Source organism: Paramormyrops kingsleyae, chromosome 1 (genome assembly GCF_048594095.1).
Source record: "Paramormyrops kingsleyae isolate MSU_618 chromosome 1, PKINGS_0.4, whole genome shotgun sequence".
NCBI lineage: Eukaryota > Metazoa > Chordata > Actinopteri > Osteoglossiformes > Mormyridae > Paramormyrops > Paramormyrops kingsleyae.
This window is the reverse complement of record NC_132797.1, coordinates 8978215-9102777: the sequence shown is the minus strand read 5'-3', so window position 1 is coordinate 9102777 and position 124563 is coordinate 8978215. Positions and strand designations below refer to the sequence as shown.

At 43.5% G+C, this 124563-nt stretch overlaps 4 protein-coding genes and 1 long non-coding RNA gene across 18 annotated transcripts; 4 read left to right on the top strand and 1 right to left on the bottom strand.

Annotated features, from left to right (window-relative positions):
* Positions 1–10948: 10948 nt before the first annotated feature.
* LOC111835191 (uncharacterized) lies at positions 10949–56122 on the top strand. Its single transcript, XM_072708967.1, has 45 exons — positions 10949–11036; positions 11263–11292; positions 11475–11697; positions 13435–13570; positions 13711–13756; positions 13855–13928; positions 14013–14238; positions 14374–14499; positions 14778–14898; positions 14978–15110; positions 15223–15300; positions 15391–15460; positions 18463–18600; positions 18690–18839; positions 18940–19019; positions 19429–19561; positions 19846–20092; positions 20581–20621; positions 22140–22228; positions 22395–22543; positions 25619–25757; positions 26047–26151; positions 26248–26444; positions 26708–26945; positions 27202–27358; positions 27532–27642; positions 27782–27923; positions 28019–28047; positions 28575–32741; positions 34599–34688; positions 34871–34960; positions 36645–36740; positions 36926–37158; positions 37851–38037; positions 38205–38412; positions 44165–44349; positions 44530–44599; positions 44676–44785; positions 45023–45054; positions 45587–45746; positions 46261–46298; positions 46468–46578; positions 46727–46766; positions 47207–47315; positions 53716–56122. Exons 1-45 carry the CDS (start codon positions 10985–10987, stop codon positions 53885–53887), a joined length of 9558 nt encoding a protein of 3185 aa, XP_072565068.1. The 5' UTR covers positions 10949–10984; the 3' UTR covers positions 53888–56122.
* A 157-nt stretch (positions 56123–56279) lies between these two features.
* slc6a15 (solute carrier family 6 member 15) lies at positions 56280–76249 on the bottom strand. The gene is made up of 12 exons (XM_023795206.2): positions 76112–76249; positions 73599–74057; positions 66229–66386; positions 66015–66141; positions 65734–65915; positions 61879–61989; positions 61229–61470; positions 60810–60999; positions 58550–58742; positions 58177–58336; positions 57768–57930; positions 56280–57239 (listed from the first exon to the last, which is right to left on the bottom strand). Exons 2-12 carry the CDS (start codon positions 73888–73890, stop codon positions 56868–56870), a joined length of 2190 nt encoding a protein of 729 aa, XP_023650974.2. The 5' UTR covers positions 73891–74057; positions 76112–76249; the 3' UTR covers positions 56280–56867.
* Positions 76250–76479: 230 nt separating this feature from the next.
* On the top strand, positions 76480–83676 carry LOC111835192 (uncharacterized). 2 transcript variants are annotated; one of them, XR_002836182.2, is made up of 3 exons: positions 76480–76497; positions 81051–81346; positions 82109–83676. It is a non-coding gene; the product is annotated as an uncharacterized lncRNA (long non-coding RNA). The 2 variants fall into 2 exon arrangements; XR_002836181.2 differs by having other exon boundaries at positions 82066–83676.
* A 3364-nt stretch (positions 83677–87040) lies between these two features.
* Positions 87041–111614, top strand: lrriq1 (leucine-rich repeats and IQ motif containing 1). Of its 11 annotated transcripts, none has more exons than XR_011989254.1 (23): positions 87041–87257; positions 87350–87409; positions 88519–90667; positions 90769–91265; positions 91584–91736; positions 91839–91989; positions 92169–92362; positions 92457–92584; positions 92674–92747; positions 93029–93122; positions 96362–96541; positions 98444–98722; positions 98932–99070; positions 100007–100126; positions 100765–101004; positions 101527–101630; positions 103358–103429; positions 103615–103700; positions 104292–104468; positions 107779–107857; positions 108177–108237; positions 108693–108820; positions 111042–111086. XR_011989254.1 is itself a non-coding variant. In XM_023795216.2 (23 exons), the coding sequence occupies exons 1-23, from the start codon at positions 87153–87155 to the stop codon at positions 111229–111231; spliced, it is 5361 nt and encodes a 1786-aa protein (XP_023650984.2). In that variant the 5' UTR covers positions 87041–87152; the 3' UTR covers positions 111232–111614. The 11 variants fall into 11 exon arrangements, 8 of the variants coding, with proteins under 8 accessions (XP_023650984.2, XP_072565051.1, XP_072565056.1 ...); XM_023795216.2 differs by having other exon boundaries at positions 100840–101004; positions 108717–108820; positions 111042–111614; XM_072708950.1 differs by having other exon boundaries at positions 103361–103429; positions 108717–108820; positions 111042–111614.
* Positions 111615–112645: 1031 nt separating this feature from the next.
* Positions 112646–119491, top strand: alx1 (ALX homeobox 1). 3 transcript variants are annotated; one of them, XM_023795198.2, is made up of 4 exons: positions 112646–114645; positions 115284–115588; positions 116410–116508; positions 118088–119491. In XM_023795198.2, exons 1-4 carry the CDS (start codon positions 114423–114425, stop codon positions 118406–118408), a joined length of 948 nt encoding a protein of 315 aa, XP_023650966.2. In that variant the 5' UTR covers positions 112646–114422; the 3' UTR covers positions 118409–119491. The 3 variants fall into 3 exon arrangements, with proteins under 3 accessions (XP_023650966.2, XP_023650967.2, XP_023650965.2); XM_023795197.2 differs by having other exon boundaries at positions 112647–114645; positions 116410–116538; XM_023795199.2 differs by lacking the exon at positions 116410–116508.
* The last annotated feature ends 5072 nt before the right edge of the window (positions 119492–124563 follow it).

Genomic DNA, 124563 nt, shown 5'->3' with positions numbered 1-124563 from the left:
ATTAGTAATAAGAACTGGTAAGTTACTAGTGTCCTCAACAGTGAATACCCGTGCAAAACTATCATTGAACTCATGTACTATGTCAATGTCGTTTTCAATTATAAGACCCTTACTATCCTGCAGATTAGTAATTTCAGCTTTTAGAGTTAAAATACTGGAAGAAACTTTTAACGTCATCCTTAGCCTCCAATGCGATCTTCTTTTCGACATTCCTTTTAGCTCGTCTAATGTCATTTTTTAACTCAGCCTGTAGATTTAGATACTCTTGCTTTATTATGTCATCATCAGTTATTTTCCATTTCTGGAACAAAGCCCTTTTCCTCCTTACTTTATACTTACTTTATTTAACAAAAATCTGACATATTTACAATATATATTAAAATAAAGATGAGTGTGATGGCAAAACAAATATATAAGAAATAATTTATTTGTCATGAATTAAGTTTATGATATTTGAAGAAATGTGTGATCATGCCCCAGTCAGTGAGAGTGTGTTTCCTACCCCTAGACCCCAGAGGGTTAAACCACCTAGGTTGCAATTTCCTAGATTTATTCTTGCTGGAAAGAGGTATGAAGTCCTCTTGCACTTGCAATAATGTGCTTTTAAAAAATTCCCATGCCTCTTCAACAGTTTTGTTATTTAACTCCATCCAGTTCACGGTTTCTAGTTTTAATCTCATACAATTGAAGTTAGCCTTCCTAACATTATATATTTTTGATTTGGACTTTGCTCTTCGGGCACTAAACTTAACCTCAAATTTAACCATGTTATGATCGCTACTGTCAAGTGGTTCTAAAACGTCTAATTTACCAATCCTGTCCTGGTTATTAGACAAAACAAGATCAAGAATGGCATCTCCCCTGGTAGGGGTGTTAACAAACCGAGTAAAAAAACAATCCTGTACTAATTCCACCATCTCAAGTTCATTTTCAGAAGAGCCAGCAACAATGTCCCACTGCATCCCCGGTAGATTAAAATCACCCATAACTACCACATCATTTTTGTTGCTCATAATCCTAATATCACTGTATAACAATCTGCTTTCCTCAGCAGCTACATTGGGTGCTCTGTAACAAACACCGACAATTAGGCTATTTGAGTTTTTGGCATCTAATTTTACCCATATAGCTTCCGTACTTTTACTTATATCAGTAAGCTCCCTTGCCTGCAAGTTTTCCTTTACATATACTGCAACACCACCTCCCTTCTTACCTATACGGTCTTTACGGAACAATGTGTAACCATCCATATTATATTCTTGTCCATCCTTATCACTCAACCATGTTTCAGTTATTGCTATAATATCAGGGTGGTTAATCAATATCAGCCCTCAAGCAGGTCCTCCAACTTTCATGGAAAATTTGGTGGTTGGTGGCAGGATTGATACTCCAGCCAGTATAAAAAACTTCACTGTTCTGTTCTGTTCCATTCATTCCGGTTTGGTGCTGACGTATCCTCCCTGAGTCAGGGCAAAATATCGTTTCATCCCTGAGGTGATTTATCACATGGTAGGTGTGGCAACATGCTGTATCAGTGTGCACCCCTTACCTCATCACCACATGCATGGCAGCCCTGCCCTTGGGCAGTGAAGATCACTGGAATTTACTTTTGTACAGGGTACTGTCCAATATCTGATTAAAGTCCCCAGCTAAGACAATCAGCCTGCACAAGTCTCAAGAATTGCACTGACGTGAAAGGAATCCTCGTCATCTTCATTTAGTGTGTAATTACACCACCTTTTACACCTACTTTTAATGTGGGCTTGTATGCAAATGACTCTTCCAAATTCAAATTTAATTTGTCACATGCATCATCATACATAGTACAACCTGCAGTGAAATGCTTATTGCAACTGCTCCAATTAAATATTGCTAAAAAACACTGTATAAAAAGAGATGAAAAAGATTAGATATAGTACTATCTGTTCTATGTAAAGGGTACAGGGATATACAAAATATATATCTGTTATGTACATATATTGTATTATAGAACAACATTGAACATGGAGTTTATAGAACAATGGGGTGGCATAGGAGTATGGAGTGCATAATATAATATAATGTAATGTAATATAATATATACTATAGCCTACAGTGTTATGCATTGGGGGGGAAAGAGTAATGATGTCACTCCGTCACCGTCACTCTCTTGCATCCTGGGTATTGTCCTGGTTCAGTCACCGAATAGTTTGAGGGAAGAAGCTTATCCTTATTCTCTCTGTGTTGGCCTTTAGGGAACGAAATCGCGTCCCTGACCTCAGCAGGGAGAAGAGTCCATTGTTGGGGTGGTCTTTCACGATCTTTCTGGCTTTGGTTCAGCACCGTCTGGTGTAGACTGACTTCATGTCAGGGAGCTCAGTGTTAATGGTGCGATTCCAACTGCACCTTTAATTTCCTGAGCTTTCTAAAACTAACTTTAATAATGATCGTTATGCCACTACATTTACTTGAAACTGAGTTGTGAAATATGCACCCCTTTCTTAAATCAGAGCGCCTTTGCCTCCTCTAAACGTTTCCTGAAAAAACACAGTATGACAGTTTTAGATTTAAGATAAAATCTTTTTTTCCTTTTAATACTTGGGTTCATATTCCATAGTATAAACAGTTCTACTGTCAATCATAAAATACGTTGATAAAGCATGCCGTCACGCCTGGGAGACGTTAAAAACATCGCAAAGTACAGACTGTAAAATATGTGCATACAAGACAATATAACTTGAACATAAAAAAACAAAAAAATAGCAACCTGCTCAGCAACCTAAAATAGCCCTCATGTTTAGGGAATAGGTAAACAGTGGTAAGTCAAAGGGAAATGAAAAAAAAAATGAAATTGTCTTTTCAAACTGACTGCTGTGTACAATGCTGAATTTACCAGCTCTCGATTGAGGCAGCGCTGCCCGCTGTCCCAAGTCCACCCACCAGACCCGTTTTGCCGGACAGGCCGAGGCATCACAAGCGTAGCGAAGGACGAGGAGACTTGCTTGCTGGAACAGAACACACTCTTTATTATAGTCCTTAACAGGACTGTAACAGGCACCCAACAAGCACCGAACCGAATATAAGCAGGATAAGTCGGAGAGGCTAGAGAGTGGAAATCAAGTTACACACATGGCGGGTAGTTTACACAATAACTAGAGACACGTAAGGATCGAACAGGGTTCACACAAAATACGGGTTAACATACAAGCCACAAATGGGAAATGCAAGTATTAAATATGACTATGCAACAAGGGTTATTTACATTGCCCTTGAGCATACAGGGAAATTTAGAAATCAGTTGTCATTGTTGACACCACAGCACACAACAATGAAATGTGTCCTCTGCATTTAACCCATATGTGACATAGCAGGGGGCAGCTAATTCAGCGCCCAGTGCTCAGGGGTGGCACCATGCTCAAGGTACCTCAGTGGTGACTTGCTGGTCAGGGATTCGAACCTGCAATCTTTTTATTACAAGTGTGCTTCCCTAACCATTAAACCACCACTGGCTTACCTACAACTGACCCCTTGCTGGCACAACAATATAATATGTAAGAATAGTAAGTAATGTAATTTAACATGGAGGCTGTGTGCATATATGACAGTCAGGGCTAAGCTGACAGTCATGGCTAATGGCATGAATAATCTCCTGTACCGCTCTTTGTGACAGTGGAGCTGAATAAGCCTGGTGGAGAAGCTGCTGTTTAGCCATCAGGTCGTGAAGAGAATGAGCTGGCTTTTCCATGATGAATAGAGTTTTCTTTAATGTCCTCCTCTTAGCGACTGCTTCAGTGGTGACAAGGCTATTTCCAAGTACAGATCCAGCTTTCTTGGTGAGTTTAATATCTCTGCCTCCCAACCCCCAGCACACTACTGCAAAGAATAGTACTCTTGCCACTACAGATTCATAGGTGATCTCTAACACCTTACTGCACACAATGAAGGATCTGTGTTTCCTCAGAAAACTGTCTACTAATCTTCTTCTTGTAGACAAAGTTGTTATTGGTCTTCCAGACAAGACTTTTAATGAGGGTAACAATGAGGTTAACAACTTAGTATCTGTTACCCTCAGTCGTTTCCACTTCTTTTCGCAGCATATATACAGGTTTTGCCGCAGTTTTCTTCCTCCTGGTGTCAACCACCATCTCTTTAATCTTGGCCACATTCAGGAGCAGATGATTCCTCCCACAACACTCCACCGAACCTCTAAACTCTGTCCCCTTCCCTGATTCACCCCACCACTGCAGAGTCATCAGAGAACCTCAGCATGTGGCATAACTGCACTGAATGTCTGAGGTGTACAAGGTGAACAGGCATGGAGCCAGAGCAGCTCCTTGTGGCATCCCTGTGTTGCTCCTCAGCAGTTAAAGAGGCGTTGCAAAATACCAGAACGCTGACTGGAAAGAACTTCAGTACCCTGGGGCTGATCCATCTGGGCCTGCAGACTTAATTGGTGGAGTCTCTCCTGGAGAAACAGGTCAAGCCAGCAAGTTTATTGGTGAATCAAGTAAACATAAAAATATTGGATCTGGCAGAGTACTATTAACTTCTTTCATCTTTCTTTACTTCCATCTCCGCTAAAACCACGTATGAAGATTACCACTACTACAGACAAATGCAAGTTATCCTTCACTTTCAATACATCCTCAACACTCCTACGCCCCCTCCATCCTGATTACTGAAGACTTTGCTAGTTTCTTTCATGAGAAGTTCGCAGTCATCAGCAGGAAGTTCTCTGCATCCACCACACATAGACTCATATAAACCTACTGCTTAAAAAAGAATCCATCAAAGACTGAAAATTATACACTAGTATCACTTCCATATCGAAAACTCTTGCATGTGGCATCCTCGGTCAAATCTCTGAATGTCTCAAACAACTTCTTGGACTCTCTCCAGTGTGACTTCAAACCTGGACACTAAGACTGCCCTCCTAGATGTTGTGGGTGCTCTGAGAAATGTAAGAGCTGCTTCTCGGTCATCTGAGCCGACCCTGATAGACCTTTGTACACAATACTCTGCGTAGTAAACCATCAAATCCTCCAGACAAACATCTCTCAACTTGGCATCACAAGGACAGTTCTGAGCTGGTTTGACTTATACCTTCTAGGTACAAGTGTATTGGTTTACAGAGGTGTCCAAGTCTGTGCTCTGTACTGCAAATGATTCAAAACCAGAATCAGAATAAGAATATCTTTATTGTCATTGTAATAGGTACAACGAAATTAGGTGTAGTCCTTGCGGCATCAAAGAATTATACAAAAAATAAATACTTAAAAAAAACATATAAACATATAAAAAAAACAAAGACATATTGCATGCGCAAAACCTTGGTTCTGGTTTTCAAGGTCATTAATGGGCTGGTTTTGCCTAGTAGACCATCACCAAACAAAAGGTCCTCGTTGGAGAACTGAAAATCCAGTTTGCAGTGAGCGGTCGCTGATCTGATGTTAGGTACACAGTAAAAACATGAAAAAATACAGAATTTCACTGTAGAGTGTAGGAGCGCATGACACAGCAGCCATCCTCAGCGCCATCTTGGTTCAAGATGAAGCGCAGGAAGGCACAACTCCTGGACTGAGCAATCCCCCTACAGCAGGGTTATTCAAATCACGGTCCTCGAGGTTCGAGCCCTGCTGGTTTTCCAGCCTTCCTTTACCTGTCAGTCAGGTGTGAAGCCTCTGACTAATCAGAATCAGTAATTATTAAACTAACTACCTGGGTGAACTGAAAACAAGGCCTGGATTTGGAATCGAGGTCCAGATTTGAAGAACCCTGCCCTACAGTCTACCTATCACCCAAAAACGAGCCACAGATAATGCCATCTCCACTCCATCCTAGCTCTCTCTCTCTCTGGACAGAAAGGACAACTATATCAGAATGCTGTTCATTGATTTCACACATTTGACACGATCGTCCCACAGAGGCTGGTCAGCTTACGTGAGAGGTCTCACTCCAAACATTTCTTTTGTATGGGTCCTCAACAGTGTTGGGAGTAACGCGTTACAAAAGAAACAAATTACTGTAATACATTGCTTTTTGCTGTAGCACATTTTGTGTGCTAAACCTAAAGAACTGTCCACGTCCCGAAATAGCACCAGTAATTTAACTAAACATTTACAGAGGTGCCAAAGTAAAGTGAAGTTAGCAAAAAGTAAGCAAGCGGAGAATGAGAGTGGCAATAAAACCACAAAGCAGCCAAAATTAACGTTCTCCCGCTTTGAGATGCTACTTCAGCCTCAAGAGGTTAGGAGACTTGTGGCGGAGTATGTTGTTGAAGATATGCTGCCACTTTCAACAGTGTAATCGCCAGCTTTTCGAACACTTGTCAGCAAGATCCCTGTCGTGACTAGCAGCAATGATGACAAGGTAAGCAAGGCTACCGTTGCCTCAACAGGTCAATTTTTACTGGACTACTGCTATTAATACTAGTTTACATAGTTCAAGCCATTAGAACAGATACATAACGTCATTGTGAATCACGTCAATATGTATTAAGGTGATACGTAGTCTACAAAAAACTTCTACTAAACACAATAAACCATAGGCCTATGATGTGTAGTGCTGCTGAACTTGAATTTGAAGGTTAATATCAAAAATGTGGGATGCACTGCCTGTTTCTGCCCCATATGGATTTTTCTTTTTTTAAATCTATATGTGTTTCATAAATTTGAAATATAATGTGAAGCATTTTTGTAAGGGCTGGCCGTGCTGAACATGAACAATGAACATTGAAACATTGGGGTGCACAAGGTTACCTGTCCCATGAGAGCATTTACATTGAAAATCAATGTGTGTCAAAAACTTTCCATATGTATGTAGAGACCTTGGTCCCTTTTAAGGGAAAGCTAATGAACTTATACAATATAGGCTACATTTTAGAAGTTCAGTTCATTAGCTTTCCCTTAAAAGAGACCAAGGTCTCTACTCACATATGGAAAGTTTTTGACAGACATTGATTTTCAATGTAAATGACCAGGGCTGAGTTTCCAGAAACCTTCTCAACGCTACGTTGTTCGTAAGTTCTGTCTTTAACATAGAACCTACGCATGACGTAGAGATACGAAGGCTTCGAGAATCTCACCCCAGATCTGTGCCTGTTCCTTCATGTGCAACCACTGACTTGGACACAATTCAATTCTCCCACAATAAATTTATTTGAGCAGAGGGGACGTTTCACCCACGATAAATTTTGCCAAACAAAAATATCGCAGTATAACAAAAATAATATAACAAGCCTACCTTACATATTCCTCACCTCTCCAAAAAAACATGATGTAACTATATTCCCCCACAAAAAAATTTGCAGACTTCCCCATGATACATTTCATCGACCAGCTATCTTACTGGTACTGATAAAATATGCCAAGTGGGGAAGCTAATGACAAAAATCAATAGAAATTTTATTACAGAATATTCAGAAAATCATCTTGCACCCTACAGTTTTAGAATTACTGAATTTGACAATTTTCTGGGAAGTCTGTAAAAAGATCCCCGGACTACTGTACGTGGATGGCTGTCCTCACAAGGTGGTGGCTGCAGGCTCAATATTTGCCCTTGGCTGCCATTTGTCATGTTTTTCCAATTTTGGAACGTTGAGCGTTGCTTTTGAGGTTGACATGTTCTCCTAACTGGGTTTTTTTTATTGTGCTCCTATCTATAGTGGACCCTGCCCTGTGCCATCTGTGTTAGAGCTCCAGGATCAGCATCATCCTATACAGGATAAGCAGTAATGGAAGATGGCTGGACACTGTTGTAAAGAAAGGGCACTCCAAAGGTGAATCATGCATTCGAATCATGTGGTCTGTTATTTCTACATTGTATGGCCAAATGTATGTGGACACCCCTATTAATCAGAGGAATTGCCTAACTAAGCCAAACCCATTGTTGACAAATTAAACACATAGTCATGCAGTCTCCTAATAAACATTTGCAGCAGAATGGGTGGGTGCGTGCCCACCCATTGGAGATTAATGACTATCCACTTGGCACCATCATAGTACGGCATCTTTCCAACAATTCTGTTTGCCACATTTCTGCCCTGCTGTCCTGGTCGACCGCAAGAGAGGTGACTGTGAAGGTCAAGATGCCTGGGTCACAAAAGCAGACTGAAATGGAAAAAAAATTACCCATCATCAATATACAGCCTGCAGGGTGGAGAAACAGGTAAGGCAGGAACGTTTATCAATTATTTATGAATCACATATGAAGTAAACATTAAATATATTGTTCTGGGTGTGAAATACCGAACCAATATGGACACGTTGTGTAGGAAATTTGTGAAGGCCTAGAAATGAACACAGCTTGCCTGTATCACTATTGTGGGCCTACAGGCCTTGAGCACAGTGCTGTAAATTGCCCCTCCCAGTAGAGTCTTCTGCTATCTTGTAGCCATGGCCCTGAGACAGTGGGCCACTTTCCTTCCATGTTATGACTACCTTCCTCCGTTTCCTGTGAGTCTGGAGGATCGCCTTATCAGGCCAGGTGCTGTGCCAAGCCTAGGTCTATGGGAAAGTTGTTACTGTGGCATCGTAAAAATGATGTAATCCACTTGGCTCTGGCCCTGTATCTGCCCCGAGCAAATTGTTTTTGCTCCTTACACTCACTGCCTTTACCATGGTGGATGTGCATGTGGACCCTGTTCGACTAATACGGGACTAATGCTTTGTCTTACATTCTAGTGATTGTTAATCCAATTATTCTTATTAAAAATTAACTTCATATATGATAAATGTCTGTGACAACGCCAAGCCGCCTGTGAAGGAGGGTGTCCCAAACCAGCACACTTGTGTAGCATGTGTGTTAACTCATAGCCACACATAATGTCCATCTTCATCAATTTAATATCAACTTTGTCTCAGGATCCGAGAGTGATCAGGATGAAAATAATACAACTAAACATGTGTTTCTACATGAAATAACTGTGCATTTTTTTTTTGGATTTTATACTTTATAAACTTTTGCAGTGTTGCTATAAACATCTCAGTACATTTAACAGTGGATAAATATTCAGTGTTGCGTTTTGGAGCAACTCATTGCATTGATAGTATATAAATATTCACTATGGACAAACTGAGTGCTAATTACAAATGGGGACAGGGTGTATAGCAATATTTCAAATTAATTTGGACTGTGTGATTTTTGTACATTCTTGACTATTGTGTGGGTAGTGGAAATAAACTTCAGATTTTGGTCTGAGTAGTATTTTATGTGTACGTTTTAATATTGTACTACTTTATTATTTAAAGTTATATTTTTTAGCTGACCTGATTTTAACCTGACCATAGTCATTGTTCTCTATTTGATAAATAAATGTAACAAAGCATAATCTCCTTTTCAGTTAACCATAGTGTCTTGTGGACAACTTTATGAAGAGTTGCTCGTTACTTTTTCCTGGGAATGGTTTGACATCACAGAGTTGCCACCCATCCTCTGTTTTTCTAGGTCTGTGTTTTTCTGTACTGAAAAATAAAATGTTTATTGTTCCATATTTCGCAATTTGTCCTCCTTCTCCCACACCTGACAAGTTTTATTGGCCTGTATTGCTTCAGATTGAAAGTGCAAACCCTCAATGCTGGTGACTGGAGTTTTAAGGACTTGCATTCTGTACGTTCAACTGTGTAACAATGCTTCAAATGATTTAGTAATATTTACAGATTTAGTTGGCACAAGTTTTCAGCAGAGATTACAATACACAATAGCCATCACCAACATCTTTTCCTAGGTTACCCACAGTATCTCAGTATTAAATTAATATGTAGCTGCTGTACTGTTGCTTTCCTCAACTCTTGAAGTTTCCTCTACCAAGTTATTTATAAATTACCAAAACAATAGCATGCCCCACTAACTCAGAGCCATGTAAAGAGAGTGTCATGTCAACTCTGTTCATTCTAATGGACCATTTATTCATTTTTTTTCACAGTTACGGGTCATAGAGCCTGTCAATAGTTCCCAGAAGTTATCAACAAATACTAGCAGCACAGCAGAGCAAATACTAGCAGAATAGACTATTTCTGATGCACTTTTAAAAGGCAAGTCATAAAAAAAATTGGATTGTATATTATCAGCACATCACTATCAATTTACCGCATGTTATAGGATTATTCCTCACTAAATTAATAGATTTAGGGAATGTTAACATAACAATGACAAAAAATTGACGTGCTCCTTAATCCAAGCACTAGTTATCCTGTGATCTTGAGACTACTGCAACTGTCAAGTTTATTTGCTTGCACTGTTGAAGCTTTGAAAATTATTAAAAATGCATGTTGTTTTCAAACTCAGGTTACACCCCTACTTGTGCAATTACACCCCTCCTCACTGGCTTCATGCCGATGCTTGCATAAAGTCTGTGGTTATACTTTTCAGATTCTCAAGCAGTTCCAAGACCCATGTCCCATCTTGCCCTCTTTGGTCAGCAAAGCCAACACAGCTTGGAGTCTCACTCCAAATGTTTCTCCTGTGTGGTTCCTCAACAGTAGAATGACCTGCCAAACGACATCTGATCATATTCTCCCTCCACCTTCAAGAAACGCCTCAAGCCATCTCTTCCTGTAACACATATTTTAGCCTAAAACACTCTATGTTCCCTGAATGCTCTTAATGTCCCTTTTCTAGCATCTCTCGTGGCTATTCAGTTTTTACGCCTGTCTCCTCCATAACATCAATCTCAAAGCTTTGTATGCTACAATTTTCATTGTTTCCCCCAACATCCCACTGTCTGCATAATTTACATACTTCATGCCATCAATATAGCTTTTTGTTAAAACTGTCAACTTGGCAGTGCTTTAGCAAGTCTGGTTGTGTAAAGCTAGTGCAAGTTAATTATTTTAATTAGAGCTAAAAAACACGTTATACACAGAATAAGAAGCAGCCTGTGTAGGTAAAGGAGGTTACATCCTCATCAGGGGATGGATTATTCAAAGAAGGGTGTGAACCCAGTCAATATAAATACCTGTTAGAGGGAAGGTCACAGCATCTCAGACAGGCTTGCAAAGTAGGCAGCATGGAGACCCTCATGTGGATGAAGCTCCTGACTGTCTTCTCGCTATTGTCCGGTACGATACTGCTTACTAATTACAATGGAAGTGGTTACATTTTTCGTTTGCTTCAGTAGACAATGGAAAATTTGTGTAAAAAATCTGTACATCATTAATTGAAAGCTGTACTTTGAAATGTTTTGAAATATCTCCATTGATTCATCTTGTGTATTCCAACAATCATTGCTTATCAGCAGGGTCAGAGTGTATATGATATATTATGCATCTGTTATTATATTTTTAGGCCAGATTGCGATTACAGCAGCAGGACCACGTAAGTAAATGCAGTTTGTTATGACCTACTCAAAAATAAATTGTCATAGTATTACCATGTGCAATAAATCAGCTACATACAGCATGTTACTGTTACTTACTTACCTGCAGAGTGAGGAATGTATTAATTACTCTTAAAAGCTTATTGGTCCTTACTGAGCTGGGATTGTTCCCTCTCCTCAGTGGTGTGTGAGACCTACGGAAGTGGTATCATCCAGCCCTTATATGACGACCCGTTTTACGTGAGAACCAGCTGTGCTTCTGAATTCATCAGCTTCACCTACGGAAAGGTGGATTGCCGTATCACTTTGACCCGAGACGATGGTCTGATTGTCAGAGCTGTGATTGACATTAACCAAATGAAGATGGTCCTTGAAAATGGCACTGTCCTTGTAGAGGGCAACAGGTGAGAATCTTAATTATTCTTAACATTTCACTCTATACATATACTAGAGGTGTAACGATATTCGGTATATTATCCAGCCATTCGGTATGCCCGTGACAGTTTAATACGCACACATGAACTATGGTACTACAATATGACTGTCATTTTCCCATACATATTGATGTGAATATAAGACAGTGTTTTTCCCCAAAAAAAACTGGAGTTGTCTTATTTTCGAGGGCTAGAATTTAAAATGTTATTATACAATTCTAAATTATCCACCTCCTGGCTAAAGGTAGCCACATACTTCAGATATAATCAAAGTTGTTTCAGCAATACGATGTTGATCCCACCCACTGTCGACAATTGGCTGACATAATTCCACCCACTGTCGACAATTGGCTGACATAATCCCACCCGCTGTCGGCAATTGCCTGACATAATCCCACCCGCTGTTGGCAATTGCCTGACATAATCCCACCCGCTGTTGGCAATTGCCTGACATAATCCCACCCGTTGTGGAAAATTGCCTGACATAATGTGATGCCATGGGGCTGGTCAGCAGCCTACATGCTTTACACTGCACCGATCTTATCTTCAAATGGTGTAAATTGATACATGTATTTGTGTATTTATGCTAATTGTAAATGTCATAACTGTGTAACACTTACTGTGTAATCCATGTGTTTCATCAGCATGTAACTGTGAGTGTCATGTAAACTATTGGCTTCCTTGTCTGTGCCGCACCTACTATTAAATCGAAAGTGGCTATTATCTTAATAAAGAGAGCATTTCATTTTAAAGGAGCTGTCATCTTCTTTATTTAAATAACTCGCCACAATGCATTTTTTTACCCCCTTTTTTATGTGTACATTTACTGTGCTTTGATTGCCTGTAATTGCTTTTTAACAGTGATATGCTTAACTTAGTACATGTTCTTATAAAATAAAATTAATTTTCTTTATAAATATCAGACTTGGTAGCAGTCACCTTGTTTCAGAGAGTGTTTATCTTTTTACCTCACCATAAAAAATAGGTATCTCATTAGGGTACTTGATTTTGCACTTTTACATTTAATATTGCCTATATAAATTTGTACCCTGTAGAGAAGGCAAATCACTTTGAGGTTGTCAAAGCTTAGAGAGAATACTAACACAGAATGCTTAGGCAGGTAACTCACTTGATATGACACTATTATTTTTAAGTTGAATATTACCTGTACAGGTACTGTACATACTACTGTACTGCACATAATACACTGTTAATTTAAAATAGTATAGGCAGAGCACCTACAGGCAATCAAAGTTAAGAAGCATTTTTAATTTCAATGTTTTTCTTTCCTTGATTTCATACAGTGAGGCCTAGTAATTCATGCTGCTTTTTTTCTGAATGGAATCGCCACCTTACCGAGGTGCCTCTGTGATCCTAGGAGCTATGTTATAGGTAGGATCTCACTAGGCAAATTGGTCCAGAGTGAGCGCCCAGACTAAGTGCATTCAGATTCAGAAAATCCCCATGATGAGCAATATTATAGATCATTACCCTGGGGATTGGGGAGATTGGGGCCTTGCCCTGATGTGTAGCCTGACCGTGAGTGTGATCATGGACCTGATATGCAGCCTGAACATGAGTCTGATCCTGGACCTGACGTGTAGCCTGACTGTGAGTGTGATCATGGACCTGACGTGTAGCCTGAATGTGAGTGTGATCACGGACCTGACGTGTAGCACAAAGCTCACTGCTGCCTGCTTTCCCCAGTGTCACCCTTCCATATGATGACATGTACCTGCATATCTTCCAATACGGCATCTACACCAAACTAACAAGCAGAATCCTCCCTGCATCTACATCCATCATATGGTACAATGAGAACAGTAAGATCACCACCTTTCGGGTAAGAGCTCATTCATCAGTTCTGAATGTTGTTTTATGTATTACACAATAAATAAAGAATCAGAAATCAGCTTTATCCAAGAACTTTGCAGGTACATGGATTTTTTTCCTCATCATTGTGAATGATGAACAATTTTTTAGGTGGAGCTGGATGACAAACAAGTGTCTGTAACTTCAGGATTTTGTGGTGGGTTCCTTTTACCAACATAAATATGAGTCATGATGTGTTTTACTGATGATAAGCTTCTGTATTATCATACTTTTTGTTTGTCTATTTTACCGCAGCGGATACTGACATGAAGAATATCATTTCTGATAGTTCTTGTTTGACAACAACTATCACACCTGCCGAATCAACGGTTTGTGTTCCCTTATGATCTACGGTACATGCCAAAAGATATTAGTTTATCTTTTTTGGGACTGATGACTTTCTCTTTTTCCAGGATTGTGATTATACATCCGATGTTGTTGCCTGTCGACTTGATATTTCCATAGAAACTTTAATGGATCTTTGCCTAATGAATATTGCGGATATAAGCAAAACAAACGAAAAGAATGTACTCTGTTCATATTATCATGAAAACGTGCAAAGCTGTGACCTGGACAGCAATAACCAATTTCCAATAGGAAACTACATAGTTAATACCTGGAGGACACAGACAGGCTGCCGTAAGTAGCTTTTTGCTGTATTACCACATTTCCACAAATATACATGATAAGACTTAAGATGCTGTTAAGGGCTCATGTGTTCTCCCCGTGGGTATTCAATATGCCTTTGAATATCTTCTTTTCTTACCAAACCAGCACCACCAACCTGCCCTGGTAACCAACAGTTTCGGGAGTTTGGCAACCCCTTTTCTCCAACGTGTTCCAATCCCACTCTGGACACAAGCACCCAAAAAAATATCAGCACGTGTGTATGCCCAAAAGGTGAGGACCACTTCGGTGGGAAATCCAGCAGAAGCACTGGGGATCGTACAAGGATTCACAGGATATTGTTAGGGGACGTGGCAGAATGAAATTATGCTATTTTGGCTCAGAGGAAAATTGGGTTACTGGCCATAATGACTGCAGACTGCCATATGTCTGTAATATGCTATTTTACTCACTTTTATGTCACTTTGGACAAAATGACCTGCTAAATAAAATAAATGTAAATCTGTACTGTTCATACCTCACAAGAACACTGTCGCAATGTTGCTTGTTAGGGATGGTTCTGAATGACCTTCAAGGGCTACAGAACTGTGTGGCTGTGAAGGACTGCCCATGTACATACGCAGGAAAGTTATATAAGCCTAACGCACGGAGAAGCAAGAAATGCGGATCATGGTAAGAATCCGAATGACGGCGTGTCTGCTGCTAATGATAACCAGCTAACAAGGGTAAAGACATCTCATCTTTCATACAGCACATGTGAGAGTGGAAAATGGAATTGCATCGAACAGCCCTGTCCCTCAACCTGCGCAATCACAGGAGAGTCTGTGAAGACTTTTGATGGTGTTCAGTACAGCCTGCCTGGATGGTGCACTTATGTAGCCTCGGTAGGTGTGGAAGAGAAGTACAGGTGCAACTGCGGCTGCCCCATTAAGAATGCGGAGCCCCACAGAGAATACAGAAACTGTATTAGTATCATGTCATCTTTATTTTGAACAGGGGAGCACATGGACTTTATCCATTCAGCTGGCAGAGAAAACCGCTTCCATCAAAGAAGTTTCTCTAAGAATTCAACAGGTGTGCATATTGGCTCTTTAGCTGTGTTAAGAGATTAAATATCATTTACCATGTCATACTTAACTCATCAATGTCAAATTCTAATTGCAGGAAACTTATACATTCAGCAAGATGAGTGTGAGAGTTGATGGGGAAGATATCAAGGATTTCCATCAGACTGGTCTGTACTACTTCCTGATGCTATTAGATATTAGATGCTGAACACTGTATCACACGGTGATTACTCTCAGAAAAAGTTTCGCTAAACTGATGCTTGAAGTAGTAACAATATATATATTTATATTTTAGGCATGTCATATTGTCCACATCTTAAAATGTCATTTATATTATTGAGACATATAAAGAATACAGATTTTTCTATTTATTTCTCATTGGCACTATGACCAACATTTTCTGTGACATAAAGGACATAACAACATTATAAATATATGGGCTCATAATATATATAATAACATTTCACCAATTGCTTTTGCTTTTTCTCCAATGGCCAAGCTGTCAATCAACTGGCCTTGGTTGGGCCTTCCTGTCCTGACTGAGTAATCAGCACATACGTTATCAGTACAATACATACTGTAATGTCCTCCATTCCAAGTTTATTCTCCTGTACGTCTTTTAAATGGACATGAACTACGCTTTGTGGCCATTTAATGGGTTGTATTGAGCTACATGCATATTACATCACAATTTGTGCATAGTGGCCATTTTACCAGGAAATGTCGACAATATCGTCCATTTCTTAGTTACAGAAAGTTCTATGTTTCTTTTCAACATTAAATAAAGTTTCATATAAACAAAATTTATAGCAACTGCTCAGGACCATAAAAGCTGTGTTTTCTTCAGGCAAATGGGGCCAAGCCATTTCTTCCTAATATCTGAAAGAAATAATCTACCACCACAGTTGACCGTGAAGTCTAAATACACGCACAATAAGGCACAATAATGCTTTCTTAAATTAATTATAATGCGCAAATAACAACTTACTATCTCATTATAACAACTTATTATGTCTAAATAACGACTTATTGTCTACGAAAAATAATTAATCAAATGCGGTTTAGGCCTTCCGTACGTTAGTGTACCAAGTAAGCTACTGATGTTACCAGCATGTCAGCATGACTTAATGCATTCTTTAACATTGGCGCAAAGATTAACATAATGAGTTATGTCGAAATAACAAGATAAAATCTCGTTTTAACGACTTATAACGTTGAAATAATGACTTGTCGAAATAACGACTTATGTCAAAATAACGAGACAATATATCGTTATAACTACAGTACTTATTATGTCGAAATAACGACTTATTGTCTCAAAAAAAAAAAAATCATCAAATGCAGTTCAGGGCTTCCGTAGTACCTCTAATAATTTTGAAATTATAGTAAAATTATAATAAATTTTATTTATTTTGACAACTCAACATTTTAAGTCTTCCAACTTCCAAAAGAGAAAGGAGAGGGAATTAAATAATGATGGAATATCAGTAATCAAAAAGAACGGGATGCCAGCGGTATAACTTACCGATCAGGGTAGGGGCGGGAATGCTGTTGGTAAAATTTGCCTATCAGGGCAGGGGGCTATCATGGCAGCAGATCAACTATCCATGTTTAAGAAATGTATCTGTTCCCTCTTTTGTGTGACCCTAGGTTGTAGTCTAGGACAGTCAATAGTAGTAAGGGACAGATTAGCTTCTTTGCGGGTCCTAGGCTGACATGGGTAGGGAGGCCCCTATATGGGCGATCTGAGCTATAAAAATACTCCCGAAACAGATGAGAGGGAACTAAAAATAATGGAACATCAATAATCTGCTAATCAAAGCACACGGTACCAGCGGTAAAACTTACCAATCAGGGTGGAGGTGGGAATGCTGCTGATGAAATTCGGGGAGTATCACGCCGGTGGATTGATTGGCGTCATTTAAGAAGTTAAGCGTGCGTGACCCTAGATTGCAGCCTAGGACAGTCTATGCCTTACTCTGCTTCCGAGGCTAAGGTTAGTCTTGATTTTTTCGTACGTTTGTTTAATTTTGTCTTCTCTCCACGTCTGTTAACAATTCGTCTACCACTTTAGCAGGACAGTATCAAAGACACAGGAGCTGTGAAGTTAGTCTTGTAACCTTTGCAGCCATTTCTTCTTCTGTTGAGTTACTTTGTGCTGCTTGGCAGCAAAACAGCCATTAGCCTCCCACCAGACTCCAATGTAAAGAGAAAGCTGGCTAGCATGAAGTCCCAAAGCAGGAATGGTCCAAAGCAGCTGGGACGGGGGTGATTATTGTCAATCTTGAAAAGTGTCACTAAAAATGCAACTAACATTCATGTTGCTATAATTTTAATGATCATTTAGCCATAAATATAACTTAAATGTGGCTGCTTACCCTTGTCTTATGGTAAGTCCACTCCTGCTATTACTATAGATTTCATGTAAAAAAGTCATAAATATTAGATGAGAGCACATGATTGCAATATTTCCGTCAGTCAATATTTTTGTTAATAGATTTATATAATAGCTTTCTTATCAGCTCCATTTTGCTCCAACTTGAACACACGTCATGGCGTAATTACGATTTGCCTACTCCCTAGTCAGATCTTCCAAGTAGGACTTAAAGGCAGCATAAGATTTGCCACTTTGAGAAAGGTTAAAGCAGAAACAAAGATTGGTTCCTATTTTTGTTTCTGACTGATTAGAGGAGACTGAAATGTATTGACTAAAATCCAAACTCTATTATTGTCACACCCAGCATTCCTTTCCCTTTGTTTTCTCAGTTGTGTGGCTATAATGAAGCACACCTGTTACTTGTTTAATCCTGCCTCTCGATACAGCCCTTGTGTGGATCACCCCAGGTGCCTCTCGTCTGCTCCCTTGTCAGTGATGTATATAATGCTTCCCTGTCTTAGCTCCCCTGTCCAGTTATTGATGTTGCTGCCTGCATGTGCTCCCCAGTTTGTCCTGGGTTCTCTGCTGATTCTCCCTACCTCATTTTGAACCCCTCGTAGTCCATTGCTTGTTGCTTGTTGTTTTTGTCTAAATAAAGCCGCTTTTGGTTTTCCCCACGCCTGCATTCATTTCCGTCCTTCCCAAGACATGACAATTGTCTTTAGTTGTTTTATTGTTCCTGCTGTCCCATTTAAACCAGTGCTAATTCATTTCTTTTGGTGTTGTTCTCAGAAAATGTGACGGCATTCTGGCAGTCTTCTACATATGTTCAACTGCACACTTCATTTGGCATGAACGTTCAAGTCCAAGTATCGCCAAATATCAAAGTCTACATAACATCACCATTAACTGAGAAAGGCCAAACTAAAGGTATGATTTGTCTTATCACGAGAATTCATTATTTCCTTTTTTCCCCTCTTAAGTATCTGGATTTACATGTGTACATGTATGTCCTTCAGGAATTTGTGGGAACTACAATGGCAACACCAATGATGAATACATTTTGTCCTCTGGAATAACGTTGAGCTCTGCAGAGGCGTTTGCCAAGTCCTGGTCGCAGGGCGACTGCCCGGACAAAGACAAGAAAGACTGCTCTTCCATAGACACAGGTAGCAAAACAATTTGTGGGCTTGGGGAAAAAACACCATGTTAATATTTGCTATTTAACATCAAGTAGCAGACCATAATATGCTGTTTTGATTTTTGTAGAAGCCTGCCAGTATCTGAAGGATCCCACAGGAATATTTGCTAGGTGCCAAAGTGTGGTATCAGCTGAACGATATTTCCAGGTAAGAGCAACACTGAGCTATGACAAGTTACTGATACCCACAGACCAAGGTAATGTGTCCTGTGGCAAGAGTTATGCCATAGAGGCAGAAGAGGAAAGTGATTTATCATAGTCACTCCTGGGTACATTCCCACCTTCCCAACTACCGTTATATTGTGTGTCATTGTCCAAGCCTGTACCCCTCACCTCCAGTTACATGTCATTAGAATATTGTAAACATTTAGTATTAGCTAATAAAAAAATTAAGAAACTAAGCATGACATAATCATGATATCAAGACAATCCATCTTCTAGGTACAATCCCATAGCACCCACAACGATATATGATGAATATCATTTTCACTGCGACCACCCAATGCATACATGAGGTGTGGACTAAGCGACCTCACCATCTGTCTGTATGTTCATAGGACTGCACAGAAAGCTTATGCCAGTGCACCGGCACCCAGGAGGAGTGTCTATGTGTGGCCATGGAGAGTTATGCTAAGGCTTGTGCCAATCAGGATTCCCCGGTGGGTGACTGGAGGAAGGCTACAAACTGCCGTAAGTGCGCCAGCTGTCACCTGCCCCGGCAAGAGCAGGATATGCTATTGTCCAGAGTGGCATCTTCTGAGAGGAAGTCGACTTAGCAAACCGCCAGTGCCACGCCTGGCAGGCTTCACTGCTGCACCCCCCCCTCACCGTCCGAGACAAAGTGAAACTGGCCAGTTAGCTTTGCCAGGGTGGGGTTGCTGGCAGTGAAGCTTGCCCAGGGTATCACATCAGCTTCAAACTGCATTGCCTCTCTGTGTTCAAACCAAGGTGTGACCCTTTAATTTGCGTTTCAGCTATAAAGTGTCCCAACAATCAGAGGTTTGACTACGACACTCAGGCCTGTAATCATACCTGCCGGTCTCTGTCGGGCCCCGACCCAGCTTGTGATGTGGATGACGCCCCGGTGGACGGCTGTGGGTGTCCTGATGGCAGCTTCCGGAATGACCAACAGACCTGCGTCTCTCAGCCAGAATGTGCGTGTTACTACCAGGGAATCGTCTTCTCAGGCTCTGAGCCAACTTACATCAAAGGGCAAAAATGGTGAGTTTCACAAAGTCCGTTGTTCTGCAGGTGGCATCACCACGGGTATCTGTTCAGAATAGTAATTGACAGATACAAAAGTAAAAATACAGTAAGCTAAGTTTTCTGTGCATATGGTTTGTTGGAAGGGTATAAGAAAGAGTGCATTTAGCTGAAGGCTGCACATGGTTTGATTGACTGAGAAAAATGGAACTCTTACTCCACCTATTGGTGCATGTTGGAATAACATTAGTAGAGTCCAATATGAGACATTCTGTTCCGTTTTTACTGTCGGGTACGGAGACTGTGTGGCTGAATTTGCGTCATGGTGTTGTTTTTTCTTCTCTGCTTGTTAAAGGAATAAAGTAAGTGTACTATTCAAGAATACTCTCGTGATTTTGGAGAATTCATCAGTATCTGATTGTACCATGAAGCTTTACTCCTACCGGTACAGTTATTGTGGTCATGCTAATCTGAACGTATACAAATGTCTTCTTTGTTAATTATAGCACGTGTGAAAATGGAAAACCCAGCTGCTCACCAATAGAAGGTAAAGTATGATCTTTCAGCTAATAACATATTGTAATGTATATACACAGTGGATATAAAAAGTGTACACACCCCTGTTAAAATTAGACCAGGATATATTTAATGTGACCTATAACCTGTACAATTCAACTGAAAAACAAACAAATCTGTTAGGGGCAAAAACATAAAAAATGAAGAACCTACAATAAGCAGGTTGCACAAGTGTGCACACCTTTAAACTAATACATACTTTGTTGACGTACCTTTTGATTTAATTACAACATTCAGTGTTTTTGGGTAGGAGTGTACGTATCAGCATGCCACATCTTGACTTAGCAATATTGGCCCACTTCCTTGCAAAAGCGCTCAAAATGGGTCAGATTGCGAGGGCATCTCCTGTGCACAGCCCTCCTCAGGTCACCCCGCAGATGTTCAGTTGGATTTAGGTCTAACCTCTGGCTGAATCATTCCAAAACTAAGTTTTCTTCTGGTAAAGCCATTCTCCTTTTGATGTGCATGTATACTTGGGGTCATTGTTGCGCTGAAAAGGTGCAATTCCTCTTCATCTTTCTAATAAAGGTTTTGAGCCAATATTGACTGGTATTTGGATTGTTCATAATTCCCTCCACCTTGACTAAAGCCCAAGTGCCAGCTGAAGAAAAACAGCCCCAAAGCGTGATGCTGCCTCCACCGCGCTTCACCGTGGGTGTGGTGTTCTTCTGGTGATGCTCAATTTTTGCAAAACGTAGCCAGGCCTGGATGTTTTTCTTTGTATGAAAAGGCTTCCGTCTTGCGACCCCAACCCATAGTCTAGACATATGGAGAATACGGGAGATTGTTGTCACATGTAGTGTAGCACCAGTACTGGCCAGAAATTCCAGCAGCTCCTTCAGGGTTGCTGTAGGCTTCTTGGCAGCCTCCCTGACCAGTCTTCTTCTTGTCTTTTCATCAATTTTGGAGGGATGCCCAGTCCTAGGTAACGTCACTGTTGTTCCATATTTTCTCCACTTCTTGATGACTGTCTTCACTATGTTCCATGGTATATCTCATTGTTTGCACCCTTCTCTTGACTGATACCTTTCAACAATGAGATCCCTTTGATACTTTGTAAGCTCTCTGCAAACTATGGCATTTGCTGTAGGATACAACTGAGTAAATGTCAGGAAAATCCTGCCAGGACAGCTGAACTTTTTATGGGGTTAATGAGAGTCATTTTAATTGAAGGCAGATATGTGTACCCAAAAAGACTGAATGCTGTATTAGTTTAAAGGTCTGCACATTTATGCAACCAGCTTATTGTATGTTTTTCATTTAAAAATGTGAGAAGCTGACCACTGTGGATTGACAACACTATTAACTAATTACACACTGAATCAATAAGGATATAGTGTGGTTAGTCTAACAGAAACTATTAAGATTGCTTATACTATAGAGAGATCGCAACCAACACAGTGCACCTGGAATGCCTGCATCTCATAATCTCCATTTTAACAATAAAGTTGTGGGAAACGGTGTTCTGACTGTGTGTGTGGTTTTGCAGAGTGTCCTTCACCAAAGATATACGAGCACTGCTCACATGCATCTGGAAGTATGGCAGCGAGAACGTGTGAAGCCCTGCATAAGCCAAAAGTATGTGCAGACAACTGAGAAGTAATAATACAGCTCAGAGACAGGAGTCTTTGTAAAGAGCTTTGCTCATCCGAGTTAGTCTGACATTGTCTTGTAGGAGTAAGCAGGTGTTTTGTGAAATGAAGACCTGTATAAACCGACAAGATGTGCATTTCCGTCTTTTCAGAGTGACATCTGTCAGGTCGGGTGTCGCTGTCCAGATGGTCAATACGAAGACAATTATGGCGCATGTGTTACCCAGGAGAAATGCACTTGCACATTTGGGGAACAGACATACAAGCCAGGAGACAATTTAGAATTGAAGTGCCACAGTTGGTAAGTCAATGTCCATCTCTGCTGGTTTGTAAAGGAAACTCCTTCACTTTTACTTAATTTCATTGTGAAGGTCCAGGAGCCGACACCTTTTCATGGTGGGAGGGTTTGCGTGTTCCAATGATCCCAGGAGCTAAGTTGCCCGGGGCTTTGTGCCCCTGGTAGGGTCACCCAAGGCAAACAGGTCCGGGGTGAGGAACCTGACGAAGTGCGGCTCACAAGACCCCATATGATGAAAAAAATAATGGAATCACGGTTGTCCTTGCCCGGACGCGGGTCACCGGGGCCCCCCCCTGGGGCCAGGCCTGGGGGTGGGGCTCCATGGCGAGTGCCTGGTGGCCAGGCCTGTACTCATGGGGCCTGGTTGGGCACAGTCCGAACAAGGCACGTGGGTCCCCCCTCCAATGGGCTCACCACCCATAGGAGGGGCCATAGGGGTCGGGTGCGATGCGAGCTGGGCAGTGGCCGAAGGCGGACCTTGGCGGTCCGATCCTCGGCTGCAGAAGCTAGCTCTAGGGACATGAATGTCACCTCTCTGATGGGGAAGGAGCCTGAGCTGGTGCGCGAAGTTGTGAAGTTCCGGCTAGACATAGTCGGGCTCACCTCGACGCACGGCTTGGGCTCTGGAACCAGTCTCCTCGAAGGGGGTTGGACCCTCTTCCACTCTGGAGTTGCTCACGGGGAGAGGCGCCGAGTGGGGGTGGGCATACTTATTGCCCCCTGGCTGGGCGCCTGTACATTGGGGTTTACCGCAGTGGACGAGAGGATAGCCTCCCTTCGCCTTCGGGTGGGGGGACGGGTCCTGACTGTTGTCTGTGCTTATGCACCAGGCGGCAGTCCGGATTACCCACCCTTTTTGGAGTCCTTGGAAGGGGTGTTGGAGAGTACTCCTCCTGGGGACTCTCTTGTTCTACTGGGGGACTTCAATGCCCACGTGGGCAATGACAGTGAGACCTGGAGTGGCGTGATTGGGAGGAACGCCCCCCCCGATCCTAACCCGAGCGGTGTTTTGTTGTTGGACTTCTGTGCACGCCATGGATTGTCCATAATGAACACCATGTTCAGGCATAAGGGTGTTCATATGTGCACTTGGCACCAGGACACCCTAGGCTGCAGTTCAATGATCGACTTTGTAGTCGTGTCATCGGACTTGCGGCCGCATGTCTTGGACACTCGGGTGAAGAGAGGGGCGGAGCTGTCAACTGATCACTACCTGGTGGTGGGTTGGCTCCGCTGGTGGGGGAGGAAGCTGGCCAGGCCTGGCAGGCCCAAGCGTATAGTGAGGGTCTGCTGGGAACGTCTGGCAGAATCCCCTGTCAGGAGGAGTTTCAACTCCTACCTCCGGCAGAACTTCTCCCATGTCCCGGGTGGAGGCGGGGGACATTGAGTCCGAATGGGCCATGTTCCGCGCCTCCATTGTGGAGGCGGCTGACCGGAGCTGTGGCCGTAAGGTGGTCGGTGCCTGTCGTGGCGGCAATCCCTGAACCCGCTGGTGGACACCAGTGGTGAGGGATGCCGTCAAGCTGAAGAAGGAGCCCTACCGGGCTTTTTTAGCCTGTGGGACTCCAGAGGCAGCTGACAGGTACCGGCAGGCCAAGCGGGGTGCGGCTTCGGCAGTCGCTGAGGCAAAAACTAGGGTATGGGAGGAGTTTGGTGAGGCCATGGAAAACGACTTCCGGACGGCTTCGAGGCAATTCTGGTCCACCATCCGCCGGATTCCGGACGGGAAAGCGATGCAACATCAACACTGTTTATGGTGGGGATGGGGTGCTGCTGACCTCAACTCGGGACGTTTTGGGTCAGTGGAGGGAGTACTTCGAAGACCTCCTCAATCCCACCGACACATCTTCCAATGTGGAAGCAGAGTATGGGGACTTGGGTGTGGACTCCCCTATCTCTGGGGCGGAGGTCGCTGAGGTGGTTAAAAAGCTCCTCAGTGGCCTGGCCCCGGGGGTGGATGTGATCCGCCCGGAGTTTTTATGGACAGAATTTCTAGGCGCAGCCAGGGCATTGAGGGTGTCCGGTTTGGTGACCTCAGGATCAGGTCTCTGCTTTTTGCAGATGATGTGGTTCTGTTGGCCTCATCGGACCGTGACCTTCGGCTCTCACTGGGACAGTTCGCAGCCGAGTGTGAAGCGACTGGGATGAGAATCAGCACCTCCAAATCCGAGACCATGGTCCTCAGCCGGAAAAGGGTGGAATGCTCTCTCCGGGTCGGGGATGGGGTCCTCCCCCAAGTGGAGGAGTTTAAGTAGCTCGGGGTCTTGTTCACGAGTGGGGGGACGATGGAGCGGGAGATCGACAGGCGGATCGGTGCGGCGTCCGCAGTGATGCGGGCGCTGCATTGGTCATGGTGAAGAAGGAGCTGAGCCAAAAGGCAAAGCTCTCGATTTACCAGTCGATCTACGTTCCTACCCTCACCTATGGTCACGAGCTGTGGGTAGTGACCGAAAGAACGAGATCGCGAGTGCAAGCGGCCGAAATGAGTTTCCGCAGGGTGGCTGGGCTCTCCCTTAGAGATAGGGTGAGGAGCTCGGTCATTCGGGAGGGACTCAGAGTAGAGCCGCTGCTCCTCCGCATCGAGAGGAGCCAGATGAGGTGGCTCAGGCATCTGATTAGGATGCCTCCTGGACGCCTCCTTGGTGAGGTGTTCCGGGCATGTCTCTCGGCTGGCCTGGGAACGCCTCGGGATTCCCCCAGAGGAGCTAGATGACGTGGCCGGGGAGAGGGAAGTCTGGGTTTCCCTGCTGAGACTGCTGCCCCCGCGACCCGACCTCGGATAAGCGGGAGATAATGGATGGATGGATGGATGGTAAGGCAGGGACACCTTCGGCTGCAGTGATAGTGCATTGCAGGCACAGGTTCTCACACACAGTTGCAGATAAAATCAATGTCAAACACCATTTCAACTAACTGCATGTTTTTTTTATCCAACCCAATGAGCCACCATGCTGCTCAAATAAAGGACTATTTTAAATCAAAGTGATCAATAGAAGCTACAAACCTTGTGTAATTAATGGTCCAATCAGAATAGTACAGATCCCAAAGAGGCCTCCTGACTGTATCCTAACTTCACAGCACTTGTACAAATGGGACGTGGGACTGTATATCCCTGCCGTGTCCTGGGAAGTGCCAAGTGTTTGGGAACGGCTACTACCAGACGTTTGACTCCAAGTGGTACCACTTCGACGGGCACTGTCAGTACACGCTGGTTCAGGTGGGTTTGGTGCTGGAGCGACAGCCATTGCTGTACGCATTTCTGCTGTTGCTATAGTGAAGGAAATAGAACAAGCCTGAAAAAACTTTAAACAAACTTAACATGTGATGTTTTCTTTTCTTTTTTTTCCAAGTAAAATCACAGTCCAGTACAATCTTCCCAATTATGACTATACTGTAGTAAAATGTACAGTAGTGCTATGTGACTCCGGCTGGAGAATAAGGAGAAAGGTTGGGTTTGCTGTTCTTGGTTTGAACATGGCTGCTGCACCATTTCCCCTGTTTACCAGGACAACTGTGAGACAAGCAACAGCACATTCTCCATCACCGTGGAGAGCGTTCCCTGCTGTGATGCCATGTATACATGTTCTCGCACTATCGTGGTCAACTTCAAGGTACCCTGAACAAGTCAGGTCAAAGTGGCTTTTTGCACCCCTATTTTGCATATTCTTGTATTTGCTGTAACATGAGGTTCCTCTCCCTTGGAACAGGGTGAAGTCCAACTGATGTTGCAGGACATGAATGTGACAGAGACAAGACGCAACCCTTTGTCTACTGACATTGTGCCCATGTACTCTGTCCACACTGTTGGCCTGTACATCATCATCTCTAGCCCAGACATTGGGATCGACATCATCTGGGACAAGAACACCAGAGTGACCGTCATACTGCATGAAAAATGGAAGGCCTGTAACTCAGTCTTTTGTTCCTATATATTTGTACACACAAACTGTGTTTTTGTTGCTAGGTTTTTAACTTTTACTATTGGGTATTTTCTAAGCACTAGTGTTTATCTCAATTGGAATAGCTGAGTAATATTCACTAGTATATGGTTTAAGCTGGTATCTCCACACAGCATTACTGAGCTGAGTGTACCTGTGAACCCAAAACTGTACAATTAGCACATGTTCTCCAGAAAGATACTCAACTCCTTTTCTGTCAATAATAGACAAAGGTGTGCGGTCTCTGTGGAAACTTTGATAACAACGAGATGAATGATCTGGAAACACGAGCACTAGCACTGGTTACCAGTGAGCTGGAGTTTGGGAATAGCTGGAAAACTCACAGCCAGCCTTGTGCCGATGCCGTCAATGACACATTCATCTGTAATCACGACTACTGTGCAGCCTGGGCAGAACATCGCTGCCAAATCCTCCTCAGTGACTCCTTCAAAGACTGTCACCCCAAGGTACAGAACTGCCTTTATTACAGGACTCCCTCATCTCACAGAAATTGCCTCATTACTCTTAGGTATCACAGTGACTTGACTGCAGCAGTCATTTTACGTATAGCATTTTATTGGAAATACTGTTTTATTCTGTAGGTGGAAATAGATGGTCACTCACAGATCAATGGCTTGTAATATTAAGCCTTGGGGCCTTAATGCAAAGTATAATTCTATGACATTAAAGCCCACACTGTTTTTTCTCATCTATCTGTTGTAGGTGGACCCTCATTCATATTATGCAGCTTGTGTGAGGGAATCGTGCTCCTGTGATTTTCAAGGAAAGTTCCTGGGTTTCTGCACTGCTGTAGCATCCTATGCAGAAGCCTGCAGTGAGCATGGTGTCTGCATTAGCTGGAGAACACCGGATCTGTGTCGTATGTGTCTCCATCCATTTTAATTCAACTGCCTCTTATTTGTTGTAATTATATTTAACCTAAAACATTACAGGAATGAGCAGGGTTGTGCAAGCAGTTTTCCTGTATATATCTTTATATATCCTGAATTCTTTAATTTCTCTGCATAATCTTATTGTTTACCTTCATGCCAGCGGTTTTCTGTGACTACTATAATGAAAAGGATGAGTGTACCTGGCACTACCAGGCCTGCGGCCCAGTAAAAACCTGTGGAAAACCTTTCCCTTTGACTGGGAAGCTGGAAGGTAACTGTCGATGTGCTTTACATTCACACCTTTAATTATTTCATGTTTTCCAGCAGTTTGCTCACAGAAATATGACATATTTTTATAGGGAAATTTGTTTAGCAGAAAACCCATTGATGTTTTTCTAAATGCCACACAGGTTGCTACCCAAAATGTCCAGAAAATCTGCCATATTTCGATGAGAACAGAAGAAAATGTTCCTCTTTGTCACACTGCACATGTTACTGGAATAATGCTGTTATTCTCCCCGGTGCACAAATAAGTGTCCCAGGCATGAGCTGGTAAGAAATGTGGCTGTAATCATACTTAATTAAATTACATATACTGAATTTGCTGATATGTTTGGTTAATGATTATACATGTGTATTTTTTTCAGTTACTGTACCAATGGAAGTGTCACATGTAGTATGTATTACCTATTATATATTATTTTCTTTTTTAAATTCCAAGAAATGTTTTCTATGAGTTGTTCATGTATTATACTTTAATAGTAATATCAGTAGTAGCTGCATCAAACTCCAACAACAAAGATGTGCAGAATGGTGCACAGAATAAAGGCCCTACAGAGTGTACTTCAAAGAAGTACTTCAAAGAACGTAGTTGACAGACTTGTACCTCAGCATGTGCTAAATGCTGAGAGAAAACCTTACACAGTGTGCAACATACAGCTGTTAGTATAGAGAGGCCTTAAGATGGAGAAACAGAAGGTAAAAGACAATTCAGTTAAATGAAATAAGAGGCCAGGTGATACTCAGTCACTTATGCAGAGGATGTTAAACATAAAAACTTTGCTTTAGACACTGGGTGTAGGCCTGTGTTTTTAATGCTTTTTTCTCACCTGGAGATAAAAAGACAGATGTTTGTAAATTCTTCTGTCTTGTTAATACGTAACATTTCTACTTGACTGACACTGGGTTTTTATTTGGGAATAGTACCTACCAAGCCACTCATAATTATTACTACACCATCTGCAAGTGGGTCAACCACAAGTATCACTGGACCAACTACAACTGGACCAACCACGACTATCACTGGACCAACTACGACTGGGTCAACCACAATTATTCCTGGACCAACTACAACTGGACCAACTACAACTGGATCAATCACGACTATCACTGGACCAACCACGACTAGGTCAACCACAACTATCACTGGACCAACTACAACTGGGTCAACCACAAGTAGCGCTGAGCCAATTATAACTTGGTCCACAACGGCTGCCACTGGACCAACTACAACTGGACCAAACACGACTATCATTGGACCAACTACAACTGGATCAACCACGACTATCATTGGACCAACTACAACTGGGTCAACCACAAGTATCACTGGACCAACTCCAACTGGATCAACCACGACTATCATTGGACCAACTCCAACTGGACCAACCACAACTATCACTGGACCAACTACAACTGGATCAACCACGACTATCACTGGACCAACTACGACTGGGTCAACCACAAGTATCACTGGACCAACCACAACTATCATTGGACCAACTACAATTGGGTCAACCTCAATTATTACTGGACCAACTACAACTGGACCAAGCACAACTATCACTGGACCAACTACAACTGGATCAACCACAACTATCACTGGACCATCTACGACTGGGTCAACCACAAGTATCACTGGACCAACCACGACTATCATTGGACCAACTACAACTGGGTCAACCACAAGTATCACTGGACCAACTACAACTGGGTCAACCACAAGTATCACTGGACAAACTACAACTGGATCAACCACAACTATCACTGGACCAACTACGACTGGGTCAACCACAAGTATCACTGGACAAACTACAACTGGATCAACCACAACTATCATTGGACCAACTACAACTGGGTCAACCACAAGTATCACTGGACCAACTACAACTGGATCAACCACAACTATCACTGGACCAACTACAACTGGATCAACCACGACTATCACTGGACCAACTACAACTGGATCAACCACGACTATCACTGGACCAACTACGACTGGGTCAACCACAAGTATCACTGGACCAACCACAACTATCATTGGACCAACTACAATTGGGTCAACCTCAATTATTACTGGACCAACCACGACTATCATTGGACCAACTACAACTGGATCAACCACGACTATCATTGGACTAACTACAACTGGGTCAACCACAAGTATCACTGGACCAACTACAACTGGATCAACCACAACTATCATTGGACCAACTACAACTGGGTCAACCACAAGTATCATTGGACCAACTACAACTGGATCAACCACAGCTATCACTGGACCAACTATGACTGGGTCAACCACAAGTATCACTGGACCAACCACGACTATCATTGGACCAACTACAACTGGATCAACCACGACTATCACTGGACCAACTACGACTGGATCAACCACGACTATCACTGAACCAACTACGACTGGGTCAACCACAAGTATCATTGGACCAACCACGACTATCATTGGACCAACTACAATTAGGTCAACCTCAATTATTACTGGACCAACCACAACTATCATTGGACCAACTACAACTGGATCAACCACGACTATCACTGGACCATCTACGACTGGGTCAACCACAAGTATCACTGGACCAACCACGACTATCATTGGACCAACTACAACTGGATCAACCACGACTATCATTGGACCAACTACAACTGGGTCAACCACAAGTATCACTGGACCAACTACAACTGGATCAACCACAACTATCATTGGACCAACTACAACTGGGTCAACCACAAGTATCACTGGACCAACTACAACTGGATCAACCACAGCTATCACTGGACCAATTAGGACTGGGTCAACCACAAGTATCACTGGACCAACCACGACTATCATTGGACCAACTACAACTGGATCAACCACGACTATCACTGGACCAACTACGACTGGATCAACCACGACTATCACTGGACCAACTACGACTGGGTCAACCACAAGTATCACTGGACCAACCACGACTATCATTGGACCAACTACAATTGGGTCAACCTCAATTATTACTGGACCAACCACAACTATCATTGGACCAACTACAACTGGATCAACCACGACTATCACTGGACCATCTACGACTGGGTCAACCACAAGTATCACTGGACCAACCACGACTATCATTGGACCAACTACAACTGGATCAACCACAACTATCATTGGACCAACTACAACTGGGTCAACCACAACTATCATTGGACCAACTCCAACTGGGTCAACCACGACTATCATTGGACCAACTACAACTGGGTCAACCACAAGTATCACTGGACCAACTACAACTGGATCAACCACAACTATCATTGGACCAACTACAACTGGGTCAACCACAAGTATCACTGGACCAACTACAACTGGATCAACCACAACTATCATTGGACCAACTCCAACTGGGTCAACCACGACTATCATTGGATCAACTACAACTGGGTCAACCACAAGAATCACTGGACCAACTACAACTGGATCAACCACAACTATCATTGGACCAACTACAACTGGGTCAACCACAAGTATCACTGGACCAACCACAACTGGATCAACCACAAGTATCACTGGACCAACTACAACTGGGTCAACCACAAGTATCACTGGACCAACCACGACTATCATTGGACCAACTACAATTGGGTCAACCACAATTCTTGCTGGACCAACTCCAACTGGTCCTACCACGACTATCACTGCACCAACTACAACTCGATCAACCACGACTATCACTGGACCAACTACGACTGGGTCAACCACAAGTATCACTGGACCAACCACGACTATCATTGGACCAACTACAATTGGGTCAACCACAACTATCACTGGACCAACTACGACTGGGTCAACCACAAGTATCACTGGACCAACCACGACTGGGTCAACCACAAGTATCACTGGACCAACCACGACTATCATTGGACCAACTACAATTGGGTCAACCACAATTATTACTGGACCAACTACAACTATCACTGCACCAACTACAACTGGATCAACCACGACTATCACTGGACCAACTACGACTGGGTCAACCACAACTATCACTGGACCAACTACGACTGGGTCAACCACAAGTATCACTGGACCAACCACGACTATCATTGGACTAACTACGACTGGGTCAACCACAACTGCCATTGGACCAACTACAACTGGATCAACCACGACTGTCACCAGACCAACTACAACTGGATCAACCACGACTATCATTGGACCAACTACAACTGGGTCAACCACAAGTATCACTGGACCAACTACAACTGGGTCAACCACAAGTATCACTGGACCAACCACAACTGGACTAACCACGACTATCATTGGACCAACTACAATTGGGTCAACCACAATTCTTACTGGACCAACTACAACTGGACCAACCACGACTATCACTGGACTAAATACAACTGGATCAACCACGACTATTACTGGACCAACTATAACTGGATCAACCACAGCTATCACTGGACCAACTATGACTGGGTCAACCACAACTGCCATTGGACCAACTACAACTGGATCAACCACGACTGTCACCAGACCAACTACAATTGGGTCAACCACAATTATTACTGGACCAACTATGACTGAGTCAATCACAACTGCCACTGGGACAACTACAATTGGGTTAGCCACAATTATTATTGGACCAACTACAACTGGGTCAACCACAAGTATTTCTGAGCCAATTACAACTGGGTCCACAACGGCTGCCACTGGACCAACTACGACTGGGTCAACCACAACTGCTACTGGACCAACTACAACTGGACCAACCACGACTATCACTGCACCAACTACAACTGGATCAACCACGACTATCACTAGACCAACTACAATTGGGTCAACCACAAGTATCACTGGACCAGCTACAACTGGACCAACCACAAGTGGATCAACCACAGTTATCACTGGACCAGCCACAAGTGGATCAACCACGACTCTCACTGGATCACCTACAACTGTGTCAACCACAACTGCCACTGGACCAACTACGACTGGGTCAACCACAACTACCACTGTACTGACTTCATCTAGGTCAACCCCGATTGTCACTGGATCAACTACAACTAGGTCAACCACAAGTGTCACTGAACCATGTAAGTATGATATACACTTTAGCAGAATCAGCCACCATATGAATAATCTCAGCATCATGTACAGTACAACATAATCAAATACTTGAAGTTAAAGTTAAACTTAAATTCAAGTGGGGTTATTATCACAAAGAGCAGTGGTCTTCATTTGGTAACACTTTACACGACAGGGCAAAAGTACTTCAGTAATAACTCAGCTAGTACTGAAGTACTAATCCTGGCCCAGATCTAGACTGCTCACTTTGGGAGGGCAATTAAATAATTTGGGTGGGCAGCATTTCACAATGAACTATACTGCAGTGCAGTAGCAACGTGTGACCAGAGAAATAGGTGAGGCATATGGACATTTTCATATTTCATGTTTTTAACTATTTGGGAACTCTATGATTTTGGTCATCTCTCTAATCAGGAAAGACATTTCTATTGTTATTAATGATTATCATTGTGATTTCTCTAAGGTGATTTGGATGGAAGTTTCTGCTAATCACACTTTGATTTAAAAGCTTATCTAATAATCTACTGGCATATTAAAGGCAAATATGGAACTCAAACTCATGAGCTGACATAAGAACATAAAAGAGTAGAACATTTACAGTATTATAGTGGAAATATTAAAAGCTAAATTTACCAAACCATAAACAAACTAGCTTTACAAATGTGGAAACTACCCAGCTACCTGCACTGTGTTGGTGCAAAGCTGGCAGGGAAGGTGTAACATTATTGATTGAACTGCCCACTTGATCCGAAGGCACGAGTAACAAAGCTTGGTTATTCAAACTAACAGCAGCTTTAACTGATAGCATGTTTTGATTTGCATGCTGTTGATAGCTGTGTAGGATTAATTTAAGTGAATCTATCTAACTAGATAACTTTACTGAGCGCTGATATTAACGTTAGCAAACTGTCAAATGTTAAATATAGTAGTGCCCCCATATCCACAGGTTACAAGACCTACCTAGGATTGCCAACTGTGAATAGTAGCGAACACTATAAATAACTTATTTTTATGTACATACATAACTATAATAAAGTTTAATTTAGAAATTATACACAATAAGACATCAGCAATAATAACTAATAATAAAGTAAAACAACCATATTATGTAGCCAGGATGGGGAAAGGCTACTCAGAGTGATGTGGAATTTAAAACTTATTTATTTAAAACGTTACTTATTCTGTCCAAATAGAAAATTGGAAATCAGGAAATTCTGATGGGACAAATGAAATAAACATGATTGGCAGATTCCGATGGCGCAGAATAAAGTTGAAGTTGGTGGGCAGAGCACCCGTGCCCACTTATAGATCTGATCATGTACAAATCATAAACAGATTATGAACAAATATAGTCATTAATTGAGATAAAAGACACGTCACAAAGAAAAAGCATGAGATGATATTCATTGCTTAGGCCTTCAGTAGTTCCTTCAATAGTTCAGAATGGTTTACAGAATTTACAGATATAGTAACAAATAAAATATCATGATTTATTTATTGTGAATTAACATGAAATTGGAATGTAACTAAGAGTTAGTTTATGATTAATCAGTACATAAGTAATAGCATAATACTATATTATTTGTGCCCCATCAAGTAAAGTGTTATCCTTCATTTTTAAAAATAGTTTATCAGATATCTTTTTCAAAATGTTCACGCTCTTTCTTTGTTCAGAATTGTTTTGAAATTAACTCTCTGAAGCTCTTCACACAATTGCTATACTGTACGTGTCACTCTTCCTTGATTCCTTTAAAAGTTCCCTGCCATATGTGTTTTATCACTGTATTTACACAACAGAGTGTGCACGATAACACATGTGAAATCAAAAAGTTGCCTTCCCTCACTTCAATGGTGCTTGTCTTTAGTTTGCTCCTGTCCAGTACCAAAGGTACCGCAGTGTGATGGTGGCAAGTTAATGAATGTGTCTAATGGGTGCTGCTGGACTATGAAATGTGGTAAGTATCTTCTGTCTAGTGCCTTATTTTTAGGTATTAATGTCCAAAAAAAATCTGGAATTACTGTTATTGTTAGAACAAAAACTAGAACATGTATATTTAGTATATATAAGCATGTATATTTAGTATATGTAATTTAGACAAAATCCGGGAACCTTATCCTGCTTGCTCTCTTCATTTAGAATGTCCAACCACGTGTCCAGAAAATCCTTCTTGTTCTGGTGGAGAACTCAAATGGTCCTTTGACGGGTGCTGCAACACAGCAACTTGTGGTAACCATATTTACATATAGGCCTCTATGCAGCATTGAAACCAGCAATTAAAAGTGCCATAGAATGCATTTAGCAATTTAGATTGTTCTCTAGTCTCTACCTGAAAGGTACGTGAACTTGGTTTGGTCAAACAATGCCCCGAAGCGGCTTTACAGGTCCATTTAAAACCCTGTTATCCAAACCTAGAATGAAACAGGCCATTTTCCTTTTTTTTGGTTGCCTCATTAATATGTTGGGGAGCTTTGCTCTGATTGATTGGTCTACAGTGAGACACTGTGGTGGTTGACACCGAACAAACATCTTTACAGTCACACGCCACACAATGATGTTTTGGTCAACGATAGACCACATTTATGATGGTGGTCCCTTAAGATCATAACGGAGCTGAAAAATACCTCAGATGTTTGTGGTGATGCTGGTGTAAAAAAAGCCTTCTGTGCTGCCAGTCATGTAAAAGTATAGATTGTGTACAGTACATAATACCTGATAATGATAGTAACTGTTACTAGTTTTTGTATATACTACACTGTACTTTCTATCGTTATTGTAGAATATGCTTTCTACTTTACCACACATAACTGTAATAGTCCCATTTCAGTCTAAGCATAGTTAGTATAGTCATACCTTTTTTAGCATTGTAACAAGACCATTGTAATTATTTTGCATCTCAGTCAACAAACGATTTTACAGTGTTGGCTTCGTCAAGCAATTTTTATCAAGAACTCCAAACAGCAAGCTGAGCAGCTCATATATGTGCTGTTTGTAATGAATTTGGACTTCTGCTTTCAATTTTACTTTCAATTATATTTAAGTATCAATAAGATATTTGTTTAGCTAACCAGAAATAGGCTACATGCAGTACAGAAGCCTCTTGTCAATGTATTACAGACTTTGTGATGATGTTTGCTGCTCCCCTGCTGGTCCCATTGTGTAAGTTGCTAACGGCAGTTTTTGGGAAACATGCCCCTGAATAGGACTTACCTCCATAGCTTATTAGTAATAAATAACCTTACACCATCAGGTTATATTTTTTTCCTCTCCAGGTGTACTTGTGGTAACTTCATGCTTGGCATCAAGAGAGATAACATGTGGCGGGTTGTGCAGGTCCGTTGGGCTTGAATGTGGGCTGGTGTGTGTTAAATTTGGTTGGTGTAGTTACAACCGTTAAGTAACAGTCTAGGATTTTTGAATCAGACCATTTTGCCACCTTCTTTTACATCTGCGGGATTTATATCTGAAAGAGGGAACGACAGTGTTTGAGATTCCCGGTATGTCAGTTCCGTGCACCAAACTCTCCTTGTTGAATTATAGACAGGTAAAGTCAGATATTCATTATATGGCACCTTTAATGCACTTGTCTTAACATTTGTCACACAAAGTGGCTTTTTTGTTCTTTCCCTGAAATGTATCTGTGTGTCCTATGTATATGTCTGCCATTTTCCTAACTTCAGCACTAATTTCAGTGCTGTGTGTTTCTACATGCTCTTTTAATTGGAGTTAGTCACAAATGCTCATAAACAGATGTATTTACTACTAAAGATTGTCACCTTATAAATCTTCTCATATAACAGCCTTATAAATATAGATGTGTCCACTGGTGTACAGCAGGTAGCTCTTCATAATGCCCTCTATCCTAAGGCTTTGGGTCTGTCCCGATGTCTCACCACACATCTGCTTCCTTTAGTTTGCCCCCCCTGTCCAGAAACTACAAAACCACAGTGTCCCAGAGGACTGCTAAGGAATATCTCTGATGACTGCTGCAGCAGATGGACTTGTGATTGTAAGTGTCATCTGATCAACATCTCGTCTGTTCTCGCATTTATCCATCAAGTTAGACTCTAAGAAGTTTCTCCTTATTTTGATTTATCTCAGCATGTTTACCTCCTTCCTTCAGGAGTCGTTTTGTCTCTCTTCATTTGACCCCCTATGACCCCTAATTGGAATGAGTTTCACTTTCTCTCCCAGGTCAGTGTGATCTCTATGGAGATCCCCACTACATCACCTTCCAAGGCACAGCATATGACAACTATGACAACTGCACTTATATCCTGGTGAAGGAGAAGGTGCCACGATATAATTTCCTCGTTGCTGTGGACAACTACCTAGTTAAATATTTCAAGGGCTCATTTGTTAAGGGTGTCATAGTGCAATATATGAATTCCAGTGCCACCTTATATGCAAATGGAAACAAAATCCAGGTAAGCATCTCCAGGAAAGGAAACCTTTTTTTTGTTTGCCCTAATGCTATATGTTTGCCCTAATACCTAGCAGTAATATACAGTGATCCCCTGCCTATTGCGGAAGATACGTTCCAGACCCATCAGCTATAGGTGAAAATCCGCGATATAGAAAGGCCATATAAATAAACATTTTTAAATATAGTTTAAGCCTTAAAATACCCCTCCCACACGTTTTAAACACATGTAAACTTATTAAAACAACACATATATGTGGATGTCGGACTAGGGATATGAGTAACATAATAATAATATTATTAATAATAAATTATACGAACGACATCCGCGTAACGCTTTCCTTCCGGAAGCATATCCAGGAGTTTTACCTTCTCCAGAATGGTCAAGGTCTTCCTCTGGCGCTTAGGCTCACTATTATCAGACAGCTTAGAAGACGTGACGCTTGGGAGCCGTCGTAGGGCTTAAAACAAAACGAAACCAATCAGATCACAAGCAAGGTACGCGATACGCAGAGAACTGTGACGCGTCGGGGAAAAATACGCAGTATAGCGGGGGTGCGATAGCGGATCCGCAATATAGCGGGGGATCACTGTATGTGGACGAAGTACCCTGATGTATTCATGATACCTTTAGTTTTCATATATTTCTTTCTCGCTCAAAGTGAACACTTTCCTAATTGGTGCAATTATTTCCAGTGCCAACTCAACAACAAGAAAATAGTGCCACCTTACGAAGATCAGGGGATGAGATTTGAGAAAACTGGTTACAAGGTTTTACTTTATATTAACAAAATTCGCTCCAGTGTCTCCATCTCAGTAAACAGTGACCTAACTGTTACCTTGGCAATGGAAAACTTTGAGCATAATACTGAAGGACAGTGTGGTGCGTATTTCATTTCTGTAGTATTGTTATGTATGTGTATAACTCTTTGATTGCGTTGTATAAGTGTGTGTGTGATGGTGAATCTGCTCCAGCACCTTTTTATACATCACAGCTTTCAGCCTGTACTGTCCAGGTGTGTGCTGAACCTCATTAACTGTGTCGTGCAGGTGTTTGTGCTGGAGCGTCTTGTGTGCGCAGGAATGGCAAGGTTGAGGACGACACGTGCTGTGGACTGACGTCTTCATCATGGGTGTATAACGATCCCGCAAAGCCTTACTGTAAACCCAAAGACCTTCCTTGTTCGCCTATTCCTACCAGTCCCATCTGTCTACCTGACCCTTCAGCTATGAAGCTCTGTGATATCATTGATGACAGGTAAGCCATTTGTCATTACTGCATAAAACATTTACTTGCACACCAGATAATAGCATTAGCTTCACCTTCCTTTGATGGATAAACCATTATATACATTTTTTTTTTTTTTTTCATTTACATTTTTATTTTGGTCATTTGGTTTTACAGAGGTTCAATCTTAAATCTTAGAAACATTGCAGTTACATGTTTTTACCTACACACTCTAACTAATAGAATCGCTAATGAAATTAATTAAACTTTACCAAGACCAGTTTTTCCTTTTTAAGAATGAACCAAACAAACAAAAAAAAAAAAAAAAAAGAAGGAAAAAACAAACAAAATAAGATAAAATTACAATATATCTATATGTGTAAAAGGGGAATTTTATCACAATCTCAGGCAGACAAATTAGACTACATAGACGAAACATAATCAGTCCATTTCTTCCATATCTTAAGGAATTTCCCTTTCTGAAGTTTAAGAGAGAAAGAAAGTTTTTCCATAGCATATATTTCTTGGGTTATTTCTATCCAGTCCTCCACTGTTGGTGGGTCTTGTCTCAACCACTTTCTTGTTATAGCGTTTTTGCTTGCGAATAAAAGAATCAAAATCAACGACCTGTCGTGATCACTCCACTTCTCAAAAAAAATATTTCCCAAATACAGGATGTCGCATTTAAATGGAATGTTAATTTTAAAGACATTCTCTAAGTTTCTGTGAATCTCCCTCCAATATGCCGTTAAGACCGGGCAGTCCCAAAAAATGTGGAAGCGATTGGCTTCATCTATCCCACATAGTCTCCAACACCTCACCCGCTTCTCCTGGTGCCATTTTTGTTGGGGCGTAATAAAAAAACCTTATAAGATTTTTCCAACTAAATTCTCGCCATGAAGCTGAACAGGTTGAGACCCATTGTAGTTCACACAACCTTCCCCAAACCTCCTCAGAAATAACAATGTTCCCTTCCTTCTCCCACTTTTCTTTTATATACATGGTATTGTCTGATCTGGCCTGATGGAAACCATTATACAATCTAGAAATAATCTTATTCTGTATGCAGGAGTTACAGGCAAGCTGAAACACTTCTGTAATTTCTTTTGTTTTCTCTTCCAATGCTCCTCTAAGGTGTTGGTTATAATAGTGGCGAACCTGGAGATACCTATAAAAGTCATTTTGTTGTAAGCCATGTTTTTTCTGAAGAGATTCAAAGCTCTTAAATGCCCCATTGTGCAGGAACGTGAAATAATTTGTAAGGCCCCTTTCAGTCCACTTCCTAAATCTATCATCGGTTTTGTTGGGGGGGAAGTCGGAATCATAAGCACACCATCTTAACAATTTTAGTGAGTCTTCTAGGGTATATTTTTTCACAATCTCTTGTAAGACCTTCAGAGATATATTAATCCAGGGATTGTTTTTATCTTTCAATTCACCCACTAATTTATTATCCGCCAAAATAGCCACTAAAGGAGCCCCTTTTATTACTGCACTTTCTATGTCCTTCCATCTCGCCGAGTATGTCGGTATACACCAGCATACTAAAGGCCTCAGTTGGGCTGCAGAATAGTAATCATGCAGGCAAGGAAGGCCCAAACCTCCACATTTCTTTTGTAATTGCAGCGTTTTATATCTAATACGGGGTTTTTTGCCTTGCCATATGTATCTAGATATTGGTTTGTCCCATTCCCTAAACTGTTCAGAAGGAACCTCTATGGGGAGAGTCTGGAAAAGATACAGTAGTCTTGGTAAGATGTTCATTTTAACCGATTCTGATCTGGAACTTACTGTAAGCTAAGGAAAGGTATTAGATTCCATCGTTGTATGTCTGACTTAATTTTTGCATGCAGCGAACCATAGTTAAGATCAAATAATTTTGAGACGTCTTTAGGTAAGTAAACCCCAAGATATTTAATTGATTCAGCATCCCATTTTAAGTTATACAGTATTTGCCAATAATATAATTGGATGGGTTGTAATTAAATGTGATTACTTGAGTTTTTTGAATATTTAACTTGTAGCCTGATAGAGTCCCATAATTTTCTAAAGTATTCATCAGTTCTGAAAATGTCTGAGTGGGCTGTTTTAAAAATATCAGTATATCATCAGCAAATAAAGCGAGTTTATGCTCATCATCCGCTATGTCTGTCCCCTTAATCTTACTGTTTTGTCTAATCCATTGGCTTAGTGGCTCAATAAATAAGGCAAAAAGGAGAGGGGAGGCAGGGCAACCCTGTCTTGTGCCCCGTTCTAATAGAAAGGAGTTTGACAAACTTCCGTTTATTTTAACCCTCGCCGTTGGATTATCGTATAAAGAATGTGGCAATGATAGATTCATGAAAGCCAAATTTTGACAGTACCCTATATAAAAAGGACCATCTAACCGAGTCAAAGGCTTTCTCTGCGTCTAAACTAATGAGAGCTGCAGATATTCCTTGATTTGTGATGTATCGTATTATATGTAGGGACCTTCTAATGTTGTCTTGTGTTTGTCTTTGTCTAATGAAACCTGTCTGATCTGTATGAATGAGACTGGGTAGTATCTTTTCTATCCTCCTTGACAATATTGATGTGAACATCTTATAATCTACATTTAGCACATTAATAGGACGATAATTACCGCATTCTAGCTTGTCTTCTCCTTCCTTTGGGATAACGGAAATTATTGCTTCTCTCCATGAGGGGGGAATTTCCCTTTTTTGTAGTGTCCAATTACAGGCTCTCAATAATAATGGAGATAGGTGATCACGAAATTGCTTATACCATTCGTTCGTGAAGCCATCCGTGCCGGGGGATTTATTTGCGTTTAGTTTTGAGATTGAAACTGTAATTCCTCTTTTGTTATTTCAGCTATTAATTTCTTATTTTGTTCCTCTGTAATAGAGGGTAAATTAAGAGAGGCTAAAAATGTCTCTATCTGAAGGTTGTTATCAATTTTTGGTTGGGAATACAGCGTTCTATAAAACTTTTCGAAACTTTGCTGATTTTTTTCTAGCCTACATTCAATTTCACCTGAATCAAGGTTCTTTATCCTATAAATAGTGCTATCTGCTTGTTGCTTTCTTAGTCTATACGCTAAAAGTTTCTTCGACTTTACTCCTGCTTCACTGTATCGTTGTTTTAAAATGAGCATTTTATTTTGCATATCTTGCGTAGCTATGTCGTCTATCTCCTTTCTAATTTCTTTTATTTCCTGTTTGACTCTGTTATTTTGGGTATTAATATGTTGTCTTTGTAGGTGCTTTAATCGTATTTCCAAATCATGTAGCTTTTGCTTTTTAAATTTCTTTAAGTAGGAAGTGGTGGCTATAATTTCCCCGCGCATTACTGCTTTAAGTGCATCCCAGACAATAGGTGGTGTAACTTCTTCTTTATCATTTAATTCTAAATATATTCTAATATCAGTTTGTAGAGCCTCCTTGATTTTTGGATTATTTAAAATATTTGAATTTAGTCTCCATATTGTTGATTTAAAATTCCTATCAAGGCACACTGACATGTAGATAGGGCCATGATCTGAGAGGGCAATTGGGCCAATTTCACATTTTCCTATTCTATGTAAATCTCTGTTATTTTGGGTATTAATATGTTGTCAATCCTAGAATATGCTGCATGGGGGGTGGAGTAAAACGTATAGTGCCTACTGCCCGGATTCAATTCTCTCCAAACATCTATAATCCCCATTTCCATCATCAATGCATTTATTTTCTTGTTTATAGATTTTGATCCTGGGTTTCTACCTGAGGAGTCCAGTTTTGGATTTAAACGTACATTAAAATCTCCTCCACATATTACAATCCCCTGGGCTTTTGTGGCCATTAGGTCAAAAATTTGTCTGTAAAATGTCCAGTCGCTACCTGGGGGTGCATAAATATTTAGGAAAGTCACTAAAGCCCCATCTATTTTCCCTATAGTCATTATAAATCGTCCTTCTCTATCCTTTAGTTCTGATATATGCTCATAGTTTAGATCCCTTGAGAACAAAATAGCCACACCCCTTCTATGACCTGATTTATAGGCAGATGAGTACACATGTTTAAATCCCAACCTGTTCAACTTGGCATGCTCTGTTTCATTCAGGTGGGTTTCTTGTAAGTATGCTATTTGCACTTTGTCTTTCCTTAATTTTGATAGTATCTTTCCTCTTTTTACAGGACTGTGTAATCCGTGAACATTATAGGAAACAATTTTTACCCCTTGCATTCAAATTATACAGTGACATAACAAACTTCCCCTTAACTATGAGAAACAACCATAGAACATTCGATGAACACGTAACAAAAAACATTATCAAAAAAGGATATAACTGAACGACTCCTCAGTTAGAGGTCTCTGTTGTGACCCTGTCCAAGCCTGCAACAAGCGGCTTCAAGGGAGAGCCCCCCTCCCGCGACTGGCAGAGGGGGCCCTTAAGACAAACGGCTCGAGAAAGTTCCATCTGATATTTTGTCCCGATTTTTGTTTTTTTTAATCAATCCGCTAGGTCAATTTTAATTCCCACCCTTCTCAATCTGCCCTAGCTGCGTTCTTCAATTTACTTTGTACTTGCAGATGGTGGGTCTCTTCTGTATATTTGCAATTTCTCCTTGTACCTTGCACTACGTCCGGAACGGGACGAGCTCCCATTATTTCTCTGCCAAGTCAAATGTTGTAGCTGCTCCATCAGCGTCTCCGGAGCCCTGACGATTTCGATCGGTATCTTGCGTCGCCTCTTCTACTGTCTCGTAAATCTTGAATCCCTCCTCATATTTCACTTTTAGCCGGGCTGGATACAAGGTTTGAAACTGAATGTCTCGACTCCTTAAAATCTTCCGGACCTCGGCGTATTCTCTCCGCTTTTGTAGGATGCGGGGGGCATAGTCATTATCCAAATTAACTCGTTTGCCTTGCCTGGCAAAACTTTCTTTTGCCATGCCGCTCGAAGTATCATCTCTTTCGTTTTATAGCTGAGGAATTTGACCAGTATAGATGTCGGTTGAGCGTGCACCGGCGCCTGGGACCCCAGCGCGCGATGGGCTCTCTCGATTTGTAGAGACGTCGTGTCCGGAATATTGAGATTTTCACGAAGTAACTTTTCTACAAACGCAACTACTGACGGAGAGTCCTTTTCCTCGCCCTCCGGGATTCCGTAAACTCTAATGTTATCCCGCCTAGAACGACCTTCTAGGTCGGTTATTTTAGCTTCCAGCTGGGATTGCAGCTTAAGCATTTCGGCTAGTATATCTTCCGAACTCTGAATCCTCTCTTCGGCTTTCACAATCCTACCTTCCGCCTCCTCCAATCTAATGTTCGTTTTTGTTATTTCAGTTTTGATGTCCTCGAGTTGCGTTTTGTTGTCCTTTCGAAACTCCCTCAGTTCTCTAAGAATCAACCCCAAATCGCATACATCATCTTGTGGAGTTGTACCGCCTTCATGGCTGCCATCGTTAGTGGGCGAGCAGTCTCGACTTCGTTCAGTCTCGTTGTGCATCTCAATCCGTAACTCTTTTTTCTTATTTTTAGACCTAACTGTCATATTTGCCCTTTTTCGCAACCGCCATCTTGACGACGTCACGAACGAAAGCCCATTATATACATTTTAATATTTATTTAGCAGATACTTCTTTCCAAAGTGACGTACTGGTGAGAAGGCAGGGTCAGCCAATCCCTGGTGCAGTTGGGGCTTTGCTCATGACTCAGGACTTGAACTGGCAACCTTCCGATCACAGGCACTGCATTGTAACCTGCACAGCCTAACCTTTTGTGCCATGTATGACATGACTTTCTGTCATTGTTTCAGCACCTTTGCGAAGTGCAGAAAAATGGTGGACCTGTCGCATATTAAACGGAGCTGTGAAGCAGATTTGTGCCTGATGACCAACCAAAGCTATACACAGCTCTGCTCAGTGCTGAGCGAAGCGGCCGAGGAGTGTAAAGCACTCAACATCTGTGTGGAATGGAGACACCTGACCAACGGAGTTTGTGGTAATGTGCAGTGAAAAGCCTACAGCGGTAGCATGCCGTGTCTCACAGTCGAGGTTTTGGGACGGCTTGAAAAGTTTCTCAGATGCTCGGAGTGACTCCCGGAGCCTCAGATTGACCAGGATCCACCCAGGTTGGTCAGACACAATGAATTCACAATATTCCCCTACTTCTCGCCTTCAGATTTCCAGTGTAATGAAGGGATGGTTTTTCAAGAATGTCGTGACCATGCTGATGACTACTGTGAAGCAGGGTGAGTGTGTGGAGGGTCTCTTTGATGGTTAAAGGTACAGTAGGGAGGTTCTTCTCACTGTCAGTGTCCTTCTCAGGGAACGTGTACCAGGACTTTCCTTTGGCCTTGACCAAGCTGGGTGCTTCTGCCCGGAAGGAATGTTCCTGGCAGAAAAATACAAAGATATATGTGTCACGAATTGTCCAAGTAAGCTGTGTGTCTGCCCGTCTCATCATTGTGATGTATTTCCATTTCAGATGTGTTTAATTTGTTTGGAAATGACTCTGCACAGTAAATGGTGAAGATGATGATGTCAAAGTATCTGAGAATGAACCTATTAACCAGGCAAAAAATGTTATGCACTCTAAATAGGGCCCATGGGCTCTGTGTCACTCTCATACCTTATCTATTTAACTTATCTTGACTTGTTCATTCTGTCCTCAGGTTGCAAGGGTCCGCTTGGAGTTCCTAAGCAGGTGAGATTTGCTCTTTCTGATTCTTACTGTACAAGCTAAGATGAATTTCACCAAAGTGCCGACTGAGACAATAACGCCTGTTTCCATACAATAATGTAATAATGAGGTTAATAGACTCATTGATTAGCCAAATCAGTTCAATTTTGATACAGAAAGGTCAAAATTTACATCTCAGTTATCTGCAGTAATATTTCCAGAGTGAATTGAAAAGCAGGGAGACCCTGTTCTTTATAGGCAGACAAATAACATGATAAAATGCTTCTAAGCAACACTGGGTGTCTAGTACAGTGTGCATTTCTCTGCTTCTTAATTTTGTTCTCTGTGTCATCAGGGTCAACTCAGCTTTCATTGTCTGAGTTGTACTCTTGGTCTATCTCTAGGAAAGTCACTCTTTATACGGGACCCATCCATTGCCTTGACCATTTTTTTTTCTAAGCACTTCCATCAGAATACCAGAGTTCTGGGGGAAGGTTACATATAGAGTCGTTTATTCTCTCAGTCACTGATGAACTGATGAATGGTCTCCCCGCAGCCTGGTGACACCTGGGAGTCGGAGTGCCACAAATGCACTTGTAGTAAAATCACTAAGACCGAGGAGTGTGAGCCCCTGCCCCCTCCTCCCCCTGTCACCTGCACAGATGCCCAGATGGCCATCACCAGTAGCCAGAGATGCTGGAATACAACCATATGTGGTAATGCATCCTAAGAGTAGCGCCCCTTTCATAACATGGCGTGTTGGAGCCATACCACATGATATTTCTATTTATTTGAAATATTATTGCACAAATTCTTGTCAAATTATGTATAGGATTTATCTGTCAAGTTACCCGAACCCATGCAAATACCTACATGTAGTGATGCATTCCAGTCCCTGCACCTACGATTCTGCCTGTAGGGATGTAGGGTCATGGGTAAACGGAAGCAAAGCAGGAAGTAAACCTTGTGGCGTGTCAGCGGAGCACGTGGTTTTCGTCAGCTTCAGATTAGCTGCCATTCCTCAGTGTGCGGTAATTGTGATGGAATTAGAAATCGGACGTTTGTTTTCTTTGATGTAATGCATGGTGATCGTCCAATAAACAAAACATCTAATGAAAGACCAACTAAAGCCAGCTGACACACAGCTGATTCCTCCAGTATGAAAGACGCCAAGAATGACAGGATGCAGTGTATGGCTTGGAGTGTAATATTTCTTGTTTTATTCCACAGTTCCCAGGACCTGTCAGCAAAATGGAAAAGTGTATCAGGTATTTAGAAAGTGATTTAAGAAAGTAGCCGGAGACTGAATTGGAAAGAGTAAACATGTCAGTAATTCTGATAGATATGGGTTTAGTAGAGATTATAACCAGAAATATTGACTTTTTACACGGCATTCCTGCATAGGTATGTGATCAAGTCTCTGTCTCACTGGTGCAGGTCGGTCAGAGTTGGAACGACCCTAATGATCCATGTGTTACTTACGTCTGTGAGAAGCAAGGAATAAATACCAAAACAATGGTTTGTCCTGGAGCTGTGACCTGTGCAGAGGTAACTGTCCACTGCATTTGCTCATACAGTAACATGCACTGTCCCCTGTAGCAGGTCATACGACACTTATCATACTGTCACCGTGAGAAGTGTCCACCTTATTGTTCTCTTCTGCACTTGTAATTCTTTCTGTTGTGTTTGTTTTCAGGAGTTCAGGATTTGGGACGCACAGCACTGCTGCTACAAATGTAAGAGGAATCTTTAAAATATGATGGGCATATTGTTTTTCTGAATAAGACAGGAAACAAGTTAACCAGTGATACATTTGACGATGGAAATTTCACCAACTTTTCAGTTATTTCAGGGTTGACTGGTGGCTTTTAATCTTATAACTCGAGTCAGCCAAGTCTTAATTATAACGTACATCAGGAAATTCATCAAATTCCTATCCAGTAATTGATGGATTTTGTATGAAAATCAAGATTTTCAAATTTTTACTTATTTTTACATAACTGCAAGATTATTCCATAGGTGTGTTCTTGTGCCCAAAAAATTCGTATTACCAAACACATCATGGTGTGTCCCCATTAAAGTCTTGTAGGAAACCAATGAGTTGTGGCGGCCTCTAGTGGTGATATAGTTGAGTTTCAGAATAAAATATGTTGATCATGTAGTTTGTTTATTGCAGGCAGCACCAATTGCTCTGTGACGACGTCACCCACTGTACTATCATATGGAGGCTGCACTGGAACAGTACAGATCCCCACGTGCCAGGGCCAGTGTCAGTCATCTTCAATGTAAGTCTGAGTCCAATTTGCTGTGTCTTCACAGTATTAACTGTAAATTGTTCATGGTAAAAATCCAGTCTGGTCTACTAATCTGATCAGAGATATACAGAAATGTGGGTAGACTGGTAATCTTGTAACTGTATCAGTGATATAAATCTGCTTTTAAATGTCTTGCTTTCTGTTAGCTTAGTTTTACTTTATTGATTGTAGTACACAGGGAAACTAGACCCTCGTCATTTTATTTGGCAACATCAGAAATTAACGACTACATTTATAAGCAGTTTGGTCAATAAGCAATACTGATATTTCAAGCATACTGTACTGGTGGTGGATTTGTGTCAACCATCCTTACATACTGTTTTAACGTCTCCTTTGCACTACATATAACAATTTTAGTATATTTGTAAATGTTTATACAGTAGTGTATTGTATTCTGTAATAAACAGAATAGAGGAAATCAGTAATATACATTATATAGGTTTGCATACTGTAAATACAGGTAATCATTCTTATTTATTCTGAATAAAGAAAAGGTGTAAAGGAAACTTTATAACTTTTAATTTGCATATCTCAAAAATCAGTTTAGCTAACAAAATTTGCCGCTGCTTCTATGTCCACACTTGCTGCCTCACCGCTGGTACTCCGATTATGCAGGTTGAACCTCCAACAACATAAATTTGTAGATGAATTATGCATTCTTAGAGATTTTGAATTGTAGTGTAGTGAATACTGAGCAACTGCGGGAACAAGACTGAGACTGAGAAAAGGTGATGTGAGATGAGATGGTTGATGCTGAGATGCTGTGTTGCCCTTAACGTGACCAAAGTTCTTGGAGAGCTGATTGTAAGTCTGAGCGGTCATTAAACAGGTAGGTTGTTAAGTGAGGTGTGTCCGCATGAATATACAGCCACAGAAAAAAAAACCAAACCTGCATTTTTAAATCCTGGTTTAACTGTGGTTCTGCTGGTAGAAGGCTATGTTGAGCATCAGGTTGCTTCCAGGCAACATTTCTAAGACAGCAGTTCACAAGTGAAATAGGAGACACTGGGAATGACCAGAAAGCAGTCAGGTAGAAGGCAGAAGAAACGTCCTAATGCCAGAGATGGCCGTTAACTTATCCGACAGTCTCATCATCAATCATAGGGTGACATTAAGTGACCTTCAGAAGTAATGGGAAACATTAAGTGCAGGTGTGAAGTGCCTTGCTAGGACAGTTCGTATCAGGCTCCAAGAAGCAGGACTGAAGACCTATAAAGCAAGAAAGAAGCCCTTCATTAATGAGAAACAGAGAAGAACAAACTCGGGGTTTGTTAGAGGGATGACACGATCGGGAGCACAGAGAAACATCAGCGATCACAAGACTGGGGAAAGACTAACTGGGAAGCACTTAAATACACAGACTCAATCGGACAAGACTAGGAACAGCTGGTAATCAAGAGGATTCCACACGAGGTTAACGAGGGGGCGTGGCACACAGGGGGAGTGGCATGATTGGGACGTGACAGAATCCCCCCCTCAAAGGCGCGCCCAGCCGGATCAGGTAGGGGCAGACGAGACACAACACAGGACTTAGGAACAGACTGGAAAACACCACCTGGAGGGAAACAAGAGCAAAGACTTCAGTGGGATACCGAGAACAGCACCGACACGCAAACAGGCACAAAGAGAATAACTCAGACAATAAACAACAAACTACAGGAAACACAGACAGACACAGGGGAAGCAAGGACAGAAACATAGGATCCAGGAATACTACAGGAAACGACACAAAGGGAACACCCCCGAAGGGAAGGGACCTGCAGGGAGGAAGCCAAGGCGCAACAAGCAGACAGGGAGCAAACACAGGGGGCACACAGACAGGGGCAACAAAACCAGGTGGTGAAGGGTGGGGGGGAGCCAGGGAACCAAAGGGACTCCCCGCGACCACGAAGCAAGAGGGACCCCACACGACCGGGGAGGTAGGAGCCGGAGGGGCTGCCAGAGGAGGCAAGGAAGGAGCAGGAAGGAACATCAGACGGGGCAAGGAGGGAGCAGGAGGGACTGCTGGAGGAGGCAAGGAGGGAGCAGGAGCCACTGCAGGCGACTGCACCCCAAAAGCCGGCGAAGGTATAGACGAGCGACGAGTCATCGTAGGAGGGACTGGGTCTCTGGGGGATAGGGTCCAGAGGTAAGGGGTTTGGAATAGGGAGCAAAGTAGGTTCAGGGGGATCAGGGACCTTCTCTGGGATGGGAGCCAGGAGTTCAGGAGCAGGAACTGGAGCAGGAACCGGGGGGTTGGGAGCAGGAACCGCCGGAACAGGAACCACAGAGAGCTGAGCGGGAACCGTCGGGACAGGAACCACGGAGAGCAGAGCGGGAACTACTGGGACAGGAGCAGGAGCCACAGGGAGATGCGCCTCTGGGGAAGATGCCATGGGGAGTGTAGCTACGGACACTGCCTTTTTAAAAGACTTGGGGATCCTAGGAATGGTGTCCTCTGGAGATCTGGCATCTTTAAGGGCCAAACGGGTACCCCTAAAGGTACGGGCTTCAGGCGTACTTGTGGGGGAAGTGGCAGCACTGTGGATGCTGATTGCCTCTCTCATTCAGTGGTTGGTTCTATCCACTTCAGTGTGGATAATGCACTAATGGCAGTGGACCAGGCAGCTGACAATGAGATTCCGGGGTTGTGGTCTGCTGACACTGGTCTGCAGATCCAGAACGTGCCCTTTGGTGACGCCTCACTGCTTTGTGATGTCTCAACAGGAACTCTGCAGCCCATTATGCCGCGTGGCTGGCGGCATTGGGTTTTCGATGCTGTCCATAGCCTTTCTTATCCTGGACGCAAGGCATCACAAAAGCTGCTTTCAGCTAAGTTTGTTTGGCGTGGAATGAAAAAGGACATCCGTGACTGGGCCGCTTCTTGCCTTGGCTCAGGCTTTCATCGGCTCCTGGGTCTCTCGTTTTGATTTGCCTGCCAACTTGTCATCTGATCACGGACCGCAGTTCACATGCGAATTGTGGGGTGCAATTGCCTGTGAGCTAGGGATCACTCTACACCACACCACCGCTTATCACCCGCAAGCTAACGGGTTGTGTGAGCATTTTCACCACTCTGTGAAGGCTGCCCTTCGTGCATCTCTTCAGGATGCTTCTTCGTCTGACAGGTTGCCATGGGTTTTTCTGGGTTTGCGGACTGCTCCGAAGGCTGACCTGCAGACTTCCTCTGCTGAGTTGGTCTATAGACAGCCCTTGCGGGTACCTGGTGATTTTCAACCAGATATGTTGGCTCCTTGGTTGGCCTCACAGCAGCGCTCAGCTTTTCGGGACACTGCGGCCGCTTTTGGTCCAACACCCACGTCGCATTACGGGTTCCCGCGATCTCATGTTCTCCCGAATCTGGCGGATGCCCATTTTATTTTCGTTCGGCATGATGCCCACCGCGATCTTCTGGGCCCCCCCCACAATGGGCCTTTTTGTGTGCTGCAGCCTGGTTTTTTGTTTTAGAAATGGGTGATAAGGCCGACCGCATTTCTGTGGACCGTTTGAAGCCGGCCCATTTAGATTTAGATGCCCCAGTGCCACTCGGCCAGCTTCCTTATAGGGGTCGCCTGCGCTTTTCAGTTCCGTGACCGGTTGTGTCTGCTCCTGTGGGTGATACTGAGCAGGTCAGGGCGGGTGATCAGACCCCTAAGAAATGGGGTTCCCTGCCTCTGTGAATTCTGGGGGGGGCCTGTGTAGCGGTTTCTTAGCTATCAGAATTCTCAGGGCAGATGTACTTTTATTCTTAAGGCTCTTAAGAATATATTCTTCCGGTCAGAGTTTTTTGGTATCTCAGCAGCAACTGGATCTACAGTACCTCTTTTCTCTCTCGCCACAGGTTAAGTCATTCTTACTGTAAAATGTTATTCTGTATTATTTTATCTCCGTAAAATACTTACAATCGCATCCGTGTGAAATGCTCTGCACAAAAAAACAAATCTTGTCTTTGCTTTTTACTAATAAACTTTCAAAGTAGACTGTGACTAAACAAAATATAAAAATATCTTTCTGTTCATATTATTTTAACAGATTTTTTTTCCAACTTCAATCATTGCATTTCATGTTTGACCTTTGTAATATGGGTATGCTTTTATTTTTATTAATTTGGAATTAATTGGAATGCTGAGATATGATTTTATAGGCTTTATTATATTGATTATATTGCAATCTCAGCTCTTTACTCTACAGTATATCATGGAAATATCACGCAGAAGGTTACTTCAGAAAAGATGGTTTTTATTCTCTGCTTTCTCATCTTGCTTTTACTCACAGCACCGACTACAGGGTTCCATTTATATATATATACACTCACCTACAGGATTATTAGGAACACCTGTTCAATTTCTCATTAATGCAATTATCTAATCAACAAATCACATGGCAGTTGCGTCAATGCATTTAGGGGTGTGGTCCTGGTCAAGACAATCTCCTGAACTCCAAACTGAATGTCAGAATGGGAAAGAAAGGTGATTTAAGCAATTTTGAGCGTGGCATGGTTGTTGGTGCCAGATGGGCCGGTCTGAGTATTTCACAATCTGCTCAGTTACGTGGGATTGTCACGCACAACCATTTCTAGGGTTTACAAAGAATGGTGTGCAAAGGGAAAAACATCCAGTATGCGGCAGTCCTGTGGGCGAAAATGCCTTGTTGATACTAGAGGTCAGAGGAGAATGGGCCGACTGATTCAAGCTGATAGAAGAGCAACTTTGACTGAAATAAACGCTCGTTACAACCGAGGTATGCAGCAAAGCATTTGTGAAGCCACAACACGCACAACCTTGAGGCGGATGGGCTACAACAGCAGAAGACCCCACCGGGTACCACTCATCTCCACTACAAATAGGAAAAAGAGGCTACAATTTGCACGAGCTCACCAAAATTGGACAGTTGAAGACTGGAAAAATGTTGCCTGGTCTGATGAGTCTCGATTTCTGTTGAGACATTCAAATGGTAGAGTCAGAATTTGGCGTAAACAGAATGAGAACATGGATCCATCATGCCTTGTTACCACTGTGCAGGCTGCTGGTGGTGGTGTAATGGTGTGGGGGATGTTTTCTTGGCACACTTTAGGCCCCTTAGTGCCAATTGGGCATCGTTTAAATGCCACAGCCTACCTGAGCATTGTTTCTGACCATGTCCATCCCTTTATGACCACCATGTACCCATCCTATGATGGCTACTTCCAGCAGGATAATGCACCATGTCACAAAGCTCGAATCATTTCAAACTGGTTTCTTGAACATGACAATGAGTTCACTGTACTAAAATGCCCCCCCACAGTCACCAGATCTCAACCCAATAGAGCATCTTTGGGATGTGGTGGAATGGGAGCTTCGTGCCCTGGATGTGCATCCCACAAATCTCCATCAACTGCAAGATGCTATCCTATCAATATGGGCCAACATTTCTAAAGAATGCTTTCAGCACCTTGTTGAATCAAAGCCACGTAGAATTAAGGCAGTTCTGAAGGCGAAAGGGGGTCAAACACCGTATTAGTATGGTGTTCCTAATAATCCTTTAGGTGAGTGTATATACACATATATACAAGGCTCACTCTCCCGCTAACTCAAACGAAAACGTCACTTAAAACAGAAAAACGCACTGTAGGTAATAAACTCGCACACAAAGATCGTGGTCGTACAATCAAATGTATAGGGGCATGTCATTTTGGTACATTACACCCTACAGGTTAACAAAATAATTCAATCAGAAAATGTATAATATGTAAATATTATGACAGATGATTCAACAGATTACATGACGTGAGTAGTGAAAGCACGGAATTTCGTCCGACGGAACGATCTTTTGGGAATCTGTTCCCACATGTCAGACGTTCTTTGAGACAATGGTTAACTAAGCGAGACGGTTAAGCTGGTCTGGAGCAGACTTGTTCACTCGTCTAAGTTACCATAGTAGCTCAGCGGGGATTCATTTAATACACATTTATGGAACTGAACTTCCACTTAAATGAGCCAGACTTGTTGAAATAAGTCAGACTTTCCCTTAATCCTACTTCGTGGAACACCCCCATGTGTTAATTCATTTATATTTATTTACAGCAGTATTTACAGCACTATTTTGTTCTTTTAAAACTTTTGCACTGTGTATTACTGTCTTTGTACTTTGTCTCTGATGAGCATTTTATGTACCTGCCTGATGTATGCAGGATAATTTTGCTCATGGAAGTTTTACATACAGAAATTAATAAAAAAAAAATGCTTGGTTCAGAGAGAGAACCAAGCAACTAGAAGAGGTGGGACCATGACATCTGATTGGTTGGTCTCCCCTTCTCTATTTGCTTGGACTCACCTCCTCTACAATCTAATTGGTTATCTACCTGAACCATCCATTTTCTTAGCTGATCTGGTGTGATCTTATCCTGTTTCAGGTGGACATATTCAAAGGGTGTTTTCCAAATGGGTGGGACCTGCAGTTGCTGCCAGGAAAAGAGCTCTGAACAGCGGCAAGTACAGCTGACCTGCCGTGGCAACAAAATGCAGACCTACGCATACAGGCACATCACGGCCTGCGAGTGCAGCGTCTGCAAGGGGAAGGACTGAAGCCATCGGGTTCAGCAATGACCCGGGCGAACGGCCCAGCGCTCTTTCAGACACCTTCGGTCACCATGGAAATCTGAATGTCTTCATAACCTCCTCAAATGTCACTTTCATAAACAAGACATTATCCCCAGAATAATTATATACGGCAGTTCCAGTTTCCAGCTAAACATACTACATGAAACCAGTTTTGCACAAATGAGTCATAAAATGAATCACTAACATGTATTTTACTATCACAGTATTAAGGTAATGTGTGATTATAATCTTAAATTCAAATTAACCATACTAAACTATATAAGATAAGAAAATACTACAACAGTACTTCAGGCTGAGGACCAGGACCTGTGGTTGGTGACTACATGACAAAATGATTTTCTGATATAATGAACTTGTAATCCAATTACAATCCTGTTTAACCTAACTAAATGAGATGGTCAAGTTATAATAATCAGTAAACACTAAATAAGTGGGGTTTTATTCATATATCTATGTATTTACATTTATATATTCACATTTCTTTGCCCCTGCAACCACACTTTAATAATGCTTTTACGCACGGTTACTACACATTTGACTTACACGTTTGGAAACAAAGACAGGCCTTTGAACTAACTGCTAGCTTATGGTTTCAGCGACGGACTATTTTCGCATTAAGAATGTTGACTTGGGGCGGATATAAGCAAACTGTTCAGTAGTAGTAAGGGGCGGATTAACAGAGAAATGAGAGGGAACTAACAATGATGGAACATCAATAATCTGCTAATCAGCGGTAAAACTTACCGGTCAGGGTGGCGGTGGGAATGCTGCCAGTGAAATGCACTGATCGGGGGGGTATCGCACCAGTGGATTCATTGGTGTCACTTAAGAAGTTTGCGTGACTGTAGGTCAGGAGTCAGCAACCTGCGGCTCTTTGAGCACGAGGCTGCGGCTCTTCTCAGAACGATAGACCCATTCACATTTTCATGTCTTAACATATTATACTTTCGTAAATTTAAATCATTTATTTATGGGTTAATATTAGTATTTTTCATTTAGGTATTTCTTTAGCTATATGTGAATGAGGCGGTCCATCACACGCTTCTGCGATGTCTTTACTGCATAATTTGCATCTTCCTCAGTCATTCTCTATGGCGAATGGTGCGCTTTCCAGAGTTTTCTTCAGTGTCCCAGATTAGATGTAGGCTTAAAAGTTTATTGGGATTCCTATTTCTTTGATATACTTATTGTAGTAAATCATCACCATGCCTTCCCAGGTTGTCATAAAAATTATTACATTTTCTCCGATTTACATATTAAATCCAGCTGAGTTGGGAGTGGTGAGGACATTTTACGCAGCTCGGTCAGCACAGTTACAAGCAGTGAAGTGGAGAGTGAAGGGCAAACGACTACAGAGCCAAACGAGCTTTACTCATAAAGAAGGGGTGAGGGTGAAGACTATCGCTACAGAACTGAACAGAACATTGGGATGTTCTCTTTGAAAATCTTGGGTCGGACATTTAGGATAAAATGGCTCTTTGCTTTAAAAAGGTTGCTGACCTCAGCCCTAGGTTGTAGCTTAAGACAGTCTATGCCTTACTCTGCTTCCGAGGCTAAGGTTAGTCTTGATTTTTTCATACGTTTGTTTAATTTTGTCTTCTCTCTACATCTGATAACAATTCGTCTACCACTCTAGCAGGACAGTATCAAAGACACAGGAGCTGTAATATTAGTCTTGTAACCTTTGCAGCCATTTCTTCTTCTGTTGAGTTACTTTGTGCTGCTTGGCAGCGAAACAGCCATTAGCCTCCCACCAGACTCCAATGTAAAGAGAAAGCTGGCTAGCATGAAGTCCCAAAGCAGGAATGGTCCAAAGCAGCTGGGACGGGGGCGATTATCTTGAAAAGTGTCCAACAAAATGCAGCTAACATACATTTTGCTATAATTTAAATATTGTATATCCATAAATTAAACTTCTCTAAACTCGGTCTTCAGTTTTCCAAAGATACAGTTTAACAAAGCAGATACCTTGATTCATAAATGTCTTCAGGCACAAACGTGTAAGTGAAATGTATAGTGACCATGGTACAAGTGTGTCAATGCACTCCTAACTCTGCATTATACATTTTTAAACGCACTCTGCGCGGGTTCTTTTGCCTCCACTTGTCACACTTTAACCGTTACTTGGTGTATAGGTGGTGGAACCATAGTATCATGCTGTGTCTTTTTAGGCTGAAAATAAAACTTTTTTGCAGCTGTTTTGGTGTTTGTCGTTATCGATGTTTCGCTGACGGAGAACCAGACCCTCCATGTCGGTTCCTCTTTAGCCTCCATCCATACTTAGCGTCACGATCAAAGATCTCGGGCGGGTGTCACGTCAGCTCTCCAAACCGGCAAGAGTCAGCACACGGGGCAGTCAGCATCACGTCTGATCTTTAATCTCACAAGGCGGATGTTGCGCTTTTAGCAGGTCAGTGCAAAAAGGTATTTACAGGAAGATGAAGCATAAACCTAGTTTACAGCACGAGTAAACAAAACAATCACCTGACGAAAAAGCAACTTCTCTGTACTGCAAGGTACTGAGATAAACATAACGTATTTACAGAACACTGTATACATATACACAACTCAGCAAGTGTCCTAAGAATGAATCTGCGCAAATCTGAGGTGCATGCTTCTGAGACTCACGAGCCGAACCCCCAGCTGCTCCTGCAAGATCTAATCAGGGCTGGGGCGTTTCCTCAGTATTTACCTCGTGCCGAATGTGCAGTGAGTCACACAGCTAAGACAAGACAGCTTCCTACTGTGTTGAGCAGGAGCCCGACCCACAGCCAATCTGCAGTAAAACACAGCAAAGCGAAGAGCTGCCCAGCCTATGAAAAAGGACAGCATGGCAGGTGTACAAGACAGGGCCTACATTACTTACACGGTATTATACAAGTCCATGTATGCGGATGTACAGACAAATCAATGGTTGCGTATGAACGACTGTCAAATGGGAGAGCTATAAACCTGATTCGGGCATGTCAGACCCGTCAGTCATTAGGTAGCCAATCCCATAGCGGCCATTGGGGGCAGTGTCCACGTCCTGGGAGCCACTCTGCTTCCTATAAATGCTCTTGCCGGGCATTGGGGAGGGGGCCTCGCTGGGGGACTTGCCCTGAATGAGGCTGGTGTCGTCATCCTCGGGACCAGGACTTTCCTTGATGATCCGGCCCTTTTTGTAGGAGACGTTGGAGAGGCTGCTGGATCCGTCACTGATGAGGTCGAAGAACCGGAGCACGAAGACCACGGGCACAGGGAGCACGGCCAAGGCCACCAGCGAGCCGCACATGGCCAGACCCCAGGGGGGGTAAAGCAGTGCCTTCTCCTGGGCCTGGGATACACAAACAACATGATGCACAACGTCTGTTTTCTATAGCTCTAGGGTCATTCGATTTCAATTAGATCATATTAGAGTAGAGAAACTTTGATGCCATGGAGAAATTCTGCACAAAGCAGTGAGGTTCGTGGTGCACAGATGAACAAACGTTTAACGCAAAACAGACAAGGTGCAAGGACAGTACACACAATGCAAACAAATGGTTTGTATACACAGTACAGAAGCAGAATCCTGAAAAACACAATATTATGGGATATTTAAAGTAGGGTATGCGATTTTCATCTGTCCCAACAGGTGGCATTCATGCTCGTGCACAGGACAGGGGAAGGGACACGTGAGGGTAGACTGGGGAAACGGGAAGGAGGAGGAGTGGCTTCGGAGGGATGCCTGAAGGGAGGGGGTGGGATTGCTTTGTGTGACTGTCCACATGCCCTACCTTTGAGGAACTAAATAAACACTAAGAAAAACAAACAAAAAATCATAGGGTTGTATGTGTGTGACCAAAGCCTTACCAGTACTTACCAGCTCCTCGATCCAAGCATTGTAGCTGGGGGGCGTCATGCCAAGCTGGATGGCACTGGCTGCCAACAGCGCCAGCAGCACACAGGGTGTAAAGTACTTCCACATGTAGTAATAGAAGCGGAACGGTGAGAATCCAAGCATGTCCTTTAGGTCCTCAAAGAATCTGTTAAAAACAGGGCAGCTGAGGTGAACTGACAGCAAAAAACATCAATGCAATGGCATCATCTGCCTCACAAAGACAGATGTTAATCAAGGGAACAGCACAGCAGCCCAGTGGTGCGATAAATAGGAGCATTGCTGAACACGGCATTCAGAGAATACCTTAACGCCGACATCAACATGGCATCCTGCAAGATCGACTGAAGGTAAAAGGCGAGACTCGCATTTTCGATGCTCCCATAACACATACCTGTCGACGCCATAGACCCAGGCCACCGCCACATTCTCCAGGACCACCACAATCAGCAGGGGCACCGTGGCAGAGTAGTCGTCGAACATGGCCACGAAGTAGTTCCCAGAGCGCTGCACAAAGAGCAGGCCGATGCTGAACGCCAGCAGGCAACAGCCCGCTGTGTTTAGCATGGGTAACAAGGAGCAACAAAATCGACGTTAGTGTTACACACAGCTACATGGGGACAGGAAAACAGTCCAAAAACATCCAAGAACAATGTGGGACCCCAGCACAAGCCTATGATAATTTACGCCCAAACAGTACAATTCATACAAGACACGGAGCATTGCTTGTGCTGTTGTCTTGACATCCCAATGTTCTGTAAGCCCACCTGTGAAGAACTCCTTGCGCACTTTGAAGGTGTCCACCATGGGGGTGATAATTCCCTCAATGGTGCCGAACATGCTGCCCAGGCCCAGGTTGACCAGCATGAGGAAGAACATGACAGACCAGAAGGGCGAGGCGGGAAAGTGGGTCATGGCTTCAGTGAAGGCGATGAATGCCAGACCAGTGCCTTGAACTGCCTGTGGACCCCAAGGAACCACATATCATCATTCCTGGGAGGCAGGGCAGGGCTGCACTGTAAAAACACTGAAACACTGAATGGCCAATCCCCCGGCACCGTTGAATTAGGGGGCAGGACAAGGCGTGTTGTGGCAGCTGACTCCTCTCATTTTTGTTGATGGCTTATGCTTTGTTTAAATTCTGTCCTCCTCCCCAGTCGACTAATCCTGAAAACTCTCCTGATCATTCTGTCCTCCTGCATCACACCCAATGTCATTCCTGTCTCTTTCTGTCCCTCAAAAAGGGATTTCTCTTTTCTGTTCCGCCTTGATCCCAACGCTGCTGGATTCTACATAAAACAATCCCTTGCTTCCATGCACAAGTCACATGGTTCTGCTGTCATGCAAATTAACACCAATATACTGTACAGTCATGTGATAAAAGAAAGTACACCCTCTTTCAGTTCTAAGCTTTTATATATCAGGACATAATAAAAATCATCTGGTCCTTAGCAAATCTTAAAATTAGGTAAATACAACCTCAGGTGAACAACAACAACAATATATATTGCATCGTGTCATTATTTAACAAAAACTAAGCCAAAATGCAGAAGCCATGTGTGAAAAACTTAGTATACATATATACCACTTACTACAAGTATGATTAGGTAGCTTGTAGAACCACCTTTAGCAGCAATACCTTGTAGTAATTGTTTTCTGTATGACTTCAGTCTCTCACATCATTTTGGAGGAATTTTTGCCCACTCTTCTTTCCAGGGTTGATTCAGTTCATTGAGATTTGCAGACATTCACTTATGCACAGCTCTCTTAAGGTCCCACCACAGCATTTCATCCGATTGAGGTCTGGACTTTGACTGGGCCATTGAAACACTTTGATTCTTTTCTTGATCAGCCATTCTGTTGTAGATTTGCTGGTGTGCTTGGGGTTACTGTCCTGTGGTATGACCCAAATTCAGCCAAGCTTTAGCTGCCAGACAGATGACCTCACATTTGACTCTACAATACTTGGGTATACAGAGAAGTTCATAGTTGACTCAATGACTGCAAGATGCCCAGCTATGCATTATGGCCAAGTATCTCCACTTTGGTGTCATCTGTCCAAAGGACATTGTTCCAGAAGTCTTGTGGTTTGTTCTGCTGCAACGTAGTACGTTGCTGCTATGTTCTTTGGAGAAGAGGCTTTCTCCTGGCAATCCAACCAAACAAGCCATATTCGTTCAGTCTTTTTTTAATTGTACTGTTACATATTTTAACATGCTAACTGAGGTCTGTACAGTCTGGGTTTTTTTGCAGTTTCTCTGAGCATTGCAGAGTCTGACCTTGGGGTGAATTTGCTGAGATGGCCACTCCTTGGCAGCTGTCTTGAATGTTTCCTACTGTAGAATGATGGACTTCAAATTGTTTGGAAATGGCCTTATAACCCATCCCAGACTGATGGGCAGCACTTGCTTCTCTAAGATCATTGCTGACGTCTTTCCTCCCTGGCACTGTGTTACCACACGCCTGAATGCTCCAGACCAACAAACTGCCAAAACCTTGCTTTTATAGAGGTGGTTACACTTGCTGATGATCAATTAAGTGCATTTGCTTAGCAGCACCTGGCTGCTACGTACCTCCTTAATTCCTATGGAAGCAGTTAATTTATCGCTTCTGCATTTTGGCTGCATTTTACCTAATTTTAAGACTTGCTAAGGACCAGATGGTTTTTATTATATCCTGATATGTAAAACCTTAGGATTGAAAGAGGGTGTACTTTCTTTTTTACGTGACTGTATGCAGCTAGTTTATTTTTAATTATTTATTTACTTTTGCTCAAAGCTAAAGTAACGTGTGAGAACTGCAAAATTTGCTCATAACCCAAGAGGTTGATCAATATTTTTTATTACTGTCTTACGTCTGTAAATTCAAAGTACCTATTTTGAACAAATGAAGCCAAACTTTGAGAAAATGAGATATTAAAGATGTGGAAAAGGGTCTATTTTAAAAATGAAAATGGCTTTGGAGACATGCGAGGTAAAGCTGCGATAGCAAACACAAAACAGAGACCACGCCTCCATGACCTCTGACCTTGTTCAGCTCGTCCTCGATGTCACAGGTCTCTAGCCCCAATGCAGCGTAGCTGTCCTCCTTCACCCCATGGATGATGTCCGTCATCTGTCGGTAGTCCTCCGGGGTGACGTGACTAAAGTCGATGTGCTTCGGTATGAGATCAGGGCTGATCTCATTCCCCAGATACCCAATTATCTTCTTCACGTTCCTGGATTATTATGGACAGAAAATATTGTCTGTTGATCTTTAGAAGGACACAGTGATGACTGAATACATTGGTACAGACATGTGTAAGAATGCAAATGTGACTCCCTTTGATGTCTTTGATACCCTTTTCCAATAATAGGTGCCATGTTTGAGTCTCTTAACATGTGTCCGTCACCCTAATGCTGCTCTTCACCTCAACGTTCCCTTAACACCTTACCTTGTGGACTCACATTGCAACACACTTGGTATTCATGACATTGGCCTTGAAGCCCAGCACAGCAAACACCACCAGTGTGGCCAGCACTGATGTCAAGAAATTGATTGAGGAAACCAGCACAGCATCGAAATGGCAGTTGTTGTCACGCTTGTTGTAGCTGGAGAAGGCGATGACCCCCCCAAAGCCCAGGCCCAGGGCAAAGAAGACCTGTGTAGCAGCTTCACGCCACACTTTGGCCTCCAACATGATCTCCAGCTGCCCACAGAAAAAAGAAATAAACTTCACCCAAAAGGAAATATGTATCAGGTGTGGCACAAATAAGCCTAGAATTCAGCTCATGCAGCTACTAACTTTCATAATTTTTCATAAGTTTGTGTCTGTACTGTTTCTACACTACCTTAGCTGTAATATATATAAAAATACAGATATGCACAGTAACCTGAAACACTCATGGAACACATCACCATATTACAAACTAGCTGGAGGATATCCAAGATGACCTGAAGAATTTCCAGATGTTTCACTGAGGAGTTTTTGCACTGCTTGGTACAAACACACAGACCACGTCATGGTTGAAGTTGGACAGTATGGAGCTGCTCCATTTCACAGGCAGAACATGGCCGAGCTTGTGCCCAGGCTGAGGTGGGACAATCTGGGTCGTACCTTTGGGGTGAACATGTGCTGAATGCCGTCAAGCGACCCCTTCAGGAGTAGAGCTCTTACGAGGAAGCAGATAAGCACCACATAGGGGAAGAGAGAGCTGAAGTACATCACCTAGGAAAAGCCAGGGGTGAAGACGTTAGTGTCAGCATGCATGTCGATCTATCCGCATGGAATACAGTGAGATGAGTGATAAAATCCTGGTTGATTTGGAGAAAAGAGTCAGAAATTAAAAAAGGTGGGGTCACCTTACACATGGTGCACTGATGAGGTCATATTTGTCTAATATCACCGATAACCTGCTAAGTTTTGCTGGCAGTGGAGCTTGCTGACTGGGGGGGGGGACAGGGGGAGGATGGGAATCTGGCTTGCTCCACTCTTGTCCATTCTGGAAGGGCATAGCTTTGGGTATGGATGTTTGTGGGAGTGGCGTGTGTGTTGAAAACAAACCTCCGCCCCTGCAGCACATCCTCATTTTGTCACTGGTTTGGCCGCATGCCAGCCTGTGAAATTTACACCTCATAGGGTCACCAGATAATCCACGTTAGGGAGGACACTTTGGGCTAGGACAGGATTTGCAAACTACCGTTTTAATTAAAAGGACCCAGAAACACTGAATTTACTGCTGTGTGCTGATTGGTCAGTCTCCTATAACCATGCACGTATCTTAGGGTGACCAGATAATTCATGTCAGGGAGGACACTTTGAGCTACTTCGGGTTTTACAAACTAATTTCAAACTGAAAGGCTCCTGTGCTCGGCTAATTAGTTCAGTTCTTCTTCTAGTGACACATGCACGATTATAGGAGATTGACTAATTAGCACACAGTAAACTCAGTGCTCAAGTGAAATCCAGGTCCTTTTAAGTGAAATGGTAGTTTACAAATCCTGTCCTAGCTCAGTGTCCTCCCTGACATGGATTATCTGGTCACCCTAACGTATCTCTAATGTGAATTAGAAATACAGTGGTACCTCGGTTCTTGAACTCACTAGAACTTGAATTTCTTGAAAGTCGAACAAACCAGTTTGACCTAGAACTCGATCTTAATATCAGAAGTCGAACCGTGAACGCTGACCTAATATAAATTGTACGTGACAGGAAATGAGTCATACTACAATGCAATTCTTCCTTGAATGCCTTCTTCACAGACTGGACGATTAACCAAATAAAGCAGCGCAACATTACAGTAACTAACAATAAATAAACCACTAACTTACGTGTACTATTAGAGCATTTATGTCATTTATTTAAACTTTTTTTTACCAGGTAAATTAGCTGAAAACCAGTTCTCACTGCTTTACGTGATATTCAGGAGAAATAGCAGATTACGCATCGGAACTGCCTGGGATACAAACGTCATGCGTGTAACTAAACTCTACAGCCAATAAGGGCAGAAATGTGTCGTCACGGAGGCGGTTCCAGTTTGTGCAGCCGGGTGAGAGGTCACAATGCATCTAACCATAATGCATTGCGTCAGGATCAGAATGCGTTGCTTTAAGCAAGCGCTGTAAGCAAGTCGAACGCACCCAATGACTGGACTGGAGAAACAAACTGAAACGCGGACTTAATACAGAGGACTGAAAACAACAAGAACAGCTGATCACATGGGGATCCCACACGAGGTTAACGAGGGGGCGTGGCACACGGAAGGAGCGGACGATCGGGGCAGGACAGGGGTAATGTTAAGGATGATAAGATCTTTATTGTTTTGGAAGCCATTAAGAAAAAAATGCTCTTCTTGTTTCATCCTGTTCATTTTGTGTTTAAATGCTAAAAAAAGAAAAAAAAAGAAAACTTTATTTAGGTGTCATTTTGGGGGGCCAGGAACAAATTAATTGGTTTTCCATTATTTCTTATGGGAAAAATTTGATTAGAACTCGAACTTTTTAGGATTCGATCCAGAATCAAGAACGGATTAAGTTAGAGAACCGAGGTACCACTGTAGCTGGATGAGTGTTTCAGTCAAGGAAACAAACCAGTCAAAGCACAAGAAGAACTGAACTATTTAGCCAAGCACAGGGGAGTCTTTCAGTTTAAAGTAGCTCATAAAATTAGGAGTAGCTCAATGTGTCCTCTCTGGCATGGATTATCTGGCCACCCTACACCAAACCTATATCCAGAAATAATGTCTGTACAGTGTAGTTTCACTTATCAGAACCAATATAGTTATGTGTCATTTAACAATGGGGATTCATTCTGGGGAAATGCATCGTTATGGCTTAAGGTTACCCCCAACGCCTTCAATGTAGCAACGCTATCAAGACCAGGGTTAGCAGATGAAGAAACACAAGTGGTAGGTCAAGGAGGAATTTTCAGTATGCACTATATGCGATATAGCGCACTAGGGCTGGGTACCGCCACTGATTTCCCAATTCAATTCAATTCCGATTCACAAGGTACCGAGTTGATTTGATTATTGATTCCATTCGATTTGATTCACTATCGATCATGATGCTGAAAAGTTAGCAATCTGCGTAAATTTGGCATACCATAATGTTCATTAAATTCGGTTAGCGGAGCATGGCAGGTGCTACTGTTATGGTATATCATGGAGGCGATAAGCACTCAAGTAGAAAGGGGCAGATCAGCAGCCACAACATCTTTTAAAAGGGGAGATATTGTGGATAAACAAGGTGGAAGTAAACGTCCTGGAGGATGGGCTCCCCCTTTGAGTCTGGTCCCTCCCAAGGTTTCTTCCTTCTGGGGAGTTTTTCCTTGCCACTGTCGCCTATGGCTTACTCACTGGGGGCTTTGGGTGGGGATGCTATAAAGCGCTTTGGGACAATGTAATGTTGTGATAATGCGCTATACAAAAATAAATTTGTTGTTGTTGTTGTCCTTGTAATACTGAAAAGCCAAACGTATGCCCTGTAATCACATTGCATTTCTCAGCACTGATTCATGTCTGTTGACTCGAGCAACACCGGCAACTTACTTGATACATTCTATTGATAGATAACAACTTCTGTTTGGCTATAGTGTATTTTGGTTAAATTGCATCTTTTTTATTTGATAGATAACGCAATATTAAGCACAAACATTTCAGATAATAGCAATTTGATATCATGCTTCCTTCAGTGGAGCAGCTCCGCCGTGTTTTGTATCGGATCTTGTTGACAGACCTCGCTGTGCGAGTCTGGCCACGCGAGACTAATGAGGTTTAAGTTTCATACATCCATAGGAAAAGGCCATAGACTGAAAATGTGCATATTAAACAAATCAATCTAGGGTTTAATAGAAATCAATATTGGATTAAGCAAATGAAGATCAATTTGAATCAATCAATTGAATTAAATACATTTTTTTTAAACCCAGCCCTAAAATACACCCCTCCGAACTGCAAAGGCTCATAACACTATGCACAGATTACAGAACGTCGAGTGGGTTAAAACACTGACTACCTCATCACAATGAAATTAACACCCATGTTTTTTAAAAGCAGAACACTGTATTGTACAGTAGAATAAAGACTCATCCAAACTGAGCTTCTCTGCCTGTGTCCAAAACTGTTAAGGATCTGGTTGAATTAAGGAGAATATCGCCATGCAGCTCTTATGTTCGTGCTCGTACGTTTACACTCAGGCACACGCCATAAGCTTCCCCTGGAAACTCCTCCAAAGCTGGTCTGCAAAACTTTTGATCAACTTCTGAGACTCTGAAAGGGCCTGGACCCTATGCCCTAGGCTCTGTGCCTCCAGTGATGGGCTCTCACTCTCCCATATGAGACTCTAAAAAGGCCTAGACCCTATGTCCTAAACTCTGTGCCTCCAGCAATGGGCTCTCACCCTCCCAGATAAGACTCTGAATGGGCCTGGACCCTATGCCCGAGGCTCTGTGCCTCCAGAGAATGGCTCTCACCTTCCCCGATGACTGAATCCCCTTGATCATAGCCATGCACACCATGACCCACGCGATCAGCAGACACAGCGTCATCTTCAAGTTGAGGCCCCCACTCTCAGAGATGGAGTTGGAGATGTCCAGAGCCTCCCGGTACCAGAAGTATGTGGTGGCAGAGCTTTTGTCACACTCTGGCTCCACATCTATGAATGACAAACAGAGCTCCATGCAGACATGCCGTCATAATATAGCTTGGTGCCAAACTGCCAGTGCCTGTGCCACCAGGCCTGCAGTTGTCTTACATGTGTTTGTGCCATTCTTTACAAGCGGGCACTCGTGCCACGGCAGCGGCTGCTGGAAGGACTTGGAGAAGTAGAAGAGGCTCCAGCCGATGATGACGTTGTAATATAGAGCCACGAAGAAACAGACCTGCAGACAGACGGGTCAAACTGAGCACCAAGTAGACTAAGGGGGGCGGTGAAGGTCATATCTATCAGGGATCTCCCAGACACTCACCATGCAGCTGGCAAAGCCGAGGCCACCCAGGCGGGGGCTGATGTAATTCCATGCCCCGATGCTCCCCCGCCGGATTCGCTGGCCCACTGCCAGCTCCAGGAAAAAGAGGGGGATCCCGATCACGATCAGCAGGAGTAGGTAGGGCACCAGGTAAGCTCCTGTCAGGAGAGGGCCATCAGGAGAGGGCCAACACACACACACACACACACACGTAAACACCCTACATGGGGGAACCCTGCACAAGGGAAACCCTATAGAAGGGGAAACCCTATGCAGGACAAACTCCAACACGGAGGAACCCTATGCAAGGGAAACCATATGGAGGGGGAAACCCTACGCACGACAGACCCTACATGGGGGAACCCTGCACAAGGGAAACCCTATAGAAGGGGAAACCCTACGCAGGGCAAACCCCAACAAGGGGATTCTTCCTACATAGGAAGAAACCTACACATGGAGAATCCTACACAGGGGGCATCCTACACAGGGAGGACCCTAAAAGATGGAGAATCCTACACAGGGAGAACCCTACATAGGGGCACACTACACACGGAGAACCCTACATAGGGGCACACTACACAGGGAGGACCCTACATAGGGGCACACTACACAGGGAGAACCCTACATAGGGGCACACTACACAGGGAGGACCCTACATAGGGGCACACTACACAAGGAGAACCCTACATAGGGGCACACTACACAGGGAGGACCCTACATAGGGGCACACTACACAGGGAGGACCCTACATAGGGGCACACTACACAGGGAGAACCCTACATAGGGGCACACTACACAGGGAGGACCCTACATAGGGGCACACTACACAGGGAGAACCCTACATAGGGGCACACTACACAGGGAGAACCCTACATAGGGGCACACTACACAGGGAGAACCCTACATAGGGGCACACTACACAGGGAGAAACTGACATTGGGGGGGGGGGGTAGGATGGACGGAACGCTGGTCCATCATGACACCCACACACACTCTCACATGATGCGCAGTTAGAGACAGAAATTCCCCTAAACCACAAAGAGTAGAAAGCCAGGGGGAGCCCCCAGAGATAACTCACGCGAACAGGACAGACTCAAGGAGCCAATGGAAGAATCAGACCCACCAGCCAGAACGGTGCAGTCATCATGCCTCTACCATAATCTGAAAGCTAACCCCACCCATAACCCTTAACTCGAACCCTAATGCTACCTTCTGTTTTGCCAATCAGAGCTGGGGATAAAGAAGTTTTATGGATGCGCATGAAAGGCAAAGAATGTCATTTTGAGAAAGTTGTTGCCTCCCAGCTTCACTCACACCTCAGTAACCATAACCTCTCTGAACAATTCCAGTCTGGTTTTCGCCCCCTCCATAGTACAGAAACAGCATTACTAAAAGTCACCAATGACCTTCTAATGGCGGCTGATTCTGGCCTTCTCACCATTCTCATCCTCCTAGATCTGACCGCAGCCTTTGATACTATTTCTCACAATACTCTTCTGAATAGATTATCATCCATTGGCATCAGTCAGACTCCCCTTGCTTGGTTCACCTCATATCTCTCTGGCTGCACTCAGTTTATCCAACTCAAATCTCACTCCTCAGGTTCATTCCCCATTTCAGCCGGTGTTCCCCAGGGTTCAGTACTGGGGCCACTTTTGTTCATTGTTTACATGCTACCACTCGGCCACATATGTAGGAAGTTTAATATTAATTTTCACTGTTACGCTGATGACACCCAACTCTATATCTCCTCTAAACCTACCTGCTCCTTTCTACCATATTCCCTCTCAGACTGTCTAATGGAGATTAAATCATGGTTCTCCTCTAACTTTCTCAAACTCAATAGCAATAAAACTGAAGTTCTACTCGTTGGTACAACTTCCACTCTAACTAAATCCCACAGTCTCTCCATCAACATTGATAATTCCGCTATACACCCCTCCACCCAGGTTAAGAGTCTGGGCGTCATCCTAGATAGTACTCTTTCATTTCAGTCACACATTAAATCACATCACCCGGTACGCATACTTCCATCTGCGCAACATAAATCGACTCCGTCCATTCCTCACTCCCCATGCTTCTGCCATCCTTGTTCATAGCCTCGTCACTTCTAGGATTGATTATTGTAACTCTCTTCTCTTTGGTCTCCCTAATAATTCCCTCCGTAAACTCCAACTCCTTCAGAACGCTGCAGCTCGGGTAGTAACTCGTACCCCCTCCAGGGAACATATCACCCCAGTCCTTCAACAGCTTCACTGGTTGCCCATAGAAACTAGAATAGTATTCAAAATTCTAGTTCTCACTTTCAAATGCATTTACAAGCTCGCCCCTCCCTATCTATCTGGCCTGCTTCAGATTGCCACCCCATCTCGATCTCTCAGATCTTCATCTTCCATCCATCTTATTGTTCCCTCTGCCCGACTCATCACCATGGGACACAGAGCTTTTAGTCGCTCTGCTCCCCGTCTTTGGAACTCACTTCCGCCGGATATCAGAAATATCGATTCTCTTCACTTGTTTAAGTCACAACTCAAAACCCATCTTTTTAAGTTGGCTTACTCGCTTTAGACCTAATTTTGTCTGATTATGTAAATAACTCTTTTTAATTATTTGTTTTTATTGTTTGTCTTTTACGAACTATGTAAGGTGACCTTGGGTTTTAGAAAGGCGCCCACAAATAAAATGCATTATTATTATTATTTCTTATCTTTATCTTTAATGATTTTACATGGCATTTTACAGGACACGGGCACACTTACACACTCACACACAGTCCACATAATCATATCTTTATGGGGACTCTCCATTCTTTCCTATGGGCATAACCGTAATCTCAAATAAAGTTACAAGTTTTTATCACATTGTGGGGACATTTAGACATTTTGTATATACAAAAATAACCCCCCCCCCCCCCCACACACACACACACACACACACACACACACACACACACACACACACACACACACACACACACACACACACACACAAAGAGTATGCCCTCATTGCAAAGCTCCTTCCATTTTGCTGACTGTGCCTTTAAATAATGACATCGGCATGTTGTGCAGTGACCTGAACGTCCTGAACTCCATGTGAACTCCCTGCACACAGGTACAGTATGAGGTGGTGGTGATATGCAGCCCTGAACGCCACTGTCATTCACCAGGAACCACGTTCAAAAAAATGTGTAAAACAGGAATCACTCCTATAACACACAAACCCTTCTATGTGAGCGTGTGCGTTCCTCTCCACATCCCTGTCTCATCATGAAACACGCTCATTACCTCTGCAGCCTTAATTCCTCTAGGGGTTTCCGACACAGGACAGCAGGGACGCCAGCCAGCCCCTGGGAGACCCCTGCTTAATGTAAGCACTGCAGGACGGCCGATGTACGTTCAGGGTTCCCTTGTTAAATCTGCCGGCGATAACGCATGTGTGGAGCAAGCAGGAGGGCCAAGCCACAAAAGAGACCCTCGACGTTAAAGCATACTACTGCCTGCTTTCCCAAAGACACTCAACGCAGTATTACACAATATAGGCACAGTATCTATACCGTATCCACACAGTATCTGCACAGTATTAGCCCAGTACATGAAAGATGATGTAATGCAATAAGCTTTTGGCTGATACACAAAGAGAAAATCCTTCAGAATGATCTCATTACACAGCTGAGGTGGTCTGGGCATCTGTCTAGGATGCCTCCTGGACACCTCCCTGAGGAGGTGCATATCTAACTGGAAGGAGACCTGGGGGGCTGACCCAAGAGGCCCTGGAGGAGCAGGAGGAGGTGGCTGGGGACAGGGAGGTATGGGCATCCCTGCTTAGACTGCTGCTCCCCCCCCCACCCAGGCCTAGATGAGTGGCAGAGGATGGATGGATGGTTGGATGGATGGATGGGTTTACTCTCAGATCCCTGGCAAATGAGCCATGTTTATCCAAGTTGCTGAACGCGCTGCGTGGTTAAGCTAGCTGACTATACTGTGGCACGTTTCCTGCACATTTTGTATAAGAACTGCCAAGGTCAGGTCATACTTACAGCATAATAGGTCTCCGGGGATCCATCTTTTACTCTGTGAAATTTTAAGCTGACCACTATTTCCACAACACTGGCTGGTGAGTAACAGTGAGCATAAATATCTAATCACCATGAAATCAGACAGGAAAAAGGAGAAAGTCACCTCATGGCACAATTCTTGAAGGAAGAGTGCATCTCTGGAAAAAAAAAACAGAACTACAAAGCAGGTAATGGGGTCGTATCTGAAGAAGGGACACAACTGTCCTTCTTTCACAAAAAGAATGCATATTTACTTGCTTACTGCATTCTGAAATACCAAAGAATGTCTCAAAGCTCAAGGTATTTTATCATTTAAAATAGAGAGTTTTGATAACTGAAAGGAGTAGAATTTAATGATGTCCATCTTTCAAAGCTTCCACAGGAAAGATAAACGGACACAAAAGATCCACAAAGTTCACAGTTGTCATCACAAAGCTTTTCCCACAACAGGGAGGCAACGAATAGTGAAATGCAAGCACAGTGTGAATGACAACTGTCACAAAGACACCAGGGAGACCCCTGAAATGACACACAGAGCCAGTCAAAAATTTGAGCACATCTGCAAGCAACGATAATTATCAGGACTCGTCAGGGCTGAAGTGGGCGGTAAATCAAGGTAAGGGGGTGGCACCGCCTAATGAAGGAGCTCCCTCCACAGGCCATCTCATGAAGAGTCAAGGCCGGCGAGGTGTCTGTCATTATCACCCAATCTCCCATTGTCACCTCATGTCATGCCTTCTGGGAAATACCAATGATGTTGTGAAAGGTAATGAGGCTATTTTTAATCTGTTTCTTCAACAATTGCTTTTCTACACTACATGTTGTGGTTTTTTTATTTTAATGTATTTACACAAAAACCTAGTTTGCAGCTACTTTTGACAGATATATTACCTTCAGATAAGGTTTTGGAATCAAATGGCTAAAGAATGCAGCAGACATCTTTAGTTATACACAGAATGAAACCGGGACACTAGAACACCGACCAAGGTGACAGGGTTCCTGTAAGAAGCCCAGTGACCCAAGATGGCCCTTAATGTAAGGACATCACTCCAAACACGCCGAAGGCTGCGCATGGCCAGATGCTAATGCTAATCTGTCTCCTCTTGCTTGTTATACATTCCAAAAGGCATCAGCTCCAACCTGCAGGAAGCTGCGATCACTTCCAGAAAAAGGGAAGGTGAACTGGCATCGGATCATGGTACAAATCACACTGTGTTACTATTAAGCTATAACTGTAGAGTATAAGAGAGGAAGAACATCCTTATCTCTAAACCTGAAGAGGAATGCACATTACACTGCATTTATAGCAGAGGGATATCGAGGGAATTAAGTTTTTATATGAATGTCAGTTTTGCCCCAAATACAAGTCAGTTGGTGTTGTAAGAACGATCGCATTCTTTAGTGGAGGTGCACAGTTACATGACTGAGCGATAATGCCTTGGCAGCAATCAGAGACAGCAAATGACTGACATGTCATACAAATGGTGAGAGAGAGGAAAGCCAGCTCCCTGCAGCCTGGGTCAAACCTCAGCTAATTAGGACCATGAAGAATACAACTGTCTGCGACTCTGCATTTCACACAAATGGCAGCTTCCATAGCGCCCGTGACTCTACTGCAAGCCGAATGCACTGGCCTGCGTATGAGTTACTCAGCAGGAAACCAGCTGATAAAACTGGGTCTAGCCCAACTAACAAAACACACGTTTTTCCTTCGAATGGAGTCACAGAAATTCTGACAACCAGATAAACACCCTGAAGCTGACTGATGCATGAGATTGGAGCAGGTTTTGATCAGAGGGTGATACTGCAAAAGTGAAAATGGGTCAAATGAATATTCGGTAACGCTGTAAATTCAATGCACATTCATAATGCATTTATAGAACAATTAGTGCACCTTTGTAAGGCATTTATAATGCATTCACAGAACATTCATAAGCAGCATGTCAGTATATCCTAACATACTTTAACAGCTTTAATACGCAGTAACAACACACATAAGATTATACGATTATAATGTTTGTTATTAATGTATAAGAAGCTCTTAAGGTACACTTACATGCCATTTATGAATGTTCTGTGAATGCATTATAAAGGCATTATGAAGATGCAGTTAATGTAAAGCATTATCAGTGTTCATTAGGGATAATTATATCCATTGCACATGGTATTTATTCTGATTAAAACCTCTACAAACACTCATTTCACTCAATTTGGCAAAGAAAGTATTCAAACGAGAGCTTTCAAATACTAAAACATTTAAAAATCTTCAAGAGCACTGGTTCTCCCTAATTCTAGGTTTTTTCAGTGCAGTTCAGATCTTGGTCAACCTGGGTAAAGACAAAACTGTTCAGCATTAACTTTAGCTATTTCTGTCATACTACCAGCTTTATTTATTATTATGACTGCCAGGCACATTTTGCATGAAGCAGAATATCCACGTCTTATAGATCTTACTGGCCTCAGCATTGAGCTGATGTCACACAAAGTGAGTTTAAATGGCAGGAAGATGCAGCCTGTATTAAAATGCTATGCTCTGACCGGCACGTACTGGGCTACACAGCAGCTGGTTTAGAAAGAATGATCGGGCTGCACATCACTGGGTGACCTCCGCAAGAAGGATCTCCACCATGGGGCCGGAAACTGCACTGCTGGCCCGGACCTCATGCCACTGAAGAGAACTCAGGAGGCTGGATTATTCGAATTAGTGCCCAATGTGGCACTAACATCATATCCAGCACTATTGTGGAGGTCATGTGATTTCGAGCCCCCTAGTGGTGGTATATCCTGCGTTATACAGAATAATATGATACAAGCCTAGTAGAGATAATGCTAATATCCTATTCTATATCATAGTAATATACATTATTATAATTTAGTATTAGCTACAATAATTATAAAACTATAATTATACATAATGTAGTAATATTTAATTATATATTATATATAATAAAATAATAATATATGTATATATTATACTCATTATTACAATATTATTATTATTGTTATTGACAATAATAATAATAATAATAATAATAATATTCTATATCCTAAACTTCCTGAAGTTTTAATGATGTCATGTCCGGGCCAGGAGTGGAGATCATGTGATTTGTGGCCCCGCAATGGAGGTTCTCCTAGCGAAGGTTGCCCAGTGTACTGCAGCCAGACCTATCTCCCTTCCTGAGGCATGCAGACCACAGGAAGTGAAGGAAAAACTACGTCCTGTATACCGAATTCAACCTCATACAACTAATATCTTGCTCTGGTACCTTAATACCATTGTAGCTCCCAAGAACCACCTTCAGAAAGATGCACTTACCACCTCCATTCTTCTGACAGAGGTAAGGGAACCTCCACACATTGCCCAGGCCTACAGAGAAGCCCACCTGGGCCAGGATATACTGCAGCTTGCTGTTCCACGCAGGCCGCTCTTCTTCTGTGTCAGAGCCATCCTCCAGGTCTCTGTCTTTGTCCTCCTGGACATCGCTTACGATGAGTGAGCTCTTCTTGAATGAATCATCGCATGTGTCCTCGTTGGAAAGAAGATCCCTGACAGACTCTGTAACATCATCGTCAAGCTCTTTCTTGACGACCTTGCTGTTTTTGGGCATTTGATAAGTAAACGGCAGCAATAACGGGAAATGTCTCTCGGTGGGGAAAGGTTTCAACCAACTTCCAGTTCACTTTCCAACACCCACAGCTAACAAAGTAGAAACTCTTCTTTGAAGAATTTGAAATGCAAAGATGTGACGTTTTTATTTCTTCATTTTCAAAGTAACTGTAAAAAAGAAAAGACAAGGACACTGAAACATTACTGTGATGCACGTGGCCCTTTGCAAACCCAGAAGAGCAAAGTACCACAAGGAAACTGTGTTCTTATTTAGTTTAAATACTAGCACTTGTGTCCATAAGTGGAAAGTAGCGGGAGAACATTTTAAAATGAATTTGAGAAAGCACTTCTTTACACAGCGTTATGTTCCAACTGCTACACATCAGAAAAGTCTATTAAGGTGCAGATCATTAATGGCATCTAAGTCCAAATCTTCATTCTATTTATCTGTCCAAAAAACATTAAATTCTATCATGCTGTCTGTGGACCTGCAGCTAATTTTATCCTGACAAAAGTCACACAGGTTTAAGACTACAATGCATGGTAGAGTCAGTACGGCATTAGAGGGTATTGGAACCTACGACCAGGGCCGGCCAATCCTACAAGCGACATAGGTGGCTACCTGGGGCGACGACTTCTGGAGGGGGCACTGACTTGGCAGCTAATTTCACTTTGCCTTGGACGGGGGGCACCGGCGCTGGCTCTCGCCCAGGGTACCACAATCGGCTAGGACCGGTTCTGGCTACAACCCACCACAGCAGGTCTGATCCATCAGACCTCAGAGGCGCTTCCCCCTTATATTCGGTATAGAATGGACTCCAGGTATGATAAAATATTATCTTCAAGTATTTGGGGGGTGTCCAAACTCACAGACCTTCAGATTCTGACATATGATGTTATTACTTGCATTTTAAACAAATCTTCACTTATCTCTACAAGTACCTTGTATACGCGTCATCTTGAAGTGAAAATGATGCAACAAGTTATTTTTTCCTAATTATATGCACAGAATTACAAGCCTTCATGAGCTGAGCACGTAATTGGGAATATAGTGAGATGATGGATTATTGAACCTGCAGTCACTCGCCAGTGAAAGCACACGGATTGCAAGTTAAGTCGCTTTCAAAGTTTAATGACATTATAATTCGCCAAGCTCCATTTAGGCAGCTGATTTAAGCTTGCGTTTCCCGAAAACAGATTAAATGACTCATTTGCTTTATGTGTAAGTGAACAAATTGCGGAATACCCCTGACGTACTCACCACACACAAGTCATTACGCCAAGAAACTTTAATAATTCAGTAGGGAAGCCAACCCGATAAGCGTGGGGCCCCAAACGCTGAGTCGGCGCTCACGGGTGGCCGGCCGACGGCGACAACCGACCGCGCTGTCACTGGAGCTGAAAAGGCCACCGACGGCGGTCCGCAATACGGACGCACGGTGCTGCAGTCCAGACCAGGTTATCTTTACAACCCGCAGACTGGGCCGAATCAAACCCCACTTTTTAAAATCTCAAACAAATGCTAAAAATGTCAGAATGATTTTCTGCATTTACATATGACGAGAGCCTTAATAAAAGAAAGACGACATCATGTACATGCAGTAATGTTCAGACATACAGTACATGAACCGGAACGTATATAAATGAAACACGGTATCATATACATATGCAGATAAACTGTACAATGTACATGAACCAGAACGCATATAAATAAAATACGGCAGCATGTATATATGGAGAGATAACGTACATGACCGTGAGCCTTTATAAGATAAGTACGGCATCATGTAAATATGCAGAAATATTGGACATGAAGACAAAAATAAATACTCATTATGTGTATATGCAGAGATCCCTACTGTTTTCATTTCACTGCAAATCGTACCAGTGTAACTGCGCAGATGACAATATCTGAACATGAACCGGAGCCCAGTGCGTATTAATGACCAACTTACAGCGCAATCAATCAGTAACACGAACGTCCGACATTAAGTAATATAACAGATTTTTGGCACTAGAGGTAAATGTACCCTAATTAACATGGTGGTGTATTTATCGTTATTTCGTTTTTAAATCATTTTCTTATCAGAATGAAATGATTTCCCCGCCCAGTCATCCTGTCACATCCATGTGCGCTCTTTCCTTCGCACCCGAAAGCATCCTGCACCAAAGCTCGCAAGGTGAATGAAAATGCGCCAAAACACAACGCACACGCTATTTACCTGCGGCGGAGACGGTCGACCTTCTCACAAGAAAGTGCGTCGGGTATCACGCTGCTGCGGGGTCACACACCGCTCAGGCAGCATCGTTTGGCCGGCGATAAGCGCAAGAGGCGGCGAGCCAGCTCTCAGTGTTAGCGGCGCACGGCATTATAGTCATGTAGTAGGGGCGTCATATTCTACCCAACAGAAAGTAACGGCCTTTCTGTGGGTTTTTTTGTGACTGACATTTTTGTGTGCAAGAGAATTGTAAGAAAATCAAAATGCGATGTTTTTTTTTCTATGTCCACTTTAACATTCTTCCTATATTGTGACTTCACATGACTGCGACACCCCTGTGTACATCTTGGTTCAGCCCACAATTACGAATGCTTAAGGCTCCGACTGCGGTGAGTTTATATACTGTCGTGCGCAATATTCAGTTATAGAGATTCGCTGAACTTGAAGATGCTACAGTATTCAGTTTTTTGCACTTTGTGTGTGATTAAACGAGTGTGTCTGTGTTTCTCAAATCAACACGAGATTAACGCATGCGATCTATTAACCTTAGCTGGGTTTGTTATCTTCATTCAGTATTAACGCTCGGCAAAAGAACTAAAAACTGAAATAGCGATATTGCATATTTGAATTGGGACGTTATATTTGGACATTTAACGTATAAACGTATTATAATATCCTCAGCCGAGTTTCTAGTGTATCGTGCGTTTAATATATCAATAATATTTAATGTTTTCCCACTCCAGCTAGCGTTTTAATAATGACTGAATGCACTTTTAACGAGTGATTTCTCCCTGATACTGAAGATCTGTTTAAACGTTTTACAAACTGCTACTTTTACTGCATTTTAATTGTTTATTTTACCCTTATAAGCTAGTGATAGCTGTTCCTGCTGGGGCAGGTCTATATTTGCTGCCTACGTTAAACAGTAAACGGTATAGTTGTATAATCAAACAATTTAAGCATTCTCAACCAGTAATAATGTTCTATAAGTCAGCATGCGTACTGATTGAGCGGTTCATTATTATAGTTAGTTGGCGGAGTGATACAATGTAACAAGTTTCTAAAAATGTCTGATGCAAAAATGCAGGCAATTTGCAGGTCGAAACTGCCGTGTAATGCTGACATGCGGTTACTGAGAAGCTGGAGACCGCCGCCCCCGGCTTGTAATAGTGCTGGCCTTTCAGCTGATGACTGGTACGCGAAGCTTCTCCCTAACACCTTTCCGTTTACATGCGTTTCTCCTGTCTTCAGTTATCCATCCCATAATATGTGCTCTCAGCACCCCTGCGCGTTTCCTCAGATGATTTGTAACATGGTGTTTGGCACAGTGGCTGTGGGTAAAAGCAGGTTGATTACCGTAGCCTCTCATATTACTTACACTGACAGCTAACTAGCTCTCTTTTCACTGTGCTGTTCTGGAAGATGAGAGGATTTTTCTGGGCTGGATGCAGTAGTTCAGAGGGATGCTGTGATAGGCGGTGCTAAGTAGGACAGCTATAGGCAGTGATTCTTCATCATCCCTGACAACTGCCCTGAACTGGAGACTGAAACCCACCTATTGAAATTGAAATTATGGCACTGAAGATCATTTGTTTTGCGGATGAACACTTAATGGATTAATCACTGATTTTTATAGTTTAATATTACACCTTTATTTGTAAGAATGTAATCTACATGTATGAATCCTGACAAGGAACATTTTATTTGGTTTGTATTAACCCACTAGACATAATACAGTTATGAAACATTAAAATTTGGATCTAAATGTTGCTGGTACTGTTAACAGCAGATGCCAAACCTCAGATGGTAGTACGGTAAGGGGGGGTATGCTTCTGGAGAGAAAGTCCACTTTCAGAGTTATATTGATTCCTTCCCTGTTCCATGTTCATCAGCACGTAAATGAGTAATGAGTATGTTGTAGTTTTTCGGGTCCCCCTGCCTTGCTGTATGCATCCTATCCCTGCCCTTTAAATTGTGACAGGGAAACCCCAACCTGCCCCCAAGTCACATGGTTCTGCTCATCATGCCGAGCAGATTTGTTCTCACAGAGCTATACCTGTCTTTACATGCGTCACGGCTGTGACTGTTCATGTGTGGCACAGTCTGGGGAAACGCAGGTGTGTTCTGCCTGTATGACTGCACAGGTGTGTTCTGCCTGTATAACTGCAGCAGTCTTTTCCTTACTATTGTGATGTGTGTCACTGTGCAGTATTTTATTTCGGTTTTATTTGTACGATTGGTTAATCGTAAGCATCGCAATGATGTCCTCGGTGGTCGTTTTTATGAGATTCTTTGGTCCTTCGTGCAGTGAAGCCGTCTAAGCAGAGGAATTATCGCTTGTGTTTCGTTTCGTTGCCACAGATATCTGGGCTAATTGGCTGGGTAAGGAACTGCATACCACCAAACAGGCAAGACCAGCAGCGTAGAGACGATAATCAGCAAAGACTGTACGTGCTCTAATACCTCAGAGTGTGATAGCAGATACAAATAAAGATCAATAAAAATGGCTCAGATATTTGTGCGATGTCAGTGGAAGGTATACTGGAAATTTTTGCCTCTTCCATATTTAACGCATACTGTATGTGGGTGGGCTCCAGTGAAAAACACCAAGTACTTCAGAATGCCTTACATAAGCTGAACACCAGAAAATAGTGTTAAGAAGCGAGAAACACAGCTGGAGATAAAAGAAAATGCTATCTTTGTCTTATTAATGATGCACTGCATCTGAGCTGCTTTCTGAGTCAGGAATGATTACCGCCTGCACCCCATTTGGCCATTAATATGGGGAAGTTCATCAGTGACCCTGGAGTTTCCTTCGTATAAACTTCTCGTAGGCAGAGTGCGGCGGCAGCAGGAGCGGCGCGGATGCCCTTTTGAATACTTAATGCCACGAACCGGCCTGTGGAAACCTGAAGCCAGCTGAAAGGCGACGGGGTTACCGTGGTATCGCAGACCACACAGCACGAGTGGGGCCCAATACGGAAGGAAACACACAGTAACATTGTACACGTACAGGATGTTATTAAAAAGCACAGATCATTAATACCTCATAGCACGTGGCTACCGTATTATGCCAAAGTGGCCTGTTTACTTAGAAAACCAATGGTAGCTTAGCCTTAGCATGCTTGCAGTGTAGCGCCAATAACATCCCATCCCATAGCAAATGAAAATAGCTTTGAAATATTCTGTCAAAGTGCATTCTATTTATAGCCTTCAAAAGTAATTCACATAGTACTAGCAATTTTCTACTTGGGATATTTTCAAGATTTTTCAGTAAAATTGATTACAGAAAATTAGATTAGATTTTACATGGTTTAGTGGAATGGAAGAAGGAGGGTGATATATAAACATGCTGATCTGAATAAGTGCGACGACATTAAGCCTAAAAATGTGTTTTAGTGAGTACATCTGTTTCAGTGTACACCAAATGAGAATGTCCTTCGCTGAAGATTAACTTCAGAAAATTATCCTACACATGGAACCGTATCAGTAGGACATGGATTGAATTGTTAGTCAGAAGTACATATTCAAAAGTCAACCCCTGTATTTGTGTCATTAGATGTTTAATAACATTGTAGCGCCGGCAGGGTGCATGTCCCAGCATGCCCCAGCATGCCCCGCCTGCAACTGTAAATAGCCCCTGTCTGTCTGGGTCAGCACCTGTCTGTCCGAGTCTTTCATGTCTCCCCATTTGGCCAGCAGGTGTCACTGGTCATCCTGTCCTCTCCGTTGTCAAAGTCCTTAGTGTGTTTCTCCTGTTCCCCAGACTGCTGCATGGCTCAGTGAGCTGAGTGTGTGGCTACTAACTTCTCTATTGTGTGTTCAGCTCCTGGCTCCTCTGTTTTTTGTATTTTGTAGATTTTGTTTCCTAATGTTTCATTTGTATCTTTTTTCCCTAGATCCTGTGTTTTGTGATTTGTATTTGGTTTTTTGCTTTGTGCCCGTGGTCGTGTTTTACCTGTCTTTGTTGTTCCCCTTGTGATACGTTGTTTCCTAATTTGAGTTTCATGGTTTAGCTTCATTAGATTTACCTGTTGCCAGTTTTCCCAGCCCTTGTTAATTGTTTTCACATGTCCTGTGTTATTCTTGTTACTCCTCTGTATTTAAGTTCCTACCTTAGTTCAGTTCCCCAGTGGGTCATTGTTGTTTGTCATGTTATCTCATTAGGTGTATTTCATGTGCTTTTCAGTAGGTGTTTCAGAGTCTTAGAAGTTACCCTGTGTTGTGTTATTTGTACTTTGCCTGCCTGCTCCTTGTTGCCCTGACCCATGTGTAGATAGTCTTTATTTTTCCCTATTTTGCTTTTTGACCCCTCGTGGTCTGTTTGTTTAGTAGTGTTCCCAGTGTTTTCAGTTCTGTTAATAAACCCTGTTCATCCAGTGAGCCGCCAGTGGATCGTCCCCTCCTTTCCCCGCCTGCACAATGCACCGCCCCCCTGCCAGAACCTCCCAACTCTGTGACACTGTCTGTAATTGTAAATAGCGTTTGTTGTATTGTTATTGTTAATGGTTGCATTTCCCTATTGTTGCGCGTGTTTTTGCCCATGTCTTGTATGTACCCTGTACCATCCTCGTGTGTTCTTAGCCTGTAGGCCTATACCTCTCCCACCGTGTGTGCACCTTACATTTCGGCATCTGACACCTTTGTGTTTCGGCTGTGTGTATTTGGTTCGATGCTCCTTGGGTGCCTGTTATAGTCTATTGAGGACTGCTATTAGAGAGCACGTTTTCCCTGGCATGCAAGTCTCCTTGTCCTTTTCTGCTCCCGCGATACCTCGGCCCCCCTGGCGCTACACTCTATTATGATGTTTCTTAGTCTTGGTTCAGCTCATCCATCCATCCTTCATGCATCCATTTCCATTATGCTTATCCAGCTCTGATCGTTATTTAGACTTGACGGCCTATTCTGTAGATCACACTGTTGTCTTTATTTTTGATTTCAGATCGTGGAGATACGGTGACTCGGTGCAGGGAGCTGTGTCGTTCGTCTAGGTGTGGAGGCTTCATGACCTCTAGCTGTTTACCTGGGATTCCGCACGCTACTCCGATTCCCTCCATCCAAACAGGTGTACCCTGCAGCGGCTCAGCATCTCATACAGATCTCATGCTAGACTGCTTATTAAAGGTGGATGGATGAATGGATGGATTTTGTGACCAGTACAAAGGCGGGAAATGAGAGCACAGAGCAGTACAGCAAGAGCAACGTTGTCTGGATCTGGGACGAAACCCAGGAAGACAGGTGGGGACAGTTCACAGCTGGAAATAATGGCCAAGAATTGCTGATGGTGCATTTAACTGTTGGAAAATGTTCATGGCAAAGTGTGGAGTGACTCAGGAAGCAGGACACGCACACACACATACATACACATATGTATACACATCTCTTACATACACACACAACTCTCTCACACACATACATACACTGACACTCAGACACACACACACACACACATGCTCTCTCACACATAGGATCTCACACACATACATACACTCAGACACACACTAACAGACCTGTACTCATATATTTGTGGGGACTGTCCATTCATTTCTATGAGAAAAAACAAAATCCATAAAAGACAACCTTAACCCCTACTCAGTCCTAACCTTAACCATAAGTAACCAAACAAAATACATATTTATTTTCATTTTTATTGTTTTGATTGCAGTCACAATATTTTTATAAGATTGAGGTTATCCTTAAGGGGACTGTAAAAATGGTCCCCAAAGTTACAGGTTTTTGTCACATTGTGGGGACATTTATTACCCACAATATAAGGTATACCTGGACCACACAGACACACACACAGATGGACAGGTTGGGGTTGGATTTGCACCCCAACGCTGGAAGCAAGAAGCTATGGTGTGTAAATTCATGTTAAGCAAAAAGAATATTAGGTTCTAATTAAGATTTTCCCAATGACTGGGATGGGTTGGCACCCCATCCTGGGTTGTTCATAGGCTCCAGACCCCCCGCAACTCTGAATGGGACAAGTGGTTTCAGAAAATGGATGGATGGATGTTCACAATGAGCTGGGACTCAATCAAGGAACCTTCTACTCAAGGCCTTCAGCTATTACTGCATCGACTGTCTGCTTTACACAGGAAGGTCTCAACATGCTACGCTAAGATAGACTGCCTTGTCTGCGCAGGGAATGTTTAGTTCAGGCTGCACTTCTTGTCCTGTCCTCTGAGTGACGTGACAGAAGCATAAGCCAAGGGCCAGCTGCAGGGCCTGCAGAAGACACACCATCATCTGAATTGGCTTCATAATTATGGGCAATGAGGAAAAACGAGTAAATATGATACTTATTCAACCTGCTGCTTTGCTTACCTGAATTAAGATCAGTCCTAACTGCAACTCCAAAATAGCAAGTCCATTTGCCAACAGCCAGTCCTCTATACTCTGTTGACAGCCCTGTCAGAGAGAGGCATAAGAATAAGGTGTCATGACTGAATGCGTGGTAGGAGTGACGATCCATGTTCAGCTTATGCTAAAGTAAAGGGGTCTTTATTTTTGGAGCAAACATACAAACAGAAGTACAAACCAAAGGACCATATGGAGTCAAAAAAGGAGACAGGAAGGAGAACTAAAGAGGGACAAGAGCTGACCTGAACAGTATACAGCACATACGAAATGTACAGCGCTGTAACGCTGACCAATTCACTACTCAACTAAAGGGTGCCACTACACCAGCTACCGTACTTAACTAATTAGGGACAAGTCAAACACTAGGAATTGTGTGTAACTGGGAACCAGTGAGGGTGATTAGGAGCCAGAAGGGATGAAACAGGATGGCCAGCAGAGACCTCTGCTTCAAACAAAAACATGACAGGATTGTTAGAGATGGATCAGGATAATAGGCAGTTCTAGAGCCTCTTTATGGCATCCAGTTAAACGCTAGAATCACCCCTGAATAAAACACTTTGAGTAAAGTGTCTCTATCTCTCTGCCAGCTGTGCACTCTCAAACCTGGTAGTAGACTGCTGACCCTTGGCCAAACCCCTGCGTGGTGTTGTCACTGTGGAGGACTGGACAGCTGCTTGCATTAAAACAGGACCAGGGATATATATTGTTTTCTGGAAGTGAGGAGATGTAAAGGTTTCGGTCCCAATCAGTATAGTTCATCCTTCCACAGCATTTTTTCTGTGGAGCAGTGTAGGGTAAGTTAGTCTGGAAAAGGTCCAAATGATGAGAAGTATATGGAGAATGTGAGGAGTATTTCATACATAACACTGCAGAGTGTCCAGAAGCTGCCACATGACCTGTGCCAGTTCACCCGCTGTTTTGTTGCCATAGACAATGATTATTTGATCAAACTCATCTATCAGCGCTCCAGAGATCTAAGGAAAGAGAGCAGAGACTGTCAATATGAATCATATGACTGTCTGGTCAGGAAGCTAAAGGAGCAGAGGCTGATTAATATGATATGAAATGGCTGTCTGATTAGGATTATATCCTCCTGAGACCCCACCCATTCATTTATGTCCATTGCAGTGGACATCTTGTTTTTGCATATATGTTTTCACTGATGTAAAGAAACATATTTATTCCTGTTGTACGCTAAAGAGGACATGCTGTGAAATTAAAAATAAAAATAAATTTGAAAAAAGATGTCTTATTTCATCCAAAGACATAGAAAATCACAATGAACCTAAAACTGAAGGACACTTCTTTTCCTTGGGTCTCAGGAGGATATGAAATGAGTTGTGGGATGGTATGGCGGTGCAGTGGTATGGCGGTGCAGTGGTTAGCATTGTCGCCTCACACAAGTGAGACCAGGGTTCAAGCCTCCGTCCAGGGCCCCAGTGTGTGCAGTATGCATATTCTCCCCATGTCATCGTGCGGTTTCCACTGGGTATGCACAGTTCAAAAACATGCTGAAGTTCATTGGAGTTGCCAAGTTGCCTGTACTGTATGTGTGAGTGAATGGTGTGTGTGTGCCCTGTGATGGGTTGGCACCCCATCCTGGGTGTGTGAGTGTGCCCTGTGATGGGTTGGCACCCCATCCTGGGTGTGTGAGTGTGCCCTGTGATGGGTTGGCACCCCATCCTGGGTGTGTGAGTGTGCCCTGTGATGGGTTGGCACCCCATCCTGGGTGTGTGTGTGTGCCCTGTGATGGGTTGGCACCCCATCCTGGGTGTGTGAGTGTGCCCTGTGATGGGTTGGTGCCCCATCCTGGGTTGTCCCTCTGGCATAGGCTCCAGGATCTGTGCCCCCCTGAATAAGGCAAGCAGTTACAGCAGATGGATGGATGAAATTGGTTGCAGAATCACATACGTCTGTACTAGGCAGAGTTCATCTGGCTGTAATCAGATGTGTTGGGGGGGTATGGGCTCCCTGGCAGAATCAGCAGGCCCAGCAGTAAATAGGGGTCCCAGATATTACACCCTGCTCAAGGTGATGTTTTCTCAGGTGGCTTAGAGTTTCTGGCTTCCTGCAGGGCCTCCATTACCCTTTACTTCATAGTAAGTGATAGATGATTGGATGAGTAGTATCTGTAGCATCATGGGAGGTAGTGTATGGATAATCTACATGTCAAGGTGATTTGCTGCCTTTCATTTGCATGTTGTCATTCTACATTTGCCGTATCATATTTGGGAATAGAAATAAGCTGTACCTACCTTTTCTTTATTTATCATCATCGTGGATATGACAAAAATTTGCCCAGCAACTATAGGTGTCAGGAAAGTCATGTGCTAAAGGTATAAGAACATGACCGTCCATGAGAAAGAAAGCAGATAATACCAGAGACAATCCACAGAGTGAGAGCACCTTAAAGGGAAAGACGTGCCTGAAATGCCCCCCAGCCAAATGTGCTTTTTATTTGCAGCCAAACAATGCCCTCATTCTCATTCCTTATTCAAAACGATCACATTTGACAAAGTACATAGACATATTAACAGCTACTTTTCCCTAATAGTATGTTTCAGTCAGATAAATATTTATTCATCCCAGTGCAGCAGCACCAGACCTATTCAACATATATTTACAATTTTATGGCCAGTACTACATTTTCATGGACTAGTTCTAGTTCTAATCTAGTTCTATAACAGTTGTATGAAGGCACCTGTACTTACCAGTATTATGAAACATCTGATTTCTGTAGCTGCTCCTATGTATCCAAGGACACTGATACCAACAACAACCAGGCCCATTATAAAGAGAGCACCGGCTATAGTTTTCACAGCGTTTCCTAGGCAAATTTAAAACACAATAAAAATTAGAAGCTTACAAAAATAAAAATAGGTACATAAGCACTTGTGTTTTAAGGAATTTATAATGGCATTTAAATCTAAATATTGGAACTTACCAGCACTGATCATTACAATGAAGCTGATCTGGTCATATAAAACCCAGACACCACATCCAAAGAAAGCAAGTCCAAGTATCTCAATGAAAAAAAATCACATCACTTTAACATATACACAAGTGATAAACTTAGGTTAAATATGAATATTGATTGATTAATTATCAACTTTATTTTTAGTCATTCTCATTGTATAGCTACATAACATACAGAAAATATCCGAAACAGTAGTAGAAATCCAGTTACAGTCTTGGTGGTGAATATTATCTATAGACTTACCAAAAACATGCTGTTGAAGACTACAAAAAAGAACTTCAGACATTCAATTTTTTCCTTTACCTTCATGCTTTTTTAAAATCTGTTTTCAAAATGCACATACGATCAGATTCGAACAACTTATATCCCAGTCACACATCAGACGTTGCTAAAGGGCGCAGGTTGTCGGCAGGGTGCGCGTTTGAAAATGTAAGATGCGCTCAGTTTGTACCTCACCGCGTCCCACAGACCGCGCGTGGGCGCTGACTTCGTTTCCATGGTGGCAGCCAGGTGCTTCCATGGAAACAGACAAGCGCTTCCTCGACTCGGGAGCCGCAGAGTATGGACGACCTCGAAGATGTCATCACCGAAGAACTGAGCAGGCTGAGCCCGGCCAACGCGGAGACCACCATCTCGTCCGAAGATACGGACGACCTTAGCGAGGAGGATGGCGAAGCGGAGAACTCACCATATGCGGTAAAGTTCGCCTATTTTCGGAGAAGTTGGCATTGCGCTGTGAGGTGCGTGGCTTTCCTCTCATCCTGTTCCCGCAGGCTGTTATACCGGAAACTTTCCTCTCACGACTGCATATGGACAGCAGGATAATAGATGCCATCGAAAATGCGTTCATCAGTGGGAAACGTAAGTACTTAAACACTTTGAACAGAAGCGTTTGTTTACTGAGTTACACTCTGATACAGGGCCGCCCAGGAGGTACTGGTGCCCTAGGCAAGATTCTCCTGAACGCGTCACCCCCACCCAGAGCAGCAGAAACACAATTTTTGTAAATTAATTTTTTTATTTAAAACATTTCAGTAGCATTTTGTGTTTGGCTACTAACTAGCTAGCTCGTGTCTCACTGTCTGTTGTTCAAAAAAGTTGCTCTGATAACACTGGTCGATTTCAGATGAAGGTGAATCCGGTTTCTATGGCGGAGTCCGTGCCCCTGAAGAGGTTTTACAGGAGACGGGCACTTGGTGTCACGAAGACCACCTTCAGCCCAGAAATCGAGTAAGACGCGGAGCCGTCACTGCTGCCGTAACGCTATGTATGATCGGTGTTTAAGGCGCCACTAAACGGGGCTCACGCTTTCATTTAGATCATCTCTGAAATGGAGGCGGAGGAATCAATGACAGTCCGTAGTAACAGACTCCCGGTGACGGCATCCAAAGAAACCTTGACAGGCATGTAGGCACTTCACAAGCGACACAGCAGAATATAACTAACGAAATCAACTGTTCTGTTTGGAATGTGTATGCTGTTCTCAGACACAGCCACTAGGAGACCATGCTCATATTAGAAGTTGTGACATTTGACATAACATTGTAGCCTATTTGGTGCTAAATCTACTGTTTAATTCTTTAAGACGTTCTAGATGATGACTTTTACAGAGAAGCAGAGAAAAAGTTCAGCTTTGATCTGGAAGATCTGGAAAAGAGACTGAAAGAAGATACAGAAAAAATAATTACACGGGATAAAAAAATGAAAGAACATATTTTGAAAGAGCGCAGAGAAGAAGAGGACAGAAGGCGGCACCGATACAGGATTTTTGAAGAGGAATTGAAAGAAATTGAATGGGAAACTATGGTAAGATGTCAAATATTTTAAAACAGCTGAATATTTAAAAACATTAAAATTCATATCCACTTGATAATCTATTTCTTGCCATTTGTTTGCAGCCTCAAGACTTTGGAACAAAGGAAGAAAATACATTACTGCTTGATTTACATAAGCAAGAGGTATGGCATGGATTTGGAAGACATATATAGTGTTAGCTACAGTCTTATAACAGTTAACCAGTGGTAGGCAAAGCTAACCAAAACAGTAGGTTTTATAACTGCTTATCCGCTAATTTGATAACCACTAAAAAATGTAGGGGAAGCTAACTATACCTGCTAACTGCTAACTTTTTTATATGAATTTAGCTTTGATTTGCTTTTTGGCTCTGATACCCTTAAAAATCTGTCCTAGTGAGCTAAAACACTGAAGTCTCATCTGTCAGAGTGATTACTAGGGAATATTTAGGATTTACTGTATTGAGTATGATTGGATACTGCAGAGTCTCTGGAATAAACCTGTATTGAATTTTTCTTTCTGTGATATTCCGTTTGTGAGATAAGCCCTTTTTTGCAACTGGCCCATGCTGGCATTTTGCCTTCAGTAAAGCCGATTGGGGACTACAAACATGGGGCCGGAACTAGGAAGGAGGGTCTCAGCTCTTTATTGGTCTATTGCTCTGTCAATCAGAACCCAGAATATACAACCGGGGGACTGTATAATGAAGCAGGATTTCTTGCTTAGGTGGATAATTTGTCGGATTTAAAGCAGTCTGAGCTAAATGTAAGTAAACAGAGATAAAGTCCATTTAAACTAGGATACCTTAAGTCTGAGTTATCCGACCAAGCAAGAAATCCAGCTTTGTGAGACAGGCCCCTGTTCTCTGCTTAGTTCAGGGTACCCCAGTTTAAGTGGACTCTATCTTTGTTCACTTACATTTAGCTCTGACTACCTTAAATTTGACATGTTATCAACAAATCACATCTTGTATTTACATGTAGTCAGTCAACAGCATGCCACATATACTGTTGCAGGCTTGCTCGCAATAGACAGGAACAAAAATGTTTGATTTTAGGGTTTACAATTTTTTTTATTCTTTATTCACTTTACCTGTGAAAAGATGTTAGCGATTTATATTTAGCAGAAGTAAATTTAGCTGAAGCTAATTGGTCTGGTAATAGTTTTCAAAGTTAGCTAACAAAAACGTAAGCTTCGCTAAGTAGCAGTTAGCGGATTATTGGAACCCTGCCCACCACTGCAGTTAACATAATAACTTCTGCAACCTTTCTAGGCAGTAATTGCAGAGCTACAAAAACAGCTGGAGGAGGAGAGACAGACTATTGAGGCAGCCCAAACCAAGGAACGCAGGAGAGCTGAGGAACTGCGCAACAGTGCAGCAGTGAAAATTCAAGCAAGTGTTAGAGCATTCTTAGTGTCTAAGCGGACAGCAGCGGTACTCAGCCAAAGGAGGAAGGAGAGAATGAAGAAGCACTGGGGAAAAGAGGAGATAGTAAGGCAACACAAAGAGGAACAGAAAATCAAAGAGGATGAAAAGAGAAAGCTCGGAGATAAAGACAAGTTTTGGGAGAGGGAAGAGAAGATAAGGAAGCAGACAGAGGAAGAGGGGAGAAGAACGAGAGAGATAGACGAGTGCAGGGAGAGCGAGGAGGAGATCAGGAAGGAAACAGAGGAAGAGGGGAAAAAAACAAGAGAGAAAGATGAGTGTGGGAAGAGGGAAGAAATCATTGTGAAGCAGACAGAGGAAGAGGAGAGAAGAGTGAGAGAGAAAGATCAGTGCAGGAAGAGGGAGAAGAAGATCAGAATTCAGACAGAAGAAGAGGGGAGAAGAATGAGAGAGAATGATGAGTGCAGGGCGGGGGAAGGGAAGATCAGGAAGCATACAGAGGAAGAGGGGAGAAGAATGAGAGAGAAAGACGAGTGTGGGAAGAAGGAGGAAATCATCAGGAAGCAGACAGAGGAAGATGGGAGAAGAGCAAGAGAGAAAGATGAGTGCAGAGAGGGGGAAGGGAAGATGAGGAAGCAGACAGAGGAAGATGGGAGAAGAACGAGAGAGAAAGATGAGTGCAGAGAGGGGGAAGGGAATATCAAAAAGCAGACAGAGGAAAAGGGGAGAAGAATGAGAGAGAAAGATGAGTGCAGAGAGGGGGAAGGGAAGATGAGGAAGCAGACAGAGGAAGATGGGAGAAGAGCAAGAGAGAAAGATGAGTGCAGAGAGGGGGAGGGGAAGATGAGGAAGCAGACAGAGGAAGATGGGAGAAGAGCAAGAGAGAAAGATGAGTGCAGAGAGGGGGAGGGGAAGATGAGGAAGCAGACAGAGGAAGATGGGAGAAGAGCAAGAGAGAAAGATGAGTGCAGAGAGGGGGAGGGGAAGATGAGGAAGCAGACAGAGGACGAGGGGAGAAGAACGAGAGAGAAAGATGAGTGCAGAGAGGTGGAGGGGAAGATGAGGAAGCAGACAGAGGACGAGGGGAGAAGAACGAGAGAGAAAGATGAGTGCAGAGAGGTGGAGGGGAAGATGAGGAAGCAGACAGAGGACGAGGGGAGAAGAGCAAGAGAGAAAGATGAGTGCAGAGAGGGGGAGGGGAAGATGAGGAAGCAGACAGAGGAAGATGGGAGAAGAGCAAGAGAGAAAGATGAGTGCAGAGAGGGGGAGGGGAAGATGAGGAAGCAGACAGAGGAAGAGGGGAGAAGAGCAAGAGAGAAAGATGAGTGTAGAGAGGGGGAGGGGAAGATGAGGAAGCAGACAGAGGAAGAGGGGAGAAGAATGAGAGAGAAAGACAAGTGCATAGAGAGGGAGGAAAATGATGGGAAGCAAATAGAGGAAGACAGGAGAAGAGAAAGAGAAAAAGATGAGAGCAGGGAGGGGAAGGAGGAGATCAGGAATCAGACAGAGGAAGAGGAGAGAAGAACAAGAGAGAAAGATGAGTGCAGGGAGAAGGAGGATATCAGGAAGCAGACAGAGGAAGAGGGGAGAAGAACGAGAAGGAGGGAAGAGGAAGTGGATGAAAACCAGGAAGAAAAGCTACATGTAGGGGAACAGAAGTTATGGCAGGAAGAAGGGAAAAGAAATGAAGAATGGAAGGATAACATGAAGAGGGAAGAGCAGATCTATAGTACAATGGAGGAAAAGCAAATTGGAAAGGAGAAGGAGACAAGGACAAAAGACAGGTTCATGGTTGTAGATTTTTTGGAGCCACAGACTCCCAAACTGGAAGAATCAAAAAACAAGAAGTATGAGGAAGTCCAGAAACAGAATCAACTGGAGAGGAACCCCAGGATGGAGGAGGAGAATGTGCGGCGTAGAGAGATAATCAATAGATTCCAGGAGAATTACACAAAACAAGAGACAGTAAAAAGAACTTCACAGGATCCAGCATGCAGCATCAATGGAAGACACAGAGAAAATTCAGCCCCATCAGGTAATTCGATTCCATACAAATCATTGCATATATGCAAAACACAAAATCATAAACCCCACAGTGACAAAAAGCACTCTCTCAAAATTATCATTTAATTTCAGGGAACAAGACAGGAACCTGGAAGCTTCCAGATAATCAGCAGGACAGATTATTGCATCCTCAGTGTGATGAAGAACAACTTGACAGTCTCTCCATGCAAAGGGCCAGTCTGTTCTCCTGTGTCTGCTCTGTGGACCCGTGCATCTCCCCTGAGAATTCAGTAAACAAAGGCCCAGAGATGACATGTCTGCACACATATGGAGCTGCGATGAATCCATCTGAGACTCAGGGTCTTCGTGGGGGTCCTGTGGACAAGAGCCTTCATCACCCTGCACCTGATGAGCTGCTCTCCAAGGACAATGTGCGTCTGCCAGACAGTATAGAGCGAAAGCGGGTGAGGTGGATGCATGCCTGCACCCCCTGGTCCAAAGTCACCTCACGGGGACTTACGGGACATCAGAGGGAGAAGAAGGTGGTGGCAAGACGTCCACCAAATGAGCTCCCACCCATTGCTTTGGATGTTCTTCTTTGGGCTGGTACATGCAGCTCTCTGAAACAGGTACATTAGGTCAGTGTTTCCCAATCTGGTCCTTGGGGACCCCCCGACAGTCCACGTTTTTGCTTCCTCCCAGGGAGCAAAAATGTGAACTACGCATATCTGGGAGGTAACAAAGACATGGACCATCTGGGGACCCCAAGGACTGGGTAATGAAACACTGCCTTAGATTATATAAACTTTATACCAGTTTGATTGCTGCCCTTATATGGAGGAATAGCACCCAGCAGAGTTGATGGTGCATGGCACATACATGGCAGGATTTTATTTAACTGGACAAGTTAATGAACTCGTTGGCTTTCCAATGTCTGCTTACTGTAGGTGACTACAGTGACCCTTGAAGATTTACCTGGCTGTAGCTTGTCCACATTATCTGAGTGCGTAAAACTGCAGGCACTGACACTCAGAAGGTGTGGTCTGATAGCTTTAGAGGGAATCAGCAGGTGTCAGGACCTCGGATACATTGATGTACAGGTAAATGTTGCACATGTTCCTCAAATGCTACTTCTTGTTTGATTTTTACGTTTGCTTTTCTTAAGTAGCAATTTGGTAAATGGTTTGTAATTTTCCTGAAAGGAAAATTCCATCAGGTTTATAAACTGCCAGGATTTGGTGAACCTCCGAGTCCTTCTCTTGAATCGGAATCAGTTGACATCGATCCATGGGCTGGAAGGTGCCAGCAACCTCGCCGTGCTGGAGTTATCGTACAACAGTATCTCCCGCATCAGTGAGTACTTGTTTGAAACTATTCCAACACTGTGATACATGGTATGACCACTTGGGGGCAGTATTGATATGTTGTTGTCAGAGGACATGCAGTGCTTTGGCGGGTAATTCTGTTATGGGTGTTTTAAATTTGAGGACTTGTAGGAGTGACACTTGTTCCTGTATTACTTAACATTTAAGGTGGTCTAGAGACTTTAACAAACCTTCAGAGATTACTGATCGACCATAACCAGCTGATCAGCACCCGGGGCCTGAGGGGTGTCTCTACCCTCCTGTATCTCGACTGTGCTCACAACCACCTTAGCAGCCTTGATGGCATCGATGGCTGTGTCCTGCTGGGGACACTCCGGCTGCAGGGAAATAACATATCAGAGGTGAGCCGCCAGCAGAGGGCGTCCACAGGGAAGGAGATCTTTATGCATAAGCATGATGCTTATATCTGAGCGACTCCTCCTGTCTCCTGGGAAGCCTCCCCGCCTGTCTGACCACGTGCTGATCAGGGAGCTGCACCTGGACGATAACAGTCTGTCGTCTTTGGACAGTGTGTCGGCCTGCTGGCTGCCGCTGCTCCGTCGCATCTCCGCCTCTCGGAACAGGTGCATCCATTGGGGGTGGGGAGGGGGGCTGGTCATCACGGGGGCTGTTGGCATGCTGCTGCTTCCTGACTCATTCCTATGATCCCCAGCATCACCCAGCTGCCAGCCCTGTCTGATTTCCTGTCCTTGTTGAGTCTGGACATCAGCTACAACTGCCTGTCAGGTAATTCGTCAGCTATTCGGGAATAACCAGCTACAGGTAACTGTGCTCGTCAGTTATTCATCAATAACCACCTGCAGATAACTGTGCTTGTCAGTTAGTCAGGGACAACCAGCTACAGGTAACTATTCATCAGGTTAACCCCCTGTGCATTAGTAGAGCACAGTTCTAGTTAAAATGAAGGGTTGTTTTATATGACAGTTTTGTTAGCGGTAAGCCAATAAGCAAGCGTTAAGTGTGTGCTGTAAGCTGCCCAGTGACTGGCAGGTAATCCTCTGTTTCAGACCTGGCAAACGTCCGACTCGGCCTTCGGGGGTGTCCGCGTCTCCAGGACATTCATGTGTTCAAAAACCCTTTTCAACAGGAAGTCGACTGGAGGTACGGCATGCAAATGATTAACAGAACAGCCATAAAATACGAGATTTTAAGAAATTTTATGAAATGCATATTAGATTTTATTTAATTCTGCACTTTAGCCTGTTCTGCAACCTCTATTATTGTAGGGTAGCTCTGTGTCTAAAGGATTTTGGTCAGAAATTGCCAAGACAGAATAGCAAAGAAAGTAATTGTTGACCTGAATGGGTGGTAATATGGAGCAGGCTGTATAGGGGGTGGGGTTGGAAGGGTATGGAGGGCAGAGTACACATTCCACTCTAATACGGGGCTTCCTGCACCGGCTTCCGGATGTGTCCGCGTTATGCTCCTGCTGCAGATCCAGAGGTGAACTCATTCATTCACCATCGGTATTCACCGGCTATGGTGCCTTTCTAGTATTCTCTGAAACCTCCACTCTTTCTTTAGAAATGCAAAATGTATACTTAGCTGGATAAATAATATGCTGAAGGTGATTATGTTCCAAACAGGACTTCAAATTCTTCATCTTACTATTATGAATTGTAGTATTTAATTCAAACTGGCGTTAGGCCTGCGTGTTAGGAATAGACATATTCATTAATGTACTCTGTAGGATCAGTATTTTGCTGCAACACCCATCCATCCATCTATCCATCCATCCATCCATCCATCCATCCACCTTCAGCAAAGCTGCTCTCCTTGGTGTGGGTCTCCTGGCCTGTATTTCTGTCTATATACTTGTCCTTAAGGATTCCTGTTCTCTCACTGCATAAACACGCGGCAGTGAGCGTCGCCCTTAGCTTTCGGCGACGATGGCTCTGTTGTCCTCGTAGAGGCCGTCCCAGGACTCTGCTGAACTGGCCCTCACTCCCTACACCAGCAACGGGGTCAGCGCCCCTATTTCAGTCCTGCGCTTTCATCAGCTGCCAGTGACAACAGCAGCAAACCCAAAGAGCTAAGGAATATCACAGAGAGTTATATCCGCGGAGCATCGGCTCACGGACAGGAATGCATCTTGCTCGGGATGATTAATAGAGCTCTTTACAAAATAGCATTTGGAAGGAAGTTTTTCCTGAATGAGATACGGAGGATGCGCCTGTGAAGGGGCCGCGGGCGGCTGGCAAGCAGGGGAGAGCTTCGCCGTGTGCACATGCTTTCATCTTCGCACGATGAGGGCTCTCCAGGGTTTCAGTATTCAGCTCCCCGTATCTCTGCTGCCCTGAGCGGTATAAGTGATGCATATTAAATAAGTGCAGTATGCATATGGCTATAAGTAAGAGGACAACATGTTTATCCCGATACCTGTTTAACCAGGGGCTACTTACATTAGGGTAAGCTAAACCTGGGGGGTGTTCCACAAAGCAGGATTTCTCGCTTAGCCGGATAACTTGTCAGATTTAAGGTAGCATGTGCTAAATGTAAGTAAATGAAGATAAAGTCCATTTAGCCCAAAGTACCTTAAATTCGACAAGTTATCTGGCTAAGCAAGAAATCCTGCTTCGTTGAACGCCCTGATCTCTGTTTAATCAGGGTCTACTCACACGAGGGGTAACCCTAACCTGTGGTCTGTACTACGAAGTGGGGTTACTGGCTTATCGGGGTAATTTGTTGGATTTAAGGTAGTCTGGGCAAAATGTAAGTGAACAAATATGAAGTCCATTTAAACTGTGGTACCTTAAATCCGACAAGTTACCCCGATAAGCCAGTAACCCCGCTTCACAGTACAGGCCACTGGTCTTTGTTTAATCAGGGTCTACTTACACTAGGGTAACCCTAACCCGGGCTCTGTTTCACCAGGGGCTACTTACACTAATGTAACCCAAATCTTGATCTCTGTTTAATCAGGGTATACTCACACTAGGGGTAACCCTAACTTGATCTTTGTTTATCCAGGGTTTACTTACACTAGGGTAACCCTAACCTGATCTTTGTTTTACCAGGAGCTACTCACACTAGGTGTATGTCTGATTCTGGTGACTGACACACGTTTGATCACAAACATGTGTCCCATTGCTGTTTACAGAATTAAAAAAAATTTAAAACTGAAACTTGATCACTCTGAATCCCATTAAAATAAGATGAGCATTTTGTCTGCAGAACGATTTGTCTCTCTGTTAGCAAAACAGTGGTGACTGGAGATTTTTGCTTACGTTTTCAAAAGAAACGTATCATGACTCAATGTAAAAGGCTGCTGTCTGTTATGGTATTTTACGGTATGTTCCTAAAATGAACATGCATTACAAAAAAAATGGAATGCAACGGATCAATTTTAACCTGTACAAAACAACTGATTATGACTAAACAGTTATTTTCTCTTTTCAAGCATGATGTGTCTTAGATGAAATAGTATATGAATGAAATAAGCTGTAATAATTAACATCACAATATTAAGATTGACATAACGAGCATTGTGTCCCAGCTGTTTCCGTTGCATTATTGCCACATTAGTTCCATGTAGACGGTCTGTCCAACTTTTGCTTTTGCTGCTGCCATTGGCTCCATCTTAATCATTTAGCTGTTCAGTTGTAAGGTCCTGAGAGAAATAATGTTTGGCTTGCAGCCGCTGTTCAGGTTGAGAGGTGAAACCAGGGAAGCCTGATCATGTTCAACATGTCATCACGTACTTGCTTCATGAGAACACTGGACTCAAACGCTCTTTTGTTCTTCTCTAAGAGGAATTTTGTTGACTTTTTTGGCCCCTAGATGTCAAACTTGGTATACAGTTTATACATGTTCTTAACTAGTTTCATCTGGTTAAGGTAAACAGTTCTGCTCTATAGCTCTGTAGACACTTGGGCTGTGGTTGATCTTCCCGGGACAAGTGATGGATCTGATTGCGGTCATATTCATTACAGATACATCTGAATGCTCGAATTGACTAGCAGGTCATGAATTTCTGAACACTCAAAAATGTGCCAGCTCTGGTCATGTGACTAGGTCATGTGGAGTTGGCATTCTGTTAGGATGTTTCCAGGCAAGATTGAAATTAGCTTGCAGGTTAACTTGGAGATTGAAGTTGCAAATATGCTTGCTTGTTTGAAATTGAAGATGGCTCATTGATATTGTCAGAAAGTGATACGGAAACACATTTATGTGATTAGAATATTGAATCACCTGCACATCTATGGCCTCTTTGTCCTATTCATGTAAAAATGTTGAGAGCCTGTGAACCATTTTTTGATATGTAGACCCCCCCCCCCCCCCGAGTGTGACGTGGCTTGAACCCCAGTGTGAACCCTGCACCCACTTGGTGTCCCCTGCAGATCCGCCTTGCTGGAGACGCTACCTGGCTTGAGGGAGATCGATGGCGAGCAGATCAGCACATCCCCGGCCTCAGCAATGGATGGAAAATGCGAAGTGGTGCCTGGCAGCTTCACTGCGCTCTGCCAGTTCCAAGCTGAGCAGCTGGAGAGAGAGCAAGGCAGGCTGGACAGGGGGCACCAGTGAGTGTTTCAGGCCTGCAGATTCACGGCCCTCTGTGAAGCCCAGTCTGGGTGGCTAGAGAGAGTGCAGGGCAGACAAGATAGCCTGCAGATTCGCAGGCTGAGCAGATGGAGAGAGTGCAGCAGGAGAAGTTGTAAGTGATGGATCTGCAGATCATCCCTAAAGGAAAGGTCACTATTCTGCGGGAAGCAAATGCCTTTGTGCGGCTGCTGCTGTTAGGGAGGCAAACATGGTCGCATCTTCGAAACGCCGCTTCACCTCATCGATACATTCTTCATTGGCATCAGAGATACTGCAGACTGAAATGACTGTAACACTTTAACTACCTTTTAAAACCTCAGAGGGCATCCTGGTGATGTGTTCAGCTGATTTTAGTGACCCTGTGGATTTAATACAGCGAAAGATGAAAGTAAGAGACCCCCCCAGAGCAAACCGAGCTTGTTCATGGCTGCGGGATTAAGATGTCAGATCTCCTCCCTGCGTTGTGGACAATGGTGCTTTTTTGCGGCAGGACAAAATAGTCAGTGCTCTCTCTAAACTTCTGACCTGACCTAGTGTCAGACGGCCCTGTGGAGATGAAGAACCCACCCAGGCCTGCTGCGGGCAGATCTGGAAGCTCGACATGCCAGGGCGGTCTGCGGACCGCGTAGCTGCCCTCTCAAACAACTGCTGTTGTCATTTTTTTCATATATAAGTGACCTCATTCTCTAAATCACTAATTTACAGAATTTTCACATTTTAGTCTCGAGCTAAAATCGAACTATACCTTGTGTGTTCGAAATTGATTAAACATTATTAAAGTTATTCTAAATATTTTTTAAAAGAATTAATTTCTCATTTTTTCTGTAGACATAGATTGCTTTAAGGGCCGTGCCATCGCTGCACATGCAGATAAGCAGGTATATAGGGATGGAACAGGAACAGGAACAGGAACAGGAAGTGCGGTGTGACTCTCGTTCACTCTCGCTCTCCCTACCTCTCTCTATCCCTCCCTCTCTCTCACGCTCTCTCTCTGGGATGACATCCTGACCCACCAGCTACACAGGAGGCTCTTTGTAAAGGCAGATGCTCCAGCAGACGGTACCTGGGGCAACTTGTCTGACCCACCATGCGGTGGAGGCGGCCGCAGGGGTCAGCGGGCACAGGAACGCAGCCAGACGTGGCTATTGGAATAATGTGCCATTCAGTCGGCTTTGCTGATCCCCACAGTGAAAAGGGCCGCTGCGCCGGCCTGGAGCTAAACGTGTGTGTGTGTGTGTGTGTGTGTGTGTGTGTGTGTGTGGTCCAAGTATACATTACATTGTGGGGACCAAATGTGATCAAAAAAACTGAAAATGCCAAGAGTCTCATTTTTTGTTTAGTTACTTATGGTTAAGTTTAGGGCTGGGTTGGGGTTAAGGTTGTCATGTTTGGAGTTTTCCCCATAGGGATGAATGGAGAGTTCCCACAAAGTTAGAATTACAAACCTGTGTGTATGCGTTTGTGGTGATACCATGAATGGCGGCAATTGCATTCCCAGCCCCCCGAATACGGTTGTTGGATCAGCTTTTGAGATGCTGACAGATGTTACAGAGACAAGACACCAAAGGGTGTTTAACCAACATCTTCAATAATATCTATCAATAATATGTATGACTGCTTCAGTTCAATTAATAGTACAAGCAACAGAAAGAAATTAATAAATTAACATTCAAAAATATAATGCAGATTTTTTCAAACCCTGGTTGAATTAATCACACTTTAGTGTAATTGAAACAATTTTCACGTTTTAGACTAAATTTACTTGACACAGACTTATTGTTTTGATACATGTGAAAATAAAAAATAACTTCGATTTAAGCGGTTGCCGTGGTGAGTTCATGGCTGTACATTACACTCTGTGTCTCTGTGCACATCTGCAGCCAGCTCAGTGAGAATCTTCTTCATCTGGCCGTTGGATATCGAAACGCCCATGAACGTGGTGACATGAGCTTCACTGACGGCCGTGAAGCAGAAGCACACAGCGACCTGCGGATTCAGCAGGAAGGTGCCCAGGAACTACAAGCCTTTTCCCAAGAACAGAAAACTGTGCTCCAGCTCAGGCCTCCGAAGCTGCCTGGTCCCACCTTGGTGGACAAAGACCCAGAAAGCTGCACACTTCCTCCATATGACTCCCAGAGGCCCTCCGAAGAAAGGGACAGGTATCCTCACCTGGACAACACACCTGTCCCATACTGCCCCCTGCTGCCCATCTGGCAGCACTGTTTGTTGGCTATATTAACCCTATCACCAGCAGACTGGTTTCTGTTTGTGTTTATTATAACACACTGTGATACATATATGGATGGATACGTATCTTGATTAATTAAAATCAGCTGTAATGAAAAGTTCTCATTTCTGTTTTTTATAGTGTAGGGATGACAGTCATTCAGCATCAGTGGCATAAATACAGCCATGATAACTTGAATGGAACCAGGGACACTGGAGAACACAGCTTAGTACGCAGTGGAGTGCGTATGGATGGGGAATGGGCAGCCACTCTTATTCAGGTAAGGTACACTGCATCAGTCCCCTCAGGCATGGTCGAGGCAGACAGCATTAAACCTTGTAGGTACTGGGGAGGACATTTGAAACACTGCGTTAAACCTCAGAGGTGCTGGGGAGGCAATTTCACACATCGCTTTAAACGTTGGAAGTGCTGGGTTTGACGCACACCTTTACATCTCAGAGGTGCTGGGTTTGCCACACTGCATTACACTGCAGAGGCGCTGGGTTTGACACACTGCATTACAGCTTAGAGGCGCTGGGTTTGACACACCGCGTTACACTGCAGAGGCGCTGGGTTTGACACACCGTGTTATACCTCGGAGGCGCTGGGTTTGACACACCGCATTGAACATTGGAGGGGCCGGGTTTAATGCACAGTGTTAAAGCTCAGAGGCGCTGGGTTTGACGGGCCACATTACACCTTGGTGGGGCTGGGTTTGACACGAGTTTGACACACTGCCCTACATTAAGCAGTGAAGACCAAACACACACATGACTCCGACACAAACACACAGGGTACAGTCCCTCTGTTTACTGGCCCCCGAGCCCAGTCTGGTGGTAAAGCTGCAGCCCCCCCCCCCCCCCCCCACTCTAGAAGCCATTCTGAAAACACCGGCTGACACTTTAACTTCTCCTGAAATATCGTTTTCTCCCCTTGTTCCATGTTTAATGACTCCTCAAGGCTTTGTTAAATGATTCATCTGATTACGAAGGTTTGCTGTAGTGGGAGCTTCAGGATTCCAGTTTTCATACTTGTGAAGTTTTTCCATGGGGAATTTTAAGATTTAGAAGCATTTCAGAGCAGCAAATGTCACAGAAAGTTCAAATAACAGATTGCTTGACAATTAGACAGCGTTTAGAGTGTTTTATCTTCCTAATGGGATAACATGCAATATTTACATTTGCTTTTGATCTGTACCCCTTTGTTTTCCCTTCAGGCTGTTTGGCGGGGATATTCTTTACGGCAGAAGCTGGCCGTGGCTTTAGCCTCTGCTCAGATTAGCGAGGGGGAGGACGACTTTGATGAGGTGGACGTGGATGAATTTGCATTTGACGAGGTGGGCGGGACTTAAAGTCTTTCTGCAAGGTCCCATCATGTGAAATTCCTCCAGCTGATTAGCTGATTAGCTGTAGTGCTGCTTGTGTCAGTTTTAAGAACGCAGACGACAGCGCGCCGTATCAGTATGGGTGTCTCACCGTTCAGCTGTCATCTGTCAAGTCCTTTCCTTGTTTTCCTATACTGTACATTTTTTTTGTTCAACTCTTTAAAACTACAAAAAATATATCTATTCACATTCAGTGAATATCATTGTTGGTGGTGTTCTTTGTATTCTTGGAAATTAAATCAAGCATTATAGAGTATTTTGCTCTAGATATAACAAAAATGTAATATATATATAATATGGAGATGTGGACAGTTAGTGCACAGTACAGCATATGGAACCTTCTATGGTATTCTGTTTTACATATATTTCGCAAGCTAATATTATGCAGCGAGTGCTTTAAAGGCTATTAGCCATTTTGTCCTAAGTGTTTCAGGTTCTTAGTGAAGGTGCACTCTTGCAAACCCAGAACACGGTGCTCTGCTGCCCCTCTGTAAAATCTGCTTGCGTTGTGTAGCATCGGCAAAAAAGTGCCAAGGTGTTTGAAGCTTCCTAACTTACGATATGCGACCCGTCGGTGTGTCTCTGATCAGGCAGCACTGGATGAGGCCTGGGTCACCCCGGATCCCGGAGGCTCCCCACCCCCCACGGTCCCCCTCTCTGATCAGGCAGCACTGGATGAGGCCTGGGTCACCCCGGATCCCGGAGGCTCCCCACCCCCCACGGTTCCCCTCTCTGATCAGGCAGCACTGGATGAGGCCTGGATCACCCCGGATCTCAGAAGCTCCTCTCTCCCCACGATTTCCCTCGCCGAGCAGCCGCTACGGCCAAAGGTAACAGCCTGGAAACATCCCGCTCTCTCTTCCTGGAGGATATATGGCGTTACCACGATTAATGCTGCAATTTATTACCCTGAGAAACACGATTACTTTAAGGAGCCTCAGATTTCCTCCCCAGCACCAGATGCCATTTTTCAAGTGGCTTTTTCTGCAGCATTGGACAGCACGCCGAGCTCTACATCACGGCAGTGGTGCTCTGACACGCTGCAGCTGGGAGTGCAGGCCACTCCGGGGAAATAAAACCATTAACGAACACAAATAGAGCGATAGGAAGCTGGAACGGGAGCCTGTCACTGCAAAGACCCGCCTCTGCCTGTGACATATTTACAGCGTTTTACAGCACTTGCACCCTGCTGAATTACAATGAGTGGTGATGTTAATCCTAGTGCTCTAAGTGCATCTTCATGCGCAGAGCTTGCTTGCTTTGGGTGGCGTGTGCCATGTCCTGTACAGTATGGAAATAGTGCATTTTGCATAGTGAGAAACATGCATCCTCCTTTTGACTGGACACCGCAGCCACCTGGAGGTCACTGCCCTGCATCGCTACCAAGGCCCAGAGGTGCGTGGCAGAGTAGCGAAGACAACGCAGAGCTGGACCCCCCTCGGAGGAACATGGCCAGGTAGTCGGGGGTTAACACAATGTTTACACAGTGACAGAATGCTGGGCATGTCTGACATGATGTGGAGTCAGTGGGGATGATACCGAACATGGTGAGTCAGTGAGCAGGGTATCTAACATGATGAGTCAGTGAACAGGGTATCTAATATGGTGAGTCAGTGAACAGGGTATCTAATATGGTGAGTCAGTGAACAAGGTATCTAACATGATGAGTCAGTGAACAGGGTATCTAATATGGTGAGTCAGTGAACAGGGTATCTAACATGATGAGTCAGTGAACAGGGTATCTAATATGGTGAGTCAGTGAACAGGGTATCTAATATGGTGAGTCAGTGAACAGGGTATCTAATATGGTGAGTCAGTGAACAGGGTATCTAACACGGCTGAGTCAGTGGGCAGGGTATTTAACATGGTGAGTTAGTGAGCAGGGTATCTAACATGGTGAGTCAGGGAGCAGGGTATCTAACATGGTGAGTCAGTGAACAAGGTATCTAACATGATGAGTCAGTGAACAGGGTATCTAATATGGTGAGTCAGTGAACAGGGTATCTAACATGATGAGTCAGTGAACAGGGTATCTAATATGGTGAGTCAGTGAACAGGGTATCTAACATGATGAGTCAGTGAACAGGGTATCTAATATGGTGAGTCAGTGAACAGGGTATCTAACACGGCTGAGTCAGTGGGCAGGGTATTTAACATGGTGAGTTAGTGAGCAGGGTATCTAACATGGTGAGTCAGGGAGCAGGGTATCTAACATGGTGAGTCAGTGAACAGGGTATCTAACATGGTGAGTTAGTGAACAGGGTATCTAACACGGCTGAGTCAGTGAGCAGGGTATCTAACATGGTGAGTCAGTGAGCAGGGTACCTAACATGGTGAGTCAGTGAACAGGGTATCTAACATGGTGAGTCAGTGAGCAGGGTATCTAACACGGCTGAGTCAGTGGGCAGGGTATCTAACATGGTGAGTCAGTGAGCAGGGTATCTAACGTGAGTCAGTGAACAGGGTATCAAACATGGTGAGTCAGTGAGCAGGGTATCTATCATGGTGAGTCAGTGAACAGGGTATCTAACATGGTGAGTCAGTGAACAGGGTATCTAACATGGTGAGTCAGTGAACAGGGTATCTAACATGGTGAGTCAGTGGGCAGGGTACCTAACGCAGTGAGTCAGTGGGCAGGGTACTTAACATGGTGAGTCAGTGAGCAGGTTATCTAACACGGCTGAGTCAGTGGGCAGGGTACCTAACATGGTGAGTCAGTGAACAGGTTATCTAACACGGCTGAGTCAGTGGGCAGGGTATCTAACATGGTGAGTCAGTGAGCAGGGTATCTAACACGGCTGAGTCAGTGGGCGGGGTACCTAACATAGTGAGTCAGTGAGTTGGGTACCTAACATGGTGAGTCAGTATACTGGGCCTGTGCACAATTAAAAATTTGTAAAATTCCATCCATCCATCAATCTATCCATCATTTGTAATAGCTTGTCTTGGTCGCAGGGAGTCTGGAGCCTATCCTAGAGGTTACGGGCACATGACAATTAGTTAAATTGCTTTTAGGAAAGTAAATTTTAAACATCTTAGTTTTGTTTTCTGTAACTGTGGCTTCTATTATATTTATATGTTGTTTGTGTGTGTGTGTGTGTGTGTGTGTGCGCGTGCGTGTCTGTGTGCGTGTCTGTGTGCGTGTGTGTGTGTGTGTGTGTGTGTGTGTGTATTTTTTTGTAGGAGGAATGAAACTCCAGTGGCATGTGGGGATTGTGCTTTTTCAGAAAAATCTGAGCAAATATTAGAGGAATGGTGAGCTTTTCCTTTCGGTACTACAGTGATGTAATGAACCAGAATGTACTGCTAGTGTCTGCACTGCCCCCCCCCCCCTTTATTCAGTCACACAGAATGGAGGACATCACCTCTGTGCTGGTTTCAGGGTGTCTAACAGACTTATCAGACACCCTCTTTGCTATGTGGCCTCACCATTTCCCCAGGGGAATTACAGACCAGTATACCGCACATCTGATGCTAAAAAGGGCACAGAAAATGGGCCCCAAGGAACAGCAAAGAAAATTGAGGGGTAAGTAAAACAGGGTGACTGTCCTGTGCTGTGTGCCCATGGTCACCAACGTCCATTCATGGTGGCCGCCTTTATATGCAAATATTCCCAGTCTGGCTGTGCAGTTTATTTTATGGTGATATTTTTAAATACTTATTCTGCGTCAGTAAGGAAGCTTTCCTGTTTGATTAAGCATAACCAGCTATGATGCTGAGCAGTCGCTTCATCTTGCCAAAAGGTATTTCTGAGCCTGAGTGCAGTTGCATGAATTAGCTATTTTTATTTGCCACTCTGAAGTTTGACGTTTGAACTTTTCAGCTTCAATAATCCACTGGAGCACCAGAAAATTTCAATGCATCTGTGACTCAGGCAGCTTCATTTCTTTAAAAGTTTGTTTAAAAGGATCAGTAACGTAACGTGTAGCCAGTAATTACATCTGTACAGCCGCAAGCAGCATTTCAGAAACATGAAGTGATTTGCACTCGTGTAGGACAACCTCCGAGCACAATGGTTTTTACTCTCGGAGCCGGACGTGTTTGTTCCCAAATGTTATTTTAAAGTTGTATCAGCATTGGAACTGACAAGCTGATAATACTCTGGTGATGGTCCCAGAGTCAGATATCAACGGATTATCATCTGTGTCCTGCCTGCATGGAGTAGGCAGAGCACCGAGGTCTTCCCAGTGGTCAGATCCAGCTGTGCGTCTGGCACTATTCAGAAGCAGCAAAAACAGAGCGGCCCCCCTAAAAGCACAGAAGAGAAGTATCCCCGAAACAGAACACCATAAAGGTACGCCTCACCATTAGCTCTCGTTTATCAGGTTATGGAGGTGGTTACCATGGTGATATGATACCTGCCTCCCGTCCGTCTCCGTTCCTTCAGTAGATGAGGATATTCATTGTCAAATGTTCTGCACTTTTTAGATGTGGGCACCACATTTCTGATTTAACAATGATAAGTAAAAAAATATCTACATGAGATCTGACCGTGATCTAGATGCCAGCATGTTAGATGTTAGATGATTGATTTTTTTTATGTAGGATACCTTTGAACACATCTTTGAAAATCTGCAACTGTTGATGTGTAGTGACAGGGGACAAACAGGGCGATTATGTTACTATGGCATGCTACGCGGACCACTCCGTGTCTGAAGTCAGGTGAGGTCACATGGAGATGGTTCTGAGGGATCGCTGAGAGCTTTCAGGCTGTTTCTATATGAATGTTTGTGGGATGAGTGGCAAGGGCAGCATAGAGTTGGGGTGCAGAGCGTCTTGCTCATTGACCGCTGTAGACCCTAGATAACAACAGAGATCAGCAAAAGGAAATCACTTCTCCTTTCATGAACACTTACAGGCTCCTTACCAGTCCCCACATGTAAACTGATAGCCATTTCAAGTAGGTTACTCATGTCCAGTACATCCACAAAAGGTCCAGGATAAAATAAACACGGCGAGTTGGATATCTCAGAAAAAATCTGTCATGGCTTTGGACTAATCATCTCCAGAAGAGCTTTGACTTGGTGCCTGAAACGCAACCCGTGCCGGAGGAGTGCTGTGGCCTAGGGCATTGGGATCTGAGAGGGTGCCTTCCACGGGTCAGAGTGCTGTGGCTGGCCAACTGGGGCCAGGGCCTGGGCTTTCAGACAGCTGCAGGAGAAAGAGGTGGAGGAGCGAGCTGGAAGGGCAAGGTGGAAGGGATGAGGTGGAATGGTGAACTGGAAAGACAAAATGGAAGGGTGAACTGGAAAGGTGAGGTGGAAGGGTGAGATGGAATGGTGAAGTGGAAAGGTGAGATGGAAAGGTGAACTGGAAGGGTGAAGTGGAATGATAAGGTAGAAGGGTGCGATGGAAGGGTGAACTGGATGGGTGAGTTGGAAGAGTGAGATGAAAGGGTGAACTGAAAGGGAAAGGTGAAAGGGTGAGAGGGAAAAGAGCAGTTTTATCTTCAGCCCAAGGACAACCCAGTGCCACAAAGCTGCAGCCAGGAGGCCATGAAACTGTGACCAGTGCTGTGAGCTGCTCTTTGTCAGCCCTGTAATGACGTTATGACGCGAGCCGTATCCTGTCATGTGACATGACAGGAAGCAATGCTGGGAGCCAGTGCACGGCCCAGTGAGATGGCGTAGCTCTTAGCGGTAATGTTTTGTTAGCTGTTAGAGGAGCCTGCAGGTTAGCGATGTGACCGCCTCCTCCGCATCGCGAGCAGCGAAACACGATCACCGGCCCCCTCGTCATGCTTAAATCAGGCTTGTAACACGCAGCGGAAATACGGATGTGTAGCTGGAAGAAATGTCATATGTTAGCAAAAGGGTTGGTCGTGCAGTGGGTTTAGCTTAGCTCATTTTGAGTGGTGTGCTTAGCTTAGCTCATTTTCTTTGTTTTTAGTTTTAATTTTGAGCCATTTTTAAGCTTGTCATATCCCTAAAAACAGCTGTTTTCATTATTGTTTTTAAAGGGAGAGAAAAACAACAAGAAATGGTATAATAAATATTTTTATGTGGGACTGCAATTGTTTTAGGGATGCAATTGGAACATGCTGTGCTGTTTATCAGTGGAGTGTCACTGCCACCCGTAAACGTCACACACCGTTTGGCTGTGAACAGCTTCAGTCGCAGTCCCAGCCTGTCGCATCCAGGGCACGCTGACCGCTCAGTGACCACGGCTAGGTTCCCTTTTAAGAGGTGAGGTCCTGACCCAGAGCACAGAGAGCGGGGGTGGACCCCCCCCGATAAAAGCTGACCTTTTCCTTTAAGTCTGCCAGTTGATCTCACGAGGGAAATACCTGAGGCTATATTTAAAACAATAAGGTCAACTTCCTCTGCGTGTCGGGGAAAGTGTTTTACTGAGTGCTCTGTGCCGGTTGTGCACCGATGTTCATAATGGGCCTGTTTTAATTCAGAGAACTTTCTGGAGAACTTCTCATGAATGCAGAATCCCAAAGTGCAGTAAGTGTAGTGAGGATCGAGCCAGATGCTGAAAACTGCCCCTTATTATTTCTTTATGATTTGAATGGGGCTGCGTGTGTCCCTGGTGTGTCCACACAGTGCAGTGTGCACCTCTTCAGCACTCGCTCATGTCCTGAGCCCCTCTGCAGTCCCTCACTGGAAGTCCCTCAGTGTCCCCCTGAAAGGCTTCATTCTACTGCAGTGCTACAAGTCTCCAGCTGCCTCGATAGTGACCCAAGATTGGATAATCCCCAGAAAGGCCGCTGCCTAACAGGCATGACTCCGGGTCTCTCTGGGGGGCCATCCGGGGGGGTGGCGATTTGTGTCTGACCAGTCGGGGGCACGCTGAAGCGAGGTGGTCAGATTCAGGAGTCTGCTTTTCCTCATTGGATGTTCATGTTTAGACTGATTGGACATCCACCTGCTCCTGATTGGACGTCCCCACACACAGCTGTCCACCATACCGAACAGTATGATCACGCTGACCTCCCAATCACCTGAACATGGAGAGTAAAAATACATCCCTTAACTAAAAAAGCAATGGTATATGGCCAGTCACAGAGAACCTACTTGATAAGGTGTTGGTGTTCAGTAATAAAAATAATGTCCAATAAAAATGATTGATACGTAAACACAAGCACGGGCGTAGCTAGAAATTCTGGGCCTCTTGACAAAATGTCAACTTCGGCCCGCTGCCCCATTTTACATTTTCAAGCACCCCTGTCAAGCATTGGGACGCCCAAATGTGCCAGGCTATCCATTCTCTATACTCCTGGGTGCAAGCATCGACGTCAGTGAAGTAGATGACTCTATATTGACATGATGTTGGGGGGGGGGGGGCTGTGGAGGGACGATGCATCTGAAGCCAGCAGATCTGCCAGCTGAAAGGATTTGTCTGTAAAGTTCATGGAAAAAGGAACAGAGGTGCTGACAATGAGATTATGTGATCATATCAGCTCCTCTTTAATGAGATTGTGTTTCCATTAATATTTCACTGCTGTTTCATTGTGGTATTTTTACTAATATTGATAATATTTAATTTTCTATCAGAATGAAGGTGATATTGTTGGAGAAAGAACCCTAAATTAAGTCATAGTTCGATGTTAATTGTTGCCTGGGTTTTAATGTTAATAATGAATCTTCTCCTCAATACAGATGAGAGCAGCATTCAGGCCTGGCACTGCCATCACGTTGGATCCATCCCTTGGCATGAACGTCCAGTGTCCGCAGAGAGGTGAGGGTTACGTGCTGATCGGAGGGTCGGCACAGCCGGCTCTGTCTCACCGAGGACAGCCGGTGTCCACAGAGAGGTGTGATTACTGCTCTATGAGAGATGCATGTAGGGCTCTGATGCATTGAATAAATGTTTGAGAATTTCTTGCTGGCCACTTTAAACTGCCAGTTTCAGAGCCCATGAACATCTCTGGGCTGCTGTGTTTGGCCAAGTCCGTGGCGCCCCCTGACTGTACATGACGACCGTTAAGAGAGGAGCAGGTTTATGATGATGCTTATGGTTAAGGTTATGCTTATGATGATGCGCTAATGCCTTTCAGTGAGCATTTCCTGCCGGAGATCAACCTCGACGTCCTGAACGGTGGCAGGGTCCAGCTCATGGTAACAGAGTCCTTATGTACTGTCTTGTTGTTTACACACATCCCACTGTAACACATTCAGGTCCACTCTGAGGCATAAATATATCACACGCGTGTACAACTATTGTAAATGATTAAAAGCTGTGTCTTACCGAGATATAGTATGTAAGACAGTAAATGATTTATTTTAGTTACGTTAAATGAATAAGTTAATAACATTTATGAATGAACTATCTGAACAGTAATCTTTTACTTAATGAAAATGTCAAAATTTGTTTTCCGTCTGCGTGAGAGCGAAGCTACATACAGCCTTCACATTATGATGCCCATAAAGTCTAGGGCACGTCGTTCAGGACATTATTCCCAGTTTTTTTTAACTCTTCTGGCCTGAACTCATGTTCTTGCTGGTCGGTGTTTGTTTGTCTAGCGGGGAAATGGCGTGTTTCATTTCATGCATGTGTCTGCTCTCCCCCACTGTGCCGAGGCGGGTTCTGGATCTAGGGACGGCCCAGATCAAGAGAGTCTGTCTGGATCCAGTGGCACTGCTTTGTCTCCACGTCGCAAAGAACACAATCCAGCGGGGAGACCCTTGCTGGGGCACGCGAGTGAGTCCACAGGCCGGCTCAGAGCCCAGTACCGCAGCTGGGGGGGGGGGGGTCTTTTTCTGCCATTTGCCCAGTGAAGAATCTCAGCTATTTAAGTGAGGAGGTACATCAGACCGACCCAGATGATGAACTTTCAGAGCATCTTCTGGGGCTTCCCTTCTGCCTTTTCATTTTTCTGCATTTCGTTTTGATGGAGCCGGATAAACTGGAAATGAAAACTATATCGGGTTTATTGTATTATTCTGGGTATGCATGTTTCTGTTGCTGTTGTGTGATATACAGTCACTTTATCTTTCTCTCCTCTTGGGGATAGTGCGGGGAAGAATTCAGGACTTCACGCATTTCTCTTTGTTTGAGTCATTGACTATAATAAATATTTGGCATAGTTTGGATGCACATAATCAAGACCTGAATTCAATAATGTATCCTACAAGCAAATGAGGTTTAGAACAGAATTATGAACAGCAGTTACCTTGTAGATTCATAAATAATTCCTTGTACTTTTATATCTTTTGCTGGGAGAAGTCTCGATATTTTATTGAGTGGTATGTTTTATTGTTTATTATGGTTGATTGAGTATTTAGGGTGTTTGTAGCGTAGCGGTAATACATTCCATACCCTGGGCTGGTCAGGCGGGGTTAGGTCAGGTGGGGGGCAGCCGGAGGAGGGTCGGCTTTAGCGTGCGGGGGGCAGCCGGAGGAGGGTCGGTTTTAGCGGGAAGTGCCAAAGCCCTTCAGGCTGGAGAAGAGCTAAGCCTGTCAAAGGGCTTGCTGAGCAGCCGCAGTGACAAAGATGCTACAGAGAGCCAGGGAGGGCAGCCGCTCACAGAAACGTCTGTTGGGATAGCGGGGGGGACTGCTCATTCGGTATGGCGGAGAGCCGCTCATCCTCAGGCAGACAGATTGGATCTCAATGACGACTGAAGTGAAATCTGATTTTATGTGAAATAGTCCGAGTGTGACCAGTGAGGCAAAACCCTGGTGGATCTAAAGTGGCTGATGGCTTTATAGATGTTGTGTGTGTGTGTGTTTGTGGTCCAGGTATACGTTACATTGTGGGGGCCAAATGTCCCCACAATGTGATAAAAACCTGTTGACGTTGTAGGGACCATTTTTTCTGTCCCCACAAGGGGAAACTCAATTTTATAAAAATCTGTGACTGTAATCAAAAAACTAAAAGTGCTAAAAGTCTTGTATTTTATTTATGGTTACTTTTGGTTAAAGTTCTCATTGGTGCAAATAGGGTTTTTCCCATAGAAATGAATGGATGGTCCCCACAAAGATACGCATACAGGTCTGTGCGTGCGTGTGCGTGCATGTGTAAATGAGGTGAAAAGTCAATGACACATTTTATACAGCAGCCAACGCTTCAACCCTAATCGGAAATGTCAGGCCTGGGAATAAAGAGAGAATCTTTGCTTGTGAGTGGATGGCTTTCAAGTGTCCGATGGCTGAGACTCTGCGTGTGTCCATGCATTTCTCAATGACGTCACATTGCCGTAAAACATGGCGTGTAATTGCAGTCGTAGCTCTGGCTGACAGTTCACGTGTATGTATGCGTGTGCATATGCGTGTGCATATGTGTGTGTGCGTATGAGTGAGATGGGTGGGAGACACTGCCTTAGACATGAGGCTTAAGTAAACAAGACATCGTTTAATAAGTAGCAGAAGCGCTGAAATAGCTCTGTGAAAGGATTCGCATGTGACCCTGAGGGACCTTCCTGGCATGAAGATGCTGCCAATTCCTCGCTTGTGGGCTTATAGCTGCGAAGTGAAGGTCCGATGATTAGGGCCAGTTTTCCGCCATAATCCCAAACATCATGGAAGTCTTGCAAATATCGGATTCCATCGCTATGACGATGGACAATAAGGAAGTGAGTTGAGAAGAGCAGAACACAATCAGCCAGGCAGAGTAATGCAGGCTTCAGCCGCCTTACAGACCCGCGGGACGTGACTGAGATGTCACAGGTCCTGATCTTCACCTGTCTCCTGTCCATCTGTCCGCTGATTTTTCCAGCTCTCACCCTGTCCCACCCCTCTGTCTGTCTGAGGCTGGACATGAGATTCACACGTGGAACACATCAAGCTCTGGAGAAGAGGTGCCTTGTTCTCCATGTTTGCATTTGGCCCCGCGGCCGAATGTGAGCTGAGCCGTGGGACTAAGATCTTAGCGCTGGGTTGAGCCTCCTGTGTCTGATGCATGTGCTTTACCCACCTGGCAGGAAGGGCGGCGCTGTTGTCTGCCGGAGCTACCTCTGCCCCATCCATAAAGGAGCGCATCTCATTTCGGGACAACCCCGTTCAGCTGAGTGGCGGCTGGGGAGGTGGGAAGAAGCGGGCCAGACAGGGCAAGTAGCTGCGGATGGTGGACGGAGAGACAGTGCTGTCGTTACATTTACTGCAGGCAAATGACTGTCCATATCTCATTAATACAGTAACAGAGAAAGAAGAGGCTCCTGTCATTTAAGTTCATAAATGTTACTTACTATAGTGATTCTTCTTTAATTGTAAACAGGCAGCTTTGACCCAGTATCAGTGTGATCATGTCTGCATCACAATTAAAGATTATAAGAAATTATTAATACTATAATAACATAAATGGTATTCCTGTTACCAATGATTTGTAATGTAGCAACATCTAATAAAATAGTATAAAGTGCTGTAATAAAGTATACAATGTAAAGAATTTATATTGACTTATGATTTAAGCTTAAAAATAAGTATAAACAATGACAATAAAGAACTTGTGTTCAACTCATTAATAGTGATAAAAAAGTCATAAATCTGTAAAAATTCACAGATGTTCTTGGCTGATTTTTTAGTGAACAAGCTAGTAGCTGAATGTTTGTTTAATGCCGACTTTTGGAATGATACCTTAGTATTGACACTCAGGATCGCCTTAGTAGGCGGAAACGGTTACAGTAACCGTGACATAAGCTGAAGGCGCAGCGGAATAAACGCTTTTGTGTACGAACTGGCACTGGTTTAGCAACGGGCAGTACATAACTCTTTTGTTCATTGTTTTATGGAACATTCTTTGTAGCCTACAAGTTGTATTAACATTTTGTTTATTTTATTTATCTGTCATCGAAAAAAACAGGCATTCCTTTAATCCAGAAGCATTCTGGACGCAGGTAATGTGTTCATGTGTCCTGAAATAACAATGTAAGGAACGGGACACCCTGTGCTGATATGCATAACGGGATATTAACGACTGTGATCCCCAGTTCACTCTGCAGTTAGACGCGAAATGTTCACTGCAGGTAACGCAGCGCCGCAGCGAAAAGTAAAAGCTCGTCACATTTCAGCTGCTAACCAGGCAATAGCGGCCGAAACCCATGCGGCGCCCTAGACAAAGCTCACCGCCGCGCCCCCAACCGGCCCAAGCTGTTGGCCCTTGGCAGCATCCGCCACTCTACCGAGGACCCCCGGTCATTTTGCCGGTAAACGCTCAGGGATTCAACACTCCGGGCCTGTCGGCCGCGGCGCGCGCGCAGCCAGAAAACGGCGATATGTCAATGAAATGGTCAGAAAATGAAAACCATCAAATCGAAAAGATCCACCCAGCTCAGTTACCAGCAGGTTTTTTGTATTTAAATAAATCCACAGGATAATCCTCAACATATATACACAGTGTGTGTATGTATAGAAATATATATATAATATATATAATATAATATATAATATATATAATATAATATATAATATATATAATATAATATATAATATATATATAGAAATATGTATAGAAATATATATAGAAAAACGTGTGTGTGTATGTATAAATATATACATATATATGCGAACATTTTGTAATAGCCTGGTTTTAATTATTAATAGACAACTGAGTTCCAATTAATGGAGAATTCAACCTCACGTCCCGATTTAGCATTGTCTGCGCTGTATCTTAGTCAATTTCAAAGTGCTTTTGTAACACTTCATCAGTTTCAGGAACCAAGACCCTTTATAATCTTTCTAAGGAATGCAAAAATGTACGGTTGCCCACGGCACAAAAGTTACTCGCAGCTTAATTTCATCGACATGTGTGTATTTCGAAAAAAAAAATCAGTTTTATTCCACCGTGTCCTTTAATTGCACGTTTAATGGAAACACTGATTTTTAAGGTTCTGCCGAGAACTGAGGCGTCTGTTCTGATAAACAAGCCTATAAATTAAGTGGAAATAGGCATTTAAAAATATGGTAAGATCTAAGACTGCAGGCCGAGGCTCGCGCAGACAGGTGTGCGGCCGGTCATTCGATCTCATTCTTTAATTTAGCTGTTTAATTTATTATTATTTTATTTCATAATTTCTTTTACAATATTAAAATGTTTGCATGTGTATATTCGCAGTTTATTCCACAATATCCAAATCGCTTAACTCACAACAGATATGTAAAGGATTTTTTTTGTCTCATTTCGTCAATTTTCGTTTTTTGTAGTAATTTGCAGTAAAGTTTACTACCATTACGTAGTGTATTTTGGGCCTTACATTTAGTGTTTTTAACTTTCGACACATCCATTGAAACGAACTAATTAATTTCGCTCTGTTACCCCAGCGCGCATATATGTTTGTAGAAATTAATTATTCTCCCATAATTCTTTGCTTTTGGCTTAAAAGTCGTTATTTTTCATAACAGATAACTAAAGTCCAAGATTCGGCCGACTTTCCACATTTTCGTGGAGTGTCTTAAAATTTAGCAACTGTTAAAACTTCAGTTATTTCCAGCCAGTCGCTGTGTATATTGGACTGGGTTATCCCCCCCATGTCACTTGAAAAAATGTTAATTTTTTTTTTTTTAAATGAAATAATTTGTTTAATACTGGATCTATACTTGCATGACAATTAATTCAGGATTTGGTATCCCACAAGTCTGCTTCTGCAATCAGAGGTGTTAATTAAATGCCTGCTAAATTTGGCCCTGTTTAAATTCATCTTGCAAGTAAAAACTAAATTGTAAATGCAGCACAAATACTGTCAGCTGTATCCGATTCATTTAATTGAATATTAAAAGTGTATTCATACTAAATATTTTATAACGCTAAACCATAAATTAAATTAACTGATAATGATTTTACCTGAAGTAGCCTATACCGAAGAAAGCTCCTATCCATAGGCCAACTGTTATTTTAACTTTTTTGAGAAATTAAGGAAGCTTTTTTTATATTTAAGATCGAAAAGAAATGAGATGTTAAATGTTTTTCATCGCAGTGCACTCTGTGGACACCGTTCCCTGTTCAGTACTTGTACTGATTTATGTACTGGGATGTTTAAACAGTATTCAGTTAATTAGCGCTGATGCAGGTTTGCAGCTTTTACAAAGAATGACAAAGGCTGTTTAAATGAAAACCTAAGTATTTGTTATCTTTGGGCTATTTCTGGGCGGTAAAGTCTTGCTTAGCTTGGATTAAGGATCTGGGAGGAGTTTGCGCTGCTCCGTATTCATAAGTTGGGAGGCTGCTTCAGGGAATCGCACTTTCGTGATATAAAGTCCTGGGCTTTCTTTAAGACGAAATATTGAAGAAGGTACCCATTGCAGACCCATTGCCGCTAGTCGCCTTGCTTCAGGTTGACGTTTCGTATGAAAAGAGAAACTTTCGGACGATGATGGAGTTTATGACCGAGAAGTTCTCGATGAAGAGCCAAGTGATAAAAGGCAGCGATTATTACATGGGATCGGGCGGCTCGCTGGATCAAGTTATGGAGAACCTGGACAGTGTGCAGTATTATAGCAAGACCTCGCCCAAGTGCGTCCAGGCCTTCAGCATCCAAAACGGGGATCCCCACGCGAGGCTGGAGAGGGCATCTCCCTGTGAAGACCAAAATGGTGGGTGACATATGATGACACTTTAACAAGCGCTTCATGAATTATTTACCCTTGCCCAATACATGTTATTGACGCTGCTGTTGTCGTGCGTGGTATAATACAGCATGCATACATTTCAATATTCACCGTTATTGGTGTTGCTGCAGTTTTTGAGAGGTGTAATTTTTTATGTAATACACCCATCGCCTGAGAGACAGCCCCATGGAAATTAAATAAAATGTCGGACAGACATGATGCAATGCGGCCCGAGACTACTTAATTTAATTTAAGTTAAACTATATTTACTTATTTAATAATAATAGAGAATAGAGAAAGAATAAAATTAACATATCCCACCCACTAAAAAATTGTGCACATATCGAGGTAAAAGGTGAAGCAAATGTGAATATTTTAGTGAGTTTGTAGCTTTTAATATACGGACTCACTGGCATGATACATCATGTGTAATTGTAGGCAATTTTGCAAAAACGGTTAATTGAAAATGACAATTCCTCGCATTAGGCTATTTAGAAATGTAATTGATATATATGAATAATAACATATAGGCCTACCATATAGGCTAATCGCAATACTTATTTATTCACATTGTTTTTGTTAAATAACGTTTACTTATTGTTTACTTTCTTCTGCACGAGAAGCTACTTATGTTGCTCCGAAATCTGAGGAGGATCCTCTGCACACGAGTTTCGGCGAGTCCATGGAGTCCTGCTGCACCGTGAGGGGCTCGCCGGTGAGCGCAGGTCAGGAGAAGCCCGACCTAGACGACCTGGGGGAAAAGTGCGACAGTAACGTGTCCAGCAGCAAGAAGAGGCGCCACAGAACCACCTTCACAAGCGCGCAGTTGGAAGAGCTGGAGAAGGTCTTCCAGAAGACCCACTATCCAGATGTGTATGTGAGGGAACAGCTGGCAATGCGGACAGAGCTCACAGAGGCCAGAGTCCAGGTAAAATCACACCCTCCTTCAATGGAATTATTTCATCTTCAATTTCAGTTTTAATAAAATTTAAACAGTGGATGACATATAATGGTGCTTTTTAATTCGTATGAGTCAGTATCTTATAGGCCACTATTTTTTTAAATCTTTTTTTTTCATCGTATATTAGGTTTATGACAGTATCGTATGGACCACACTTATTTGTTCAGTTACTGAATTGCTGTGAAATTAAACCGTAATAACGCTAAGATTAAATGCACCACAAGAGTACGATTATGTGTCATTTTATATGCGCATGCTTATTTCGTAGGCCTATTTTCTTCCATACGTAAATGCCTATTGTCGGAGGCAGGTTGTTTTAAAAAGCCTTTTTAAAATGATTTCTTTCTTGTAGCTTGTGGTGATGTGTGATTATAAAGAGAATTACAGAGAGATTAGTAAGAAAACTACCACACGCCGTAACTGTTGCACTTTGAAACTGCTTACTTTAGGGGCATATTTTTATGTATAAAAAAAATGCAGTTGTGGCAAGCGTCCTCTGCTTCCTAGATTCCGTTTGGTGTCTTTGATGTGTGGTATATTTTTCATATCCCCGAAATGTATTTTATTCGTCATTGTCATTATGTTTTGGAGACGTCTAACACACGTTTACGGGATTAGCGGCATAATTAAAATCTAGCCCCTGTACACGTTTATGGGGTTACCTGCATTGTATGAGTATAATGACGTTTATGGGGTTACCTGCATTGTATGAGTATAATGACGTTTATGGGGTTACCTGCATCGTATAAGTATAATGACGTTTATGCGGTTACCTGCATCGTATTCAGGTGTGGTTTCAGAACAGAAGAGCCAAATGGCGCAAAAGAGAGCGATACGGACAGATCCAGCAGGCCAAGAACCACTTCGCGGCGACCTACGACTTATCGGTATTACCGCGGGCGGAGAGCTACCCCCAGGTACGGGGGGGGGGAGGTGGGGTCCGGGACCGGCAGGGCTGCTTTCGGCTTTACCCACAGGCCGCTTATTCACTTAACAGGCCATTTCATCCCATGGATTTGCTTACTGTTTATTTATTCACTTAATGTTTTTATTTGTGTTTATTTGTTTATGACGAATGGTTTCAGCTAGTCGCGTTTCGTGTATCTGATACAATATTAACGATTTGCTACCATACGGTTATTAAAAATGTTTTCTGCAGTGGACCACGATAATGCGATCGGCCACTCAAACCTCTGCCTGTTGCTGCTAAGTTACGCTCCCGTTCACCGCCGGCTTTTGTGGCGTATATTTCTTATATCTTTATGCTCATTGAATTCATTTAGATTTACGGATAGGCTAATACATTTACTTTGCAGCATTTATGTGTGTAATTAGAATTATACTGTTGCAAATGGCGCTATGATAAGGGCATCGTACACATTACCGCTGCAGTTCACATTAAGACAGGCCCATTTAAATACTGTGCTGTGTACACGTGTATTATCACAGCGACAAAGCGGTTCAGGCTAGATTTCATTCGAGGCCGTTTGACTTCACAAAACAAAGACGACTAACAAACTGAGGCTAAATGAAATTCTAAAAATCCATTTCAGGGTTTTTAATGTAATTAAATTTTCGGCTGGTGGCAATTCATATCGCGTTTTAATATACGTGAGGCACCCACACACACGCTTTAAAAGTAGTTTTTATTATTATTATTATTATTATTATTATTATTATTTATTTTTAAGCAGTTTTTGTTCTGTTATAAGAGTGGAAACTCAGTTGCGCGTCACAGCGGCCGCCGTGGTCCTTGACAGGCCGTAATCAGCAGTTTGACACTCAGGAACCTCGCTGTTATACGTCATGTATGGCACAGGCTAAATGCTAAATGTAGCAGAAGGCACCGGGTAACATATGTAGATTACTCTCACAATAACTGACATGATCAATAAAGGAGCCCAGTTCTGATTGCCTGAACCCTTCTACCATGTAACCTCAGTGGCCTGGCCAGCATCCAGACACAAATTCTGTTTAAAAATTTCGATTCTTTCTCATGTGTTTTTCATATAAACAGCAGAATAAACCCATCTCTCTTAATATTGTTTAACCAGTTAACTTTTGATAATGGGCAGATTCTCATATGCGCGGACTATAGTGCATTACCGCTTTAGAGCTGAGTCTCGATTCTGTCTGAAGCAGCGTTCATGCATTCCAGCCTTTTGGGCTGTATGCTTCCAAGAACGTAGTCTGGACATATTTTAAAAATAAAAGCAACTTTGCAGTAATGCTAGCTGTGTTTATATTGGTTGAGGTAATGATGCCAGATATCTGATGTTAAATTGATGGCGGAGTGCTGTCTATCCGCCCTCTCTGGCCTGTGTGTGAGAGACCATGAAGCCGTCTCTCCATTCCGCTTCACGATTCTGAGATTCTCATGTGGATATGGACCCCTCCCCTTCAGGATGTTATTATTTTTTAACCTTAGATCCATATGGCCACAATAAGCCCTGCCTCTTCCCACAGATCTCCAATAACCTGTGGACGGGCCCCGGGGCTGGCGGTTCGGTGGTGTCCTCCTGCATGATCGCTCGCGGCTCGCCCCCCTGTGTGTCCTCCTACCCCCACTCTCCTCGCGGGGACCACGGGTACATGGCGTTCCCCAACCAGCAGAATCAGTTTGGCCACATGTCCCTGAACAACTTCTTTAGTGATTCACTGCTAAGCCCGCCGGCCAGCGGACACGCCTTCGAGACGAAGCCCGAGTTGGAGAGGAGGACCTCCAGTATCGCCGTGCTCAGGATGAAGGCCAAGGAGCACGCAGCCAACATCTCCTGGGCCATGTGAATGGGTGGGGAGCCTGGTTAAGGACAGAATACGGCACCAGGAGGCACAATGTAGGCCTACGGTACTGGCTGCTCTGGCCATGGGCTACAAAGACTTTATTTTTATACATGTAACCATTGCATGTCTAGATCTAGTAGCACACAGCCCATTCTCTGCTATGGTTTGGGCAAACCTGAGTACTAAAGTTTAAAGAGGATCCCAAAGAAGGATATTTTATTTTATATGTGTGTAATATATGTACACATTACATGTACACTGCTTAGATACATACTGAACACTGCACTAATTTCTTTAGAAATTTTTGTCCAGATAATTATTGGGCTAAAAAAACCAAAGTGTAACCTGAAGTATGATGTAGCTTCTTGCTGTAATTACTGTACAGTTCACCCTAATTACCCTACAATCCAACGTAATTACTATACAGTTCACTGTATTTTATTACATACAGTTAACTGTAACTATTTGCATACAGTTACCGTAATTAATTACTGTAAAGTTTATTGTAATTACTGTACAATTCACCACAAATATTCACCACACAATTCAGTGTAATTATCCTTGGAGTTCACCGTAATGAATTACCATACAGTTTGCCATAATTAATTGCCATACAGGTACCAAACAATTCACTTTAAGTAATTACCTTACAATTACTGTAATTACAGTTTATGGTAACGTCGGGTTAGCATTTTTTGTAATATAATTATGTTTCAATTTTAACAGATTAAATAAAATTCGCTATGTTACTTTTATTTCTTTTTGCGTATCTTTTGCATAGTAAAAATGTTTTTTTGCTATTGTTTGAAAAATGTTTCTGTTCCAGTTCTTACGGCCTATTTTGTTAAGTTTTGTCTACATTTCAGTGATATAAAAGTATAATTTGTGAAATGCTCAGTATTTTTATCGCATTTTTTTGTGGTGCTATGTTTATGATGTTATTCACTACAGGCCCTGTATTTTAATTGAATATGAATTACTGGTATTTTTCCATTTTGTCACCCAACCACACAGACACATACTGCATACGTAGTTCATGAAACCTGAAATATTTTGTTTATAAATATTTGATATCAGGGTTGCCCTCATCCGTTTCTGTAAGATGCTCTGTCATCGACTTTGTCACCTTACTTTTCCAAAACTCTTCTGAAGCTGAAAAAGACCGGCTGCATTGAAGTCTGTCAGATAAAAAAAACATTAAAATCTTGCATCACGCGTTTCATCTGTTTTTAAACTAAATATGTTCTTTGCTGGAGGATCAAGCGAGGCAGACGCCTCTTAACGGCACACTCCTGCACCCTCCGAAAGTAAACTATACATCTCACTGAGCTGTCCCCCGAAGGAAGGAGTTATATCAGCCATGTAATCAAGAGGCAAGAGAAGGGAGGACCGGCCACATGGTCAGACATCCATCACGGAGGCGATAAACACACGCACAGCTAGCTTGCTTAGTGGGAGGGGGTTTCAGCGCTACAGATAAGCTACCAGGACAAACACAATCATCTGCATCAAGCGGGTATCAATAGTAGAATAACAGAAGGCATGTCCACCTTGGGCTTACGGCTGCATGGCTACATCTGCTGTTTTATTTTCTTTATGCTTATATCTGAAGATCCTGCCTCCACTTTGTTTACTTCTGCTTTGGCTTCATATACCTGCAGAGGGGGCAACTGACGCTGGGGGGGGAGGGGGGGGGGCAGCTGAGCAGAAGCCTCATCCCAGCCTGGCGACTGACAGCATGTCTCGTCTCTACACAGGCGCAAGTTCCTCCAGTCTCCGGAACCTTCTAGCATCTCCTTGCATTGTACTGATTCCTCCCCATAGTACCGCAGAGAAAGAACAACACGGCTCTCGATTAGCATCACGGCAATCCCCACCTCAAGGGCAAGGAGTGCATCGAATTACCAAGCGGAGAACGCGGTGGGGGCGAATCCCAAGGTGCAGTTGCTTTGCCGTACTATGACTAATGGAGAATGTGCTCAGCGCAGCGAGAGCGTTTGCCATCTCGTTACTTCACAAACATTTCACGTGTATTTCCTCTCGGCCGCCAGCCAGGGGCGCTCTTTCGGATACCGACACTGAGGACACGTCTGCTGAGGTTTAACTTCAGCACGAACTCTTCTGCTTTACACAGAGTTTCTAGGCCCCAGAGAGCATATATCTGTCAGCAGTCATGACACATATATATGTATCATTTATAGCCACTATATTCCATCCCTTTACGTCGCTGGTCTTACTTCTTGTTACATACAGATGGCCCTGTGTATATAAACCATGTGTCCAGCCCCCCCGCTTCACACTGTCCTGTGAAAACCTCCCTCCTGTCACTCGCTCTCTGTATGTCGCACTTGTGTACCTGTACATGGATAGTAGGACATAAAAGCCCACTTGACTTGACTCGATTGGAGCAAGCAGAGCCAAAAATGGCTTAGAAGCTGAATTTAATTTCACATTAATGTAGAAACGGACGCTGTTTCACGGAGACAAACACATCTGTCCGCTTCTGCACCCTGAGAGACACTCAGGAAGCGTCACCTGGATCCCGCCGTAGCCGTAAATCCCCGGATCATAGCGGGCGGCAGCATTCGGAGGTTTGAGCGGATCTGAGGGCGATGTAGCCTGAGCCTCAGTCTGCCCTGTTGATTTAAGAAGGGAAAGGAAAGATTTCCAGGGAAGGGTCCCCAGGCAAGAGGAAGTGAGGTGGAGGGAATTACAATGTGGAGGCCTGTGAGCTGGGAAAGAAAGGGAGTACAGGAGGAACATGCCGGAAAAACGAGCGTGGAAACACGGAATATGAAGGAACTGCCTGGCGGACGTTGGCGATGCGCTTATTGAATATAACAAAATATACGAAACGAAGAAGTAAATGAGTGTAGTTAGGCAGAGAGCATGGCCCTGTTTGAAGATGAAACTCTGTCTGCCATCTTTACGTGCTTAACAGACTGGCTGGGAAGGCTGTGACACAGTCTGTGTTTTGTTTTCACTTGAGATACAGGATTGAATTACTCATATTCAGCTTTGCCAGTTTAAAACTGAGATGTCTGCTCCTCGCGGGGACGGGATATTTGAAGCCTCGCAGAGTCTGGTCTCGGGAGGCCGGTGACTGTGACTCCCTCTGGGTCGTGCCAGTGAGTCACTCTCGAGATGGATGCTATTTGTTTTCTCAGCTGAAGGCGATGACACCTTTGTGTCGTTTGCGTTATGGACAATCACTCCAGCTCATTAGCAGTGACGAATACCAGGAGGATGAATATGCAGAAGGGGCAGACCCTGCTGTGACAATGACGTTTGAGGCCAAAACTAACATGCATCTACGCTTCAGGGAGACGCCGGCATTCTCCTGCAGGACACCTTCATAGCCGTCTCCTGTGTGTCGGCTGCCCCCTCAGAAGGTGCGACTATACCGGGCCGGACTCTCAGGCGACCGTATCTGCGGGGTTTGTTTGTGCAGGCTGCACCGGACACTCCAGCCCTGTGGGGGGCGCTGCTGCTTTCCTCAGGAGGTGCGTGCTCACTCTGCCCTCATTGAACATGGGTGGGTATTGGCAGAACACCTGGTGCCTAGGCCGTGTGATGGCTCCCAGTAATACCCCTCAGAAAGAGACTTAAATCACCATTCTGTTAGAAAATCTTTTTTCTTTTTCCAAAATATTCATAAAAACGTATTTAAAGGTGTTTGTGTGGATGCGTACGGCCGCAGCCCTTGGCCTGCCTGAGAGGTGAGAGGTCAGCACATGCAAACAGGTTTCTGTCCCCCTGCTGATCTCCGTTAAAGCCCCCAAATACAACCCCCTCCCCCCCCCCCTCCAGGCCTCCTCTCTGCTCCTTTCCCGGGTCACTCCACAGACCAGCCGGTACCACACGGCGCTTTAATGAAAGAATATGTTTATGTTATAAAGCGTCTTTCATGTGAGAGCTGGCTCTGGCCCTCGGGTTGTGGCCCGGGGCGGTGGAGGCGGGGCTGGCCTTCAAACCGCCGTCTGCGGCCAATTACAGTCAGCCGGGCATGCTGGGGTAGCTCCTCCCTTCGGCTCAGGCCGGGTGGGCCCCGCTTGCCACTCTGAGCACTGGGGCCCCTGCTGTGCTGGGGCTCCAGCCCCTGAGAAATATTTTGCCACCTCCCTCTTAATCAGAGCCCAGTGTGTGGCCCTGCAGGGGGGCTCCTCGGGGCCCTGGCGCTAATATCCTCAAATCCCCCCGATGCGTGGCGTGTTAGTAGGTAATCCCAGGAACACCTCTCAGCCCCATCAGGACTCTGTCAGGGACCCCCCCACCCCCACCCTGAAACCTCATCTCTCAGGCTCACAAATCTGGGAGAACAAACAGCCCTACAGATAAAAGATTAGCTGATGCCAGTTGATAGGGAGCTCTGTTTAACTCATCGTGATATTCCCCCATTTGCCTAATTTGTGTAATTGCCAAGGGGTGAGTTCATAGACCTAAAGATTCACTCTTCTTAAATTTACTGTGCATTCTCTTCTTAAATTTACTGTGCCATTACTCTGGATTTAATCAGCCGCATCTTCCTCTTAAGATGTCTGCACAGACCCCTGCTCCCTTCAGAGCAAGGACCCACTGGCCGCACAAGCTTGGGGCTTGCAGTTGCTCAAAGCTCGCATGCTTGCAAATTTAATGCAGCATTCTTTAGGGTCCATGCACCCCCCCCCACCCCCCGACAAATCTTCACCCAGCCACATGCCACTGAAGCCACGAGTCACCAAACAGATGCTCAGGAGTTTGTAAGATGTAGTACAGTCCCCAAGGTAGGAGGAGAAGCTATCAGATGGCTCTCACAAACTGAAGGGCCACCATTATATTTTCTCGCCAGGAAACTTAATTCAAAGTAGGATAATATTTTTCCTTGGTCAGCCCACAGGGGGGCGACGTCTAAGTTATTTCTTGTTTACCCCGTTCAGCCAGAGCGTCTCCCCTCCTAATGCAGTGACATTAGGGAAGAGGAGCAGCACAGGAACCGCAGAAAGGAGACGGCGGTCTGTTTGTTATTTCTGCTTAGCCTAATTTACCACATGAGATGCTCTGCTGGCACATCAAAGAGGGCGAGCGCGGGCAGAGCAGTCAGGCCCTGGGCGGCACCGGAAGCCCTCTGACTGTGTAACGTCTGCGCAGACCACCTGCGTCTGCATCCGTGGTGCTCTTAGTGACGGTTGGGATGGCTGCCTTGGATTAACGGGAATGCTCATGGTGAATGTGGGCAAAATCCAAGTGTTCATGTTCCAGGAACAGGAGAAGAGCGGGATCTCTGTGAGGAGACACACTGCGGGTAGAGGGGGGTCCCGGTGGAGGGGGGGGGGTCTGTTTGCCAATGACACCAAAAGCGAGCGCAGATTAGAGCTCCTTTAAATGCCGTCATCCTGGACAGCGGGGGAGACTCTGGCTTTAGCTGCTGTTGACTGATGTGATATATCCCAGCATTCCCAGTTAGTTTAACAAATCAGCTCTGTGGGGGGGGTCTCACTGGCAGCCTGTTGCAGTAGCAAACTGCTAACAAGCTGCTGATTACCCCTCACCCCCACCAATACCGGGAACCAGCTACGGCCCCTCATACCATCATCTAATGGGCTCAGGGCTTTCACTCCACCTTAAGCCCCTGTTTCTGAAACCAGTCTTCAGGGATCCTAAGCTGGGAGGGAGCGAAAATGTGGACCATCTCCGGGTCCCCAAGGACCGGCTTGAGAAACACTGTCCTAAGCAGACCTTAGTCTTAGACTCCTCAGAGATCACCGTCCCTCCATCATCTCCTCCCTCCCAGTCCCAGGCTTCCCCTCCGTCCCTCATTCCCTGAAGCCACACCCTTCACTGGCTTTGCCATAACTAACCCAATGTAATGGTTGCTTAACTGAGCTCTAATATTTGCGTTTCCAACCAGACCACAGAAAATGGAGGCTGTCACCTTAGGAAACCTTTCACTGGGTATTCAGGGGCACAGAAACCGGAGTGCGGTGGGGGCTTATACCCCCTAATATTTAATTTGGCCCCCAATAAACAGACCGTTGTATTTAAATTATTAAGCTGTGTACCCCCTCAATATCAAACTCTCTCCTATGCTGTCCTCCAGTCCATATCATTCGCTTTTCAGGAGCAGTCGGGCTTTCCCCCCCACATTTAAGTACCACATTTTCTCTGTTTTGTCCGCACAC

Bases quoted from the DNA above. Each gene is read 5' to 3' on its own strand.
- LOC111835191 (XM_072708967.1), top strand. From the start codon at position 10,985: ATGGAGACCCTCATGTGGATGAAGCTCCTGACTGTCTTCTCGCTATTG. The intron at 11,698-13,434 runs GTGAGAATCTTA...TGCTTTCCCCAG, and splicing joins GTCCTTGTAGAGGGCAACAG to TGTCACCCTTCCATATGATG. The intron at 25,758-26,046 runs GTGGGTTTGGTG...CCTGTTTACCAG, and splicing joins GTCAGTACACGCTGGTTCAG to GACAACTGTGAGACAAGCAA.
- slc6a15 (XM_023795206.2), bottom strand. From the start codon at position 73,890: ATGCCCAAAAACAGCAAGGTCGTCAAGAAAGAGCTTGACGATGATGTT. The intron at 66,387-73,598 runs GTAAGTGCATCT...CTCTCCTGACAG, and splicing joins CTGTCAGAAGAATGGAGGTG to GAGCTTACCTGGTGCCCTAC. The intron at 66,142-66,228 runs GTGAGTGTCTGG...GTCTGTCTGCAG, and splicing joins TCGGCTTTGCCAGCTGCATG to GTCTGTTTCTTCGTGGCTCT.
- lrriq1 (XM_072708948.1), top strand. From the start codon at position 87,153: ATGAAAGAACATATTTTGAAAGAGCGCAGAGAAGAAGAGGACAGAAGG. The intron at 98,723-98,931 runs GTATCCTCACCT...TGTTTTTTATAG, and splicing joins CCCTCCGAAGAAAGGGACAG to TGTAGGGATGACAGTCATTC. The intron at 108,238-108,716 runs GTAACAGAGTCC...TTCTGGATCTAG, and splicing joins GTGGCAGGGTCCAGCTCATG to GGACGGCCCAGATCAAGAGA.
- alx1 (XM_023795197.2), top strand. From the start codon at position 114,423: ATGATGGAGTTTATGACCGAGAAGTTCTCGATGAAGAGCCAAGTGATA. The intron at 114,646-115,283 runs GTGGGTGACATA...CTGCACGAGAAG, and splicing joins TCCCTGTGAAGACCAAAATG to CTACTTATGTTGCTCCGAAA. The intron at 116,539-118,087 runs GTACGGGGGGGG...CTCTTCCCACAG, and splicing joins GGGCGGAGAGCTACCCCCAG to ATCTCCAATAACCTGTGGAC.